This window comes from Adelges cooleyi, unplaced genomic scaffold (assembly GCF_023614345.1).
Source record: "Adelges cooleyi isolate 19-005CV unplaced genomic scaffold, UGA_ACOO_1.1 ACOO_flye_CR_arks_rails_tigmint_CR_PRNA_2, whole genome shotgun sequence".
NCBI lineage: Eukaryota > Metazoa > Arthropoda > Insecta > Hemiptera > Adelgidae > Adelges > Adelges cooleyi.
In genome coordinates this window covers 1,390,081-1,515,013 of record NW_026095860.1, presented here as the reverse complement: position 1 = coordinate 1,515,013, position 124,933 = coordinate 1,390,081, and the positions used below count along the sequence as shown (strand labels likewise).

General features: G+C 34.0%; 8 protein-coding genes across 9 annotated transcripts; 4 read left to right on the top strand and 4 right to left on the bottom strand.

The window, feature by feature from the left end:
- Positions 1-5,508: 5,508 nt before the first annotated feature.
- On the bottom strand, positions 5,509-13,161 carry LOC126833825 (uncharacterized). Its single transcript, XM_050565383.1, has 8 exons — positions 13,048-13,161; positions 11,074-11,171; positions 9,361-10,120; positions 8,151-8,293; positions 7,963-8,088; positions 7,790-7,881; positions 6,889-7,019; positions 5,509-5,697 (listed from the first exon to the last, which is right to left on the bottom strand). Exons 1-8 carry the CDS (start codon positions 13,122-13,124, stop codon positions 5,679-5,681), a joined length of 1,446 nt encoding a protein of 481 aa, XP_050421340.1. The 5' UTR covers positions 13,125-13,161; the 3' UTR covers positions 5,509-5,678.
- A 1,376-nt stretch (positions 13,162-14,537) lies between these two features.
- Positions 14,538-21,947, bottom strand: LOC126833822 (protein masquerade). Of its 2 annotated transcripts, none has more exons than XM_050565378.1 (8): positions 21,519-21,947; positions 18,131-18,378; positions 17,981-18,038; positions 17,134-17,895; positions 16,809-17,063; positions 16,459-16,720; positions 15,714-16,146; positions 14,538-15,023 (listed from the first exon to the last, which is right to left on the bottom strand). In XM_050565378.1, the coding sequence occupies exons 1-8, from the start codon at positions 21,637-21,639 to the stop codon at positions 14,856-14,858; spliced, it is 2,307 nt and encodes a 768-aa protein (XP_050421335.1). In that variant the 5' UTR covers positions 21,640-21,947; the 3' UTR covers positions 14,538-14,855. The 2 variants fall into 2 exon arrangements, with proteins under 2 accessions (XP_050421335.1, XP_050421336.1); XM_050565379.1 differs by having other exon boundaries at positions 16,459-16,717.
- A 9,950-nt stretch (positions 21,948-31,897) lies between these two features.
- Positions 31,898-33,314, top strand: LOC126833834 (40S ribosomal protein S27). Its single transcript, XM_050565395.1, has 4 exons — positions 31,898-31,991; positions 32,460-32,508; positions 32,577-32,796; positions 33,180-33,314. Exons 2-4 carry the CDS (start codon positions 32,503-32,505, stop codon positions 33,206-33,208), a joined length of 255 nt encoding a protein of 84 aa, XP_050421352.1. The 5' UTR covers positions 31,898-31,991; positions 32,460-32,502; the 3' UTR covers positions 33,209-33,314.
- A 1,808-nt stretch (positions 33,315-35,122) lies between these two features.
- Positions 35,123-38,650, top strand: LOC126833823 (INO80 complex subunit D-like). The gene is made up of 8 exons (XM_050565380.1): positions 35,123-35,403; positions 35,693-36,401; positions 36,476-36,770; positions 37,031-37,262; positions 37,350-37,617; positions 37,705-37,869; positions 37,977-38,190; positions 38,266-38,650. Exons 2-7 carry the CDS (start codon positions 35,738-35,740, stop codon positions 38,156-38,158), a joined length of 1,806 nt encoding a protein of 601 aa, XP_050421337.1. The 5' UTR covers positions 35,123-35,403; positions 35,693-35,737; the 3' UTR covers positions 38,159-38,190; positions 38,266-38,650.
- Positions 38,651-39,174: 524 nt separating this feature from the next.
- On the bottom strand, positions 39,175-45,243 carry LOC126833829 (3-hydroxyisobutyrate dehydrogenase, mitochondrial). The gene is made up of 7 exons (XM_050565386.1): positions 45,008-45,243; positions 42,919-43,007; positions 41,800-41,978; positions 40,399-40,520; positions 39,932-40,142; positions 39,520-39,649; positions 39,175-39,438 (listed from the first exon to the last, which is right to left on the bottom strand). The coding sequence occupies exons 1-7, from the start codon at positions 45,090-45,092 to the stop codon at positions 39,259-39,261; spliced, it is 996 nt and encodes a 331-aa protein (XP_050421343.1). The 5' UTR covers positions 45,093-45,243; the 3' UTR covers positions 39,175-39,258.
- Positions 45,244-46,162: 919 nt separating this feature from the next.
- LOC126833799 (uncharacterized) lies at positions 46,163-53,801 on the bottom strand. The gene is made up of 14 exons (XM_050565345.1): positions 53,648-53,801; positions 50,830-50,997; positions 50,568-50,753; positions 50,240-50,484; positions 49,923-50,082; positions 49,752-49,849; positions 49,485-49,515; positions 48,523-48,624; positions 47,998-48,165; positions 47,723-47,908; positions 47,106-47,350; positions 46,885-47,044; positions 46,695-46,789; positions 46,163-46,501 (listed from the first exon to the last, which is right to left on the bottom strand). Exons 1-14 carry the CDS (start codon positions 53,711-53,713, stop codon positions 46,459-46,461), a joined length of 1,953 nt encoding a protein of 650 aa, XP_050421302.1. The 5' UTR covers positions 53,714-53,801; the 3' UTR covers positions 46,163-46,458.
- A 4,658-nt stretch (positions 53,802-58,459) lies between these two features.
- LOC126833827 (uncharacterized) lies at positions 58,460-63,189 on the top strand. Its single transcript, XM_050565384.1, has 2 exons — positions 58,460-58,937; positions 62,156-63,189. The coding sequence occupies exons 1-2, from the start codon at positions 58,461-58,463 to the stop codon at positions 62,963-62,965; spliced, it is 1,287 nt and encodes a 428-aa protein (XP_050421341.1). The 5' UTR covers position 58,460; the 3' UTR covers positions 62,966-63,189.
- A 7,139-nt stretch (positions 63,190-70,328) lies between these two features.
- LOC126833833 (uncharacterized) lies at positions 70,329-78,810 on the top strand. The gene is made up of 4 exons (XM_050565394.1): positions 70,329-70,472; positions 71,142-71,329; positions 76,491-76,684; positions 77,460-78,810. Exons 1-4 carry the CDS (start codon positions 70,440-70,442, stop codon positions 77,648-77,650), a joined length of 606 nt encoding a protein of 201 aa, XP_050421351.1. The 5' UTR covers positions 70,329-70,439; the 3' UTR covers positions 77,651-78,810.
- The last annotated feature ends 46,123 nt before the right edge of the window (positions 78,811-124,933 follow it).

Below are 124,933 nucleotides of genomic sequence, written 5' to 3'. Positions count from 1 at the left end.
AGATGAATGTAGAGCGAAAGAGAGGAAGACAAGATAGCAATAGAAAATAACAAAAGGATAGCTGGGGTGATTGAACATTGAGATGTAGAAGATCAAGCTCTACGGGTAGGTTTATAATATAAAATGTACTTATTGTAATTATACGGGTACAACCTACTTGTCGTGTTCAGGAGGATGCCCGGGTAAGATTTTTAAGAAGGTAAATCAGTTTGTAAGGCCAACAGTGAGGCCAGCAATGTTATATGGGTAGCGAAGAAACACAAGGGGGAGTCTGCAAGTCGTGCGTCAATTGTGGGCAGAATAGGTTGAGATAGCTGGGTCATGTTAAGTTGGATGTAGAGCGAAAGAGAGAAAGACAAGATAGCAATAGAAAATGATAAAAGGATAGCTGGGGTGATTAAACATTGAGATGTAGAAGATCAAGCTCTACGTACTAGGACTAGGATGGCCGAAATGAGAAAGCAACGGATTCCTGGAACCTATTCATATTGTAGGAATAAGGATGGGGCCTAAGTATGATAAGTGTTGTTCATTTGTTCATAATATACCACAACTAGTTTGTGTGAATGATTACAAAAGATTTCATCCAAATCTCAAACTAATTCCAACTCTTGAAATGATTGGCCCAATAAGTAATAGGTACGATTTTTGATCGATAAACTTGTTACTTGAAAGAATCCGTTCAGCGGTTTCGAAGTTACTATGGGTTAGGTCACAAAAAATAATGTTTTTAAATAAATAATAAAAAACAATAGTACCTTCTTAGCACCGCGTCGTTTTCTTCCTTGAAAATTAAATTTTTAACAAAATTAATTTTTTGCTAATTAACTACTTTTAACCTTGGAAATTATTGTTATTTTTTTTAACTTGACATAATGTACTTGTAATAGGATAGGTTTTTGTAAACAATCAGCTTTCTACATTATGATGTATACCTACTCTGAAACTAATCGTACAAAAGCATTTTAAAACCTTGCCGAAACCCTTCGCAACCGGCTTATTAGGTTTTTCTATTCGTGCATCAGGCAATGACAAGATTATGCCATTGGTGGCTATTTTTTTTTGGTCTATTGTTTAATTAAATTTTTCTTTTTATCTAATGTTTTGCTGCACGATTGTTTTATGGAGAAAAAAATAGTAATTACAACGTTAAAACGTTTGTCACGACATCAACAGGTTTGAAGGGTACTTTTTTCTGTTTTGCTTGAACATGTTTAGATGAAAAACAATGTTTTAAATCGTTGTCGAGTATACCGCAATAGTCTGAAAAATAAATAAATTATCAATAAAAAGTCCTAATTACAGAACTAATAAATGCACATCGCGTCATCATGTTATTTTAATAAAATTACTAAATATTTACCCCTTTTTTTAGTACTTTCCAGAGCTCTATGAACTTTTAAAGCTTGTGTATATATTTAATTAACTATTTAAATTAAGAATAACTAGGTGAAAAAATTTGGATATACTTTGAAAAGTCCAGCATGGTTTTAGTAAATAAAATAATAGGAAAATTAAAAATAATATGCACTCGAGCTCATTAACTGTATAAAAAGAGAAACTTGAAAAATTGTATCATACACAAAAGTACATAAATTATAGGGTTTTATGATCATTAAACAATATAATATTTTATAAGCTACATAAAACATATCATACAAACCGAGTAATACAATTATTACTGTAAAAAAATATAAACGAATTCTTGGATATGTATATGTTACTTTCAATGTTAAATTACATAATGCTAACAACGAAACTAGTAATTTTAACTAAATCACCAGCTATGGCGTGCCGTTGGCCCACAAGGTCTTATGGATTATGTTGTTTATATAAAAAAAAAAATACAACTTTTGTGAGATGTCTTTAAAAAAAAAATATATTAAAAAAACCTACACCTACTTTCCATTTGCCTACCGTTATGTCATGGATTCCTGTCCGACAATTATTTTCTCTCAATTACATATAATATACCTACCTAATAACATCTGTAGGTATAGTGAAAAATTGAAAATCACATTTATATTTTATTTTTATTTTGTCGAACGATTAGTGTAAAATCTTAAAGTATCTAATTTGTATTTTTAATTGTCGTTTATGGCACCACCTATGTTGTTCTGGTGTAGTCCATAAGGTTCACAAAATAGATAGTGAAACGATTACCCGAAAGAAAGTTTTTTTTCATGTTTGCGTTTATATCATATTAAAATATACAGAAACATAACAGTAACTGTTAGCATTAAATTATTACCTACCTACCTACTACCGGTAATTATAGAAATCATTTTTTTTTTTTTATATAACAACTTATAATTGCGCATAATTACAAATTTTCGATCGTTTATTTATTTTATTTTTCTTCAAATTAATTGAACATAAATTTAACCGTTTATTTATGAGTAGTTTTAACGAGCGGTTAAAACGTTTGACTTTTGCTAATTATTTATATTTTTCCCGTTTCAGTTGTTTTTACAACATAACTCGATGGGTTTCTATTGGGATTTATTCTGTTGGCCGTCCGAGTAGTTCCAAAATGATATGGAATATTCTCTAGATAAAGTGTACTGTATCGATAAACGTTGACAAACCATATCACAATGTTGTATTCATTGTGAAAATTTATATAAACCGAAACGTTAAAAGAAAGTAAAATAATAACAAACTGACAAATTAAATGATACAATCACTTATCAGCTGTTATCACATACCTTGTTAACCAATGATAACGTTGGATCCGAGGTAACCACACTTTGGTAACCCAACTAACGTTTTGTTAACTTAACAAATAGAATTTAACAATAATTATGTTACGGTGAAACTTATTTCATTTAACCAGATGTTAAATTTAAATTGATTGTTAACTAACATTGTATGAAGAGTGTATTTAACAATAGTTGGTGAAAATATGTTTCAATGTTTTGCATATTTCAGTGTACATTTTGTCCGTTTTAAGTACATAAATGTGTATATTTTTCAAGTGTTTTTTAGTCTGTTCAATTCACAACTCTGAGAACTTTAATAGAATCGAAAACTTCAGTTGCAAAACTGTAACAAAAATCTAACTAAAGTAAACTTGATTAAAATAGACAACGTTTGGTGGTGAAACGTCGACTTGTCATGACGGATCTGCTAATGATTTTCATTTTTCTTTAGTGTATTTTTCTATAGAGAGCATACTTAGCAGGTCATGTTTATCCGTCCAAAAATTTGGCAGCTCTTAAAATAATGTACTCTAGCACACAATATTTTGAAGTGTGCGCTTTGTCGAATGTAAAAATTCTCATCTCAAGTGTGCTTGTATACACTTTTTAAAATGATTTACTCATCGCTCATACAAATCACCAAATTATTAGCAAACATTCTTTGTTGGTTGTTTTCTTTTTCACATACTCCAAACATTCAATACACAATGTATATACTTACATAGGATTTAGTTTTCATTTTAAAAGTTTATCACTTAACATCTTAGCGTTTGAGTCATTATTTCAAACGGTAAGGCGATAAAAATACCACAAACTACCGGATTTTCATATTTTTTTTTTTATCTAAAAACAAAGTTTATAACGTATTATTATTGTTTTAGTTGCAAACTACGTTTTAATTTCCAGACGCGTTATTTCTTCTTATTATTATTATTAGTATTATTTGTATAGTTCTATTATAATTATTATAGTATACTATAACCGGTTGTCGAGTGAAATGCTTTCAAGCGGATTTTGTAACATGATTTTTTTTTATTTTTGTAAAATGAAAAGAGTTTTGTTTTTTTTTTCGACGACCCACGCCAATAAAAAATAATCGAGAACGCATTATAATAACCATTCAATTACAATGCTGTTTATTATTTTTATTTTTTTTTTCAACTAGAAACTGCGAAATTCATAATAGGCAGGTATCGTTTTAAACATTACCACTATGCATGCACTTATGTGCACAACATGATAGTATTACTTGTTGCTATTATATAGTCATGACTATTGGAAATCGAATATTAACAAGATAGGTACTGTAGAGTTAAAAAAAAAAAAATATAAGAAGAAACAATTGTGATAAAATCGTGAAGAAGTAAAATATCACACAACTGTACTATGATAATTTATTCTTGGCAATAAAATATATTATACCTATTGTCATGCACGTTGTACTCGAGAAGAACAACTACTAGAGTACACTGAACGATTGAAATATTGTATTTAATTTATTTTTCCATTGCTTAGGTGGATAACAGTGTTGGGAAAACAAATTTCTTCTCTAACCGATGATGTATAGATATCCTACAACCAATTAAAACTGATAAACTTTAATGCAGGAAAATAGTATGTAATGACTAATGTATATGAATGTATTACTATAGTTAATTATGTTTTTTTTTTTTTGTTCAAGGTATAGTAGGTATACAGCTAAGTATACCCATTTGCAGCCCCAGGACAAGCGTGTAAGTGTATATTTTATAACACAAACTTATTATAAATAAATTACATTTATATGATTATATGGAGACACTCTTCTTCCAGTCTTAAACTCCAAAATAATTAACCAAAACTGTTTATCGACCGGTAAAAAATGTTTGGCAAATTATTTTACTTTTAAAAACTAATTAAATATAATATACTGCCAGCTTTCAAAAGAGGATAGCGCTCTGGAAAATACTAAAAAAAAAAAAAAAAGGTAGGTAATCTTATAATTTGTAGACACAAACCTTTAATGTTATTTTCTAGAGAAAATCGGTGTCTCGCATGTTAAATCGACCACCCTGTACACTATTACATAATTCATACGGCGACATTAGAAAAAAAAAGTGTATCCAAGTGTAACTCCAATCTGTAATATATATCTGTTAATATTATTCAAAAATATCCTTTTTACTCTGCGTTGCTCGTACATGACCTTGTAGTACAACCCTTATAATGTCCGTGTCGAGAATGCCCCAAGTAGAGGTACCTCTACCTGTTTTTAAAGGAGACTAACCTGTCAGCTAAGCCATTGTTCTTGAACGTATACAGGGTGAGAGAGAGGATTAAGTACTAGACACGTGTTTTTTCTTGAAATATTTCACATCCTATGCAATTAATTAACTTCCTGAAGATGTTGACTGGTCGACCAGCCAGTTGTGAATAATTGCTGATTTGATGAGTACAGCAAAAAAATGTTCTTGACCTAAAAATACTGTTATGTGTCTATACGTTTCCATTAAAGGTTCGAACGTTGAACAAAAGGCAAACATTTGAATGCTATGTAGTATTGTAAAACACCACAAGACTAAAGGGTTTCCATAAAGAAAAACTACAAAATTATGGCTATTTTAAGGGGAAAACCTGCGTTTTGTCCTAAACGTATCACCCTGTATATATATTTTTTATAAACCAAAATATGTAACTTCTTTGTTTTGTTATCCACCCTCTTCGGGGGTTCAGTAGATGAGCGACGGCTCTCTCGAACAACAGCTGATGAATCATTATAATATTGTACAGTAACTCGAAAACGTATTTATTATAAATATTAACACAAGGATATTATAAAAAAAAAAAAAATTAAAAAAATACTCGAGGTATTAAAAAATACAAACTTTACATCTTATACCGATACACAAAATATATAAATATACATTCGACGTTCTAATAACAGCACAGTCTTTTGGTGCACGCGATTAACGCGTGATTAGCACAATATTATGTAGTTTACTTTCTTTCTTCGTTCCTGAAATAGAAAAAAAAAAAAAATAATTAGGTTTACTTAACAGCACAACTCGAGTGGAAATCACAGACACAGAGTTTTATTTAAACACTGTTACAATATTATAAGATTTAGATACAGAAAATATTAGTATAGGTAAAAGGTCGACATAAAATAAATACTTTCTTCTGATCAATTCAGGGGGTCGCAATAAGTAAGATATTATGAAGTAAGCAAAAGGGCGAGGTACAGTGTGACCAGAATGGCGAAATTATATTTATCTGGTAAATCGTTATAATTAGTTTCTTCACTACTGCAACCATGCGATACAAAACATTGGCATTAATATTATCATACGAAATTTTAATTTATCTATTAACCATTATAGCCGATAAGAATTAGACGGTTCGGTGTTTAACAACCTATAGAAAAAGTATTTATTTTTATTTTAAGTGGTCACACTGTCGCTCGTCGTTTTGATTACATCGTTGCTGAGTAGGTACATGTTATTATAACACATGTTAAAACTATGGCAGTGTTTTATTTTATTTTTAATTTGTTGAATGTTAAAAATTAAATTGCCATTATGCTCAAGCTAATCAGTAATAATACATTATATATTATTAATAAATTTGTCTTGAATTTTATAAAATATCCACTTAACTAATATAAAAAATAAATTACCCAACTAAATATAAATTAATTTCTTTTGTCGTTGACAATATCAGAATTATTTAACTTCTCTAAAAGAAAACTAGAAAATGTCTTTTAGATATACCTAAACATTTTTCTAATATTCAAAAACTCTACATCGTTTAAATATTTAGTTAGTTTACACACAAATTCGGTGTGTATGCAAGTTCTGATCAGCGTTTTTTCCATCCGTCGGTTCCATTTATATTTAAATTCAAGTACCTTACGTTTGGATATCAGTGTTTAAATAATAACAAGTATAGGATATCAACTGCCAGATAAATCATAAAAATCCCCATTCCCATCCCTTTACAACAGCTTGCAAACGAGTCCGCAACCACGGGAGACATTTTATCTCTTATCTTCTTATCTCTTACTCTCTATCTTATCAGATAAATCATCAGAAATTTTCGTTAGGTTTTTAACCGTCGATTTTTCCGGTTGTGTGCCAATAAAAAGACATAAAATGTCAACAAAGGTATTTATGGTGCCCTTAAACTCTTGACAATATATAATATTTACCTTCTGTTATCGGATATCCAAGCGTTGTGTTCGTTCACTGGTGTGTAAATCAACGACCCTACGCCAACGCCCGTTTGTACACCGGCTAGTATGCCGTTACACCAAAGTCCACTTCCGAGATGACCTTCCTTCTGCAAATACACACAAATAGGTCAGAAATCGACAATATTGTTTTATTAAAAACGAAAGCGATTTAACAATGATTAGATTAATCAATTTTAAATAATCATATAATAATTACAAAATCTCTATGAAGTTATAAAATATAATTGAAAAAAAAAACTCTGATCTACTTTAAGTACAGCAAAGGTATAAACGTATATTTTTTAATATTTAAATTAGTTTCAAATTTGTTTGAACAAGTCTCTTTTTACTTTTAAACACATCTATGCCCTTACAATGATTTCTATAGATATTTCTTTAGGATAATTGTCTTATACGTTATAATTTTCCTAACACAATAAACATTTACATAATAATAACGTTTAACTCGGAGGATCACAATAAATCAAATAATATGAAGTAAGCAATAAGGCGAGCTGCAGTGTGACCAGAATGTCGAAATTGCATTTGTCTGGTATATACTTTTTTTTTAATTTGCTTCTTTTTTGCAACCATGCGATAAAAACATCATCATACGACATTCTAATTTATCTATTAATCTTTATAGTCGATAGGAATTGAACGGTTCAGTGTTTGCCAACCTATAAAAAAACATTTAATTTTTTTTCATTTAAAGTGGTCACACTGTCGCTGGCCTTTTCGATTACTTCGTTGCCGAGTACAAGACATTTTATTATGACGTTACAGCTGTGTATTATATATATTTTTATTCTATGATTTAATTATAACTCAAGAACATTACGGCTGTGGTAGATACCAAAAACTAGCACGGACTCACGTTATATTGCATTCTCCACCGGTTGCACGGCAACACGTAGTAATGGCTGTTGATGAATTTTTTCATTTGCAATCGATCTTCGCAGTTTTCGGCTAAAAACATAATTATTCTATTGTATTCTATGGGGGTTTCCCTCTACCGTTAAACTGCCGATTCTGATTTGTCTCTATTACCGTTTTTCACCGTGTTCTTGACGATTGTGCCTTGGAAATTTTTACACATTTGAGTGGTGACGTTACTCCTCTGCAAGCACGGCGAACAACCTCCGTCCAATATCGGTACCGTCAGACTTACCAGAGCTGCAATAAAAAAATAACTTTGAACAATTTTGCCGGCCGCGGAGATCGGTGATAGACCTTACCCAAGTCGTTGTGGTCAGGAGCATTTTTAATGGCCGGCGATTTGAAGTCTTCGTGCACCAATATATTCGATATACCAAGACCTTGCACGCCAGTTGAGCTTTTGCGGCTGACTAAAACTTTTCTCATATCCGCCTTGTGTATCCTGTACGACACAAGTTGAAGTGTAGAGTAACAGTGAAAACAAAATTATTCTATCGGAGAATCTATCTTCCTCAATGTAAAGTTATCTAAAGCCATTTACATCTTTACAACTTTTTTTCAAAATATTTTAAGGAACCTCTGATCAGGTCAAAGAAAATTAGCCTGTCATCTGATTGGATCTCATAGTTCGTCAACTTTTTAGCTTTCTTAACGTCGTTCCTTATTGAAAAGCTCTTAAATTAAACAAAAAAAATGATAGGCGTTGAGCAAAGTAGCAAGACAAAAATTCGAAAAGATAATTTTTTTAACGTTTCCCAAGATTAAACTTTTAAAATATCGTTTCAAGTTTAGTACAATATTATGTAAGATATTATGAAGTAAGCGAAAAGACGAGCTTCAGTGTGACCACAATGACGAAATATCAATTCTCTAGTACATATTGTTTTAAATTTGTTTCACTACTTATCACATTATCATATAGAATTTGAATTTATCTATTGATCTGTGTGGCTGATAACGATTATACTGCACAGTGTTTAACTACTAATGAAAAAGTTATTGTTTTTATTCAATGTGGTCACACTGTCGCTCGCCTTTTAGATGACTTAGTTGATGAGTATAGTATGTTATCATAACAGTATGACGTTAAAACTCAATCAGCCGGTTTCACCAAGTATTAGTAAATACACTCTTAACATAATGTTAGTTAACAGTTCATTTGAATTTAACATCTGGTTAAATTAAGCAAGTTTCACCATAACAATATTATTATTAAATTCCATTTGTTAAGTTAACAAAATGTTAGTTGAGTTACCAAAGCGGTTACCTCGATTCCAACGTTCTCATTGGTTATCACGAAATGTGATAACTGATAAGTGATAATATTATCGTTTTATAATCAAACTTCAATTGGTAATGTATATTTCGATCTGTGGCACTTAGACATGCCAATTAACTTTTTAATAAGCTGATTTCGGCTAATTAACTTAACAAATGTCGGTGAAATCGGCTGTATATATTTTTACCCAATGCTTCGAACCCACTCTGTCGGGTTTCGCTTAAACTTACCTGGAAGCACAAGTGGCCGAGGTAAGTATCCATATGTCGTCTATGAGCGTTCCGTAGCAAATCGGTCTCTTGCCCGTGGCAAACGTGATTTCACTCTTGCACGTTTTCTTGCAAATGTCCTTACCCGCCTTGTACTCGTCTTCGTCCATGGAATCCTCGTCTTGTGCCGTGTCGACGGGTTCGGCTTTTAATTCCAGGTCGGTCACGGTCATTTCCGGTTCCGGTTTTTCGGTTGTCGGCGTTTCCTCTTCCCCGGACGAATCAACGACCACAGCGTCTTCGTTCGTCTCGTCGGCGGCGGCTTCCATCGCCAAATTTTCGGTTCTGCCGTTGTCACTATCCGCGATGGCCGTGCTTTCCTTGTTGGCGCCTTTGTGTTTCAGCTGATTGGCCGTTTCGTTTATGAGCTGTTCCACGATGGTTTTCACCACCGTCTCGATGTGATGCAGTTTTGCCAACTGATCTACGTCCACCTTGGCCGGGTCCACGTCTACTTGCCAAACGTTTCTTATATTCCTGTTGGTGGTGGTGCCGTCAAAAGCCACCGCCGTTTCCCCGTCGATTGCCGGCACGGCTACGGTGGTCCTGTTGTTGAACTTGCAGCAAGAAAAAGAGGCGCTTGGTGTGAACGCGCGCTTAAGTCCTTCGCAGTGTCCGGTCGAATCCGGTAAGAAATCGTCGTCAGTCGTGCAGTCCGGTCCCAAAAGACAATAACCGCTGTTGTTACCGCAAGTTTTCACGCCAGATATGACGAACAGTCCTGAAACGAATGGGTAAGTAAACATATGTGAAATATCGTCGCTCAAAACGCAACACCTATCGTAATATCTCGTGTTTTGGCCAAATCAAGTTGGCCACACTGTTGGCACGACTGGCGGGCTCGGATTTGTGATAAGGTCAATTGATAACGCTATATTAGAATAACTGATTGATAATATTTTTTTTGAACGGTAGGTAATTGAATCTGATTTTGTTGCTCTACCGAAAAGCCGAGACAAATGAGATAAGCGGCGTTGCATCTTAAGCAAAGGAATATAAAAATCCAGCATGATGAATTATCATTACTAAAAGTGATAAAAACTTCAAAAACTGTCAAATAAAGCCTTCCATGTAAATCCGTTATGGTAGATATTATACAAATTTAGATAAAAGCATTGTACCTGATGATTATATTTTCAAATACCTGTTGACTGTTGATTCAATCACACATAGCAACCTAAAAATTTACTACAAAATGTGATTTTTTACCCTTTTTTTTTAGACATGTTTCCTTAATATAAAAAAAGTTTGACTGCAGATTTTTAAGAAAATTAAACATTTTATAGTCCCATTCTAGAATAATTACTTTAGGTCTAGTATTCAGACCTTAAGCCCTAATAAAACGAAATAAAGATAAAGTTTCCACCCCTTTTTTGTTTGTCAATATAGATTTGAACTAACTTGACTGTTTTTTTAGAAAAAGTGCCGCAATTCTAAGTTTGAAAATATGTTGGGTATTTAGAAGTGGAAGGGTGAACTTTTTAAATGGTTGGCCTATTAAGTTACCATTCAGTTATGGTTTTTGTCATTGATAATACCGTGTCTGAATAATACTTCATACAAATTTGAAACTAATCCGAAATTAGCCTGTCGTTCTGTTGGATCTCATAATAATTGGAGATAACTTTTCAATTATCTCAAAGTTAATAGTATAATCTTTGCTATGACACTTACCCGGGTCGACAAGCGGCATACTCATGGAAGCCGGCAACGAGGTGACCAAGCACATCATTTTCAATAGCACAAGCATGGCTACGGTTGCGGCGAAAGCTCTAGAATAAAAAATTAAAGACTTATATAAGATGTACAACAAGACGATTCGGAGCCGCGTGCAGCAGGTAAAGGCCAAGGCGAACAAGTGACAGGTCGGTGAAACGTCTGCGGGCAAAGTGCTGGGTCGTTTTAAAAAAAAAAAAAATACTAAGACAAAACCGAGAAAAAAAATAAATAATCATCGCCGAAGACACACCCGCACGCGGCCGGCATACATATCTTATTAGCATTGGTCTTGGTCTATGCCGTTTGTCTGTTGCGGTCACACGTACCGGTCGAGTACCGTAAGTTTAATTTTATTATTATTGTGTTAATGTAGTGCTCGCGTGGCCAAGTTCTATGACCCAAGACACAACAACGGTTGACCTACAATATTATGTGTGGTGTGTGTATTTGCAAATTGTAGGGCCGAACCGATTTGCATATGTGTGATAGGTATGCACACCGAAGATGACACTAACATTGAACCCGGTCAGGCCTTGTCTGTATTGTACGACTCGTGTGATTGTCATTGAGATGAGTGGCGAAAAACCGGGCGGCGAACAATAAATAAGAGAAGTACAATATGTCTCGCGCACAATGTAATGTATTCCGGTTTTTGTCTTTATGTGTCTTAAGTAGGTATTCGGTTTCCGTGTATATATTATGTTCATGTTAATTATTATTCTTTACCCTCTCAGCGACTTTGTGTCATGTATATAGGACGAAGTCTACTTTTTGTCTTTACATTATGCATATTGGTTTTAATGCAATCCCCTTAAAATTGAATATTGCAAATGAAGTTAAATTCCATTCATGACTATAAAGGTTAAAATGTATTAAAACCTAACTTTTTTTCTTTTTTTTTCCCTTCGTGTAAACCTAACCAAATCTAACTTAACCTAACCTAACCAAACCTAACCAAACCTAACCTAACCTAACTAAACCTAACCAAACCTGACCTGAAAATAAATTAACAAGGTAGACATTTTTGATAACTCTATTTTTCTTAAATATTGCATGTAAAACCCCTTAAAACCTAACCTAACATGGCGATTGTGTTGTACTGTTGAAAAATAAATCCAATTCGGGTTAACCGATTAAAGTATGACAAAATTAATTTTCACAAAGTCTAATAGTTTTTGACTGGATAGCTACTGTCCGATTTTGTTTTAGTATAAAAATGGCACCTATGCTTAAAAAACCGAAATATCCACATGGATTTTTCTAATTGGAAATCGAGTCGGTCAAACACACACGTCGAGATCGAAGAACCTTGTAGGTCAAGGTCTTAAAAAACGTTCCAAATTCCAAATAATTAAAGATTCTTTTGTCCTAAAGAGTACATGCAAAGTGTGCTCTGCATGTTTGTTTCCATTGTTTAACAATATTCATGTCACCTACAAACAGCCAAATGAACATTAAACGGTCCCAAGTTGAGTCATTTAAACTTATTCCTATCAAATTGTCATTTCTATCACTGTGCACTCTTCATGGTAAAATTATTATAATTTCTACAATTGGTAAATGATTGACACGTCTTAATATTGTGCTATAAAATGCACACAAGAACTTGCAACTAAAGTATAGTATTCAAATCTCAAAACAAAGTTAATGAATATGCATATGGCATTTGTGACTTGATCCAAACTCGATGGAATTTTTCACAGAGAACAACATATAGTGATAAAATTGACGATAATACCTGAACCCAAAATTTTGAGTTCTCTTATAGTCGACACCAAAACGTGGCACGAAATTAACGATAATTCAATGTGGTAGTTGATGGGGAAATGAAAACGCAATTATTTACAAAAAGTTGTTGAATTTATGGAAACTTTGGAGACTTTAAGTATGGTAATTTGAAATAAAGTAAACAAGTAAATCTACACCTACCTTTTATCCGACGCCATTGCTGGACGCGTCCACGACAATCTTGGGGACATATTATTTCTACACCAACGGGTTGCCATAATAATATTGATGAATGTTTACCAACAGACTATCGACTGGTTTATAGTAATATTATCGTGATGAACCCCCATTCTTGTTCCGTTCAACTTCCCCTGCCACTTTTACCAATCCATCACAGTTCCAGACGTGCCGGGCGTCTTAAATCCGATTATAATTATTATTATTATACATATTTTGTTGTCCGTGACCGACCTACTAGCGTGTGATTGAAAATTCTAAAGCTGTTTAGTCGATTATCCTAAAAAAAAAAAAAAAAAATACCATCATAGTCTAGTATTCTATCTCGAGTCTAATTTCCAGACCATAAACCCTAAAACTACACTGGAAAAATAGAAATAAAGAAAAAATATCTACCCTGTTGAGTTTGTGGAAAAGCTCTGGAATGCATTAAAAAGGTAATGTATATTTAGTAGTAGTATATAACTATGTAAAATAACAAAAAACAAAAATGTTTTGAAAAAAAACCCACAAAATTTCAATTATTTTAGGAGAAAATGAGTGTCTTGACCTCAATGAAACACCCTCTATGCATTGGCTCCATTCTAGATCTACCTACAATGTAATCAGCAGGCCTGCAGATCTAAAAATTGAAATAAAAAACGTTTCCGACCTTTTAGGGGAAAGAGTTTACGGTATTTGTTAGGTAGGTCAACATTTATAGGTCTAAGTATCTACTGTGTCTGAAGCGTAGTCAATACAATTTTGGTATTAATTACATTTTTGTTTTTCTTAGTTTTAGAGCACCGTTATTTAACGTTAAAACCATAAAGGATTATAAACAATTTGCTTTGTACAGGATATTTTATAAGCCTGACTTTCTGGCCAAAAAGTAATTGTAAAATACTTTCAATAAACATATTTTGAACTTTACATTTATCACAAAAACTTTACACGATTGTGGTTTGTCGGTGGACCTTTTTTTTAATTTTCTCAGTACTTTTTTTTTTGTTACAAAAGCTACCTTAAAGTCGTTGCACTTGGTTGTTTCGCAATGGCAATTTTTTTTTGTAAAGAATAAATTTCAAGTTTAAACCATAGTGTGATACCCCTAGAATGTTTATATTTTTACTAGATTATCATAATCTAGTATTATTGCAGAGTATAGCTGTAGTTTTTATGGTATCAACTTAATGAGTTTAGTATTAGCTAACAAATAGTGGCAAAAATTTATCTATATATATATATATATATACAGAGTGATCCATTAAGGATAAGACACTCGTTTTATTCTTCAAGTAATAGCAATTTTATACTTTTTGGAGACACCTTAGCTTATATTGTCATACTATATTAGACAATTGTCAAATATTTTTCACTAAGTGTCATCAGAAAGCTACAAAATTATCAATAATTATTTCAAAAGAAAACGAGTGTCTTATAACTAACGAAAATAAGATTGATGAATGGTACGATTTTGTGTAATGAATCTCCCTGTATTTATCGTTGTTGTTTCTTTTGGAAAAAATATTTTTTTCTACAAAAAAAATGAACGATCAAGCGGATATGCATGTTCGTTCACGACATAATATTATTATCTCGTGTTCTTTCTACAATATAAATTCACAATAACGTCAATGTTATGCGCGTTATTAAATTCAAGTATCGAAAATAATGTACAAAAAAAAAAATAGTGTATAAATAAATAAATAAATAAATAAACAATAATTTTTAAATCAATTTAGACAAGTTTCACATTGAGTGTTATAATATTTCTGTTGCTGTGGCGATAATCATAAATTGTTGACGCTTATTATCTGGTTGATCCATCCGATGAACGACGACACTTTGACGTACACGCCCGGCACGTCTATTCTGCCGCATCCAAAGCCCCAAGAAACGAGTCCGGCCAATTCGAAAAATCCATCGTCTTGACACACCAAAGGTCCGCCACCGTCTCCCTGTAAAAAGTAAAAAATAGTTTTTGTAATTTGGTATTTTTGTACAAGTAACCATAGAGAAATTAAAGAATAGATTGTGTCGAATAGTACTAAAGTGATCGAATGAGATAACAGGTATTTTATGAGACAACAAGGTTAGTTTTGGAAAGGCAAACGGTAGTAGTTGAAATGATGCGATGGATGACTAATTCAGATAGGAATGTGTAGCTTTGGAAGTTGTGCTGATAGCAGCAGAGTCAATACATTGAGATGAGTTGGGAAAATAGTGAGGAAAGTGATGTGATAATAATTGGTAAAAGAGATCATAGTTTGAGAGGATAAGGCATAAGGAAGTTATCAAACCGTGTAAGAATATACAAGAATAATATTGCCTAACCCACTGGCGGACAGAGAAGAGAGTAGGAATGAAGATTTGCATGGCATTTCAGCTGTTCAAACTGCAAACGGTAATTTATTCCTTCTAAAAACTAAACCTAACCTCACTTAACTGCCTACTTAAAGAGGGCCATACACTAATGACGAAGATTGACTATCATATGTAAGGAATGTCATTGTTGATTGACTATAAACGATATGCACGTGGCATTCATCGGTCATCAATCGAGCTTTCAATCCAGCTGATTGTCATTCCTCGAGTTACCAGGTTAGGTTAGGTTAGGTTAGGTTAGGCTTTACAACCGAGTCGTGTACCTGACAAGCGTCGTTGCCTGATTCTCCGCCAGCGCAAAAGCTACTGGCCGGCAATATGAATATCTTTTCGGTGACCGCGTTGATCTTGCGTATGCACTCGGCGTCGCTGACTACCGGTATCTCGGCCTCCCTAATGCGCAGTGGTATGGGACCGGCCTCGCCCATGTACCCGTAACCGGTGACCGTGCACCGTTTGCCGGCCGCGTGGCTGACGCCCCTGGCCGGCAAGCACACCAGGCACACGCCGTCCTTGAGTTCGGCCTGGCCGTGCAGCTTGAGCAAAGCTATGTCGTTGTCGAGCGTCTGCGAATTGTGGTTGTGGTGGATGTACGTGGTGGCCACACGCAGGGTCTGTGCACCGGGACTTCCGTACTTCCTGGTCAGGTCGTGGTCGCCGACGCGCACGTAGATAGCGTCGCCGGACCGTACGATGCTGGAAAACAAAAAGATCAGTTCAACAATCACACAATGCTGCGGAATCGCGCAACGGGTTATGCCAAACAAACAAATTGCTACCGCCGGAAGTCCGGTCGGTCTCGCGGTCTTAGACCCGTGAAGTGAAAAACAAAGAAACGCGAATTTCGCAACGAGTTATGATAATTTGATAATTTTACAAATGAGTGACAACTGTGTGGAAAGTCACGAACACGATTTAGCGGAATTGCTGTTTGACACGACGTGTAAACTTTAATAAAAAGCTTTCCGTCGTATGAACAAGGGGGTTTTATTAACCGGATTGACTTACTTGGTCACGCAATGAGCGGCCGTCAACACCCATTGGGTGCCTATCAGAGCACCGCCGCACAGGTATTGATTGAGCGAATTGATCAGCGCCACTTGCCAACACCATTCGTTGGCTTCGGCGTCCTCGCCGCCGACCACCTTGGACGTCCTCGTCCTGGCCGTTCCCTTTACGCCGCACACGTACTTGCTGTACGTGGCCGGTTTCGCGGGCACCGGGCTGGACGTGGTCAACGTGGACACCGTCAGGTTGGGCTGGTATTCTTCTGTGCAAACAAAATCGATCATGACAGATTTTCTTGATAAATCTACATTTTTACTTTGGTAGTTGTTTGTTTACTACCGGATACTAACCCAAGGGTGGAGGGTACACTGCCAACGAACTGGGCACGTGGGGTCTGAACGACGACGGAACAGTGTCGTTCCTGTGCGTGTAACCGCCGTAGTTCTGCGGCGTGGACGGCGGTGGTCCGCCGACCATGTGGCTGGCGGCACCTTGGCCAGTTACACCGGTTTTTTGCTCGACCACTTCGCGTATTTGACTTTTGGAAGCGCAACACTGCGTTCCCGGCTTCCGGCATTTGAACACGTCCGTCATTTCGGCGTTTCCTGTGATAAGGAAGTGGAGGACGATTGACGTGACACGTTTAACCGAATATCTTAATAATTGTGTACTTACTGAAGCACGTGAAAGACAAGTAAGGGACAATACATGATCCGGGACACTCGGGCCGGCCGTCGGGTGGCGGCGGCGGCATGGAAGTAGTGGTCGTGGTGGGTGCGGGTGGACGCGGCCTAGGCTTTTGAGCGGCGGCCGGCGGAGCGGCGGCGGCTTTTGTGTTGTCGCAACACACCGAGCCGCGTTTGCACGTGGACGTGTTCGGCACGAGCACCGACGGCCTTTCGCAGAACGCGGCCATCAGGTTGAGCAGACAGAAGCCCGGGCACTTGGGTCCGTTGTGGACGGCCGGCGCCTGGGTGGTAGTGGCGGGCGGCCGGGACGCCGGCCTGGACGCCGGGAGCGGGGACGCTTGAGACGCGCCGCCGGCCCCATCCGTCACCGGCGCGGTAACGCAACAGCTGCTGTCCTCGCCGGGGCAGTACGCGTCCGAGTCGACGTCGTCGCAGAACAGCGCGAACAGTCCGCTGACGCACTCGCCCCGACACTGTTTGCTGCCCGCCGGAGCCGCCTGTCCCGTGGTCGTGGCCAACGTGGTGGTCGTCGGCGTCGGCGTAGTGGCCGCCGGCGTTCGGTGCGGCGATGTGGTCACGCTGATCCGCGTGGAATTCCTGTCCAACACGACCAAGTGTTCGGCGCCCAAGAACGCATCCTTGGACACGCAACACCTCAGTCCCGTCTTGCACATTTCGGTCACGTTTAACACGGCCTCGCAATAGTCTGCTATCCTCTCGGCCACGCAGACTCCCGGGCACGTGATAACTGAACAGACGACAAAGATATTACAATTTTTCCCCTCAATATATTACATATAACATATTACCCGTTCCCGTTTTTGTATTCTTACCCGGATTATCGTTGGACGACGCGGTGGTCGCCGGCCGTTGACTGTTGTTGTTGGAGGCCTATGACGGGAGAAAAAAAAATACTGTCAGCACCGGGTAAAGTTCCGTAAGAGCTTACGACAAAATCCGTCGCCGTGTGTGTGAAGACTCACTTGTGAAGACGGCCTGGACGGTGTGGACGCCGCGGTGGTGGCCGGCGTCTGATCCACCTTGTTGGCGGCCGTAACGTTGGACGTGCCGTTGACGGGCAACGGCGACTGTTCCACGCAACACCTCATGGACGGGCTTGGACACTTGACGTTTTCCAGCACTTCGTAGCATATGAGCGTGGCCAACGTGTGCACGCAAACGCCCGGACAATCTTGGCTGTTCGCCGTGCTGGTGATGGTGTCCAACAATCCTGTACGCGAGACATGTGTTATTATTATGAGTCTAGGCGGCAGCAAAGTATTAATAATAATGCGATAACAATAAAACTGTTTTATTATTATTATACTATAATTAGGCACTATGAGGCGTTAAATAGGTATCGGGGTCACGCGCCAATGTTCCCGCGCATATATTACTATACGTGCGTATTATACATGATAAAAAATATACGTGTATGTAGTGTACAACGCCCGTATAATATTATACACGAGCGGCCATAACGGTCCTAGACGGAGCGCGCGCGTTTCTTCAGTAACGGTACCGCGTATGCGTCGCAAACTTTTTTTGATCACCACCGTCGTCGTATCGTCCGGTCCGTTACTGCGATGCGCCCACTTTTTAGGCGCCCAACGTAATAACGCGCAACTGCGGCGTTGCGAAAAGATAACTCAACAATTATTATCTAGATAAGATGACGGATAATTTAATTAATCACACTCATTTATCTAGATGAGATATTAGATTATATTAATCACACTCATTTATATAGATAAGATATTAGATTATATTAATCACACTCATTTATATAGATAAGATATTAGATTATTAATCACACTCATTTATCTGGATAAAGATAAATACAATTTCATCTTAACACAAAATAGATAAATTACATATTTTTTACCTACATAAAAAATATAATTTTTTTTGTATAAAACAAATTGCAAAAATACCCAAATTAAAAAAATATTGACTAATAAAATTGGCATATTACAAAAGAAAAAATAACAAACATTATAATAGAACAACGTCTAATGACATATTATTAAGAAAATAAAAATGTATTAAAAAATTTTAAAAAGTTCAATTATCACTTACATGACACAACGTGTAACATAAAATGCTCATACAACACAAATTAACATATGAAAATGTATTGAATGCAAAAACCGCACTTGTAGATTTGTCTTTCTGTGTGACAAGTGTGGTTTTTACAATCACCGGGTTTCACTTATCAATTTCTACCCAGATCAATAGATTCAGATAACCGTTCTATTTATCTAGATAAGATAATGAGACGTATTAAGAATTAAGATCATCTAGATAAGCTGATATAAGTTCAAACATTTTTATTCAGATAATTTGTATCTAGATAACCTTCAATGCGACAAACACTATTATTAAGTAAAAAAACATGTACATCCAATAAAAAAATGTTTGGAAAATAAAACAAATATGTAATTTGTAACTGTATTTTCCAACTGTATTTTTTCTACTCTAGGCGATGAGTGTATTTCATCATTCATTTTTTCAAGGGGTATTTTTTTTTTTTTTTTTGGTGTGTCATAATTATCTACTTAAATCTAATTTAACGGGTTCTATTGTTGTTAAACAAGTCGTCGGCTATGATTTAGGTATTTATCTTAGTAGCACAATTATTATTCCACCCGAAAACAGGTTTTGGACGGTTAAACAGGTTCATCTTCGTTTCAAGACACATTTCTTAGCGTTTGAACAGCATTATTCATTGCATGTAACCGAATATCTTTCTTTTTGTATGGTTTTTTTTTTTACTTTAATTATAAATAAATATAAGACGTATAAGTGTTTCGTTAAACAAAACATTAACATGTCATTCAAATGTAAACAACTAACGCCATATTATACTGAATTCGACATTTCCACCATAATATACCGTTTTTTTTTTTACAAATAGAATATATAATTATTATAAAATATGTAAAACAATTTACTGTCGTTACAATTTATTGCGATTCGATTATTATAATTTTCTATAGATTTTTTTTTCCCAATAAACGTTGTGCTACTTTCTCGGCCGGGTAATTTTGTAACTTATAAACCGTTTTTATTGGGCTACGTTATGGGTGTGTATTTAATTAATTATTTTTAATAGTAAAAAATAACAAAATTAGGTATTAGTCGTTTTTTTATACCAGTTTTGATTGAAATATATATATACACATAAATAAATAATATATTGACTACTCTTATAATGTTAAATAATATTTAATTTTTAAGACAATTTGCAAAAAAAAAATACTAAGATACCTAACACAAAATGTTTAAGTTGTTTAAAAGTTGATAGAGCTCTGGAAAATACTTTTAAAAAAAGGGTACATATTTAGTAATTTATATTGTAAAACAACAAAAACGAAAATAATCCTGCAATTATTTCATGAGAAATACATAGTGTCTTAACCTTAAGGGGAACGGAAAGCGTTATATTTTGTTATGATGTAAAAAATAAGGAATATTTGACAAAGTAATTGATCTAGTAACCATTTTAAATAGGCCGACTTAAGGTGAAAAAAATATAAAGTTTTTCTAGTTATACAACTTGCAAAGTTATTTTTCTAAGGCTAAGTTTGATGTAAAAATTTACTCATCATTTGCATTTTTTTTAAATTTAACGCATTCCGTTGCCCTTGAATGAATGGCACACCCTGCCAGTGGCGACGGTTCAGTGGCGAGCGCGCCTCAAGGATCAAAGCGTTTGGCCCGCGGCGTCTACGGGGGTCAGTAACCGGCAAGGTCGCCGAGGCCGCGGCCCATAAGTGGGCGCGAAGCAGGAAGGAACGAGATGATAATATACACAGGAGGTATAGGTACGTATGGGAACGACATAACGTATCTATAATAATAATACACTACAATCGAACCGTACGGTAAACGATGGCATCGATGACGGCAAAGCACAGCGACATACACGCACGGCACGAGACGCGCGCAGGTACCACCTTCTTACACCGGCGACGGCCGCGGGGATCGGGGTCAAACGCTTTCTATACAAAATGCTTATGGTACCGATTGTTTGCGCGGGTCGCCGCCGCGGGGTACCGTTATGTCCTGGTTTTTTTTTTCGTCGTCGACGCCGCCGCCGTGGCCACTGATCGACGAATGTTGCGCCGTTCTGACGGTGTAAAGTCCATATCGCGCGACATTATTTACTTACGCAGCCGACGGCCGTCCTCATCAGTTTGGCTATATAATCTTAATATAATGCTAGACTGCTGGAAACGACCGTGACCCGTACAACGAGATCAATGGATCATATTTAACAAACTCAAAAGCAACGACAATGGCGCGTGTTTTTTTTTTTTTTTAGCGGGTTTTCCAATCAAATCAAAAACAAATGCACAATGCGTGTACCTGAAAAAAAGCTGCTGGCCAGTGAATCTGTGTCCTGAGCCCGGGCGAACGGCGTAGGGTGCGCCGCAACCATGAGCAGCAGCAGGGACACCGCGGCCCCGTGGTACTGCGGTCTGGCCATGACGGGCGCGGCGACGTGGTCGGGTCAACAGCGGCGGCGGCCGTTCATCGGGAACACATTGGACGAAACAACACACAGTACACACAGTACACACACACACACACGGGATACGCGATACCGATAGATACGGTTATACCTACTGTGTACTCTACGGTTGCCGCGACTGCCGGATGATGGCCCGTGAATCACACTGCGATCGCTCAATGGCACACATCAACTACACACAGTGCGTGGTCACAGTGCGTGCACACTCGGTGGACCGCGCGAATCGTTTGCTCGTACCAGAGACGACATGACCGGCCGCCCGCCCGACGATGCCTCCGCGCGGTGCGACGCCGGCCGTACCCCGGCGACCCCCACCACCCCAGACGCTTATTACCGTACGACCGCCGCTGCCGTCGCGTCCCGCGGTTCCGCGGTTCGGTTCCCGTATGTAAAAAATATATCGCTTGTACGGTCATAATGAAGTGCACCGGCGGCACGCAACACCGGGAAATGCCGGCGTGTCACCGAAGACGTGTCGAAAGCGATAGCGGCTACGGCGGCGGCGGCGGCGGAGAAGAAGGTATGTGCAGGGAAAGTGCAGTGACATTATATTATACCGTCGTTGTAATGTAATATAATGTATGGTATGTATACGTAGGTATTGTACTCGCGGAGACTTTAACGGCCGCCGCGATCGACTGGGTTTTTCCCCTGTTCTCGGCCGCTGTCGTCATTATCCGCCGCCCCAATCGAAGAACCCCATCTCCGATTATGGATGGAATGTGGAGGAGCAATTATGGAGGAGTATGGAGGAAATTTGGAGGTGAATTAATGGAGATAGTGGATAAGAGATAATATATTAGAGACACTGGATTGCAGATCAACATATCCGTGTATTGATGTATCTGCTTGAAGTGCGGATACTATTAACTTTTTCTGCATTTTGTTGTGGCAATCTTTTTTTTGTACAAAGTCTTCTCTCTCCATTTTTTTTTAACCAAATCTTATTCGATACACAACTTATGGTATGGATAAAAATGACTTTTTTCCATAAGTTGGTTTCAAAGAGTTTTTTTATGTACCTTAACACAAAAAAAACATGTTTCGCCGTTTGCATTTGAAGAGGGTAAAGCATAAAATATGATTCTCGAGACTTCTATATTGTGTAATGAGTGTTTCGAATAATAAATGTTTTTTTTTGCTTTCTGGTGGAAAATGTTCAACAATGTTTTTAAATTGAATTAATTATTTTTCATAATCTGTTTCTAAATCTACATTTTTTTTTTCAATCCGAACATTGGTTAAATGATTATTGATGTCTCTCTCCACTTATCTCTGTCACTTATAATCCTCTTCAGCTCCCAGTATGTTCCTATTCCGGTATCTTCCATCACCTGCTTCAGTTCTAGGCCTTCCTCTTCCAGGTTTTCCTTCGATTTTTCCCTCTATTATTGTGGTTATCCAAGGACTATTCCTTATTACGTGTCCGATCCATGCTTTTCTTCTCAGTCTTAGAGTATTCCATATTGATTTTTGGCTATTCATTCTCCTGAAAACCTCAGCATTTTTTATCTTATCTGTCTATGAAATGTTTAGCGTTCTTCTCCAACACCATACTTCAAAGGCTTCTATTCTGGCTTTTTCAGCCTTCATTATTGTTCAAGTCTCTGCTCCATATAGAGCTACGCTCCACACAAAGCTTTTTATAAGTGCTTTCCTGGTGTCCAGACTTATTCTGTTTGAAGTAAAAAGATTTCTTTTTGTATAATAGTATCTAATTTTATCTACATTATAATATAATTTAACAAGACGTTTACCTTCGAATATCGTCTAATGTCTCATTTCCCGAGTTGAATCAGAATCTTTTATTTATTGCAACGTACATTTCCATTCTTCTACTTAACTATCACCAACAATAGTTAAATTTTTAATTTCCGGTAAAATTAATTATTTCATTCGTGCTCAAATCGTCGTTACGTAATGTTGACTAAACTTACTTAATAAAGGTCTAATGGATTCGTCATGCTTGAAATCTTTGTCAAGTCCATTCATGGAAGAGAGAACATGATGACCAAACGTAAGTTACATTCACTTTCGTGTGAATCATTCGGTGACGTATAACTGTGGTCTTAGTAGGTGTATCATAAGAACATCCCGTTGTATAACCACAAGGAATTTAGTGACAACGAATTCCATTTATTTTTTTCTACAATTAGGACATTAGGTAGCATATTTTGCTCGGGACGTCGTTGTATTCTTATTGAATCAATATGAATTGCTCGTGGAAAGAAAAACCACATTGTCAACGGGCTAGGTAACTAATGTACCGGTTCACTTGTGAGGTTAAGTTTGTTGTGAGCCAGCAAATAAAATACAGAAGTTTGCTGACGATTATTCAAAAGACATTCAGCCGGTTTCGCCAACTATTGTTAAACACACTCTTAACACAATGTTCGTTAACAATTCATTTAAATTTAACAAAACGTTAGTTGGGTTACCAAAGCGGTTACCTCGAATCCAACGTTATCATTGGTTATCAACATATGTGATAACAGCTGATAAGTGATTGTATTATTTAATTTGTCAGTTTCTGAATTGTTTGACATTTTGTTTTACTTTCTTCTAACGTTTCGGTTTTTATAAATTTTCAAAATGAATACAATATCGGAAGACACGAAAATAGTTTGTCATCAAGGTGGTTAAAACAATGTTTGCTATTTTGAAGGCCTAAAAAAAAGGTAGGTAGTGATAAGAATTATTTCCGTTGTTAACAAATGTCGGCGAAACCGGCTGTAAGAGTGACCGAGACGTCAACGAGGTTATATTTATGTTTTTATGCAATGCAAATGTTGCATTCGATTCCATTGAGATGGCGGATTATAATGGCCGGACATGATGATAATGTACAAACGGTTATATGCGAGACACACGACGTCCGTTACAGTTCCCATAGGTATGATAGGACATAATATAATAAATGTAGGACCACACACACTATCCGCTGTACGTATAGATAGCTGTGTAGACATCATTCCGGCCGGGTAAAATAATATTAAATATATAATATGTGGGGGTACAAACGTGGATACATGGAAGGCGCAGAAAAACCTAGCTCACACGCATGCCACACAGACCATGGGAACCGGTAGAGGAACAGTATAATATTATAATAATGTATAAACTAAATGTGTACAAGACGTGTTTCATCTTCGACGGGAAAAAATACAAGCAAGCATCTCGTTGGTGTCGTGATTTTATAACGGGTTCTCTGAGAAACGCGTTGTGTGTGTGTGTGTGTTTAATATCAAATTCATTCAGATGGTGTACATTATATTATTAGCCTCGGGGTCCACTGCTCTCTCGTCCGAATTCCGGATCCGACCCGTAATAGCTGGTGTTCCTAAAAAAAAAAAAAAAAATAATAATAATAATATAAAAACCCATCGACTCTGATTAGACTTTAGGGCGACTCCACGCGGCGGTAGTTATAAAACGATTAGCAGGCGAACCTGTTCTTTTTGTACGGACGCGTATATTATACTGGAAGGGACGAGACGAGGGGGAGATCTGTCAAAATCTTACACCCACAACGGTCGAATCATAGAGTAAGAATATATTATATAGAGTTTTTACCATGTCTTGTACTCTAGCGATGGTAAAGAGAAGTAGCAGTAACGGTTTAAATAACACTGCTATTTTATTTTGCTGATATTTTCTCTATAATAAACTAGATTGCTAACTAGTGATAAGAATGGAAGTCACCATTTTTGTGAGATTCATTTGTGTATAAAATAATATATATATATGTGTGTGTAATTATGTGTTATCAACATAACTTGTAATTGTTTTAAACAGTGATAACAGTTATAAACATGTGATAAGGTTCTAATTCAAGATAGCGGAAAACGGTGACTTCAATTATCTCTATTGGTGGCGCGTACACTTAGTAATCTAGTTTATTATGTACATATATACATCTGTGATACCTAAATAGCAGCTATATCAGCAATTTAAATAACGGGTAGGAATTAGACGATAGCTAATAACAATACCCGCTATTATTACCATACACAAAATAATAACCTATTGGTAGTGTCTAAAACCATAGCAATAGCTACTATTTTTGGTAAGTAATATCATTGGCAATTGATATAATATATAATTAATAAGCAGTTTACCGTCGATACTGTACTCAGAGCGAAGAAGTAATCAAGAAAACGAGCGACAGTGTGACCACTTCAAAATAAAAATAAATGTTTTTTTATAGGTTATTGAACACTATACATTGTAAACCTTATTAATTACACGGATCAATAGATAAATATTCATATAATAATCGATCATGATTCTAGAACGGTTATAAGTAGAGCCAAACAAACTTAAGTGTATCCTAAGCAATTATACCATTTGTTATATACTGTTAGTTCAGTTTTAATTTGTGAACATACCTGGGTTTGTCCCTTAAATAAATATATTATACCTATAAATAAATAAATAAAAACGTTACTTTTATTCTGTATCTTTATCGTTTTTAAAATAGAATCAATAATTAAATTAACGGGTATTTAGCGTCTATAGGCTGTTATGACAATACCTATGTATATTTTGATCGTTCACAGACCTACATTAAAGCTGTTAAAGCATAAATAATCAATTTCACCAAGCATTGTTATGAACTTCTTATTGACAAATAGAGACTTAAAAACAATTATTTGGTGAAACTGGTCAACGACACGATATTCTAGTATAATTGACAATTGTTTATATAGGTCAAATAAAACGTTACTAATTTGTTTTCAGATTATAAAAATTGAATAAATATATACTTATCAAATGAGAAAATATTAAGTAGACATTTTAAAAATAATTTTAAAGACATAATAATATTATGTTTTACCACAAATTATTATCGGCTCAACTTAATAGTTGGCGAACAGGTGATGCCCTGATATGGATTATTAGTAATATTCTATACTATGGGTAGGTATGTATTTAGTATTTTCACCACGAGCATCATTAGTAATTCTTCAATGAACTGAGCGAACGACTCTGATGAGCTGACTAACAATAATTGAATACAAACAATATTATCGTGGTCCTGATTTAAGTTCTAATGAAAGTATCTAACTGTGTAAAAAAAAATGTATATATGTATATTATATATTGATATTTCGTACCGTTAAGGCGAAATAAACGGAAACCAATTATTTATTATTATTTAAGCATAATAATTTAACGTTAAACGTTTTTTCAAAATTAATTACACAGAATAAGGCGTGCCCTCGAAACGATCCGGTTACTCGGTAATAAAAAAAAAATTGGAAAAATTAAAAACCGACACGATTATATATATATTTTTTTTAATGTCTTTTACCAGTTAATATGTACAGAGTTTTTTTTTTGCTCACTCATCTCGGCCAGAGTGTTGCGAAATCCCACGTTATTTATTTTTTTTTTTTTGACAGAAAACTAAATTTTACCGTTTTGCATTCAACTCGGAATGCTGTCATAATAATACTTAAGACGTCAATCTATTAGTAATACATGTACACCTGACCAATCTTGTGTTGACACGAATGGAAATAATAATAGCAACAGCCGTTAACCTTTTTTAAAGTCTATAATAATTTGGAATTCCCAAAATCTACAATATACAGAGCGATGCAATTGACACACTGGTTTTCTCGGTAAACAATTACGGTTTTGTAGTTTTCCTATTATGGGCATATTTTCTATTTATGTCAGTTTGAAATATTTGAAATTTGACAATTTTTTACCTTTTTTTAGTATTGTTGTAAATATAAGCGCTGTTAACTTATATTTTTAACTTGATCGAGGTCGTTTCATTAATATAAGACACTAATTTTTAAAATAATAATTGCAACGGTTTGGAATTATTGTTAAATACAGTGTTAACACAATGTTAGTTAACAATTCGTTAAAATTTAACATCCGGTTAAATTAAGTAAGTTTCATCATAACATTATTATCATTAAATTCTATTTGTTAAGCTAACAAAATGTTAGTTAGGTTACCAAAGCGGTTACCTTGATTCCAACGTTCTCATTGGTTATCACGAAATGTGATAACTGATAAGTGATAATATTATAATTTTATGTTTAAATCTAAATTAGTATTGTATAATTTGATCTTGAACGAATGTTGGTGAAATCGGCTGAAAAGGTAATGTATATAAAACGTTTTCCATTTTTAAGGTGTAGTTTCAATGATAATATCTGGAAATCAGACTAAGTGAGTGGATCTTGAGTGGGATTATAACCTGTAATAAAACCTGTAAGTAAACTTATTCGTGTAATTAAAGAAGAACCACACAAAAATCGCACAGCGTGTTTTAAACCAATAATCTCTGAAAATAATTTTCATTAAAATATTGCCGTTCGACGATCAACTCTAATGCTAAAAAATTACACTTTTAAATCTATTTTTGCCTTTGCAATGCTTTTATTAGGTTCGCATAGTTAGGTTAGTAAATATTTTATGGTAGCGTATTGTTTTAAACGGGTTTCAGTTAAAATCACATTGACTCGTACATATATTTTCTTTACAAACAGTTTAATTTCTATTCTGACACAAATCTCTCAATGGCGAATAGTCACGTACACAAACAAAGTACAAACAATGCACCCCGCGTTGAATGGGCGATTGTCATATGTTATAGGTACCTAACCGAATAGTAAATTCCTTCCATTTCCAATAAGGTCGGTATTTCTTTTTCTTTTTTTTACTTTGACTTTCACGGTTCATTTACGCGTACACGTCTTTAATCACACACTATCGACGATCAAATTGAAGACAAAAAAAAAATGAATCAAAGAACCGGTTGGTTCGATGAAATTGAATCGTTGGCCAATATCTTTCCAAAAATATATCCCTTACCAAATTAGCTCATATGAAAAACAAAAATTATGCAACAACTGCTAATCGGGAGAACTTAAATTGCTTGATGATATTATCATCTAAAACTGACATTTTAAGTAAAATAAACTGTGATTAATTTCTCCAAAAATTTGCAAGCAAGAAAAAAATGAGTTCCTAAAATAGTATACAAATCATATTATACGAATGTATTTATTGTTTTAAAAAAAATATATTCGTAAAGAAGATGTACCTCTTTAGTAGCCACTTATGTTATTTGTTATCATGAAATACTATCTGTTTTCGATCTCTGTAGCGATTGCTTATGATACAGCTGGTTGATAACAGATAGGATGAGTTGAGTATTAGTCTAGTAAATATTAATGTATTAAATTGTTAAGTTTATTATTTTTATTTAAGATTAATCATTAATTAGTAATAATAAACTTTAATTGTAGTTGATTGTTACGGGTTTGTATTTATATACCTAGTAAAAATAAGGCATGTATGTAAATAATAAAATAAATTAATTGTTTACAGATTAACACAATTTGTCTATTATTATAAATTATAAGGCACCCTTATAAAATATATATATATATATATATATATATATATTTATATATACTTTTAAAATGTTTTACCCAAAAGTAATATCTATTTTTTTAAAATATTTTATAATCAAGTCGATTTTTATTAAAAAGTTGTTGCATTTGTTTTTTGTCAACAGTGAATTACTAAATATAACCAATAAAAGCACAAATGTGGGTTTTGGTCTTGAGTTGGTGTCAATTTAACTGAGTTTAAACTTTAAAAGCTGTATTTAAACATTTTAAAAGTTAAATTATTGAACGATGTAAGCGTTTCGTTTTTACCAGTTCAAAATCAGATCATCATACTATTAACAACATGAACATCAGCATCAGTTGTAAGTATAAAAAATAATGTAAATTTTAGCTTGGTACCGTTTTCCATTCTTGATTATTTTTCATTTTACTAAATTTCTGATCGGTACAAGAATCTCAACAACTTAAAACACCGGTTATATTTTATTTATTTATTCGTAATGGCTACTTAAAATACTGAAAAGCACGTTAATTTGCCTATTCACAGTATGTTTAGGCGTAGGTCTTATTATTAGTTGACGATATTACTAAACAAAAGTAATAAATTAATATGCATGTGTTTTGAGTATAAAGCAATACATTATACACAAACAGAATTATTTATAATTTCATTTGTTTTTCTTGAATGAAAAGAAGGAGAGGGCTAGAAAAAAAATCACAAAGGCAACAAATATAATATTTGAATTGTAAATTTCGAAAAGGGCCCATCTCGAGTTTTGATCAAAATTGATTTTTCCACGTTTTTTTCATTTACACATATAGACCGATATTTTATGAACGAAAAGAGCCCAAATCTGTTTTCTATTGTGATGAAAAAAACTATTTATAAAACTCATAAAAATAAAAGAACATGTCAAGTCATAAATCAGTTTTTTGAGTTTCCTGAAAAATTTTAATTTTCCGATATGAGCCCTTTTCGAAATTCCCAATTGATTTAGAATCTGGACGAAAACTGTTTATTAGGCAGTTGGTTAAAAAAATTTTATATTAGTGTGGTATGAAAAAAAAAAAGTGTAAATATACTAATGATAATAGTATTGTACAATTTATATATGCTGAGTGTATGTATAGGAATTAGTCATCCTTAGGTCCCTGGTCTAAATAATTATCATTACTACTCAAAAGCGGTTCCATTTTTTAATCGTTTAACCATACTTGAAAAATTCGGTTTTTAATCTGTTTGTAGTAGGTAGTATTTTCTTCTACATTGTTACTCGGTATTTTTTCAGGGTTATAATGCTCTGAAAAAAGTATGAAAAAACGGTTTAGGTACTTTATGAATATCAAACAAAGAATGTGGAAATGGGTCTGTAAAATGCAATGAACATTATTACCGGTACAGCGAACGTTAAGTTTGCCTGAATAAACATTACATAAATGATATTGGATTTGATTTTCTGCATTATTATATAAATAATTGTATTATTTTTTTAATTAGAAGACAAAGGTAAAGGTAGAAAACATATGTGTGCAAAATGTATCTGAGAGAAAGGACTTGGTTCGAATATACAGGGTGTCTTGTAAAGTTCTTCCGAGCTTCAAATGAGACATTTAGGATGCTCTATGGGTACAATAAATGGTATTAATTTTTTTTAAATTTTAAATAGAACTCGTGTCTCATTAAAAAAATGGTTTTACGAATAAAATAATTTCAGATTTGAAATCAGGAGAAAAAATCTTGTTGAATTGATATGTAACATGATTTTTTGGTATCTGGCCACACATACGTCCACAGGGTGGCCACTAAGTGGCCGGCATGTGACCAAAACTAACATATGGCATGCGACACATAATTTAATATAAAATAATACTAAGAACACCACTGAATTAAGAATAAAATTCTAACCCAAAAAGATGTGTCACAAGATAAGATGGCCACACTCCCGGCCACAATAAAATATCATACACGATAGTTAAATAGATAACAAAATATGTGTTTATAATCGTGAGCAAAACAGTTTATGAAATATATTAAACTAATAAACATTTTGTGCATAAGGAAAATTTTTTTAAATTTAACAATATACTAATAGTATTGTATAATTTTTAGAAGAGTTCCTAACCGGTGGAATTTTTGATTCCTGGTCTAAGCTATCATTATTCTTCATCAATTAGCAACTGTTATTCGTTAAGTTATGAAATTAGTTGTATTGTTGTTATATTCTTGTGACTTATACCTATTGAAATAGATATTATATTGTAAAAGAATTGACGTTAAAACGTTTGTAACAATTAATACATACATTTACCCAACCCTGGGACTAAGACTAACAGGTGCCATGGGCGTTGGAAATTTCGCTGCCATGTAATTTAATACTTAACAATTCTAGTTAATAATTCTCATTATATTGTATCACACTTATTGTATTCTTATTATATCATACTATTTGTTTATGAACCACGAAAGATAGTATTTTATTGTTTTTATGTAATTGGGCTTGGCCCGTTTAAACTTAATTACATTAAAAGTATAAACAAAAAAGTACGCAAGAGTAATAATGTTAATTAACAACAAAAAAAAATTCGCGTTATCTACAGTTGCAGACGAATGGTGATAACTGATACTAATCGTTATCGCAGTGCGTTCAGAAAAGTTTTGATATTACCAGCAACCGCTATATACCGGGGTTTAACCAAAGTTTATAAACCTTGGTTATATATGGTTGTAACCACTCTATACCCCTAGCGGTTTGCTCTATAGCTGCTGGTGTTTTTTTTTCTTTTCAGTGCGACTACTAACACTTGATTTTCTCTTCCATGAGACACGGTGTCGACTGTCCCGCTCCTCTACATCATTCTCTCTCTGTTAACGTTTCGGTCTGTCCACACATGAAAACGTGCTTCGACACTACTTTGCGGCGACTGGTAAGTGTGAATGATTTTTGTTTTATAATTTCAAGTTAGTTTTGAACGTTTTAAACTTGTAAATCAAGTCGATTTCCGTGCGATCCGATCTATCGTTCGGTGTCGTTGGACGGTACGAAAAAAATCAAACCGCTTATCAAGCGACACCGTTCGGTTTTCCGTCCGCCTTTAGGTTATGCTTTGCATGGTTCTAAATAACATAATTAATTAATTACCCCTCGAAACTAGATTGGTCTTTGTCGATTAGTCTTTTTAGAAATGTGACCAACCGATTACCGACTACTATCTCGTTACTTCGATACCCGTCGAACGTCTCCGTTCCCCGATGCGTTGTTCGATCACAACAGGCGTACTACACAACTGCACATCTGCTATAATATTATAACATTTAAAACAGACCTATCTTATATATACTATTGTTGTAATTGATCTAATAGTTTATTTTTAAATCGCACTTCTTTTTCACAGGTGATATATAGTTTGTGCTGTCGTTTACAGTTTAGAAGATACAATGCCTGTAAGTCGACAGGTCAACCCATTTTATTTAGTTTTGTGTTTATTAATTTTGTCTATATGCGTCTGTAGTTAGCTAAAGATTTGCTTCATCCGACCGCAGTCGAAGAACGGAGGAAACATAAATTAAAGCGGCTCGTCCAACACCCTAATTCTTTTTTCATGGACGTCAAATGCCCGGGCTGTTATAAGATCACGACCGTATTCAGTCACGCTCAAAGTGTAGTTATATGCACAGGATGTTCTACGATTTTATGCCAACCAACTGGAGGACGAGCTAGATTAACTGAAGGTAATGTCTTTACACAACAGTAATTGTTTTTAAGTCGAAATATTTAGCCTGCCACGTCGATGAGTCATTGAGAATTCAAAGTTAAAAAATGTATTCTTTCCTTACCTAACCTACCCGGATAGGTTGTCTGGTAATAATCTGCCTAACCTAAGCTTTAGATTGTCCAAGTGAGGTTAGTTCAGGTTAGGTTACCAATTTTTTAGCAATCCAGAAATCATTTTCTCCTTTTGTCCCATCCGGCCTACGCCGCCTCCGATGCATGGGCACGAGTCTTAAATTAAAATATCGTCGCTGTACTGGTATTAGCTCTAATCAGTTGGGTAGACAAGAATGGATACCAAAATATATTGTAGTATTAAATATTATGTTTCATTTTGTTTCAGGTTGTTCGTTCAGGAAGAAAGCTTATTAAAACCATACTCCTGTATTTTTATGTACAATATAAAAAATGCGTTAATAATAAAATCTTAACAAAAAAAAAAAAGAATTCCGTTTTATAAACTCATTTTTATTTGATTTTCTCTATCTCTGTCACTTAAGAGGGTGTCGCAACTAAATTTGTTGTCTTTATCTACAATTCATAAATACCACAACACATTTTAAACTGAAAATAATTGTTGTTTATTAAATCACCAATATCTAATGCAATTTATTTTCTTTCAAATCGCAACATAGATATTTAATCTTAATCTTTTTTTTTGGTATTACAAGTGTCATCGTTATACTGTGTACGGCCTACTTTTAGTTAAAATTAAAAAAAAAACAATATCTTATTAAAATAAGAATAATAATTATTATGTGTTAAAATAGAGAAGCGTTATTAAAAAAAATATATCAAAGCTTATAGTCATCTATACTGATATCAAAACTGATGGTAAATTTTAAATTAATCAACACATAGTAAAAGTTAAATGGATTCAAAAGTAGGGAAAATATGTCAACATTTGTTCTAAACTAAACTAACATAATTGTACTGGGCACGGTTTATGTTAAATACGTATTTACAGATTTTACTCGATTCCAATTCAAATCTATTTTAAATTAATCAGTGTTTATTTTTTACTAAACTGAATGATGAAATTAAAATTAAAATTAAACAGCTACATAGTAGACGACAAACAATATTAATTCTTACAGCGATTGTCTGTTAAAAATATACAATTTTGTCGGATTGCAACCACATTAAACAAATCTGGAAATCTGTACGTGATGTGTCTCGGTTTGATTATTGTTTTGTTATTATTATAATTATTTTTTTTACAAGATTAAATATAAGACCAGTACACATTAACTGCTAATTACCTCGATATCTGCACTGCTGAATTTTTAAAAATTATATTTAATGTCCAATGTAGTAAACAATTGTGAGAGCTGATTTTTAACTAACTTTGTTTTTAAAACTGTATTATAAGTGTTATTATATTTTCATATGTAATGGCTCTCATAGAGAAAATAGCGAGGCAGATTAAAAAAAAAAAAAAAATTGGAAATGATAAAACTAATTTCTTATCAAACTTTCGCCATTACTCGGAGAAAAATAATAAAAAAACTTCATTATTATTTAAATATGTAAAAAAAAAATATGTAGCCACGTTTGGATGAACTGATTTTTTTATTGCAAATCTCTGTCCGAGCTCGCAGTGATGTTGGGAAAATAAATTAACTATAAAAAAGTATTTTAAAAAAAAGAGTCCTTGTTACTGAACTTCTTAACTGCTGCACGTCACGGTCCAACGATTGGATTAATATTTTGAAAAAAATTGCCTATACCTAACTCCTTAATAAATGACCATATAACGTGCCCCGTTTACAAGGTGGATTGATATATCCCACTTGAATATTGGTTTCGTATTAGTTACTTTTATTCGTTATTTGCTCCTCAACGTTTTTGAGCCATTGTACTTTGTAAGTGAAGTAATATTGTCGTATTAAAAAGGGCTAGTGCAGCCCTTTTTAGGCTCCCCCCCCCCTCTTAAAAATAATTATTGTACTCGGCGCCTTTGATTTGTTATGTCATTATTTTATCACGGTTTTTGATTTTGCCAAAAGGCGGGAATCCGTCGTGCCGTCATGTTGGCTTTGCGGTTTACAGTGTGGCCACCACAGCGGAACGCGGACCGGCCGCCGCCGCGGCCGTTGCGTTTGGCGTCGAACCGCGCCGTTTCGCGGTGTTGAACGGCCGGGGCGCGGCGCCGCGGTCCGTTGAGACGCATCGGTGGCGCCCGTTGAACCCGGGAAAACGATTGTACGCGAACGCCACACTGATAACGCTTTTGTTTATGTTCGTCGATATCAATTTTTCCTTTATTGATAAAAAAAAATAAATTACAAAATAATATGTTAAAATCGAACAATATTATCCGCGTAGAGATATTAAATAAATGACTTTTGAACGTTTCAGTTTTGCCCTCGAATATAAATTTTCCGCAAAACGTTCGGCGACCGCGGGGTGTGTTGGACGTGTGGTTGATTTTTTTTGCGAACGCACAAGTCTCGTTCACCTACCACACAGTGGCCACTGGACACAGTGAAGGGAGACCACTACTAATCCGGCGGTGATCAGCGCGCGCTGACAGTAGTCAAGATTACAATAGTACAAAAAAATCGGTGAGTTCACAAATCGGTTAAGTTTGGCTTGCGGTAAACGTTAATGTCTTCCGAGCGCATCCGTCGTCACCGTACGGCTGTACGTTTGCACCGTCGCTAACGATTACTTTTCGCTCGAAACCCGTCGGATAACCTTATCACAAATTTTAAAATTACATATTTTATCGATTTTACTCGGTTTCTGATTTAAATGGATTTTTAAATTTTTTTTCTCCTAATTAGAGCCGTAAATTTTATTATTATTACGTGTTAACGACTTAATTAATGTGTTTGCTTAACGATTGCACAGGTAGCGGAATGCGGTAACCAGCTACATTTATAAACAGGACGAGCAATGCAGAATGTATTTGCCCGGGACATGTTTTCAATGGGCTCGTTTGACGGCAGCGTCAAATGCAACGGACATGTCCAGCTACCGGGGCGTACGACAAAAAAAGACCGCAAAGGGTGTAAAAAAGAAAAAATTGAGACTGTTTTAAAAAACCGACTGTTAAGCTCGCCTAAATCCAAAACGTTAAATAAGGTACCTAAAAACAATGTCAAAACAAAAAGTGCTGTGAATCAAGTCGATTCTGACGAGAACAGCTGCGCCATGAACCTAGTGGTGAAAAAACAGAATGCCAATGAAACCGTGTTTCCTATAATGGACCTTGGACATTACAGTAGACCCCCAACACCACCGCCCATCGTTGTGCCAGAATCGATCGAAGACCGTTTGACCGAGTCTTCGCCGAAAAAGACACCGGCCAAAAAGAAAAACAAAAGCAAAAGTGAAAAAGTCTGTTTGAATGTTTGCAAGAAAACCGATAAAGTCGATCCGTCTTGTATAAACGATAAAAACCAATTGAGCTGCAACGTTATTACTATTCCACCCAAGAGAAAGTACGCCAAAATGACCAATTGGCAGAAGGATTGTGGTACCCGCCATGAAACATTACAAAGGATACAAAAAGAATGCGAAAAGGAAGCAAAGTTAAGAGAAGACCTCTATCCTTTAGGTAATTACATATATATATATATATAATAGGCTAAATTAATACAATTGTAATATTTAATTTTTTTTTTTTTTTAGATCTAGTGTCGTCAGATGCTGAAGATTTCGATAGCCCTTTAACTCTAGAATTAGAAGATGCGCCCTATCAAAGATTCTGGATGCCCACAGTACGTACGGCTCCAGTCGATCGGGATGCCAAAGTGAAAAATCTTCAATCGATTCTGAGAAGAAGATTTCACCAACTATCGAGCTTACCAGATAATACCCCTTCTTCTGATCTAGTGTTTGCGATGACAAACGCTGCACGAAACGACCCCGTTTATTTCACAAGATACGTTTGCCCCGATTCGGGTCCAGTAATCAAAACAAAGAGGTTAGCGTTTATCATAGTCTATCTTTGTCACAAAAAAATTTAAAACCTCGATTTAGTTGTTTTAACATTACACCGATCACCTGATATCAAATAGTTAGTTAAATATAAATGATTGAACATTTAAAAAATAGTCGGCTACGGTTTTTTATTGTATATTAAGATTTTTAATTCTGCAAAGCCCAAGATAGATTTTTGTAAATTACTCTTTACGACTATACACCAAAACTGTGTGGTATTTATGGTACTCATTGTTAATTAAGGAGTCGAGGTGTGACGATGGTGCAACAAAAGTGCTGTTTAGAAAGATGTCACGACGCTGCCATTCCCTGTACGCGACATTGCTTTAAGCATATTTTACGCAACGTCGATCAACTTCTTTTCGAACATTGTTCGGCACGAACCAATCAAGGTCCGTGTACAAATGCAGTTTTCAACGTACGCAATGTACAGCCATTGTGCTCCGAACACATGTACTCGAAAGCTCCAGTTCAAGTGAGTAGAGTAAATTTAATACAATATTAACCTCGACTTTCGTTTTCATTTTGTGACCGCTTTTGTGTGTTTTTTTCCCCCTATTAGACTGAAGACGTGCCGCCGTCGGTGAAACCTAGGCCGAGAAAAAGGCCCAAGACCACTCCGTTCAACAAGTTAACGAAGAGAAGCAAAAAGAAAAAACCGCCACCCAAGTACCCAATCGAACCTCCGCCATACACCGAGACAATCGAGCCCAACAGTAGTAGCGCTATTGAACCGATTACGTGTACTAACGAACTGCCGCAAAACATCGGCTGCGACGTCTCTTCCCTGTATACGTCGGTGGCGAACCCAGATATGTACCTTCATCCGGGTAAATTGGCTTATTTGTTAAAAAAATGAAGTTAACGAGACGAGAAAGTATCCGTGATAATAATGTGTTACGATAATTGTTATGTAGCAGTCGCTAGCAACATCATCGCAAACGAAGAAGTCGGCGACGAAGTGCTCGCCGGCCTGGACGCTGCTGAACTGAGTCACGCGTCACGATTGCTGGACGACCACGACGATATCACGAGCGTTTTCAGCCAAATACCCGTGGACGCTTTCAACGATCTCTTTACTGGTAAACATTTTTTGTTCATTTAAAAAAAAAAAATAAACGTATCGATTTTATTGTTTAATTATAACACTATATTATATTCAACTTGAACGTGCTTGTGTTAATCGCAGTCGATAAAAACGGACAGTACGTGCCGTCCCGCGAAGAAACCGAGGAGTTAGAACGGGCGCTCGAGGCTGTCGATATGGACGTTCGGTCATTGGAACGGCTGTCGCAGTCGCATATGGCCAACATTCTGGATCCGGCGTCGTTACTAGCCGATTTACCCATACCACCTTTTACTAGCTCATAGCATAGTCGTAAGATTACCGTGACGACGCAAAGGTAATTAATATTTTTTTTTCAACTGGAAACTATCGCAGAATACTAATGTTTTTTTTTTTTTAATTTTTATTCTAGATGAAACACTCAAAACAGGTGCACAGATTAGTGAGAAGAGAATAAAATTAAAAAAAGTAATAATATAATGAAGTAAAAAAAATAATGTAGTTCACGTTTAATAAATAGGCGGTGTTTTTGTATAATTATCGACGAGATAATTATTAAATATTCGGTTAGTAAGTTTTAAATTTTAAGCAATACTAAAAAAAAAAAAAAAATGTACCGAATAGTACGTAGCTAATATATAATATTGCTTAATATAGAGCATAGTCGAGGTGTTATTTAATTAATTTTGTTTTTGTCCAGATAACATTGGTATTTATAAATATAAATATTTAAGAATTATATAACGTGTGTTTCTGCGGTGTGCATTCTCATACACAATGGAAATACGAATAATTACCTTTTTATTAATTATAATATATATCTCTATATATATATATATATATATATATATTTAACGACCTCTTAAAACTAAGCAAATCGCCGAAGAACATTTTTCTTATGCAGTTTATTTTTTTTTTTTTTGTTAAGCAGAAATTTTATTTTCAATCGTTCAATTTTTTTTTTTTAATTGTTGCGCGACGATGATATTAAAATATAACTCGATAAAATACTATTTTTTTTTATTATTATTATTACAATACCTAACATCATTTATTTACTATTATAATATTATATTATTATTATTATTATTATTATTTTTAAAAGAAACTCTTCCACAGTCGTGTAAATATTGGAACGTGGTAACTTTTTGCATTTTATTTTTCTTCTTTGTGTATGTTTTTTTTTTTTTGTACAATCGTGAACAAACATTTAACTAGTAGGCTATGTCGTCGTTTTTATTTGTATAATTATGTGTATGTACAATAAAAGATAAAAACATAATAAACAAATAAAAATAACGATGTTAATGTATAATGTATGTTATATATATATATATTTTTTTTTTTTTTGTAAATTTTTGCTTTGTCCCTTTTTTCGATTTCAATTGTAATGCAGATTCGGGATTTACGTTTCCCTGAAATATTTGTACACCACCGAGAAGTCTTTGTCGCCCAACCCCTTTGCCGTCAGCTGTTCGTACGTGTCCACCGTCTTGTCGGTCAAAGGTATCGGCGCCCCAGAGCTGATGGCCAGCGACTTGCCCAGGCGCATGTCTTTCAGTAACAGCACCGACTTGAAGCCGTTCTGTGAGGGGCAAAAAAAAAAAAACATGCATCGTCACTACCGTACTTAACTTGCAAGGGTCATCCGTGCCCACTACCGTACTTGATAATCGCTGTTGCTCGGGCACTTGTTGTCCGTAGCTCCGGGTACGGGATTGTTGACTTCCGACGACCAACACTTGCCCGTGCTCGTGTTGATGATGGATGCGAACAGTTTGGGGTCCAGACCTAACCTGTAAGATTTTTAATTATTTTACATTATTTTGTCTTTGCCACGACCGTTGTAAAATTGCATTTCTAGTATTTAATGCGGACACGGTCGGTGTTGTCGACCGTTTGAGATATTATTTTGTTGCCGTTGTCACCGTTTATGTGAATTCAGGGTTTCACACCGGCGTGAGCCTTTTAAGAAGCCCCCCTGACCTCCTACACCCCCCCCCCCCTTTTTTTTTGACACCGCTCCTTGGGTTACCTGATACAAAAAAAAATGAAAAACAATACAAGTCCATAATTACTTTATGCCCAAGTTCATGGCTTCGGCCACGGCCACCGTGGTCATTCCCAGTATCATGTTGTTGCATATCTTGGCGATCAGGCCTGTCCCTTGGGCGCCACAGTGCACCGTTCTCGAGCCCATCGAATCGAACAGACCCTGGGCTGCTTTCACGGTGTCTTCTTGGCCTCCCACCATGAAGGTCAAAGTGCCGTTTGCGGCTCCGACGACCCCTTTAGGAGCGACACACGAAGTTAGGGAAACTCAGGGAAGCAAAACTTTTTGGCGACAGCAATGAATTTAGAGTCCGGATTTGCACGGGGTATCATTCGTCCCGAGAAAGAAGTTTTGGGGAGTTTCTTAAAAGTGTACGGGAGCTACGCGGCTATGCAAGGGTTTTTTAGTGCATACAAATCCGGACTTTAAATCAAAGATACTTAATGCAGTTATGAATGATTGATTGATATCATTGTCCACTATATACGGTACCTCCGGACACGGGAGCTCCCAGAAACCGGCACCCTTTGCGTTGGGCCATTTCGGCCACTTTTATGGACGTTTCCGGACTGATTGTACTGCAGTCGACGAACATTTGATTCTCTTTGGACGATCTAACACCATCATGATATTATTGCGGTTATTGATTTATTTTTTTTCGAACACACACATAATACGGTATGGCATATTTTATTTATCCGGATTTAGACATTATACTGGATTGTTTTGTGTCGATATTTGCAAACAATTGCATTTATTATTTGCATACACCTCTGTTTACACCACGAACCGTTTAAGTTTGCCCCCCACCCCTAATAAAAAAAAAAAAAATTTGACCGCTTTTTTAAGAAACAAAAACCAATAACGCTGGTGTCCAATCTGGTAATTTTGGATACAAATCTGGTCACTAATTTTAAATAGGGTGTACCTTCTTATCCTCTACCTACCCCACGCTAATTCAGAACCAAGAAAATTAGGAATTTATTAATTTTTGTTTTGTCAGTTGTGAATTTTGAGCCATTTTGGAAAATGGCCGGTAGAGGAAATTCTAGTCGGCAGAAAAAGTCCAAAATAATATCAATTTTAATCAAAATAGGTATACTATTATTTCATTAGCGAGACTTGTAATTTTCAAGACTGTTTCTCTTTAAATTATTGTTTCTTTTAGCCACAAACTGAACTATTTTACAATTTTCTTAGCCGAACAAACTTTAAAATCTTCGGGACACTATATTATGACTATTGGGTAAGTATTCAACTTTTTAGGTGAGGGGGAGCACAGAAAACTTTAATTACAATAATTAATTGTAACAACTCATATTCTTATAAATAAAGTACAATTTTGTTGAGCTGTAATAAAATAAATATTTATATATGTTCAAACGAGCAGTCCCTAATTTTTTTTATTTTATGTTGCATTTGATTAAAATGGTAAATTTTAAAAAAACTAATCAAACATTTTTCAATTTAAAGTAAAGGTTCACAAGTCTGGAATGTAATAACAGTTCAAAATAATTTTCTCTCTTGATATTTCGAAACCGATAAAATGTATAACTTGGTAATTTGCTAGAAAGGGTTTCTGAAGAATATTTTTTTTCAAATTCAAGAACGTAGACGGGAAATTGACATTTTGGCGGTTTCTCATTTGAACCGGCTACTATGGATTAAAATGACAGGAAAAATCAGTAATATACCCAAGTCCTAACCTAACCTACCCGGGCCCCCCCCCCTTTTGGGGGCATTTTTTTTGTTGCACCTTCGACCGATCGATCTAGTCGTTTTCTCAAGGAACCGTTAAATTTTTAACATATATTTTTTTTTCGTGGACTTTATTTAATATTTAAACGCCCAGTTCGATGTGAAAAGCGGTTGGGGTCGATCACGACGACTTACTCGAGTAGAGCAGAATAAGCTGCGAGTACGTGGGCGCATTCGGGTAACATGGTCACAACGGTGTCGGTGCTGGATGAAATCTCCTGGAGGGTATCTGCAGTGTTGGCAGCTCCGTCGGACTCTTCTCGGAACAGCTCCATCCTTTTGGCACTTACATCGTTACCGATGACCGTATAACCCTGTGCGATCATGAATTTTTTGAAATTATCCACGTGGATAAGTTATTTAGCGTGAGAGTATATGAACAATAAATCGGCATTGATCAATTTGACGTAGGACATTCCGAATTTTTCGGAAAATAATTGCTGCGATTTTGGAGTTTTTCTTTTTGGAAACATTAATGTTATATTTAACATAGTTTACCTGTTTCGGTATGGTCTAGAGCACCATCAACACTTGTATTTCCAGAGTTCTTAAAGTTTGGGAAAAGTGTAGTGTTGATATGCGTGCAATGCACTACTGTACCGCGCACGACCTTCCATTCGGAATTTTAAACTTTAATAAAAATTATTCTAACTATTTTATATATATATATATATATTTGTTACATTATATTAGTTTCAAAAGTTGATAGAGCTCTGGAAATTACTAAAAAAAAATAAGGTAAACATTCGGTTATTTTACAATAATTTTAAATAATATAACGAAAAAGATAAAAATTTAATTATTGTCCAATAATGTAGAATAGGTAACAAAGTGTCCCCAAAAAAAAAGGTGCAAAATTGCAATTATTTCAAGGAAAAAATTAGTGTTGTCTTATTCTTGATGTACAACTCTGTACATATTAGGGTAGACCAAAACAATTTTTTTTAAATTTTATTTTGTTATTATTTCTATTGTATAAAAATGTCATCTATTTTTTGTTTTAGATCTCTAATAGAACTGTTCAAGAGATTTGTCTAATTTTTCGAATTTCTTCAAGGGATAAATTAATAGATAGTTTAAGACAATTATCATGCAGGAATAGTTGAAAATACCTATTTTTAAAAAGGCAGTGCGGTCATTGATGATCAGTGCAAACATTCACTATATATATAATTTTCTTGTATAATTTTTTTGTATATGGGGTTATTGTTGTTGTAAAAAAAAATAAACAATACTTAAACATAATTTGCTTACATTTTTCAATAAGTTTTTTGCCATCGGTATGCCCATGTTGCCGAGACCGACAAAACCGACGACGTTGGATTTCCATCGCTTGTGAACTTCTGCAACAAAACATAACAAGTATGTTTTTTTTTTTGTACTTAAAGACACACAATGGATTATTAAGAAGGACAGGCGATCGAGACCTTGATCGCGTATCCACCCTAATAAGTACTAAAAATATAATTTTTCAATGGTTTTAATTATGCGTATTTCCCAATCCGTCCACTCCCCCCAAAAAAAAAGGTTTAGTAGATTATTATTCTAGACTCGGTAAAGTTTATAAAATATCATTTTAAGAAAATTTGAAATAATTCAATTATATTTGTTGTTTATTATTGATAACAATAAATAGGTTATCTAAACACTAAAGAAAATGTAAATTCATTTTTGAACTTTCTCACACCATGACGTCGGTTAGTCATGACGTTAGCAGCTGCTATGGCCACTGCTAAGATTAATTGATTAATCAAATCTATAAATATAAATTAATTGCTTACATATATTTAATATATATATATATATATATTTCTTAATGCATGTTTTTTATTGAGAATATTCTAATGCTCTGTATAATATTTTTAAATGATAAAGATTAATTATTGAAAAAGACTAATATTTAAAAATTAATGTACCAACACGATGACTCGAATGTAAAGATGTTAAAAAGTGTCAACAATAAAAATCAAGTGTACCTACAGTTAATTCTGTTGTGTGAACCTAATGTTGTTATGTAACAACTACTATTAGACGAATTTTTTTGAACTGATATGTTTACACCGGTACTATAGTGCATTTAATAATGTCTATTGTTTGTATTCCAGTTGGATATGAATAATTTTATGAATACTATAGCTGTTAGTCTAGTTATTTACTCAATTATAACTACAACACATATTTTTATATAAACGATAAATAGTATAACATTCAGATAGCTTATCTGAGTTTAAACTGAAATGTTTAATGTTTGGTTATTATGCCCCTATTGAAACGATAGGTGAAAACGTTTTGTTTCTCAAAGAATATTTTATGTTATATCAAAATGAATGCTGATGGCTTCAAAAATAAGGCAATAAATTGATTAGAATTTGGATTTCTTTGTGATTTTTTTCAGCCAAAGTATTCTAAATAATGTTGTTTAATTGGCTTATACGATTTTTTCTTTCTTTTAGTTGTATTGTAATATAGTTGTTAGCTAATTTGTGTAAGATTATCTATCTTGTAGATTTGGCCGTAAATTATTTTAAATAAAAATGCATAACCTTTAAAATGTTTTAAATTACATTTTTTTTTTGTCAAACTCAGGCTTTCAGAATATCATTTATATTTTACATGAAAGCAGAGAAATCCATTTAACGCGAGGAACTTTATAAAATAAAATGGCATTTAAATAATGTCGCCAAAAAGAATAACTAGAAATTTGTAATTATTTTCCGAGAAAAGTCTTTTAGAGTTTGAATTAATTTCTGTAAGTAAATATCAATAAGTAAGTAAGTATTAATTTTATTAGGCATTAGTAAGTAAAAAATATTAACTTTATTAGGTATTAGTAAGTAAGTATTAATTGTATTAGGTATAAGTAAGTAAATATTAACTTTATTAGGCATTAATAAGTAAATATTAACTTTATTAGGTATTAGTAAGTAAGTATTAATTTTATTAGTTATTAGTAAGTAAAAAATATTAACTTTATTAGGTATTAGTAAGTAAGTATTAATTATATTAGGTATTAGTAAGTAAGTATTAATTATATTAGGTATTAGTAAGTAAATATTAACTTTATTAGGTATCAGTAAGTAAGTATTAATTTTATTAGGCATTAGTAAGTAAGTAGGTATTAGTTTTATTAGGTTTCACATACAAAACCGATGGAACTGGTCGTATGGAAAATATTATGAAACGAGGAGACAGCTGTAGATGATTTATTGCTTTTCGCGGTAAATCTATTAATTATTATTAACACCGTTTTCGGGCGATTCGGTTTGTTCAAAAGAAGCCAAAGGTTGGCTTTTTGGCGTTGGGTGAGATACAATTTGATGAAAATTCCACAGTTAATTCTTACCTCGATTTGTGCTGGAAGTGATTTGCCGGCGACGGCGAAGCAACAGTAAACCGCGCAGAGCCGAGTGATTAGTTCCGTTCAACATGATTGTCGTTCGACAGACTGGCTAGCACATTAATTGAGCATATTTTACCTTTATTAATAATTTAAATAATACACACGCAGACTAGAGCGGATGTATCGACAAAAAACCGAATACAACAACCGATAGAGTGCGCGCCGAGTGGCTTAACGACAGGTTGCAGTTTTCGAATAGGTACTATTACACCCGCATTGAATTGAGTCTTACAATACAAAGGTAATAGCTGTAGCAACCAGCTGCAGTCGTCGGTAAAGATGTCCGTGGTGTACCGGATGTTCTATTTTCTCGTTATGAAAAATATTTAATATTAACAAAAACCCAATCCAATGAGATATCCAGTGGATTACATTAAAACAATCGCCCTACTGTATATTATATAGTACATTCCCATTTAAGTTTCAAAAGTTCTTGACGGTCTGGAAAACACTATAATAATTACATCTAAACATTTGGTAATGTTACAATATATATATATATTGAACAATGACACGGTATTAAAAAAAAAAACGCTGCGTCTTTACATTAAACGAATCGCTCTGTACAGTCTGCCCGGGTCGTACTCGTGTAATATACTTTGCTCGATTAGATTGTGTTATCTTAATAGTGCACAGTTAACCTGTTTTGACTTTATAATAATATAGTAAACAGCCAAGCCGACGGAGCAGACAAAGCAGCTATTCGGTTCCCGACTGGACGGATAAACTAATTTTAAAGATTTAAACTTTAAACGACTGTACTCAAACGGCATAAGCTGCTGTATACTCGTTTAAAAACAATGCGATTATACCGGAAAAAAAAATAAATATATTAGCTTCGATAGCTGAGACTTAACTTAAATAAACTTCTTGATTGGCCAAAGATACTTTAGCAAATTTGCCCTAGTATTATTATTTTTAGTAGGGTTCCCCGCTCAGGGATTTCAACCTTGAACACATATCTCCACTCCGCTTGAATTAAAATGTATTATTTGTACATAAACTATTATTATTAATAATTATCGAACATAGTAAAAAAAAAAACACACAGTTTAAGTGCATGTGTATATTTATTAATAATTTGTTACATAAAATGCTATTTTAATTAAATTAAATTTTTTATTTTCGTTGTTATGTAGTAATATAACGCGACATATTGTATTTATCTAAACCCTAAACGAATTGAAATGATGGAATTTGTTTAGTTGGGGAGCATAGTAGGTATTGAAGTACAAGTTTAGTGTATTCTACCACTTGAAAATACTAGGCACACATTTTTTGCAGTGTATGGAAATCTTTATTGAAGCATCTCGATTTAAGCTGGACGTCTTGTCCATAATTGTTCTAAAAGTTAATTGCTACTGAATTCGTAAGATGTCACTCCTTTATTATTATTATTTATCCAGCGGAAACGGATATTCCGGATGATTCTCCCATCTGCAAAAGCAAAGTAGCGCATTGAATTACAAAACAAGTTGATGAATAATGATTCAATTGTTGTGTGAAAACATTTCAGCCGAAGTGAGTATTTTTTTTTTTTTTTTGTTATATACAAATATTATTTACATAAATCAAGTCAACCGATTTCATAATCGTCTATTCATTGTAGTGTTACTTAATTATTACTTACTTTTTGAACATCGACTTCAATAAACGACCGCTTTCGCCTTGATCTTGTCCGTTTAGAGTGTCCACGTCGTCTTGGTCCAAATCGAAGTCAAACAACTGTCAACAGTGTTGCATTTAACGCACTTTCCGACATTTAGCTAGAACAATACCCTTCCCTGGCTCCGTTTAGAAGCCAAAAAGAAGACGTTTACCTCAATATTTTCCGTTAAACGTTTGGGGTTTGTGCTCTTCGGTATGACTGCTATGCCTTTTTGCGTGAGATGACGCAGGAGTACTTGAGCCGGAGTCTTGCGGTGTTTATCCGCAATCTTTACCACAAACTCGTTGTCCATCATGTCTGGCAGGTCTTTTCTGCAAGCACATAAGCACACAACAATATGCTGACCGAGGTCCTTACATCGTGATTGCTTACACCGTTTGCAGTCCGAACGATTCCCGAGCTGCCCTCGAGCCCAGACAAGAATAGGCCGTGACCGTGACACCGTTGTCTTTGCAAAAACCCACTAGTTCGGGTTGCTGGAGGTACAAGTGAATTTCCACCTGAAGGTTATCCGGTTTGATCCTGCAGTTGTCTATTATGTTTTTCAACTGTTTCGCGTTGAAGTTGGACACTCCAATTGCCCGGCAGCGTCCGTTGTCCACTTGTTCTTCCATCGCCTAGTTAACAAGAAAGAATATCTTTAAAAAAAAAAGTATCTACAAAACCACGCAGCACCTGGGGTAGTGTCGAAGAAGATGGACAGGAAGTGAATGGACGGGTCGACTTGGTAGTGTCAAGATCAATCTGGCCGAAGGAGACGATTCCGCATGCCACATTCTCCCATACACAAGAAGGGTAACAGACAATTATGCAATTAATTCAGAGGTAAATCTGTGTACTAGATAAAGTCAACCGATTGGCTGAAAATATATTAGAGGACCATCAAGCCGGGCGTTCCAGAAAAATGCGGCTTATGACCGTTGTGTCTACCAACGAGGTTAGTTGAATTAATAAAGAGTTCCATATTTGTAATTGAGTGTAATCTTTACCGTCCAAATTTTTAACAGGTCAGTAGTGTGGTCGACTTCCATTTCAAAAAAATTTTGTGTATCATCTCCAATCGCTGCAAACGGCGCGTGTATCAGATACAAGTCGACATAATCCAGTTTCAGGTCGTTCAAAGACTTGGTGAGATATTTCTCCACGTCTTCAGAGCGGTTTCCGTAGGCGGGCAACTAGAAATAGTAGAGTATAGTGTATAGTCGATAGCGTTATAATAATATTTCCATACACAGGTATCGTTATTCGTACCGCGAACACTTACTTTGGTGACTACAAACAGCTCTTCTCTGGTCAGTTTACCAGAAGTGATCCATTCGGCCAGAACTTCTCCAATCACCCGTTCATTATGGTAAACTCTAGCAGTGTCAATGTGCCTATAGCCGACTTTCAGAGCTTCGTTCAGTGCTATTTCTAGTTCGGTATCTGCGGCCTGTGTCGTTTGAATAGTAAAAATTAAAACGTCGAGAAACATTTAAAAGGGAACGGAAACGGTCAAATTTCAGCCCCAAAGAATAGATTAGTAGTTAGCCTCACGTGGAAAAAATGTAATCCTTCTAATAGATACCCAAGCCAAAAAGTGACTTCTGCGAAAGGCAATTTTTATTGAACTTTTGCCACAAATTTAATGTCTTTTAACTAGACAAACTTACTATGTAATTACATTCAAATTGGTTGGCATACCTAAAATGGCTCTTACATCGGATTTGTGTCAAATATTGCCAACAGTGCACTATTCTAGCATGCTAACATTTATTGCGGTGTAATTTAATAGTTTTGCAATTCTCACCGTCCAAGTGCCATAGCCGACAATCGGTAGATTGCCTCCGGATTGAAACTTAAGGTGATCCATAATGTTCAGCTTTTTTTTTCCGATTGCTTCTCGATCCGATCAACAAGGACGGTCGTAGAACACTGTGATGGTTTTGTCCATAACTACAAGTTAATACCGGTCGACATGACCTCGACCGCCCCAAAGCTAAAACACGCCCATTGCAACTAAAAAATAACTGCAATTCAAGTTTTTTTCCGTTTAAATAAAATATTAGCCGACGACGACACGAGGTCGCAATATTTCAATAATGAGCATTCGATGCCTACTAAAATATGTAAAATATACCAGCTATAATAATACATAATTGGCCGACCTACGGTCTAAGGTTTTTTTAATATTAAAAAAAAAAAATCTAATATTAATATTCAATTTTAGCAGGCTTTGTAGGCAAGCACGTAAGACTACCCCCTTCTAAATTATAGGGTAGTTTAATAGTCAATATGTTTACTCATGATGTTTTATCTCAATCTAAAAGGCACGCTTTATTTTCCAATTACCTGTTCTATACTACATTATGAAATGATAATTTGGTTGTTCTGTTTAGCAGTAATACAGTATAATCTCATATCCACAACGGTGCATATTTTTGAAAAGCATTTTATTAGGAATTGTCTCAAACACAGCATTACTATTTTATAATATAATATTGTATATTTAGTTAAAAACGAGAGCGTAACAATTTAAAACTAGGCGTGTTACACAAGTAATGGGAATATTGACAATCTAACAAGCCATTACATTTTGTTCGTGCTCTTTAATTTGTTAATATAGTATAAAACGACTTAAGCGACAAACGATAATAATTCACTATTATGTATTCTGGTATGAGAACTCAAGTGGATGTGTGAACATTATATTCTGAGTGTTTTCATTCTCTATTGCATATCTGTGGATTTTATTTTTCTTCATTCGTCAACTGGAAATGGGAATTCCGGGTGGCTTTGAATGCTGCAAATATAATAATAATTATTGATAAGTAAGTATGTTTTCTTAGCCTTTCGTTAACTTCTAAAATTAAAATCAATCTTTACGCCTATGACAAGCGATGACTGTTGAGAATTAAATTTAGCTACATGACAGGTATTGCTGGGCTGTTAAGATTTGAACGAAAGAGCACTTGCCATCAACACATCATCTAGTTGCTAATGACTAGATATTAATAAGTACTGTTTAACGATTATTACTTGTTGAAAAAGTGGAACTTTATTATGCGTCCTCCTTCGCCTTGATCCTGTCCGTTTAGTGCGTCCATTTCTTCTTGTGCCAATTCAAAGTCGAACAACTAGTGGAAAGAAAAAATCAACAAACGGTTAGGTTGGGTTATGCTACGCTATATCAGTAGGGTGTGGTTGTACTTGAATATTTGCAGCCAAACGCTCTGGGTTCGTACTCTTTGGTATGACTATTATGCCTTTTTGGACGATGTGGCGCAGAAGAATTTGGGCCGGAGTTTTGCCATGCTTTTCGGCTATCTTCAACACGACTTCGTTTTCCATTAGCTCGGGAAGTTTTTTACTGCAAACATATACTTATGTGTACAATAGTTGTTTCGGTGAAGTCTCGAGTGCGGAGTTAACTGCAGAGCCAGAGCTCCTTAGGGAGAAGGGTCCCCAGAAAAATGCTGCAACATCAGTCTCCGGCTCTCTGTGTCTTAGTGTGATTGTCGACTTACGCTGTAGTGATTCCCATCAATTCTCGGTTGCCCCTCGAACCCAAACACGAGTAGGCCGTCACTGTGATGCCGTTGTCTTTGCAGAAAGCTATCAGTTCGGGTTGTTGCAGGTACAAATGGTGTTCGACTTGAAGATTGTCCGGCTTTATCCTGCTGTTGTCCAAAACTCTTTGCAATTGTTTAACGTTGAAGTTTGACACCCCGATGGCTTTGGCCCGGCCTTTGTCCACTTGTTCCTCCAACGCCTTTTAAAACGAATAATCGCAAAATGTCACACTGAAATTGCCACAGTTTTTCGTTTAACGTCATAACAATAATAATTGTGTACCTTCCAAGTCTTCACGTGGTCGGTCGAAGGGTCTATTTCCATTTTTGAATAATCGCCAGGAACTTTGTCTAACAAGCTGAACGGCGTGTGTATCAGAAACAAGTCGAGATAATCTAGTTGCAAGTCCTTCAATGATTTCACCAGACATTTCTCTACGTCTTCCGGACGGTTGAGGTACGGCGGAAGCTGAAACAATATAATTATTTTACGTTTCACAAATGGTGTGGAAAATTCAATGTTTAAATATCATATCATATCATACCTTGGACGTGATGAACACATCGTTTCTGGTGATCTGCCCGGACTCGAACCATACTTTCAAAACGTTTCCAATGACATGTTCGTTGGCATAAGCCGTAGCCGTGTCGATGTGCCGGTATCCCGCTTTCAACGCTTCGTTCAGAGCCGCTTCCAGCTCGCTATCTTTGGCCTATACAAGAAAACATAATATTTGAAACTAATCGTTGGGCTGTCATCTTCAAATCTACAACTAATGTAGCAACTAAACAGCGGTGCTGTGATGGCAAATAACATAACATAAAATCAATGCACGCAACACTATAGTTTGGAGAAAAAAGTGGGTGATCATAGTTTGTTTTATGCTTGCAAGATATAACTTCTTCGGTTAGCCGATAGTGCTCTATTTTTATAAGAAAATGTAAACCGCAATCAATTCTAAAGTATAATGTTTACTAGGACAGTGGAACGGGACTGAAAATCTAGTATAATATACAGGGTGTTCCAGCATGAAAATTAAGTAAAGGTGATTAGACATTTGGGGGACCTCCAAATAAGCCCCCCGTTTTCATTTTTTCGATAAGTCAAAAATTGAAGGTTTCGATAGTTAAAAAAAAAAATAATGACTTTTAAAAAAAAAAAATTATTCCCTGTTTATCAGTGCAAAAAGCTCACCTTAAAAGAGAGGACACATCATTTTCAATCCTTTTCGGCCCATAACTCAAAAAATGAGAAGAGTAAAATAGTTAGAGACCAGAAATAAATGATAAGTGATAAAAGATAAATGCTAAGAGATAATAGCTAAGAGATAAAAGAAAAGAGATAATTGATAAGAGATAAATTATGAGAGATTAGAAATAAATGATAAGAGACTAGTGGTAAGAAATAAATGATAAGATAAGTGATAAGAGAAGAGTTAGGGGCTGAAAAAGACTGAAAATGATGTGACTCCTCTGTTAAGGTGAGCTTTTTGCACTGAATAAACATGGAATAATTTTTTGTTTTTTTAGGTCATTATTTTTTTACTTAACCGACAGTTAAGTAAAAGAACCTTCAATTTTTGACTTATTGAAAAAAAAGAAAACGGGGGGCTTATTTGGGGGTTCTCCAGATTTCCAATCACCTATTACTTACTTTTCATGCTGGAACACCTTGTATATTATTTTTCCCGTGTTAGCTATCCAGTAGGTCAGGTACAATGCACACCTGTTCAAATGTGTATTTAATGTGATTTATATACCATTTAAACTACTTTGTCCGTCATTGAAATTCATATTGTAATTTTTCGGTGGCAATTATATCGTTTGCGCTACACCACAACCTACCACGAGCAAGCAATGCACAATAATTACTCATAATAAATATAATAATACAGCAATTATTTTACCTGTAATGGAGGATAATATTTTACCAACGCAATTAAATAGTTGTTGGAAAATCGCTAATAATATTTTACAAACCGTTTTACCGGATAAGTCTAGAAGTTATGCAGCCATACACATCTACATAGACGCACAGCTACTGATAAATACTCGACAAATAAGTCATATAGATAGCTATAGTATAGTCCATATTTGGGAGATAATAATATTATGATATTTATGATGTGGTCAATTAAATAATTATATGGCAATATTTTTGTCGCCAAACAAATCAATAGCTTTGGCTATTTTTAGTTTAGCGTCCAAAGTGAAGAATAGAATAGATCAGAATGATTTTTTCAAACATGTACTTAAGAACTGTTGTTAAGTTTGCCATTGACCCGTCAAACAGATGGCCTATATAAAAATAACGAGAAATTATAAACCCGACATTTTCTTTTGACTATTACCGCAATTCATTGTACACCGACATACAATAGTTATAAAAGAAACCAATGCCAATATGCGGTTTTTACAACGACAATACCCCAAAATATTGCATTAATCAATGAGATTAATAATAATAATAAATCATCAATCAAATTTCGATGAATTAAAACGTTTATATTCTCATAACAAACAACGCATATTGACCTATTATTTATTATGATAGCCGTACAACGACATGTAGGTTAGCACCGAAAAACGATTATTGTCAGCACGAGCTAACATCCTTGCTAATAAAACAAAAAATATATGTATAATAAAGAAAATATTACGCTTATTTTAAATGACCTCAGGAATATTGGCAACTCACATTGGAAATGATTATTCTCAATTAAAATAGTAATTCTGGAGAGACTATATTATTAAAATAACATCACCAGGTAGCTGTTATACTATAACAGGCCTTGAAGACCCAACGCTGTCATCATCATAAGATGACAAAATATACAGTTTTAACAAACAAATACCAAATGCCGTTATTTTTTAAAAATTTTACAACGATTTAATGTGGTTTTTTTTCCAACTCACCTTTTATTTACTTTACATTGCCTGAACGATTTGGGTTTTTGTACAATATTCATAATATATACATTTATTTAAAACATACTTCTAATCTGTACACATTGATGGGCACAGGGAAAAACCAGGAAAGTCACTATTTTTTTTTTTAATTTTCATAAACAGCCATTTAAAAAAAAAAATAATTGCCTGTTTTTTCTTTTCGTGTATAATATATACATATTATATTATAATAACAGCTAAGGTGCAGAAGTTTTCAACAATATAAATCATACATACATTTTGTTCGTCCGATTGTGTCTGAAGAGAGCCAAAACGAAAATCGGTAAGTTATAAAAAAATAATTAAAAAATTTAGACAATACACCGTATATTTTTCGGTTAAGGTTTTTTTGTTTAGCCAACCAAACAAGTGGTTGAATGTGAACAGGATTAAAGCAAGACAGATTATTCTCACCTGCCATGTGCCATAGCCGACTATAGGTATGCTTCCTTGACTGTACTGAAATTTGACGTTTTCCATGGTGTGTGACGATGGGTTTTTTGCTTTTGGGTGGATATTGTATACTGTATACAGCAAGGCGAACCGGAATGTACTGGCAAGTGTGTGTCGTTACCGACAAAAATACTGCATTCGCTTTCACGCTTGGCAACGGCCTTGATCTTTACTGTAAACACAAGGAGGGGAGAGACTACTCCGATGCGTTTGTTGTTATTATTGTTACATAACACTCGACGTTAGTAAATAAGTGTTTAAGGGCATTTATGTGAAGACAATTGATTTCCATCAAAACAATTATTACAGTTTATTAGTTTTTCGTTTTGATAAATATTTAACCAGTCGAAATTTTCAACCATTTATTCTTAATAAAATTCTTAATTCACTATAGAACAAAAGTTATTCCGTCTGTCAAATTTGTGTGGGCCACTCTGTATAAATTTATATATATATATATATAATATCCTTTTTAAAAATATGTTGCTGAGCGTTGTATGTTTTTTAGCCCTTAAATGTAAAGTATCGATGATTAGTTTTGACAAATTTCTTTAAAGGTTATTAAAGTTTTGAAATTTAGCTCGGGAGAAAAGGTGGTGTTTAGTTGTTGACAGTGTTTTAGAAAAAATTTAAATGATTTAATGATTAAATGTACCGCCATAATAATATTATATACCTAAGGTAAAATGTTTAATAATTTTTTTGTCCATTTCAATGTTTATTTTTATACATTTACAGCCGGTGTCACCAACTATTATTAAATACACTCTTAACATCTGGTTAAATTAAGTAAGCCTCACCGTAACATTAATGCTATTAAATTATACTTGTTAAGTTAACAAAATGTTAGTTGGGTTACCAAAGCGGTTACCTTGATTCCTTGGTTATCACGAAATGTGATAACTGATGAGTGATAATATTATAATCAAATCTCAAATAGTAGTAATGTATAATTCGACCTATGGCGTTTTAACATGCCAATTAATTTTTTAACTAGCCGATTTCGGTTGATTAACTTACCAATCGTTTTATATAGTGTAATTTATAAATAAATAATATTTAATTCGTATATTTTTTTTATTATTTGTTTTCTTAAAAAAATATTTTGTTTTTTGAAAAAATATCACAGGAAGTGTTTGTTATTAAGGAAATAATTTGAAAAAATTCGTGTATCACATACATCTATGGAATAATTATTTTATTAAGGTTTTTGCTATTTTAAAACATTTGCTAAATTTATTTAAAGTCAAAATGTTACACGATAAAAGTATTAAACATTTTTATTTGTATTTGTTTCAAAACCGTTTTGCATATAGGACTTTTGTCCGAGATTTTCTCAATTGGGGTTAATTAAAAAAAATGTACTGTACCTAATAATATAGCATACAATACTATATTATTGGCATAAAATGTTCGAAAATGGTTCTTATTGAGCAGCAATAATACATAAGGAGTCGAAACAGACTAAATTGTTAAAATATTGACATTTATTCTCAGCCGCACACCAACTACAGTTCTGAATTTTAATCTAAAATAACTTTAAAAAAATTATTCAAATTCGGTTATCGATTAGTCAAAATGTTCAGTAAATTATTCTTAATTATACAAGCTCATTAAATATATACTTTTTATAAGGTGATGGAGTTCCAGCAAATAATAAAAAAATATAAAATTGGAATATTGTCTCCTATAGTAAAATAGTACAAACAAAAATGTTTTCAAAAAGAAACACTACAAAGCTGAAATTTTTTATGAGAGTAAACCAGTGTAAGGCGTTGATAGAATCATCTGGCTTGGAACAGAAAACAATTTGTTTATGCGGACAACTAAGTAACACTTGTACAACTATAAATAAAACCTATATGGTGCACTGTGAACCAAATTCGAAAAAAATAAGACGTAGTGCGTTGCTGTGTGTAATAGTTATCATGTTGTATCGTAGATTTTCGGCGATATTGATTCTACTCTTGAAGGTGCTTATTGGACATTCCATGCCCCCTGTCAGACAGTTTGACACCGGCTACACGTATACTGCCATAGGAGACACCGAAAGCCGTGAAGAAGATTTAAAATGCGCATACTTATTGAGTAGCCTGGAGCACATGCGGTTGACCGGATTGCAGTTGCCGCATCCTCTTTGCCGCATCTCCAAGACGATAACCAACATAAAGTCATACGAATGGTCCATAAGAGGTCAACTAGCTACCCTGTACGAACTGCAGAGACCACGTTTTGGTGCTCTGTGGCTCGTACTGTTGTACACTGGCAATGTAAAAGATTACAAGATCGGACTGTTCGATTCCGGATACAATAAAGAATATACGCTTGAGAAAATTCTGAGCACTCACAACTACGTGATCGGCAAATTGGAATCGGAAGCCAGCGGATGTCGCGAAGGTAACCGATTCGGCCCAAACCAAATGCCGTTGACCGCCCAGCAGATGTCCAACCCGGTGGCCATAACAGACCTGATAGAGAACAACAAAAACCAAGTCAGAAACTTGTTATTTTTTAACTGGGATACTTGGCAGTTGACGTACAATCATTTCTACGAAATAAACGTGAAAAAACTTTTCATGTACAATTTCGGCACGATCCCGGACCACGTGGTCCCCTTCATGACACGGTATAACGTGAAAATGGACTGGTCGAACACCGGTGCTCGTTTACACGCTACTTGGATCGGTGCACGAGACCTCGATTGGACCAACAACGATCTTCAGCCGATCAAACTATACCTCACGACGGTTTACGAATTCATCAAGGTGATATTTTTACGCCTTACGCGGAAACATCTTTTGTACTTGACAGCGGTTAAGGTTCCACACCGACATACCTTTGTGCAAGAATGGTTCGTCTTGCTTCAGAAATTCGCAAACATTTTCGTCTTCGTCGACGACCCGCACATCGCATACTTGCTGAACGCGTTCAACTCGGGATTGATCGTCCGCCGGAACACTATCGAAAATCTCATAGAATATGTCAAAGAGGCGGTTTCGAGGACTTCCGTTTTACTCGGTTGTACAGCGATTGAGCCACTGACTATCACCGACGATACAGCATTGCTGCCACGCGGTACTTACATCCCGAATACTGATCGTAGTCGTTTGCGCATCCGAATAAATGCAATGCCGATTGCAGATATCAGTCTGATGAACGCTTACGACTTTTTGGACCGTGTCAAAATGACATTTAGAAACATAAATTTTGATGTCACTAGGAGGTTTGTGGACTACATCGATGAACTACATGCGTTCAGGCTATTTTGAAGATACGGGCTGTGCACTTAAGTTGCTTATGTTATAGCTTCGTTAAAATTATACAATTACAAATTGTGACTTGTGTCGTTTTCTTCAATAAATAATTTACTGAAAGTCGTGTTGACTTTGTTTCTTTGAATTATGAGTCATTACTAGTAATTAGTTATTTTTGGCATGCGTCAAAAATTGTTTATTCAGGGTGCCTACAGGTCAACCAATTGTGTCAATCAGAATTATTAATATGCTTCAAAAATAAAGGTAAAAAATTCTAATGAATAACTATATTGTCTCGCCTTTGGCTTTTGTCTCAAGATCTATGGCTGACCCTCTCGTGATCAAACGGCATATTACTATGTCAGGTCGGACCTGACAGTGATGGGTCGCTTGATAAATGCGACATTGTAATAATATTATTATTATTATTCATTTATTTACGTACATCTATATTTTCAAAAATATGTACAATATGTATAGTGAATACTAAACACATTACATTGGTAGTAGAGTTCACTCTTAAAAATATAATAATTTAAATTCAATCGACTTAATTTGAGAATCACAACAACACATAACGGCCGCTAGTCCAAGAATACTTTAATTGTAATAATTTTGAAAAATTAATACTTCTTAGACAAATGAAAACTGGTGTATAAAATGTAAGTGAATATTAATTTAGCTATTTTTTTTCTTATTCTAGTTATATTATTTAAATGTTAAATGTTTATAATTAAAAAAAAAAAATTATATATGAATACTACTTACATAATACTACATACTTATAAATATTAAATACAACCAAAGAAACAACTTTTATTGCTGTTTTACGGTTTCTAAACAATCGTTGTTTTTACTAAAAACGAACCGAGAAGATATAATGTGTTGTATTAGATACTAAAATATTTACAACATATGTACCACATTGGTTCTCGCTAAAAAGTAAGAATACATTAATAGTAAAAACAAGCTGAATTGTTCAAATATTGATTTTCATTGAACATCCAAGCTGCGATATTGTTTGTGATGAATAAAAAACAAAATGTTGTTGGTATCAATACTGGGTGATTTTTTTAAACGCCCTACATTAGCTAACTCTCAAAATAATTTAAGTTTTGTAGTGTTTATTTTTGGATATATATTTTTTTTGTTATAGTAAAATATTAGACAAAATTCACAATTTTAGTGTTTTTATTATTCGTTAATGCTTTAAAATGTTTTCAAAAGTAATACTAAAAAACGGCAAATATTTTAAGAGTAAACTTGTGTAAGGCATGAAAAGAATCATCTTGTATAAAACAGAAAACAGTTTATTTTGTCGACAACTAAATAACACTTACGAAACTGTACCAAATAAAAACATACATTGTGCAGTGTGCACTTGTATACCTAACCAAAGTCGAAAAAAAACGTAGTTTGCGAACGTGGCCGTGCTTAGCTGTGTGTTAAAAATGATCATGTTGTACCGTACATTTTTTTTGATAATAATTCTACTCTTAAATGTGCTTATTGGACGGTCCATGCCCCCCCTCAGACAGTTTGACACTGGCTACACATATGCTGCCATAGGAGACACCGAAAATCGTGAAGAAGATTTAAAATGCGGATACCTGTTGAGTAGTCTGAGGAACATGCAGTTGACCAGAGTGCAGTTGGCGCATCCATTGGCCAAAACCATTCTGACGTTGAACAACATAAAGCTTTACTTGCCAGTCATAAAAGATAAATTAGCTACCCTATACGAACTGAATATCCCGCGTTATGGTGCTCTGTGGCTCGTACTGTTGTACACCGGCAGTGCGGAAGATTACAAGAACACATTGTACAATTCGGGATACACTAAACAAGAAGTGCACGCAAAACTGCTTAGCATTCACGATTACGTGATCGGAAAATTGGAATCGGACGCCAGTGGATGTCGTGAAGGTAACCGATTCGACCAGGCCGAAATGCCGTTTACCGCCCGGCAGTTGGGCAAACCGGAAGGCATAACGCACCTGGTCAACAGCCACAAAAACTACATCAGAAGGTTGTTAACTTTTAACTACGATAATTGTCATTTGTCGTTCGATCATAACTCCAAATTCGAAGTAAATAAACTTTTCATGTTCGATTTCGGCACTATCCCGGGCAACGTAATCTCTTTTATGACACGGTATAACGTGAAAATAGACTGGTCGAACACCGGTCCGCGTATACAAACTGCTTGGCTCAATGCACGAGACCTCGATTGGACCACCAATGATCTTCAGCCGATCAAACTATACTTGACGACGGTTTACGAATTCATCAAGGTGATATTTTTGCGTCTTACGTGGAAACATCTTTTGTACTTGACAGCGGTTAAGGTTCCGCACCGTCATACCTTTGTGCAAGAATGGTTTATTTTGCTTCAGGAATTCGCAAACGTATTCGTCTTCGTCAACGACACGCACATCGCATACTTGCTGAACGCATTTAATTCAGGATTGATCGTCCGCCGGAACAATATCGAAAATATGATAGAATATCTTAAAGTGGCAGTGTCACGGACTTCAGATACTCTTGGTTGTATAGCGATTGAGCCAATCACTATTGCTGACGATATAGCATTGCTGCCACGTGGTTCTTACATTCCGAACACTGATCATGTTCGTTTGCGCATCCGAATACATCCAATGCCGATTGCAGATATCAGTCTGATGAACGCTTACGATTTTATGGACCGTGTCAAATGGACATTTAAAAACATACATTTCGATGTCACTAGGAGACTTGTCGACTACATCGATGAACTACATGCGTTCAGGCTATTTTGAAGATACGGGCTGTGCACTTATGTTATAGCTTCGTTAAAATTATACAATTACAAATTATGATTATTTAATTTTCTTTAATATATATATGTTGACTTTGATTCCGTGAGTAATGAGTAACTTTCATTAATTTTGGCATGCGTCAAAAATTGTTTATTCAGGGTGCATACAGGTCAAACAATTGGTTTAATAAGAATTATTAATATGCTTCAAAAATAAAGGTAAAAAATTCAATGAATAATCATTTCTTCTCGCTCTTTGGCATGTCTCAAGGTCTATGTCTGACCCTCTCATATTCAAGCGACACAACACTATGTCAGGCCACTCATCATGCCAATATTATAGAAATTTGCACCATATCTTCTTTAGTCTCTTTTTGTAAATCGTATATACCATTATTTGTGTTATAACGATTTATGCAGTGAACCACATCAGAAGTATTAAATTCACTGTTTTCCTCGCTGTTTCCTAGGTTTTTCCGTGATAGCTATATGCATATTTTTTCCTGGTAGATACTTTAAATCGATGTCATACTCAAACAGTTTGATTCTCATCTTTTGCAACCTGTTTCAGGGGCTTCCATTAACGTTTTTATTCATTATTGATACCAGTGGCTTATAATCAGCCCACTCAGTAATTTTTCTACCGTAGATGAAATGTCTAAATTTATTACAAGCAAATATTACACTTAAGAATTATTTTTCAATTTGGACATACCAGACCTCTGTAACAGTTGAGCTCCTAGATGCACACGCGACAGGTTTCCTATCTTGCATCAAGCAAAATCCCAGTCAGTCCTTTGATGCATCACTTTAGATAACAATATCTATCCCTGGGTAAAAATATGCCAAACTTAGTGAATTTTCAATTCATTTTTTTAATTTTACAAATGATTCCCCATGCCTCCTATTCCATTCCCATATAATGTCATAGGTACACATACCTATTATTATTTGTAAATCCACTCTTTAATTAGGGTTTTTCAATTCCAAAATAGTTTTTACTTTATCTGGGTCCGGCCTCATACCATCTCCACCAATAAACTGTTTTTAGTTTAGAGTAACTATGTTTTTAAACTATCTACTTGGTTTGCAAGATGTTGCCACTCCTCCTCTATATATGCTATAAACTTATGCTACCTATTTTGTAATTTTCTAGCTCCGTTAAAATTATACAAATACAAATTATGTCTATGTAATTTTCTGCAATAAATAAGTTACCGAATGTTGTGTCGATTATTTTCTAAATAATCGATACTTAAATATTGCCTTTGGTGAAAACGAATCGAGAAAATATAATGTGTTGTATGAGATACTATAATATTTGCAACATATATTCCACATTGGTTCTCGTCGAGCAGCAAAAATACGTTAGCAGTAAAAACAAGCTGAATTGTTCAAATATTGACTTTTATAGAAAATCCAAGCTGATATATTGTTTTTGACGATTTAAAAACAAAACGTCGTTGGTATCAATACTGGGTGATTGTTTTAACGCCCTACATTAGTTTACTCTTTAAATAATTTAAATTTTGTAGAGATTCTATTTGGAAATTATTTTTATTATGTTACTGTGCAATGTTAGACGATATTCAAATTTTTATCATTTTTAGTATTTGCTAGAATTTGTAATGTGGTCAAAAGAAATACTAATAAAAAATTGCAAATATTTCAAAAGTAAACTTGTGTAAGGCGTTAAATAAATCACCTGGTATAGAACAGAAAACTATTTGTTTTGTCGACACCTAAATAACGCTTACAGAACTACCTATACGAAATAAAAACCTACATTGTGTGCACTTGTATACCTAACCAAAGTCGAAAAAAAACCAGACGTAGTTTGCGAACGTGGCCGTGCTTAGCTGTGTGTTAAAAATGATCATGTTGTACCGTACATTTTCTTTGATAATAATTCTACTCTTAAAGGTGCCAATTGGAAGGTCCGTACCACCCGTCAGACCGTTTGACACGGGCTACACGTATAACGCCATAGGAGACACCGAAAATCGTGAAGAAGATTTAAAATGCGGATACCTGTTGAGTAGTCTGAGGCACATGCAGTTGACCAGAGTGCAGTTGGCGCATCCATTGGCCAAAACCATTCCGACGTTGAACAACATAAAGCTTTACTTGCCAGTCATAAAAGATAAATTAGCTACCCTATACGAACTGAATATCCCGCGTTATGGTGCTCTGTGGCTCGTACTGTTGTACACCGGCAGTGCGGAAGATTACAAGAACACATTGTACAATTCGGGATACACTAAACAAGAAGTGCACGCAAAACTGCTTAGCATTCACGATTACGTGATCGGCAAATTGGTATCGGATGCTAGCGAATGTCCTGAAGGCAACCAATTCTCCCAAGCCAAAATGCCGTTTACCGCCCGGCAGTTGGACAAACCGGAAGGCATAACGCACCTGATCAACAGCCACAAAAACTACATAAGAAGGCTGCTGAATTTTAACTACGATAATTGTCATTTGTCGTTCGATCATAACTCCAAATTCGAAATAAATAAACTTTTCATGTTCAATTTCGGCACTATCCCGGGCAACGTAATCCCTTTTATGACACGGTATAACGTGAAAATAGACTGGTCAAACACCGGTGCTCATTTACAAGCTACTTGGTTCAATGCACGAGACCTCGATTGGACCACCAATGATCTTCAGCCAATCAAACTATACTTGACGACGGTTTTCGACTTCATCAAGGTGATATTTTTACGTCTTACGGCCAAACATCTTTTTTACTTGTTAGATGTGAAGGTTCCACACCGTCATATCTTTGTGCAAGAATGGTTTATTTTGCTTCAGAGATTCGCAAACATATTCGTCTTCGTCAACGACACGCACATCGCCTACTTGCTGGAAGCATTTAATTCAGGATTGATCGTCCACCAGAATAATATCGAAAGTCTCATAAAATATCTTAACAAGGCAGTGTCACGGACTTCAGATACTCTCGGTTGTACAGCGAACGAGCCAATCACTATCACCGACCTTGCCAACGATATAATGTTGCTGCCACGTGGTACTCCCATTGCGAATACTGATGAAGATCGTTTGCGCATCCGAACTCATACAATTCCGATTGCAGAAATCAGTCTGATGAACGCTTACGACTTTATGGACCTTGTCAAATGGACATTTAGAAACATACATTTTGATGTCACTAAGTTGCTTGTGGACTACATCGATGGACATCATGAGTTCAGACTATTTTGAAGATGTGGGCTGTATACTTAAGTTGCTTATGTTATAGCTTCGTTAAAATTATACAATTACAAATTGTGACTTGTGTCGTTTTCTTCAACAAATAATTTACTGAAAGTCGTGTTGACTTTGTTTCTTGAATTATGAGTCATTTATATTATTTTTTGCATGCGTCAAAAATTGTTTATTCAAGGTGCATACAGGTCAACCAATTGTGTCAATCAGAATTATTAATATGCTTCAAAAATAAAGTTAAAAAATTCTATGAATAACTATTTTGTCTCGCCTTTGGCTTTTGTCTCAAGGTCTATGTCTGACCCTCTCGTGTTCAAACGGCACATTACTATGTCAGGTCGGACCTGACAGTGATGGGTCGCTTGAAAAATGCTACATTGAAATAACATTATTATTATTATTATTTATTTACGAATAACTATATTTACAATAATATATTCAATATGTGTAGTAAATGCTAAGTACGTGAAATTGGTAGTAGAATTCACTATTAAAAATATAATAATATAAGTGATCACAACTATAATCATAACATAACTCTCTCTTTTGCATGGTCAAATAGGTAGTTTACAGAAGCTCAAATAGAATAATTAAATAATTATACAGAATATCCGTTTGTGTAGTATACAGATCCACTCATGTCCTTAATATACCTGATAAATTGTATCCTTTAAATGAAATTAAGTATTAGATCAAACTAATAAACAATGTTAAATATAAGTCAATTTTGTGACTAATACAATAATAAAAAAAACATAAAAATAGTTAAATAAAATATATGATAATGTTATAATGAGTATATAAATAGATATAATAAATTGTATAGATTTAATGATATAATCATATACATTGATTGAAGAATCTAGTAAATTAATTTTGAAAAAGTCGTTCCAATATCTATAAATATAATAGTATATAAAGAAAGATAAAATATTTGTTAACGGTTTCTTATTGGTTTTAAATACAAAATTAACATTTGTTATTTGTAAAACGATTTTTTTCCAACAATACAATTTATTAGTGTGTTTTAGCCCAGTTGGAACGAAGAGGTCACTCTTCTTTAGGAATTGTTATAATCGAAAGTGATAAAATAAATTTCAAATAAATGTTTCAGTGCGAAAATATAGATGGTATTACCTATTCAGTATAAATATAAATTATTAGCTTGGAACATGCTTGGCAGTCTTGGCTCCCAGCTCGCGAACGACACAAAACATCGACACGAAATGGCGTCACGAAAGTAGCGCGAAAGTGGCGCGATCTACTTTATATGGCTTACTTATTATTATTATTGTATTGCCGTCGTCGTGCAAACGTTCAGCCAGAACATATAACTAAGACTACACTATCATCATAAATCGCAAGGAGATTATAGATAAAAAAGAATCATTATTCAGGAGCCAACAGGCTAAAGCATGTTCCATGTTTTATAATATTAGCCGTTAGGCTTTTAAAAGGACTATAACTGATTTTCTAGATTATTGAAATATGTACATAATCGTTCTGTTTGAGTTGTTGAATATTCCTTGACCAAAAAGGGTAACTCCGGAACACCAACTATAGTGCCCAACCAGCCAAGTAACAAAAAAAAATTGAAATCAATGATTTAAATTTAAATTTTGTCGGATATCATTTTTTGGAAACCTATATAAAAGTAAAAATATTATTTCGTTGATATCATGTTTTGAACATAAAATAACAAGGTATTAATAAATCCCAAACATATACAAATCTATTTTTATAATAAGTCCTATCACTTTAAATAAAAAACAGAAATTGAGTGGTTTCAACTTTAGTGTTTCTTGATTGGCCAAAAATGCTTTTACAAATTTGCCCTAAAATTGTTATTTTTAGTAGGGTTTTCCCCAGAGGGATTTCAATGCTATTTTTGCATTCAACGGTAATTTATGTCAAGTCCCAGCGAAAGTTTGTATATAGCTCAGTATTTTAAGCTAATTAAGAATTAATAGTTGGAATTGCACGATATTTAGTTCTATTCAAAATAATAGGACTTATTATACAAAAAGAATGCTCATATTTTTTTGTGTTTCGTTGTAACTCATTAATTTTTATTTAAATCGTGATATTAGCTTAATAATTTTTTCACCTTTTATATAAATATCAATAAAATGATAATCATCAAAATTTTAATTTAAATCATTGGTTGAACACTATGATTGGTAGTGTTTCGAAGGCTTTGAGACATGTGATCCTATTCCTCAATTCATTTGAAACTTCACAAAAAAGTGAAAATTTATGGGCTAAAAGTTAAGTATTCGTACTTAATTAAAACATTATATACCATTGCATTGTTTGCATATTTAAAAAAGCCAGTACAGTGGGGGGGGGGGACATAGTGGGGACGGAGAGGTCACAGGTCTAGACGTTTTATTATAACTGAAAGTGATAAAATCAACTTTTAAATAAACGCTTCGATGCGAACCTGTGGCTAGTATGTTCAAACCTGTTATAGCGGTTTAGAAGATATCGTGGGACCAGCAATAATGTACTTAAAATTTAATACTTAGTCTTGTGCAGGTTGGATACGATAAGGGTTGATCGTCTGTCTATAAAAATGTACACCGTAATTAACCGTATAATGACAATATTTTCATTACCTGTCGGGGAAAAGAGTTTATGATATTTTTTTGGTCTGTTAATGTTTATCGATGTGTTTGAAGAATTATTCATAAAAATTTGGAACTTTTTCGACTATTTTTAAAAAAGTTATAGAGCATTGTAACTTTAAGTTGAAAAATTTGTATATTTTTTGGGTGTTTTTCTCAATTTTGATGGGGAAGGGGTGACTTTTTTTAAATTTTTGATTTTGTAAAGTACCTTCCAGGTATGATTTCTGATCTAAAGAGTTGTTACACGAAGAAATCGGTTCAGCGGTTTACGAGATATCGTGGGTACAGATAAAAAAAAAAACATCATTGTTAAAACAATACCTTCTCAGCTCCGCACCGAAGCTAAAAAAATTTTAATTTTGCACTATTAATACAACTAGTATATTGTAATCATTCTTAAATAATTTATTTATGCATAAATCATGACATTTATTATTTTTTATTTTTTATTTACCATTGGTTTTTCTAAAAATAATTGTACTGTTTATTTAGATGTTAAAAGTATATAATTAAAAAAACTACTTACACGCTACTGCATACTTATCAGTAGTTAATACAACCAAAGAAGTAACTTATATTGTCGTTGTACGGTTTCTGAACAATCGATACTTAATTGTTTCCTTTACTAAAAACTAATTGATGAGATGTAATGTGCATTCGACACTGGTTCTCGTCGAGCAGCAAGAATACATGTACAAGTCTAAACCAGCTACATTGTTCAAATATTGACTTTTATAGAGCACATGCGCTGCGATATTGTTTTTGACGATCAAATGTTTGATGGTACAATTATAGAACAGAAAACAATTTATTTTACAAGTAACACTTGTACAACTAACCAAAGTCGAAAAAAAACCAGACGTAGTCTACGAACGTGGCCGTGCGTAGCTGTGTGTTAAACATGATCATGTTGTACCGTACATTTTCGTCGATAATAATAATTCTACTCTTAAAGGTGCCTACTGGAAGGTCCGTACCACCCGTCAGACCGTTTGACACGGGCTACCCGTATACTGCCATAGGAGACACAGATAATCGCGAAGAAGACTTGAGATGTGCATACTTGATTAGCGGTCTGGGGCACATGCGGTTGACCAGATTGCAATTGGCGCATCCTTTAGCCCAAACCATTCCGACCATAACCAACATAAAGTCTTACGATTGGGTCATAAGAGATCAATTGGCTACCCTGTACGAACTGCAGAGCCCACGTTTCGGTGCTCTGTGGCTTGTACTGTTGTACATCAGCAATGTGAAAAGGTACGAGGCTGGATTGTTCAATTCGGGATACACTAGAGAAGAAACGCACATGAAAGTCCTGAGCACTCACGATTACGTGATCGGCAAATTGCAATCCGACGTCAGTGGATGTCGCGAAGGCAATCGATTCGGCCAAAACCATTTGCCGTTTACCCCCCGGCAGATGTCCAACCCGGGAACAATATCACACCTGATAGAGAGCAACAAAAAACAAGCCAGGAGTTTGCTAGTATTTAACCGTGACAATTGGCAGGTGACGTTCGATCATTACCACGATTTTAAAGAGAAAAATTTTTACATGTACGATTTCGGCACGATCCCGGACAACGTGGTCCCTTTTATGACACGGTATAACGTGAAAATGGACTGGTCAAACACCGGTGCTCGTTTACAAGCTACTTGGATCGATGCACGAGACCTCGATTGGACCACGAACAATCTCCAGCCGATCAAACTATACTACACGACGGTCTACGACTTCATCAAGGTGATATTTTTACGTCTTACGGCCAAACATCTTTTGTACTTGGCAGCGGTCGAGGTTCCACACCGACTTACCTTTGTGCAAGAATGGTTTGTCCTGCTTCAGGAATTCGCAAACATATTCGTCTTCGTCAACGACACTCACATCGCATACTTGCTGGACGCATTCAGTCCGGAATTGATCATCCGCCAGAACAATATCGAAAATCTCATAGAATATCTCAAAGAGGCGGTTTCGAGGACTTCGGATTTACTCGGTTGTACAGCGATTGAGCCACTGACTATCACCGACGATATACCGTTGCTGCCACGCGGTACTTTCATTCCGAACACTGATCATAACCGTTTGCGCATCCGAATGCATTCAATGCCGATTGCACGTATCAGTCTGATGAACGCTTACGACTTTATGGACCGTGTCAAAATGGTATTTAGGAGCATCAATTTCGAGGTCACTAAGTTGCTTGTGGACTATATCGACGAACTAAACGCGTTCAGACTATTTTGAAGATACTAGCTGTTCACTTATGTTACTCTTAGCTTCGTTGAAATTATACAATTACAAAATTATGTGTTTGTAGTTTTATCCAATAAATATGTTGTATGTACAGGGTGCTTTCTGAAAAGGCTAAAATAGCTAAAAAAAAGCCTTGCTAAAGATCGTGATCAAAAAGATGAATCAATCAGAATTATTATTATGCTTCAAAAATAGAGGTAAACAATTAAATAATAACCACTTCCTCTCATCTTTGGCTTGTCTCAAGATCTATGGCTGAGCCTGTTAGGTTCAAGCACCAACTAAGACACTAAGGACTGGAAACTAATGGGAAGTCGGGTGACGGGATTGTGGTAATGAAATGTATAATACAATTTAGCGACTGTGGCGCGCTCTAGTAGAACAAATACCGAGCATTAGGTATCAGTTGCAGTGAGCCGATGGCCTGATTATAAAACATGGTGTTCGATGGAATATTTTGTTTCCCAGATAGATCGCACCACAGTCGCTTAATTAGTATTTGTTATATTATGTTTCAAGACCGCATAATGGACGACTGTCTTCAGTCCTCAGTGTCTTAGTTGTAATCTTAGTGGTATGTGGCTTGAAAAATGTGAAATTTAAATAGCGTTTTTTATTATTATTATTAATGTATTTACGGACAACTTCATTTACAATAATATGTACAACGAGAAAAACAAAATTATGGCGTCACATGGCTGAAAATAAAATCAGTGTGACCACAGGTTCGAGCATAAAATTTCATAATAATTTCTCAGATTAGATATTAAGTACACTTGGTAACTTTTTATCACGACTATTATGTTCTTGGGCTGGTTACACCAAAGATATTTGCTGGTTTCCACGACCCGGCCCTGTTGCACTCTGTGTTGGGGAAAAAAGAAAGAAGTGGATTAGCAACAGAAAACAGACTTGACAAAAGTAAATTTTTGTTGTTGTTTAAGCAAAAAGTATATTGACTAATATAAAAATTATTAGTTTCCAGAGGTAACAACCGATGAAGTTTGTATTTTTAAATAAGAAAATGTAACAATAGCAACAGAGATAACCAAGACTTCAGGTTTCTTCTGTGTCGAACAAATGGCAATTTAATGTTAAACGTTCGGACAACTTAACTTTACTGAACACTTCTAAAGTGTGTGATGGTAAAACATTGAAGTGCGTACTATAAGGTAAGGGCAATATGAAGTACATAATTTAGAAAATACGAATAATACTTGGATAAGTAATTTTAAATTAGTTTGGCGAGCTAAGTGTCTCGGTTGAAGAAAATTAAATGAGCCTGATACTCTACCTCTAGGGTGGTTTGGAAAATAGTATAATATTGTTATTGCACACCAATCATACAAGTACAAAATCTAACCGTAGTGTAGCCAATTAATAATTGAATAAGTTCAGCTCTTGGTGTTAGACAACATCATCAAATAATAACTATGTATGTTTTATTGATTTTATTTTTTCCATTGTTTTGTTTAATTTTACTAATTTTCATAAAACCGAGCAGATATATATTTATGTACCTAATGAGTAATGAAACTGTGTAATCTTGGCGATTCACAATGTGAGTAGTATTGTCTACTGTATAATGTATTAAAAATAATTGTCTACCGTTTTCAATTTGTTGTTGTTTTGTTCCACAATTGTTTTATTCAATTACATAACCATTTGGTTAAACTACTTTAAACGGGTGTTTTATCAAATATATGCAATGTAAATGCGTTTTTTATGCGTCTTGAAGTAACAATAGAATTTTTATGAGTGTCAAAAACAATGTCGTTAGAGTATATTTTAATTGTTTTTTTTTCTTATCGTTTTGGACGGTATTCCTGTATTTTTAAATCATATTTTATACAGTAATATTTCAAATGCTGTTGGACATTGTGTTGGTTTGTATCCGGAACGGAAGTAAATGTGTGTTCTATGCGAAAATTGATAAACAAAAAAAGATAATGTCGTCAAAGCCGGAGCAGTATGCCTATAGAAAATTGCCAAATAATCAGCCGGTTTCACCAACTATTATTAAATACACTTAACATAATCTTAGTTAACAATTCGTTAAAATTTAACATCCGGTTAAATTAAGTAAGTTTCATCATAACATTATTATCATTAGATTCTATTTGTTAGGTTAACGAAATGTTACTTGGGTTACCAAAGTGGTTACCTTGATTCCAACGTTCTCATTAGTTATCACGAAATGTGATAACCGATAAGTGATAATATTATAATTGTATTGTTAAAAAATATAATCAACAATAACTTAAATCCTTAAGAAATGTCGGTGGAATCGTTTGATCATTTTCTAGGTAGCTTCTTGTTCCAACCAAACGATAATGCTTTGTTTTTAGCTCGTGTACTACAATGTATAGTTCTTATTGTTACGCGCAAGCAGTTAATATTATTATTCATTTATTCGAGAATAATAATAATAATATTAAAAAAAAGGAATAATCTCACATTTTGTCAGTCCGGAATATACAATCGTATCACACACAGATAACGACGACATGAGACTTCCGTTGTCTGGTTCGATTTTTTTATTTGTTTTATTCAATATCCACCCAACGGTCGCCAAACAAACATGAAGCTGACAAAGACTATCAAATACTTTAAGGTAACCGTTTTTTTATTATTATTATTATTTATTATTTACAAAATTGTTATTATATTTTTAATAATTTAATTTAATTTTACTAAAGCAACTATTATTGTAAAAAAAAAATATCACAAATCTAATAGCTAAATAATAGTAATGGGGAAAAAACAAAAACCTAACTATGGGATATTTTTCGAAAAATGTATTTAATTATTACAAAAAATTTAAAAAATTTAAAAAACTTATTTCACTTTAAAATGGAATGCTATAATAATACACTAAAATATAGTTCCAATCGATTTTCCTTTATTTTCATTTCATGTTTTTACCGTGGCTTTTTTCTAGATTCCAAAACAAGCTTACAGGGAGTTTATCTGGTAGTTAGGAAACAAGGTTTTTTTAAATAAACAACTTCTAACTATACTAATTTTTTATTTAATCGATTTAGTATTTTTTTTTTTTAGTAATTTTTTTAGCAACAGTAAGGTCTGACAGCTGTTATTTAGTGAAATTAATTGGAGAGGGGGGGGGCAGGTGGTAATATAAAATACTGGTTTTACCTTCCTCCCCAGTTACAAAAAAAAATGTAGTTAAAAATATTGAATTTTGCTAAATATATTTTTATAATAAATAATAGGCCATGTGGCGGTCTATTCGTGTCTAATACACTATTGTGTTGCGTTTCAGTTGAACGCTTACCGGTATCGCAGGAGATTGGTATTTGGGTTCATTGTTGTGGTGTTAGTTTGCACGCTGATGGCTAGACACAAAAATAAGGTGAAGTTTGTCAGCTCTGAAATGATCGAAGCCCAGCCACAGGACGTCTGGGAATACGTGTCAGATTTCTCCAACATGATGACGTTAAATCCCACCATGTAAGTGTATAGTTATGACCCAGACAATAATGTCTTAGACGATAATCCTAGACATCTTAAAATTCGTGCATTAGATTACTAATGTAAGACTAAATATGATAACATGTGTTAAAATCTTATCAACTTGAGCTTTTTAAAAGGTTTTTAATAACTTTAACTTAATTTAAAAATTCCAAAATCTTAGTCTTTATAGTGTTTTAACACATAAGAGACTGTTGGGGTTATAATATTATTGGAAAACATATAAAAATACTCTATAGTTAATTAAATGTTTAAGGTTTAAAAAATAATATTTAAGTAAAGTGATGTATAATCTATTATATAGGATATTGTCCAATGTTCATTTATAATATAATTGTCTTCCCCTCCACCCTATTTTTCTGTTAAAAAACAATCACTATTAATTGGGGTTTTTTTTGCGAAATTTACCTCCACAAATAAGCGTATTAAAGCTTACTCGTTAAACCAACATTAAAACATACAATGAGGTGTAATTAAACAAGAAAAAAAATTCAAATGCCACTACCTGCAATTAAAGTTGTGGTGTTGGCTTAAAACTAAATAATTGCTATAATTGAGGCACTCAACGTTGAGCGCAATAGTTGCCTAACCAACAAATAAAAATACAAATTTAAAGTTTATTATAAAATTGAACTTAATTCGATTTATTCGATCTAGTTTTCATTAATTAAATTACTAATTAATCATTTTTACTAATTAAATAATGATTTTTTGATTAAATTAAATTAAATTAGTTATACTTTTATTATTTTCATAAAATAAGTTAATATTATTAGTTTGACAATTTTAAATTTATGTTAGTTCGTTAGACGTTGTATATTTCCAGAAAGTGTACTTTACAGGGCGTTCCAGCATAAAAAATAAGTAAAAGGAGGGGGGGGGGCAAATAAGCGTTTTAATTTTTTCGATAGGTAAGTAAAATATCATAGGTTTCGACAGTTAAGTGAAAAAGTAATAACTTAAAAAAAAAAAACGATTCCCTGTTATTTAGTGCAAAAAGCTCACCTTAAATTAGGGTTCACATCATTTTCAGCCCGTTTCGGCCCCTAACTCAAAATGTATTATCTCTTATTATTAATGTCTTATCATTTATCTCTAATCTATTATCGTTTATCTCTTATCAATTGTCTCTCAGTATTTATGTCTTTTAATTTATTTCTTATCTCGTATCTCTTATCATTTTTTGAGTTAGGGGTATCTATACAGAAAATATACTTTACATATTATATGCTAAAATAATTTTAAATATTGCATTATCTTATTGGAGGTATATTACTCTTTTTTTTATAAAATATTATATCATGGCACTAATTGTTAAAGATGTAAACAAACCAACCGATTTTTAATATTTTTTTTTTTTTAAACAATTTGTTTAACTTTACACATATATAGACTAAACATGATGGAAAGTTATTCTTGTTAATTTTTTTGTAAGACTTGGCAGTATTAACGATTTTGTTTGGAATAGGGAAATTTAAAAACTAAACTAACATGCGAATATTATATGCGTGACAGAGTCTAACTTGGCTAGCCAATGTTTTCAATAACATTGTGATTTTATACTGTAATAGCTATTGGGTATAGTTTACAAATGATTGCTGAACTCAAGAAGAAACTAAAAACGTACGTGTCTAAAGAAAACAGACATGTATTTTTTTAGTATAAAATATTTATGGAGATTGAACGGAAAAGTTTGAAACGAAGTTTTAACTTCTAACAAATGGACAAGCATTAAGAATTTTTGTCGTCATTTTCTTTGAACTCAAAGTGCCCTTATCGAGGGTTTTTGTTTAAATATTTGAATTTAACTTATTGTCGTATTTTTCATTTTTCAATAACTACAGTACTAGAATTATTATAAGAAATGCGTTTTCCTCCATTTTTATTAATGGCGACCTCACCAAACGATTTTTCCATAATGTCATTACGGTCTAGTGCACTTTCTTGGTAATTTTTCGAGTCAACAGTAATTTGTTCATAAAATAAAACTGTAATACGTTTTTTTTCTGGTAAAATTTTAGCAACAAAAATGTACACAAAACATTAAATGGAAATGTGGATGTTCAACTGCGCTTCGCATGAAAACATTTTGCTAAATTATATTGTGTTTTTTTTCCGTTTAATATCCACGATTGAATTGATAAAATGATAATTTTTAATTTTAATTTAAGGAATTTTTTTTAAAAGTTGTAAAATTGGGCCTTTGTTCTAATCAAACCATTAAAAAAAAAGAAAGTTTATTTAATAAAAAAAAAATACACTTGTTCAATATCATAAACAATATTAAATGAACATGCTTAAAAAAGCAAAAGTGCCATAAAAAAAAAAAACAGTATTAACTTATTGTTATATATTGTTGAATATTACAATACTTAAAAGTAGTCATCACAGAATTTTACTTTGTAAGACTTGTTTTTTAATTACAGTTGTGCTTTGGTTTTTTGGCCCTTTTTCTATTAATATAAGGGAATGTTTTTTTTAAATTACAGTATGTTTAATATACTCATAAAAATGAGACTTATAAGAAAAAAACGATAATTGCAAAAAACACCGAACTGTTGTCCATGTTCTAATAAGTGCCTAAATTAAGTATAATACGGGCTTGACAATATTATTGTTTTACTTTTTCTTAACTTTATCCCAAAATTTGTAGACAGAATAAAATTAAACTCGACAGCGACCATCTCTTTTGAAAATGTTATTTTGTATTCGTCTCGTTAAAATCAGCTTAAAATGTTGCAAAAAAGGAAAATTATATTATTCATATTATTATACTTAAATAAATCGGTACTCAGGCGGCTCTAAGTGGAATATAAGTACTCGAGTACTTGTTTGTGTGCGTTACAAAAGTAACAGCTCTTATTTGATTTCGTCAACAGTCTATAAAGAATTATTTTTTTTTCCTTTTAGCGAAGCAACCGTGTATTTTAAATTCAAATGCGAAAATCTGTTTTTTATATGTAAATTTATTTATAAAATACTACCAACAATTGTTCAATGCAACGCAAACGTACGTTACATAACGAGAATCTCGGAATCTTACCAACGAAAACAGCTAAGATGAGAATAATTTGATTTTAATTTTAATAAAAAAAAAATAAGATGTTAAGCTTTTTTATTATATCAGATTATGCGATTTTTTTTCAACGATTGACGCTTTACTGCAGTAAGAATACACCTAATGTTATTTGTGTTATGTTTTTTTTACAGAGCGGTCATTATATGATAGCTTTGGATTATGTTAGACGTCTAGCTTTTGGTCAGGTCAGGATTGGTGAAAATCCCAAGTCTTTTTGTGTCCAATTTGTGTTGACTTTGGGAAATCAATATCTGTATTTTTAATTATAAACTTATACCTAACCAGAAGTGTAGTAAAATGTGTAGAAACAATAAATTAATCTTAAGAGTACGTCATACCCTCATTTATTAAGGCGTTAAGTATAGGCGATTTTTTAAATTAATAAGTACAGTAATTAGGACTATTTTTTTTTTTTTTTGGTGGTATTATTGTTAGTTTATATTCGACCGTGTCCAGCAACGTCGCCGTGGTCGCATAGATAGCGTGTAGATACGGTTGTAAGTAAACAGGGATATAACCATTCCCAAACCCTGTATAATATAATAAATTATTATCACCATCGGTAAACGAATGCAGTACAATACTGGGTTTTCAGAAATCGCTATAACCACAGATTATTAAAATATAAAACCAGATAGTGCTTTCCATAGTAAAACAATAGATTTTCAAATAACGATTTTTTATTGGTCACAAACTATAGCTGTAGGGACAAATTATAGTGCCGAAAATATTTTACAAACTATTTATAATGTTATCGTATACTGATAAGAATTACTGATAACAAGTATTAATAACAAGTAGTCGATTAACGAAGATTGTGGTAATAACGTTAAAGATGTTCGATAAACTGTCTTGGGTCACACTGGCTTGAGAGTATAAAAGTTTGCTTACATTTTACATTACCTATTTTTGTAGTGCACTATCTTGTTTTATTTAATTTGTGCTGAAAAGTCCGAAAATGATAAAATAAGCATTCAATATGTTTGTATTAACTCACACAAGGCGATTTATTAAGGTCAAAGTGTATTTCCCCCCTTGTTATTAATTAAAAAAAAAGTTTGGCTACAGATTTTTGATAAAATATTACATGTTATGGCCTCACACTAAGTCTACTTTCAGTCTAATTTGCAGACCGAATTATATTTTTTATTTATAATAAAGACAAATTTACAATTAGTACACACAAAAAAAATAAGAAGAAAAACTCAATTTTTGGTACGCATTGCAAGAAAAGTTTATGAACTACTTTAAACTTGAATATGTTTTGTGGCCAGTTCGAAATTTACTAGCAATTTTCAGTAAAATCAAAATTTGTTTCGTTAAAAAATTATTTAACGTTATTTATTTATTTATTTTATTTGATTTCTTCACTCGTTCCTCAACAAGGAGAAACGTTTTAATCGTGTGGAATGCTCAGTTAAGATTAGGAGCTGGTGGGTGCCATAAAATATACTTATAATTCATATGTTTCCCTGTAGAAGAAAAATAGTTTTTTTATGTGTTCCTATACATTGGAAAAGTCCTCGAGTCCTTGGGGGCCTGTTTTTTTTTTAAAAAAATCGTTTGGAGAAAAAGGAAATTTTTTAAATCTAGTAAAAAAGTAAATAAATCGATGAAAGCATAAAACTATGTTTCAATGGATCAATTTGTTATCTTACCGAAAAGTGTTTTACACATTTTAAACTGATCAGTGTATTATTACAGGTCCATGATATCTAAAATTTATACCTCGAATGGCAAAACCCTTGATTTTACAAGAGATGCGTTTTTCTTAAAGGTCGACCTTGGCAGTTATACACAATTGTATGAGGTGTTTATACATATTTTTTTTTTTGTTCGTAATGAGATTATGGCTTCGACAGCTAGGCCTATAATACATATTATTTTTACTGTGACGGATGCTTTAACGTTTTAATTTTAGAGTTTAGCCATCTATGTAATTAAGAAAATACTAATAATTTGCTTAAAACGATCCGTTTTTGGGTATTTTCATTACCCATTTTAGATAATTTTTATAAAAATTATACTAACGTTTGTTTTTTTCTTTATGTGTCATTTAAGCAAGAAATTTACCATCACTCACGAAGCGGCCAATTTCAAAGAATGGAACTACACGGTGGAATACGAAGAACACTTGTCTCAGATTCCGTTCGTGACCAACAAAATCGTTGGCGAATTTGTCATCTACAAAATATCGCAATTGCATTACAACATCAATTCGACACACCGAACTTGCTTTTCTAACTTCTTTTGCCGTGAGTACGATAAATGAGGCGTTCAGATGCCAAACCGATTAACTCCACTTTTTTTCAAATTTCTAATAACAGCATGGTTGGATTAAAAAAGTGTAAAATTTTCAGTGGCCGAAATAAATAAGTAGTTGAATTTTTCACCACTAGAGTGCGCTAAGTACATTGGCAATTGTACTTACATACATTGTTTCAAATAACTCTGCCCGTCCTGAAAAATTTCATTAATACAAAAATTAATAATGAAAAATACAATTATTTCAAAGTAATTAGTAACAGGATAATATTATTGGTATACATTTTTATAAAAATTGTTTTTAATTATCAATAATCCAGCAATACATGGATATGTCTTGCAATCTAGTATAACTCTAATATCTTGTTTCTAATCTATTATCTCTAATCCATCATCTCTTTTAATTCAACTCTATTACAACCCATTATTCAAATTGTTAAGTATAATTTTTGGCAGTTATCTCGGTCAACCTGTAATGTAATGCTCGAAATGATTGATGGTCGTACTGATAATCTTGTTCCACTATCTAATATGATATTGTTTACTGCATTAAGGATATTCTTTTGTATGGATTTTACTAAGATTCGTCCTGTGTAAAGCTTATGATAGTTATTGACAACATATTATTATATTTTGTCGTTATGAATAAATGATTTTGATGTGGGACATTGACGCGTTGTCTCCGAATGGTCAAACATGACTTGCTACATATTATTTAATGAGCTGTTTTTTCTGTACTATTTTTTTAAAAATTTTTTTTCATAGTTCATACCGATTCGGAAATGCAGTTTCTGAAGTCTTCCCAGAACAACCGCAGCGGAACCCGGGTGGTGGAGACGATCGAGTACGAATGCCCTTGGGCGTTAACCGGCTTTTGCCTGAACGAGGTCAAGTACCAGAGGAATAAGATATTCGGACAATTGCGGAGGACAGACTTTCCGAAAGACCAGCATTAAACGTTTCAAAGATCACATTATTATTCGTTTCGTGATGTAATTATTAAGCGCGCGCCGATATTTATACTTATTCAGCCGGTTTCACCGACTATTGTTAAATACACTTTTAACACAATGTTAGTTAACAATTCATTTAAATTTAACATCTGGTTGAATGAATAAAGTCTAATTGTGAAGTTAACAAAACGTTAGTTGGGTTACCAAAGCGGTTACCTCGATTCCAACGTTCTCATTGGTTATTCAAATATGTGATAACTGATAAGTGATTGTCAGCCGGTTTTACCAACTATTGTTAAATACACTCTTAACACAATATTAGTTAACAATTCAGTTAAATTTACCATCTGGTTAAAAGAAATAAGTTTCACCATAATATTATTGTTGTTAAATTCTATTTGTTAAGTTACCAAAACGTTAATTGGGTTACCAAAGCGGTTACCTCGATTCCAACGTTTTCATTGGTTATTAAAATATGTGATAACTGACAAGTGATTATATTATTTAATTTGTCAGTTTGTTATTATTTGGAATTTTATTTTACTTTTTTTTAACGTTTCGGTTTGCATAAGTAATTGATATACAATGTTTTAACACATTGTTTAGATGGTCTATACCTTTCTAAAAATAATTTGTCATCAAAGTCGTTAAAATATTTTTTTTCTATTTTGAAGGCCTAAACAAAAAAGTAGGTAGTGATAAGAATTATTTCCATTGTATAACAAATAAATTAAATATAATCAACAATAAGTTAAATTCTCAACCAATGTTGGTGAAACCGGCTGATTTCGGTTTTCTTTTTCCAAAATCTTATACTTAGGTACGCTACTGTAATATGCACAGTAACGCTATATATTATTAAGACGGCGCCGTGCGCTCTCCACCGTTGTGCTGCCCGTTTAATTAATGGCTTTTGATAAAATAACGACTATCGCTGCCTGCTCTCCAGACAGGAACAAAAGAACGAAATTTAAATTGTTAATTTTATGTTTTTCGAGACCTTTTTTTTTATTATAATATTATTGTGACGAATTAATTTTCTTTCGAGTACGCGCCCGGTATGCTACTGTATTAGTATATAAGGAAACAAGAACGGAATAACATTATTATCAAGCGTTTTCTTTTGCTAACCCCCCCCCTACCCCTGCTTGTTATGGCGGCCAAAGAATACAAAACTATTTTTTTTTTTTTTTTAATAAAATATTTCTCGCCGACTCGGATGCAAATGAACCAACCCGATTAATATGGATGTTTGTTATTTTATTGTTCCTGGGGAAAAAAAAAAAAATATATATTACCATCTCTTTAACGAGAATAACTAATATTTTTTTTCTCTTCTGGTTTACAACGGTCGTTTCGAACGACGGAGATTGTATAATAATAATAATATTCTTAATATAATTTTATGAAAAAAAAAAAAACCGTCATATTAAAAGGTTCAACAGACGACGAAATACGACTTGAGAATTATATAATATTATGTGTTTATTTATTTTGTTTTTATTACCACTTACCCGGTGTATGAGTTACGTTTTTATCGATACAAATTTTCATTTTATTTTCATCAATCTGTTCGTTCGCCATGACTTTGTAAAGATATTTCATTTCCTCTTATAATATTTGCATACTATGTCTTGGGTTTTCAAAAATCCAGTATCCCATCAAATTCTTATTTTTGTTCACATTGTCCAAATTTATCAGTTTTGTATTGTACACATTCTAACTAAATTTTTTTTTTTTACTTTATTACTTATTATGTATCAGCCGGAAATTATATTCACAGCTGTTTTGAGTTATATTTATAAATATTTCACGCGTGTCCTTAAAAACTGTTGTTTTTCAAAGACAACTGTTTACTGAAATTTTGAAGAAAAAGAACTTGATTTTTGTACTAGATACATGTAAGTATTCGATACCCAACGATAGAATACTTAAAGATGCAAGTCAGGTATATTTGTCTATGATAATTATCCGACCAAATAGTGTACCTTAATTAATGCACTTAGTGATCTCTGATTTGTGACACGATACACGCGACAGAAAGGGTTAAAAACTAAACTAATTTAGAATGAGTTTCCAGCAAAAAATAAAATCACTTAAGTTAATTGACTCGAACAATTGATTGAAAAATGAATCGAATATAAGTGTATTATTGTGTATGCATTAAGCAGATTTCGTTTGCTAGATATAATACATAAAGGATCAATACGAAAGAACATCTCGGTCCGAATTGAAAGTATAGCAGAATGAATGTACATTGTGTGTTTCAGAAGATATATAGGCCGTTATAGCTCCGGCGTGGCACCATATAACTTATGAAATTATGATACACCCGACGAAATATTGTGTCGCCTTATAGTCACATGTTTCCCTTCGGAGACCCAATAAAAGCACACAAATCATTTCTTAGCACATGGTACGACCCTATTCATTCGTTTAGACCTTCGACTGTCACCGTGGATTCGAAAGCCCAAGGGCCAGCAAAGTTCTGTTATTTTGGATGCCTCTGAAAATGAGATTCGCAATCGCAACTACTATTCTTGTTTGTAATCATTTAAACTACTTCCAGAATGATTCTGAAATGATAAAACAGACCCTATCCGTCATCAGTCACCATCACTACCATGTCAGCTCTTAGACCTAATCAGTGAGTTCTCATCAATGGTCATACTCATCACTGTGGTAATGAGATATAATAACAAAATCTCTGGTCAGCTAACTACGAAAACTATGGCATTTAATTTTCTTATGATTTGTTAAATGTAAGTTTAAATAGGTTAAATAGGTCATTATAAATCTATCGTAGATGGCTGTCAGAACTAATATGCTAAAGTAAAGATCAGCGGTTCGATAACGACCATTAACATGCTGCTGCTAATTTGATTAGAATATAACCCAGTGGTGTATCTATTTAAGATTTTCAATTCGTCTCAAAACCCTGTTGATTGCATAGCATCAATTGGCTTAATCTAGATTCGAGAAGTGCATTTTAACTGAAAAGAATATTACCCGTTCAGTACAGTATCAGTATGTCCTGGTTCCGGTAGTCAAGGCCCAGTGGTGCTTTCTTGTCTAAGTTCTTAAAAGTTTCTTTACCCTCTGTCAAGTGCACGGATTGACTAGAACGGTCACAAACTTGTGGTAATCCCGTTGTGAGATTTGGGGTGTCTTTCAATGAAGTTGTCTGTTACCCGCAAGAGGGTTGGTGAATGGTGTCGTTGTCTTTTGCATTGTCTTTGGAACAAGTCCAAGGCAACTCGGATATCCGTAAGTCAAAATAGCAAATCTAGCAACAACAACTGTGGTCAGTGTGCATTCTGATGCTCACATAGATAACAAAAGAATTTTTTTGTTTATATTATGATTACTAGTATTCGTCTCGCTCCAGAAACCGGAGACTTTAACGATTATGTTAGGTCTCTCTTTCGTTAGGTGTATTAGTTTTGGTCAAACGCTATTATACATTTGCCCCAACAACAGTTTTCTATTTTATCATCATCGTTAGGTCAGGTCAGGTTAGACCGGTTAACAACTAGTAGTAAATGTAATAAATCGACCAAAATCCATGCAAATACCTGGACAAACCCATATAAAAACCAAATGAAAATCGTTAAACTTTATACTAGACAAGCTAAGACATCCCTTAAAACCAATAATCTCATTAGACAACAAAAAAGTGTAGTTTTAGAGCTTAAGATCTAAAAATTAGACAGAAGGTAGTTTTAAGGTGGATTTTTTTTTTTTAAACTGGAAAACCCTCAAAAAAAAGAGGAAAATTATAGTTATAGATTTGTCAATGATATTTATTGTTTTTTTCTACGAGTTATCAAATTTTTGACTGAGTTATCATTATGTTATCATCGCCTAGCCTACAATATGTATCATGGAAAAGTAACGTAGCGTTTTTACTTTCCATGAAATCGGTACACAAAATGGCTGCCTGCCGTGTTATTTCCTCTGTGTATATAGTAGTCTATATGCACATAGCTATCAAATACACTGTTATAATATTATTTATAACGCGAATTTATGTTTTATTCCACTGTAAACGTCGGTTCGTGTAATAACAATAGATAATGCGATATCCCGGACGCACCCGTCGAGACATTATCCACGTGCACAGATACCATCTCTTCCGCTATAGTCGTATGTTAGCTACTACTATAATAATAATAATAATAATAATAATAATAATATGTATGCTGCCTATGAACAGCAGTCAATGTCACCACCGTACCCGTGTCCGGAGGGAGGAAAAAAGAAATCCGGTCGAGCCAACGTTATCCAGATTGTGCGAGTTCCATCCCGAGGGATGTATTTCGTGACATTTATATTGGATTTACCGCCATATCCGACAGGGTTTTTGTTTTTTTTTCTTCTCTGCCGTTCCTATATAAAATAGACAATATACCCATTGAATAATAATATTGTCAATTATCGAACGACTGCGGTCGTTATTCCCGCCGGCCAATCTCGTGGCTATCTAATATATTGCAGCATCCGTTTAGCAACACACATTGCACGCCACTGCAATTAGTCATACCGTCCACGTGGTTTATATAGATAACAATCCAAAGAGGGAGAACTGTCCACCCCAAAAACCCTTCAAAGAAAATCCGTTTTCTGGAAGATAAATTCATATGGGGTAACTAAATGACTAAACTCTTGAGAAAAAAAAATATATAATTTAAATTATTGTAACTCGGCGTTGTATCTTTAAAGATACACAAAATTGAAATAAATATTCCAGGGAAAATATAAAAGTTATATGGACTGTTTTTTTTTGGTTAATGTTCTTTGGAGAGATCATTGATAAACATTTTAGAGAATTTTGCGGGGTATTAAAACAATCGTGATATCGTTTCAAAATCCATGTTATCAGCTATGATATTTTTGACTGATTTTCAATACATTTTATTTACAGTTTAAAACCTAAATCCATTTGATTCGGCTGTTGGAATTACATCATGTATGTCTAAATATTTTATCAGTATTAAAATAAAGCCAATCACTTATTTAATAATTTAAGTATAAAATCTCATGTGTCCTAAAAGATACTGTACACCTAATTTATTGTTTGTATCCAAAAAGATACATATCCCCTTTTTCTTCATTTTCATAGTTGTATCCAAAAAGATACAATGCCCTAATAGTGAAATACTTAAAATTGTATAAATAAATAAATAAATAATTCGATTTATTTAAACTTTTTTGTACTAATAGGTATTTATTATTTTATTACGGTAAATAAAATATTTATTTTTTAAATGCAGGTGCATTTTTGACTTTATTTCTTTTTAAGAAATTACCTAAAAACAGTTTTTTTGAAATAATACAAATAAGTATATTTTTATACATAGTTACAAGAATAATACCTACTCTACGTAAATCATTATATACTATTAAAAATATTTTTTATTTTATTAGGCCACGTAGCAGTGTATCTTTAAAGATACAACTATTAAATTAGTCAATGGGGGGGGGGGTTCTATTTTTAAAGATAGAAGAATATCTATTTATGATAAAAAAAAAATATTAATTTTGATCAAAACGCTAGTTTTTTTACACATAAATAATACTTAAAACTTTTTTTTTTTTTTAATTAACCAAGAAGTTTATAAAAAGATAGAGGTACACAGTTCTAGTGTAGTCTTTGGGCTAATGCGGTGCTAAAAAAGAGTTTGGGAAACCCAAGCCACCCTAGCCCCCCCTCCATTTGTTATACCTATGGATAATTTATCAGTGGAAAAAAAACCAGAGCAAAATATGCACAGTCACACGATTTTAATTTTTGTTTATTTTGTTACTCAAGTAAAAACATTAACACGTTTTAGGAATAATTAAAAGGGTAGTCTTTCTTGTTTTTATCGTAACTTGGCGACTCTGAAACGGTTAAAAAACTAAGAGAGAATATTATAATAACATAATAGCACGGAAATGTTTCAAAAATACAATACATTTTTTATTTTATTCCAACATTATAACAATCATTCTTTACCCGTGGCCATTGTTCGTTCGGCTGTAGCCGAATGCTAATCAAATTCTACACTTTTATTGTAATAATTCAGTTAAGAATACCCGGTCCGAATTCATAATTTTCTTTCAAGAAAAACTATAATATCTTATTAATATTATTATCATTGTTGTTGTACTTTGTTCGGCAAAAATATCCAATTTCGAAGTTTTTAAATAATTACGATTTCAAGTTTAAATTAGACAAAACGGAAATAATAAAACCGACTTTGATAACAATACAATAAAACCAAAAAAAAAAATCATTGTCTCGCTTCTGCATTATTTGTTTTTTTTTTTATAACAACGATTGTGAATCGCATTTGGCTTTTACGGTTATTGTTTATTACTTACTTGCGGGCTTTTTTAACAGTGCATATCATTTCGAGAAATGCAAAAATAGTTTCTTCGGTTTACGAGCTAAGAAGGTATCACTTTTCAATCGTTCATCGGAATTCTTCATAATATAATAAATTATGTAAAGTCGGTTGATAAGAAAAAAAACCGTGCACCAAAAAATTGTATACAACAACGCAATATTTGTTTGCCAAACTAATAACTTTTGTAGAAAATCGTAATTGATTAAGTCCATAGTTTCCGGGTTAAATCTTTTTGTTGAAGCCATTTGTAGTTGTTTTTAATAATTGATGCGTGTGGGTGTGTATTATGGTAGGTGTGCTAACAACAGTATGAAGTGTGATAACCGTGGTATATGTGGTAGCCATAGGTATACCATATACATGGTATATCAGATTGTCATTGCTTGATTATTCCACTGTTGAGCACACTTGGTTTCAACATCTGGTTTAATTAAGTAAGTTTTCTCAAAACAATATTATTATTAAATTATATTTGTTAAGTTAACAAAATGTTCGTGGGGTCACCAAAGCGGTTACCTTGATTCCAACGTTCTCATTGGTTATCACGAAATGTGATAATATTATAATTTTATAATCAAATCTCAATTAGTAATGTAGCATTCGATCTGTGTCACTAAAACGTGTCAATTAAATTTTTAACAAGCCGATTTCGGCTGATTAACTAAAACTTACAATCAACGAACAAATCTTCAGGTACCGTATTAATAATAGTATACACTAAAATATGGTTCAAGCTCGAAATTGAGATTTTGCGAAAAATTGCCTACACTTTACTTCTTAGAATTGGGCGGTGTAGCGACCTTTTAACATTGACCGATTTCTTCGTGCAGTAAGTCTATCAGAATTTGTTCCTAAAGGATTAGCAAGTCGCTGCCCTGTAGAAAATTACATTCCGGAGAAGTTTTTCGGTTCTACAAATTATCGACTTGCGTGTCTGCCGACAATAAAAGAATGGGCGCAAAAAAATTGGAATTCCCCTCGCCCGCGGTTGGGTTTTCTCCGGTGTTATAACAACAATATTGAGTATACCGGGTGATCTATTTAACGTGAGACACTCATTTTCTCGGAAAAAAGTAATAAAAATGTTTTCTTTTTTGAAACAATGTTTGTTTCAATCATTCTACGATATTATAAAATTACTAAATATTTACTTTTTTCCGCGTTTTCCTTAGCTCTATCTGTTTTACAAACTCAAACGGTAACTTATCCATTTTATTAATTTTTAAAAAATCAAGAATAATTCACAGACATTTTTCTAACCGGTCGATAACCACATTGATTGATGGTTTTTAAAGTTATTCAAGTATGTCAATCAAGTTATTGAAGTTAATCAAGTATAATATACGTTACCATTTAAGTTCAAAACTTGATAAAAGTTTAGAAAAGTCTAAAAAAATGTGTAAATATTTAGTTATTTTCTGTATGAAACAAAGTAACAGTATCCACACTTCATGCAGATACATCAATACATGGATATGTCCTACAATCTAGTAGGTAATTCTAATCTATTATCATCTAATTCACTATCTCTATTAATTCACCTCCATAATCCATAATGACGTCAGCACTGTGACACTTGACATGTTGGACAAATTTTCAGAATGACCACCAGCCATAAGACATATTTATGTGAAACGGTATAAAAGATTAAAATTTCAATGTTGTTTGATATTGTGAAAAAACACAAAACTAAAAAGTCTCTAAAAAAGTAAAAAACATTTTTCAGCCGAGCCTGTAACCACGAAAGAGCGTTTTCACGTATCTAAGGTGGCTAGTAAACATATCAAGTTTCTGGCTAATATTTTAGTGTGTTCATAATATTTGGCCTAAAACAATTCATAGGAATATGACCTCTTAAATTATTGAATTTATTTTTCATTTCTAGTCTGAGCGTTGTGAATACAACATATCTCTTATCTCTTATCAGATAACAGCGTAACGCATTTTTCGGTAACACTTTTTTCGGTTATTTGCCAGAGCTAAGACATCCCCGTACTCATTCCCAGCCCAACTCTATTACTACCTCCTACCTCCTATCTCCTATCTCAAATCTATTATCTCTTATCCCCAACCCCTATCTCTTATTTCTTATCCCCTATATCCTATCTCCTATCTCTTACTCCCTATCTCTAATCTCTTATCAAATAACAGCTTAACGCTTTTTTCGGTTATGTGCCAGAGCTAAGACATCCCCATACCCATTGCCACGCCCAACCTCATCCCTTATCTCTAATCTCTTATCTCTTATCTCTTATCAGATACCAGCGTAACGCTAAGAGAATAGAGTGTCTTAACCAGCCAACGATCCCTCCACCCTCCTTAAGGAGTTTAAACTCTAAGAACTTTAAAAGTAACTATTCAAAGCCGGTTATCGACCGGTCAACATTTTCAGCCAGTTGTTTTCAATTGAAAAAGGCAATTATAATTAACACACTCGATTCGTTGCCGTGTTATATGTTTCGAGCGCTGTGGAAATGACGGGGAAAAAATGGTAAAAATAGTTGGTAATTTTTTTAACATTGTACAACAACGTTTTCACCCTGTATGAGGTGTGTGCGTTTTATACCACCTTAACCGATCCGCGACCCGTTCGGTCCGGTTAAGTGCGGTGTGTATCGAACGCATTATAATAATAATATATAATATTACACCTACCACCGCGAGACTCTGTGTTCTCGGCTTACACGGGCCTCGGGCCACGGGCTTGCCGGCCAAAAACAGTTCCGGTGCGTTTCCGGTTTCCGTTTGTTTTATTGCTTTTCGCTCTTGCCCCTCTCCCCGGTCCAAAGAACGAGACCGTGAAAATTAATTGATGGATTAGTTTTTGACCGGCATGGCACCACCGGCGTTGCGTGTCAACTATGCCTTCTCTGCGCAGACGGTTGGAGAGAAATGGGTTTGGGCAATTCAATTTCCTGAAACGCTATATACAACAACAACAACCAGACGAGTGCAGCAGGCGGCGACGGGTTCACATATATTTGAATAATATAATAAAAATAATAATATCATATTTCTCCGTGGGTGTACACGTCTAGAGGTGTAGTACGTACACGCATTCGATTTCGTGCGACCCCCCTCCCCTACCTACGCAGTTCACGTATACCTACTTAGACACACTGTTCGGTTTCAATCGAAGGGTGTAGTAACCACCAACATGTACAGGGTGATCCGCGTGAAAACTATACTTACCCACATGCAAGGTTGTGTATTTTACCGCGAACCACACAATAACGCATTGGGTTAAATTGGGTGTCTTTATATGATCTCAATTTTCCGCTAATTTTTACGTTAGCCCACTTAGAGATCAAAATGCCCGAAAAAACGATTTTTTTTTCTTAAAGCAGAAAAAATGAAAAAAATTGGGTTTTTTTTTTAAATAATAAATTTTAGAAAAAACACAATTTTTTTTGAGATCTGATATGATAAGTAGGACGTTTTATTTCCGTATAAATAACGATCAATTATTCATCTCTCGTTAATATGTAATTAATAATAATTAGTTGTAATCTAAAATTTGTTATTAAATGCCAATTGTTACTTTATATACATATTTTACTTTATAACTTTTATTTTACTAAAGAATAGAAAATAGTACAAGACTGATACTGAATAATTTATTATATTTTAATAATAATAATAAATAATAAGTTATAAAAGTGAAATTTGTTGTTGAATGTCAATTATTTTTGGTCAATTGTTATATTGTTTACGTTAATTTTTTTACTATTGTTTTACCAGAGAATAGAAAATTTAAATTAAAATCTTTTAAATATTGTATTTATATATATGTTATGCATATATTATGCCATATTTTCTTGTATTTTTTTGTAAAAAAGAAGTATTAACCCATATAAGTGGGAATAAATTCCAAATCATTTTAGCTTAATTAGGTGCTTGTTTCATAAAAGTTTTGAAAAATTATAACAAATAATAAATTTAAAAAAAAATCTTGATAAAACCAATACATTCCTCGCTCTGTTTTTGAAGTTATTAAAGTTTCAATAACATCCTAACTTTTAAACTCATACAACATTAAAAAAGAACTTCAAAACTGGTTATCAACCGTTAAAATATTATTATATTGAAAAATGTAATAAAATGTATACGTTATCATTTAAGCTTCAAAATTTGATATAAAAAACCAAGTTGAGAGGGAGGTAAAAACAAAAAAAGTTAAAAAATTTAAATCACATTTTATAAAAAACAGTATGAATAAAAAAATTAAAATTCTTATTAAATCCAATGAGATATTGAGTGGTTCATGAGAAAATTACCACTCTGTATTAGTATGTTTTTTAGTACACAGAAAATGTCTACCTTCAACCTTTATTTAGTGTTATCAAATATTGACAAACGAACCGATTGTTGAAAATTTAAGATTTTTATTCTAAAATCTTGTTCACATTTTTTAGGATTTAAAAACATATGTTCCAATTTAAAGAAAAAAAATGATGTCTATAATTCTTTTACGTAAAAGGGTTGAAGGCAAACTTATTCTAAGCATTGAAAAATATAGTAAAATATTATGTACTTATAAAAGTGGGCACGACCTCCGTTGCACGGTGGTAGGTACATAAGGAAATGGCTATGTCTTATTATACAAGTATAGGACCTTGGTACTCTTTGGTACTTTCTAATATCGAATGCTTTATTTCTAATCTCTTACCTCTTATCTCTTACCTCACAGCCAGCATCCAGCAGGACCATCTCTTGACTCTAATATCTTATCTCTAATCTTATATATATATTCAGAATGTCCCATTTTAAAATACTAATAGATTTTTCTCCAAAAATACTAATCCAATCAAAAAGTTGTTTACTTGAGACTTTTACAGTACAAAAGGGACGTTAAACAAAAAAATATGTTCAAAATTTAAAATGGCCGACCTACGGTTAAAAATAGGTTTTTTTAGAATGGATACCATGTTTTTTTTGTTAACCAAACAAATGTTCTTATCCAAACTAACAACTTTTGTAGGAATTTTTTTTCGGTAAAACCCATCATTTGTAAATTAAGTCTCTTTCGCTATTTTTAGTTTTGTCATTTTATTTTGATGCATATGGTAACTGTGTTATGTGTGGTAACCCAGGTTTTTGTCTTTGTGATACACAGAAAAGAGGATAACGTTAACGATAAATGTAATGGTAATACTAATGGTAAGTATACCACGGTTACCACACATACCACAGTTATCATACAAACCATGGCTACCATACAAACCAAGGTTACGACACACACCAAGGTTACCATATACATCAAAATAAAATAACAAAACTAAAAATAGCTAAAGAGACCTATATTACAAATTATGGGTTTTACCGTACATTTTTTCCTACAAAAGTTGTTAGCTTTGATAAGAACATTTGTTTGGTTAACAAAAAATACATGGTTTCTTTTGAGAAAAAGAAATGTTTTTGACCGTAAGTCGGCCATTTTGAAAAACTTTATTTTTTTTTTATTTCCCTCTTTGTATTTTAAAAGTCTCTATTAATAAACTTTTTGATAGGATTAGTATTTTAAAATGGGACACCCTGTATATATATCATCAGTTCCTCATCTGTTCTGCCGTTTCAGTAAATCGATCGAGAACAAAAGACTGCGTAGTAGAAATGCCCAAAAATTGATTGCTTTGACAAAGTGTGTTTTGCAAACGGGAAAAAGACTGCCAAGGTAAAAAAACAACCCTCGTATAAGGGTAGATAAACCTGTCGAAAACTGAAAGCGAAACGGCTCAACATGACGAGTGTGATGAACCGAAAAGATAACAAACGAAAAGGAAAACGTTCACGTTTATGTTTTCATCGTTGATGCATTTTTCTGCGACGAACCCTAAAGAGTAGCTGTTTTAGTGTGATATTGCAAATATAAAATCACTTTGTCAAAATGTCGACACCCGGAAGAAATACACGTGTGCCTTGGATCTAAAGGGTCTAGTCTCACTTTTGACAAACGGGCTTTAAAGTTTTTATTTTCCATAAGACTGTATGGTAATTTTTTTCGCCAAACTCTTTACAAGTTATTCAATATTTGCCGGACGCAAGCCACAGAAACATGGATGTTAACATAACTGGAGTGTCTCGCTTTGAACGGATCATCCGGTATAATAATGAGCTATAATGCAGTTAAAACTAATAGAGAACAGTATAAACCAAACGCTTTAACGTGGCTTTGTGTGTGTGTGTGGCCCAGAGCAAAGCGCTGCAATTCCCACCCTACACCACTATGATAAGGGTGCGTTGATAATAATAATAATTATATAAACCACAATCGGACGATCGGTTTTTCGATCTTATTGCACCGTCGGTTAGTGGTAGTCCAAAGGAAAAACTTTTGGTGCCCCGATAAAATATATATTATAGTGGAGCATTATTGTAAATAGCTTTTATGCTGTGCCCGAGGCGTGCTCTTGACGTGTCCGGACGACGATAAATCCCGTTCGGGTCGGTCGTGTGTCCTCTCCTCCCCGTTAAATTTACCCCCAAAGGTACCTTGCCTTAACGACTCGAACACATAGATATTTAAAACGACCGGACCGTAAAAACCCGATGACCGCGTGTATGCTGGCTTTCCGTGGACGAGGCGTTAAGACGTTTTGACGCGACCGCTATTTTTCAAATGGGGAACAGGAGTTAATACAAAAAAATTGGTATATAAAAACTGCTGGGCTATTAGCAGGGACTTTAGAGCAATCCCGCGTTTATAATAATGATATCGCGGATTTTCGTCCGGATTTTTTTATGTGCACAAACGATGGTTTTTACGACCGGTCCGAGTTCATATTATTATTACCATCGCGACGATAAAGATCCTCTCGGCCATGTGTTGGGCGATATTTTTTTTTGAAAAAAAATTATTTTGGAATTTTAGGAAACGAAAAAAACTCAATATACAATTTTGGCGATAAATTCAATGGAAATCAGTAATTTTCTCTTTGCGAAACGGTAAAGGTTGTTCGATTTAACTGGAAAAAACACACACTTATAGAAGGGTTGTATTTTCCAAAACCTCTAACATACCGTAAGTATTAAAAATGATGTAACTCCCTTTTGATTGTGATCGTAAATTGATCATATCCCGTATTATGTGTACGAGATACATCTGCCGGAAATCGTGTACATCATTTCGCTGTAGGTACTGTCGTTATCCGGACTCGAAGCACTCGAGGGTAAGCAAGTTATACTACCGCCGCATCCCGACTGCTGTTGATCTAAGACGTTCGGTAGTAAATAAAAAAAAAAAGGAAGAAGAAAAACACTCATTTTTACAGGAAAATATCAATTTTATGTCGCACGCTTCGTTGAAAATTTGTCGATTTTTATCCGTCCAATCAAATTATTACCCTCCGTGGAATTATAATCTAAAATCGTTATCGCTGAAGGTATACATATATATATATATATATATGGATGAAAACGAATGGTATAAGTACATAGTATACTTCTCCAAAATGTTTTTTTGTTTGTGTCCATGACCATTCATTACCAGGATGCTTTCAGGTCCAAGAAAATCAATGTGTCAATCAGAATCATTAAGATGCCCATTTATCCCTAGAGGTAAAGAAATCAACTAATAGCCATTTCTTCTCACCCCCCCCCCCCTCTGGCTCGTACAAAAATCTATCACCGACCCTATCCGGTTCCAGTTCAATAGGTCTCTTGAAAAATGCCACATTGAAATAGTACGGCAGCATTGTCTGCTAAACGGTGATTTTTGGAGTAATACCATTCACACAAACAATAAACTATGGGGCTCACAATTTAATAGTATGCAGATATGTAAAAGTATGATTGATATCTAAAAAAAAAAACAATTAATAGCCATTTCCTCACCTCCCAGGCTTGTCTCGAGGTCTATGGCTGACCCAGTGGATCCTATGGCTCAGTATGGCATCATTGTCATGATTGAGGAGCCATTGAACATATTTCTTCGTGTAGCAACTCTATAGATTAGAAATCACATTCAACCTTGGACTGAAATATATTAATAATGCATATTTTTTTATGTCAAACAAATTACAATACCTAACTATAATATAATAACAGCTGTACGGAGCACGTTAAAAGCAAAGTTCATTTATTATTAAAGCAATGATAATTGGACGAGAATGGATATTTCTTTCGTTTCGTTTCCCCCGGGACGGTCAATAATAATTGCAATATTTTAAAATTTAAAGTTAACCGGAAATCGTTTTAAGAAAAATAATATCGTTTCAAACTAGTATAATAAATAAACGAAATAAAGCCGAACAATGAATGTTTTATTGTGTGCAATAGCAGCTATTGTAATAATTTAGTGTTAATAAACAACCGGGCGGTATTAAAAATTATTATACGACCATTTCTGAACGATAATAAACTTTGTTCCCCTTTTTTGTGCGCCGTTAAACACCCGTGTGTTGTTACAAGAATTTTTATGTACCCACTTAGTTGTTGGGCGACGATACTTAATTCTTATTTAGAGTACATTTTGAACGACGCGGTTTTCGCATTGAGTAGTGAACACAAAATACCTGGAAACTTTCTATACAATATTGCACATTAGCCAACCTGCCCGCCGTTTATCCTGGCAAAGTTTCAATGTTTCAGGTGACTTGGAATTTTTGCATTAAATCCTCTAAATGTTTTTTACCTTTAACTTGGTTTTCACAGCTATTCATTGCCAATAATTTCATGACAACCGCCTCGTTTTAGTTCTCAAGCATCTTCTGCATTTCTCAACTTTGACGCCGAGTGGCTCTTATAAAGACATTTTACCTGTAAGCAGAGCGTTTGGCCGTTTTTTTCTCATTTTAAATTTATAAATAGACATTTTATTTTTTAAACTAGTATACAGTGTACACTTGTTGCGAAAACGAACAAACCTTATGTATAGTTGAATTTTGTTATGAATGTTTTGCGTTAAAGTGATACAAATGGAAATGTGCGTTATCAGTTTATCATTGATTAGACCCTGTATGATGATAATATAAACTCCTACTGCTGATACCATTTGTTTATTCGACAACCAGTATACTGGTAATAATAATCTGAATATAAAACAACGATTAAGCAACACATGTTAATTTAACAAAAGTTAGTTTATATCGGTGGAAAATAATTTACCAATAGATAACGACAAGTTTGGCAGGCATTAGAGATAAATGATAAGAGATAAGTGATAAAATATAAGCGATAAGAGATAGAGATAAGATATTACAAATACGATATTAGAGATAAGATACAAGATATTAAATGAAAGAGATAAGAGATAGTAAATCTATGATTCAATGTTTTTCCGTGGACCGGAGAAAATAACTAGGTTAACTAAGTTAACCTAACCTAACCTAAATTTAATTTTCACACCAGTTATTCAAATGTTTATTAAGATCTAGAAAAACAAAATTGATTTTTTTAACGTTTGTATAAGCCTATTTTAACATGGATATGTGATTGGGTTAGATACAAGAAATTTCATGTCGCCATTTTTGCGTTAGAACGTCCAAAATATTTTTTAAATATTAAGTGATAAGAGATAAGATAAAAGATATTAGAGATATAATATTAGATATTATATATTCTAAATAAGATATTAGAGATATAATATTATATATTTTAGATTATAGATAAGATATGAGATAATTAATATTACATACAAGAGATAAGAGACAAAAATAATTGATAAGAGATAACATCTAGCCTAATAACTATAAATAATGACTTTAAAACCTTATACCTAAAACCTGATATTTCTACATAGACATTCGTTTGAATATAAAAAACAATTATTCACGAAATACCGGTCGTTTCAAAGTAGTAATTGAAATAAACTAAAAAAATGTTACTACACTTAGTAAATTACACAATTACCGTAAAATGTTAGAATCAGTTACACTGTAGTGGATTTTTTTTTATTGGTTTTTTAATCATGCCATTTAACCTTTAAATACTATTTTGCGAATTCTCACTTAATTGCAGCATTAAATTATGATTACTCGCGCATATTAATTAAGTGCATACATTTTAGACGACAGCGTCTCTTAAGTCTTGCGTTTATTACATTTTTTCTTTAGAAGATTTAGTTTTAAGAATTGAGAAATTATCATAAGTAAACAAAATTATTAAATATGCAATAAGAACCGGAATGTAATAAGAGAGAATAATGAAATGTTAATTTCGTATTTAGTTTAAACTATTATAAGCTCAGACAAAGCTCTCGTTAAACATGGAAAAAAAAAAGTTTAAAATAAAATTACAAATAAACTGTAAAATTAGCTGTTACCATAAAAAGCCTAGAGTTTTTTTTATTTTTACTTAAAAGCTTGATTTTGTTTTTTTTTTTTAATTATTTAGCTTGTATACAACTGAAAATATATTTGTAAGGAGTCGCGGTCGTTGTGGTTTCCTCGTGGCCATAATTTCCTAATGAGATGCTTTCAAAATGTTGAATATTTCATTTGACAGCTTTTTTTTTTTGTATAAGTTAAAATACATTTAAAAAAATATTTTCGCAAAATTCAGAGATAAACGAGATGTGATTTGCATTGAATAATTTTTGATATTATTTTGGTACATATGGCATATATGGTTTTGTAATTAAAAGTTAATAAATTATTCCATATAAGTCTTGTTTGTACCTACTATTTCCTTTTGAGTTTTCACGTTTGATGTATAGCTGTTGAGTGTAGGTATTATTATTTTTATCTTTGCACATTACTCTCCCGCCCATCCTAAATTTTAAAAACTTTATTAATTTTAAAAGTAATAACTATTATCCGAAACTTGTTGTCGACCAGTCAAAATGTTCAGCAATTTTTTTTTAATTAAAAAACTTAAATAATGATGATGTACGTTGCTATTTAAGTTTTAAAAGTCGCTTTGATCTCTGGAAAAAAAAAATATACAAATTTGAATATTGTCTAATATTGTAAAATAACATTAACACTCAAGTTGATCCAGTGTGTTATCAATACATTTAGCAATAATTATTATACATCAATGACTAACAGGGCACTTTTATTATAACACAAATATATTATTATTTTTAGGATATTCACAAAAAACAAAATTGGGTCTTAAAAAAAATTGAAATAATATAACTAATAATTCCGAGGATTTAAAAAAAGAAAAATGATTTATTATATGAATTATTTTTTCACGTTAATTATTGTCTTGCCTTTAAAGGATAACATAACGATAATACATGCGAGTATGAGCAGCTCGAGGGATTTGGCTTGGAACGATTAAGGTCGTCGTACTTGATTTCATATATATCTTGTGCGGCAATAATTTATTCAAAAAAGCACACCGAGGATTTGCATAATTAAATATTTTTAACAATAATATTGATTTTATTTAATATTTGCGCAGTGCAAGTACATATTACCATAAAAACAACCATTATTATTATGCGCACAATGTGTTTGATAATAATAATTTACATATTTCTTACTTACAAGGTGTCCCATTTTATAAAATACTAATATATTTTTCTCCAAAAACCCTAATCCAATTCGAAAATTTGTTTATTAGAGACTTTAAGAGTACAAAGGGGAAGTTAAAAAAAAAATATATATATATATATGGTCCAAAATTCAAAATGACTGACTTACGGTCAAAAACATTTTTTTTCAAATGGAAACCATGTATTTTTTGTTAATCAAACAAATTTCCTTAACAAAACTAACAACTTTTGTAGTAAATTGTTTTCGGTAAGACCCATAATTTGTAAATTAAGTCTCTTTAGCTATTTTTAGTTTTGTTATTTTATTTTTGATGCATACGATAACCTCGGTATATGTGGTAACCTTGGTGGTTCGCATGGTACATATTTATGGAATCTTAAATACTTATATGTTCCCATTTGAAAAAAAAACAAGTCCATACTTCTTTTACGTATATATAGGTTGACGGTATTATTATCACATTTTATTATTACCAAATATCTAATATTTATGTGTGTGTACACACCTAAACTGGTCGTCCCTTTGTAAATCGATTGACATCTGTCGGTTAGCAGCGACAAACAAACGCCTGGTTGCGCGTAACGTTCACGGCTGGATGATCGAATTAAAGCTTCGCCGATAAATGATAATAATATGTACATTACACGTGAACGGATAAACCCAAGGAAACGCAACGCAGACAACCGGAAATATTCTGATCTCGTTCGAAAATTAAACGCGGTTGTTATCTAGTCCATTTCGGAAACAATTTGGCGTTGAGAAATAGTTGTCTAAATCCTTAAATTCGGGCGGTAGAGTTAGAGTTTATTATTTTAATTTTATGGGCTGGTTACTCAAACTTGTTGGAGGCGGTTGGTGATTAAATTGGTTACACAAAGGAAAATATTTGAAAATAAAAACTAGCACATTGCAAAATTTACTTTAATAGAAACAATCAGTTTCTTATCGTTAATGATCGAATCGCCTTGTAATGAAATTTGCTGCCTTGTCATCGACTCGATCGCGGCTACTGTCTGTAGGAATTTGCCAAACGAAGGTCGTTCAAGGCAAAGGAAGCAAGTAGACAGAGGGTAATAACAAGATTGATGTACGTTGTCGTTGATCGCGTGCTCGGCCGATCCGACGGGGAGCGAATACGGCTCGAGACAAATCATGTGGACGTTGGGGTGAGAAAACATAACCTAAAGAGCTTTTTTCCCCCATTTTCACTCTCTGTCTCCCTTTCCCCACCCGCATTGTTCCACCGACCGCGTATACCGTGTACACCACCCCTCACACTGTTTGGCCATTCCCACGGGGCTAAGGGAAAAACTCATTTATACTTATTTTCAAAACAAAAATGCCGTGGGCTGCTCGAGGGGTTGCCGGAGAGAGAGAGAGAGAGAGATGTGTGACCCATGTCAATTAGGGAGTCGGTCAGGAGAGGGTGGGTCGGCAACAACGTGGCCGTGAACACACACACGCGGTACAGTTGTATTGAACAATCGCAGAAACGGAGAATACAATACAATAACAGTATATCATATCATATATTTTTCGTAATCGGCAGCGATTAAGATTTGCACTTAGAAAAATGTATTATTATTAGTCATTACTTTGGCACACAACCGGAAAAATCGACGGGAAATAACCTAACGACAATATCAGATGTTTTATCTGATAAGATAAGAGAGATAAGAGATAAGAGACTCCCGTGGTTACGGACTCGAACGCAAGCTGTTGTAAAGACATAAAATTTCAAAATTGTCAAACAAATAAACCTTTAAACATATGGTTTCTTTTCTTTTATGACAATTGCGGGGAGATGTCACCGCCAAAGGAACGGCCAAAGTTGAGCCAGTTGAGTTTGTTATTTCACTAAAAATCAGTCAAGTCCACTGGCCCAGACTTATAACACAGTAGGAATCATATTCACAAGACTTATAATACTATATCTATAATATGATCTTTCGCTTCGATGAGTTTTTTTTTGTATTCAACAACCAAAGTTAAATTTGAAAACTAGTATTGCAAGTGGTTCGCCTCTCCCTATCACAATGCGTTGTAAGTACTGCAAACACAATATAATATATACACATAGATGTATATTTTGAGTTAGATTGATTTTTCTTGTAATATTATTTGTATTTGAAAAAATCCCACGCGACGTTGGAATTTCATAACGTGTGTTTGACGGATAGGAATTCGCATTGGAATCGTAGCGCATCTCTAAACCAGATATTATCATATTGTGTTAAACATGTGCGGCTTGCGCTTTGTGAATTTATAACTTTTGTCACGTATCACACAACTAAACCGTTAGGTGCAACGAATCGTGAACGTGCATATAAAGCCAATAATGCACAGAGAAGTATCACCATGGCGATAGTCGTAGAACAAAATATATTTCACAATAAATACATGTAGTAATATCACAGATTAAAATACAAAACCAGATAGTGCACTCCATAGAGTAAAACAATAGATTTTCAAACAACGATTTTTGATTGGTGTAAAACCAACGCAGTAGGGCAAAACTATAGTGCCGAAAATATTGTACACACTATTTACAATGATAACTTAAACTGATAAGAATTACTGATAACGAGTAGTCGATGCCGATAACGTGTTTGATAACATTTCTTTGACCACGCTGTAGAACAAAAGGATCGTTTTTCTTTCTTCATTTTTTGGTCACGCTGACCTGAGATTATTAAAGTTTGTAGTAATATTTTGATCGGTTGTAATACATTTTCTTTGTACGGCGAAGACCATATACAAATATCGAGACTATAACAATATTAAGAAATTATTTGTATTGTTCAAAGATTGCTCATATAATATTATATCTGCACGAACTGAGTTAAGAAAATTATTCGATAACATATTATTATAGTAAAAAAATATGTTTTGTAAAATCATTTCGTTTCTATAAACGACACCAATTTGAGGAGGGTTGACCTGGTTTTGTCTAACTTGTGGTGTTTTAGTTTGAATTTATGGATGTGGTTTTCACTCAACTCGTTTCCCTGTCAATCATACTTGTACATTAGATTAAGACAATGTCTGTCAGGTATCATTCAAGTTCCTTTTTTTTTCATTTTCCAAAACAATCAAGATAACCATCACGGTTTCCGTGAAAATGCTCACACCCCTGGGTCTCACTCCCTTGAAATAATATTGGACTCGAGGGTTTGTTGGGTGAATAAAAAACAAAGCGTTCTATGGCAACCTTTTTGTTTTTTTTGCTTTTTGCTTCCGCCTTTAATGCGATAAGAAAGAGGATTCTTCCTAAAAAAGTGAACATTTAAGCGAGCCTTATTGCATACATATTAATTAATTAATCGAGCGTTTCCGTTTGAATCCAGAGGTTTCACTGCGACAAGATGAAATATTATTTAATTAAATCGAAACAATATTATGAGTATACTGGTAAATAAAACCGGAACAACCGTTGTCTTGAACGTTAGCGATAATAATAATGCGGATTCTTAAACAATTAATACAGTTTGTAATGCAAACGATTTCCGCGTTCCCAAAAGCGACAACGATTAAAATGCAACCCCCGAAATCATGTCCGTTTTATATATACATATATTAATATATATTGTTATACGCAAACAATTTGCAAAATTATGCATTCAATTTAAAAATTAAGCTTTTAAATCGGTGCAAATATTTAAGTATTATTAATTTATATTATGCAAATTCCTCTCTGTTCAACGTAACGCCGCCGCCGGCCGTCCGTCGAACAGCCGTTTAATTAAATCTGCCAAAATTCCACCATTTATTATGTATACAAATTAATTATTCATTCACTACATTTATAAGAGCAGCTAAACCCGTACTAATAAACTAAAAATACTAAGGTTTTAATTCATTATTGAAAAATATTATTAAATTTATTATTATATCAATGAAAACGTTTTTGGTTTTTTTTTTTTAAATTTGCTTTATGGGTCACATAAATTATAATTATCAACAATCATCCTATTTTAAATGCTAATACCTTACAACAAACATATTTTCAGTAAGCTTGATTTTCTCACTTTGCCAACTGGTCGAGTTTGGGTATGTTTAGGTCTTTATGTAAGTTTTTATTCGTGATCTTTATTTAAATGTAAACATTTATTAGAATTTTTTCTAGATACTCTTATTATGATTTCGCGTGGACAAGAGATAAGTTTACATAGTATATGGTTTTTAAACTGCAGTTGTTCATCGTTAGTTTAATAAATGGAGATCTCCATCGATTGACAACACTGCACATTGAACTGTTTAGACGGTTTTTGGTTTGTCAGTACAAAACCGTCCAACAAACTTCCTTGTTTAGTCGGTTAATATTTTTCGGTTTATCAAACAGACACAAGGGCAACGTTTGTAGGGTATTACATCGTCGATACTGTTTGATTTGTATTGCCTTCCGCAACAACGGCCATTGCAAACAACCGAACGTGGTTTGACTGACTTGGCGTTTGCCAAATAATATAACCATGTTGTTTTCCGGCTCGCCTTCGCCCTCAGGGCCCGGAAAAAGGCAAAATTTAATTTTCACTCTCAGTTGCTCTCCTAAGTCCTACGTTTTGTATCAATCTGTATCATCTTTGTTTACACCGTGCTGTTCATCCGAAATGATTTCTGCTCGACGGCACACCGGATGCTTCCGGAACACCTATCGTCCAAATCCAAGTAGTCAAACGCCTGCCCATTTCGAAAGCTTTGCACCGGATGGAAAAAAACATGTTCAGCCGGTTTCACCAACATTTGTTAAGAATTTAACTTATTGTTAATTATATTTAACAACTAGTTAGTGAGAAAATAGGGGTTTCATCGAGATTTGTTAAACTTAACACATCGTTAAAAAGTTAATCGGCTGGTTAAAATGTATTGTAGTACTCATATATAATATTTATATTATTATAGTTCATAGAAATTATTAACCGACTACACTAGTAATATATAACGGTATAATAATGAATTACATATTTGACGAGGAACTTCTTTATATTGAGTATTTAGAGAATAATAGAAATGATTAACTTCGATAACTCTTTAGCAGGTAAGCAGAAATTATTTTATGTAAATTAGATTAGGTACAAAAGAATGACACAGATTTGCATTATAGATTCAAGTATCATAATCTATTGTATTTTGTAGTTTAGATAATATTATTATGTCTGGCCTGTCTTGAGTAAAACAATGGAAATAATTCTTATCACTAGCTACTTTATTTTTTAGGCCTTCAAAATAGAAAAAATTATTTTAATGACCTTGATGACAAACTATTTTTAGAAAGGTATAGACTATCTAAACAATGTGTTAAAACATTATATATAAATTATTTATACAAACCGAAACGTTAAAAGAAAGTAAAATAAAATGCCAAATAATAACAAACTGACAAATTAAATAATACTACAGCTTCATACACTTATCAGCTGTTATCACATATCTTGATAACCAATGATAACGTTGGATTCGAGGTAACCGCTTTGGTAACCCAACTAACGTTTTGTTAACTTTACAAATAGAATTTAACAATAATAATGTTTTGGTGAAACTTGTTTCTTTTAACCAGATGTTAAATTTAAATGAATTGTTAAATAACATTGTGTTAAGAGTGTATTTAACAATAGTTGGTGAAACCGGCTGAAATACATTTAAAATATTTCACTGGGTTGAATTATTGATATTTACATACAACATTTTTTTTCATAGCGTTTTTATGTAATGTGATCTCAATTTTCTACAAATAGTTGTCGACATGGATATTATGTCTTATGGCTAAGGGTCAATCTGGATTAAGGAGAATTATGGAGGTGAATTAATAGAGATAATATATTACAGATACTAATTATAGATTGCAGGACATATCCTTGTATTGATGTACCAGCATGAAGTGTGGATGCTGTTTTACTTTTTTGTTCTTACCCCCCTCTAAAAATAGATTTTTTGATAGCAACTTTTGAAACTTAAACGGTGAAGTATGTATTTTATTAACTTTTTAAATTAAAAATATTTCACTGAACGTTTTGACTGATTGAATAGGTCGATAAGAATAACCGCTTTTAATTTTTTTTATACTGTTTTTTAGACAACGTGATCTAAATTTTTTACAACTTTTTTTGTTTTTATTCACCTCTCAACTTGGTTATTTTAACTGGTCGATAACCAGTGGTATTGAACCACTATTTTTAAAGTTATAAGAGTTTAAAAGATAGGACGGAATAATTATAGGCTTTTCCCATGGTCGCGTAACAATGTAATGTAATAATTGCCTACCAGTTTAATCAGGTCAATAAAACCATGTTTTTTTTTTTACAATTCTATTCTTATTGGAAACGCCTTGAGTAGTACATGAAACACTAAACAATAACAACAACAAGCGAAAACTTTTAGAAGTAAGGGAAAAAAATGCTTTGTCACGAGACCCTAAGGGAAAAAAATAAAAACATTGTGCGAAAAAAAGTTCCGACGTCTTTAAAAAATTATTATTGTTCGAGGCTTTTAGTAAATAATAATGTAGCATTATTTTTTTTTTATAACAATTATTCATTTGTGTTGAAACAATCAAGTAAATTCCACCCCAGGTTCGTGGGACATTTATTTAAAATAACAAATCCACGAGACGGCGTTAATTTTCTATGCCTTTCAAGAAAGTTAAATGATATTCTTAGGCGGAAAAGATTGTTTTTATAGCTATATTAGTATCGAGGAAACGTCTTGTGACGGTTTTTCGACAAACTTTAAAAACCTCAGCCGATTGAACTACTCTGTTTGAACAATCAACACTAATTAGCCAAAAAAAAAAAAATCCTTCCAAAATGTCTATGTAGAAAAATTAATATGTAACCTAAAAATATCCTCATGTGTCTGCAAAGTGCCTGTCCAAGTATTGCTTAATAATAAATAACAATGATCTAATAACAAAAAATACATAGAAAAAGTGTTGTACATAAAAAAAAAATTACTTGTAAAACTTTTTATAACAAATAATTTTAACCCGTAAAAACCGAAATGTGATTGGTAAAATTTAATTAAACGAAAAAATATATTTACACCGTTTACACAACAACTTGCGGATACTCCCACTTGGATAGCTTGACTTTTCTGACAACGTTTAGGAATACTTGGACAATTGGATCTTCGGGACAGACAAGTCAAGCTCAACTCAAGTGGGAGTAAAATATACAATACCCCACTCGAGTTTTAATAATTTCAAATAAAATATGTATTTAAAAAAAAAAAAGAACATACCTACACATCACTTCAGTGTGGGTTTTCGCAACTATTTTGTGACGTTTATTGTGCATACTACATAATCACAGATTAGATAAAACCGGATATTATAGTGTGCACTTTATTATAAAACAATAGATTTTCAAATAACGATTTTTGATCGGTCTACTATTCTATTTAGGTAGCAGTAGTGCCAAATTATAATGCCAGAGAAATAGCGTACACACACTATTTACAATATTAACGTTAACTGATAAGAATTACTGATAACAAGTTGTTGATTAACGAAGGTCCATGGTGATAACTGATAACGTTACAGATGATTGATAACATTTCATTGACCCTGACTAGAGATAATTAAAGTTTGTTTATTTTTTTCCACTTTTTTAGAGTGCACTTTGTGGTTTTATCTAATCTGCGCTGTAGTCGTGCTCTTGTCATCGTCTTCATTTTGAATGTTGGTGCCAAACGTGGTTGTGTAAACGGCGTATGAAAAAGCTGGAACAAAATAAGTCGCGGCCATGAAAATCGATCGAGTATGTTATTATGTTATAATATTACCAAAGAGAGTATAGAGAGTATAATTTGCAAATAATTATACAGCTAGGCCTGCAAAAACATAATTGATATATTAAAAAAAAAAATAATAATAATGTTATCATCAAAATGTAATAACGATTGAATCCCCTTGTAGTAGTTGTTTTTTTTTTTACTTTGATATTGTACCATGTTTTTGTTGTCGACAAGTACCTATTATAAAGTACAATACAAACACAGCACTTATTAGTTATTAATACATGCAACGCGGACACGGTCGTGGTAATAATTGCATAATTAGGCCGACCGGATCAGATACCGTCGCTAAAACATGTGTACATTTTTTTAAAAATAACACGTTATCAACATTTTTTTTTTTTTTGCTTTAACACACTAATAATACTGTTGTGGTGAAATTATATACTTGTCATGCGAATAACATGTACACGGGCGACCATTGGCTTTGGGGTCGAGGAAACTTATGTTATTATATAGTTAGAGGCATTTTTTTTCATGCCATATTTAAACGCTAGTCTTTGAAAAGAAAAAAATGGACATTTTTTTGTCTATTCCACAAGTGTGATTTACCGAAATGAACCAAAAGTTATTGTTCGCACAACTGAATAGGTTTTGTACAATTTAATAAATACCTTTTTTTTTTTTCATATAATGCAACCTCGATTTTCTACAAATTTTTATGTTTCTACCTTCACCCCCCCCCCCCCAACTTTTTTATATTAACTTTCGACACTTAAATAATGTAACGCATACATACACCATATTTAGTTAATAACTTTACAAATAGTCGTTCAATACTGGTTACCGACCAGTGTATATTTTTAGTACATTATTATCATTTTTTGAAAGTTGTTATGCCTTACGAATGTAAATGTATGCCTTACCATTTAAGTTACAAAGGTTGCTATAAAAAATTTTTTTTTGAAAGGGGTAGGAACAAAAAGAAAATTGTGAAAAATTGAGATCACATTATATAAACACACTATGAAAAAAAAGAGAGATAAAGCCAGAGTATATTGTACGGTTTGTGTTATTGTTGATAAAAGAACTTGTATTCATTAAGTTGGTCGATGCGATCTACAAGCGTCCAAATGGCGACGGGAAAGCCTTGTTTTTTTTTTCGCGTTGTCTTCGAGGAAGCCAACAAATATCTTAATTTTTTTCTTAAACCATAAATGGTTAAACTTAAATGATTTCACGGCACGTCATGATGGCATCTAACGAATCCCATTAAACATTAAAGCGTAATAATTATTAGAAAAAAACTCGATAACGGCCAAATCGTGTTCATGCGAATTGCAACAATCGTACACTGCACGTGTACAGGTGGTGTGCGAACATAGTCAACGTCATTGGAAAAGCAATAACTCTTTTTGACGGCGCGTTTCTTCCAATATAATTGTATTCACTCCGACTTCGGCTAAATCAACAACAATTGGCACGGCACGGTATGAATGCGTTCAGTTTGTAATCCGTATAGGTTTAAGGCGCTCGATAGACAATTGAGTTGTCGAGCCTGATCGTTTCGCCAACACGACGACGTTCGCGTTTGCACGAAATGCGGTGCCAAAAACAGCTACTGGTATGTGCTGTTGTGTGTTTGGCTAATGTCGTTCGCCGGTCCGCGCAAGAAGACGTCCAGCGGTTAGACACCGGCTACACGTATCCCGTCGGAGACAAAGGCGTTGGCCGAGAAAAAGATTTGAAATGCGCCTTTTGGCACGGCGGCAGAGTGCACATGCAACTGACCAAAATGCTGTTGCAACTGAACGAACCGGTCCCGTCGGCGATGAATGCGATCTATGATTTCCAAAAGAACACCATAGTACACTTGGCGGTTTTGTACAATCTGAAAACCGAGCGCATCGGCGCCCTGTGGCTGGTTCATTTGTACGTCAACAAGGCGGTGGGCTACTACGAGCACTTGACTAACGAACTCAACTGTTCGCACGACGTCGTCGTGGCGAAAATGTCCGCCACTCACGATTACATCGTTGAAAAGCTCAAATGTGAAACCGCCGTGCATTGTGCCGGCAAGGGCACCAACCGTTTCGATTGGAGCGAAAAGCAGTTTGCCGAAATCGAACCGAACACGGACGCCGTGCGGGCGAGGATCGCGCAGAATACCGGAGAAATGCACGAGATGCTGACAAACAACAACCTGTTGGCCGTCGACAATATAACCGATTTCGAAGTGAGCAATATTCTGTTGCAAAACAACAAAGTCAGGGAGTGTATAAGAAAAGTCATTTTGTACGACGTCGACAGCTTCGGCATCAACGTGGACTGGATAAACACCCACCAGGTGTTCTTCACCGTGGGGCGCAATATTCGCGACCTGGACTTTGCCTCTAACCACCTTATGGCCATCAGGTCGTACTTCTCGCTGGTATTCGACATACTCAAAGTGGTCGTGCTGCGGATGTCTTGGAAAATCTTGACGCTCATTCGAGTGGCTTGTCCCACGAGCTGGCCTGGTTATGCTCATAGATGGGTCTTAAAACTCCAAGACTTCGCCGGCATGTTTAACTTGTTCGGGGATAGACATATCAAATTCTTGCTCGAGGCTTTTCGTGACGTCCAGATTAAAAATATCGAGTTGGTCGATCCTTTGATAGTACGAATTCGCAACGAGCTGAAAACAATGTCGGCACTACTAGGTTGTGACGCAACGAGACTATTCAATCAAACTGCTGCGAAAAATTACAACATCGCATTCCAGGAAGGCCTCGACGATATGGTCAAAACAGAATGTCTGCATGTGGCAAATAAATTTAATTATTTTTTACAAGAAAATTTCAGAAACGACTTCGGTGTCACGACGGCTTTGATAAACTACATTGATGAACCACCACCGTACAATCTATTTGACAGTATTAACAACTTGAGAATATCTACATAGTTTCCATCAACCGCATTGCCTTAAGATATTTTTTGTTTATTAAAATGTATTTCTAACAGCGAAATTTATGAATTTGTATTATATATAAACGGGTTATAATTAACATGGATGTTATAACAATAAGTATTGCTTACATACTATTCAACATAACTATACTATACTATTTAACATAAATATAAAATAATTACTAAGTATACAATCATTGTAACACATTTTTGTTATACATTTATTACAAATTTGTTTGTTGATAAAATGTTGTTCCAATAAACGTTCTTTGTTGAAAATAACTCATTTTTGTTTGTTTATTTCTTTGAAAATATTTGTACTACGACTTCACTCGAATCGGCTAAACCGCATGTGTGTTCACTCTGTAAGCCATATTCGTTTACGGTGCTTGCTATACAGAACTAGCTGTTCTGTACTTTATTACTTTATCAACCTAATTTATTTTATTTCAAAAATGCGGTGCAGTAAACTACCGATAAACATTGTTCTGTGTTTGGTGATGCTCGTTTGTCGGTCCATACAAGACGTCTGGCGGTTGGACACCGGCTATGTGTATCCCGTCGGAGACAAAGGTAATGACCGACATAAAGATTTGAAATGTGCCTTTTGGTACAGCGGTAAGGTGCACATACAATTGACCAAATTGCTATTGCAATTAGACGGACCGGTTACTTCGACTTTAAATACAATTTATAGTTTTGAAAAAAACACCACAACACAATTGGCAGTTTTATATGACCTACAGCCGGAGCGCATTGGCGCCTTGTGGCTCGTTCATTTATACATTAACAAGGTGGTGAGTTACTATACATTTTTATTAGAAGAATCCCACTATTCGGCCGATATTATCATTGAAAAAATTTCCGTTACCCACGATTATATCGTTGGCAAACTCGATTCGGAAACAATTCAGTATTGTCACGCGGGCAACCGGTTCGACTGGAGTAAAAGAAAGCTTACTGGGATGAGTGAATGGTCTGCGGGTGATGTAAAAGCACTGATCAAGCAAAACACCGGAGAAATGAACAAAATGTTAATAAAGAATAACCTAGAGGCGTACGGCGAGATAAGAGACTTCAAAGTACGCTTTTTGTTGTGGCAAAACCTGGACGTTCATTTTGGTTTTACCGTTATCATCTTAAAACACATGAACACTTTCAAGCCGGACGTGTACTGGAGAAATACCAGACGAGTGTTTATGACTGTATGGCACAATACTTGCGATCTGAATTGGGCCTCGAACAACCTTGAACCTATCAGGCTATACTTCTCGACGGTTTTTGGCATATTGAAATTGATCTTTATGCGGATGACTTGGAAACACTTGATTTACATGCGTACAGCTGTTATTGACGATAGGCGTCTTAACGCCGACAACTGGCGTTTGAAAATTATGAAATTCGCTAGCTTGTTGCACTTAGACAAGGATGTGCACATCGAGTCCTTGCTCGAAGCTATGGCCGACCGCCGGATTGCAGACGATGATTTTATTGACAGTTTGATGGGATACATTTTTCATGAGCTGACCGCATTATCAGCATTTCTACAATGTGATGCGACAGGGCCGTTTTTGGAGCTTTTCGGAAAAAAAAATAGTTATAACCCCGTTATCCCCAATAGCCTTGATAAGATAGTGCAACATTACAGTATAAGAAGGGCGAATTTTTTTGAAAATTTTTTAAAAAAAACCATGGTAAAACACGACTTCGGCACTACCCGGGCGCTGTTAAATTACTTAGAGGAACGCGAACCGTACGAACTATTTCAAAAATAGAATATTAGCCACTGGAGAATAACTACATAGTCATTTAAAGTAATATTATTGAAATTCTTACACGATTATTGTCTTTTTGTAGCCTAATAAATGCAAATCCTAATATAATTACACAATCGTCGTTTTTTAAACGTCTTGTAAAATTGTTTCACACATTTTTGTATATGCTTATTACTAAATTTGTTTGTTGATTAAATGTTGTTTCAATAAATACTGGTTGCACACGTTCTTTGATGAAAACAACTGAATTAGCCAAAATCGGCTAAATCGCATGTGTGTGAAAAGATGTTCAGACTGTAATCCACGCGTTCACGGTGCTTGTTACTTGTAGAACTAGTTAAACATTATTATTTTATCTACCTATGTTAATTTATTTCGAAAATGTGGTATCAAAAAACTATTGGTGAACATTGTTCTGTGTTTGGTGGTAGAGTCCATACAAGACGTCCAGCCGAGACTTACAAAGTATACAATCAATTTTTATCGGTGTGGGCGCGTCTTATGGCTGGACGTCATTCTGATAAATTCTCATCAATATTTAAAATATATTGTAAAAAGCATATTTATATCTCTAAGACACCATTTAGATACCACGAGAACAGAGGTGTAAACTATTAACTACCAAATGGTACTGAAAATTCTATTGATTATAACATGGTTGAAGTAAGAAATAAATTTATCCGTCTTATTTAACCACTAACACTTGACCGCTTGTCCGAATTTGGCAGAAGTAATCGATGCATAATATTCAAACGGAAATCTGAACTCACTAGTCGCTTTGCAATCCAGAGTTTTTGAACTTTGATCTATTCCCAAACGCAGGATCGTTATCAAAGAGTTTATGAATTTGTCGCAAGTGATTTTGTCGTCACGATATGCATCCAGAAAGAAATTGATGTAAACGTCTTCTGTGAATCCAAACGTGTTGGCCATGTGTATGCGCCCACGTTTTTGAGTATCTGGCTCTAATTTCCGTACCAATGGCTGTTCGCAGATAAATCAGATGTTTCCACGTCATCCGCATTATTACACTTTTTACCATGCCAAAGATCATCGCGTAGTACGATTGTAAAGGGTTGCAGATCGTTGGTAGCTCAATCTAGATCTCGAGTTTTGTACCAAATTGAATTCAAGAGGCTTGTAGTGCGCGTCCGGTCCACTTCCAACCCGGAAAGCATCCGCATGTCGAATATGAAGGTTTCCCAAAACTCCGGTACGAGTATACGTATTAAGAAATCGTTTACGTTAGCATAAGTGAAAATGTCGTTTATGTTGTTTTTCGCCAAAAGCCCATTCATACCTTTGGTATTGTCTTCGATGAACTTCTTCACGTTGGTCATGGCGGAAAGATCTTTCCTATGGAGCTTTTTAACTTTCCAATCGAACCGATTGCCCTCATCACAACACTCTGTGTTCGGTTCCAATTTCCCAATAACGTATTCGATGGTTTGTACGAACTTGTCGACGACACTAGAGTCTGTTAACTTTGAGTCGACCTTTAAATAGTTGAAATACTTGTTTACCATACTTATGTAGAAAAACGCAAGCCACAACGAACTGCCGTGCACCGTTTTTGAGTTGTACAACGCGGCCGATTGCGCTTTTACACTAAAATGGACTCCATAATTGTATTAAAACTTGATAGTAGTTAATAGCTGAATAGTTAATCATGTTCATGCGAATTGTACCAATTAGACATGTGACAACTTGTTAAACAAGTGGTGTTTGTCAGGCGTACAAACAGTAAACGTCATTCGACAATAATAACTTTTTTTGACGACATGTTTCTTTACTAAGTTATTTGCTCATAGTTCACCTAAATCAACAAAATCGCATTTATAAATGAATATGTTAACTCTGTATTCCATATTCGTCTACGGCGCTTCTTAGACAGAACTAGTTAAACTTTATTGAATCACCTACCTAACTTAATTTTTTTCGAAAATGCGGTACAGTAAACTACTGATAAACGTTGTTCTGTGTTTGGTGATGCTCGTTCGTCGGTCCATACAAGACTTCCAGCGGTTAGACACCGGCTATTTGTATCCAATAGGTGAGAAAGGTAATGACCGTCATAAAGATTTAAAATGTGCCTTTTGGTACAGCGGTAAAGTGCACTTACAATTGTCGAAACTGCTATTGCAATTAGACGGACCGGTTCCTTCGACTTTAAATACAATTTTCGATTTCGAAAAGAACACTATTGTACACGTGGCTGTTTTGTATAATCTAAAAACGGAGCGCATTGGCGCACTGTGGCTCGTTCACTTGTACGTTAACATGGTGGTAAGTTACCACGAGTATTTAACAAAAGAATTACACTATTCGGACGATGTAGTCGTTGATAAAATATCCATTACTCACGATTACATTGTTAAAAAACTCGAAGCCGAGACGGCTGAGCACTGTCCCCAAGGCAACCGATTCGACTGGAGTAAGAAGCAGTTTAGTGGAATGCATTTGTCTACCGGCAACGTAAAAGCACTGGTCGAGCAAAATACCGGAGAAATGAACGAAATGTTAAGAAAGAACAACTTAATGGCAATTGTCAACGTAGCCCACTTCGAAACACGCAATATTTTATTGCTAAGCAATGAACTTTGGGAAGGTTTTACCAACATCATTCTCAACGATTCTGACTGCTTCGACGTGAACGTGTGCTGGACAAACACCAACATATTGTTTTCCACGATAGGGCGCAATACCCGCGACCTCGATTTTGCCACCAACAACCTTCAACCCATAAAGTCTTACTTGTCGATGATTTTCGACGTATTGAAAGTGATCGTGCTGCGTATGACCTGGAAACACTTGAACTACGTACGACAGGCTGTCCTGGCAATGAGACCCAGTTATGCCAAAAAATGGCTCAATAAACTTCAAGATTTTGCTACCATGTTTAACTTGAAAAAGGACGCACATATCGAGTTCTTGATCGGGGCTTTTCGCAACGTCCAGATTCAAAATATCGACTTTATCGGTCAACTGATTAGATACATTCGGAATGAGCTGAAAACATTGTCGGGACCTTTAAGGTGCGATGCCACCGGACCGTTCAATCTGAATTTTGGAAATTGTAACCCCGAAAACCCCACCCAATTTGATAAAATAATAAAAATGGACAGTCTGAAAAAAGCAAATGCACTTAATAGTTTTCTGAGTGATAATTTGGTAAAACATGACTTTGGTATCACATGGGCGCTGCTAAACTACATTGATGAACCCAAACCGTATGAACTGTTTGAAAAATAAAAAAATAGGAACTGGACAATATCTACATTACTGTGTAGATATTCTTTCTGAATATTTCTTTCTATTTACTATCTTCGGGCATTTCTCGATAGTTATAATATATTTCTAGCGGTGAAATTGATAAATAAATAGGTTATAACTAACTACGGTGTTCTAACGTTTAATATCGTTTTACATATTATATTACTAATCAAACATGTAATTTAATTTAATAAATAATTAAACCATTACTATGTGTACAATCCTTGTTTTTTTAACGTCTTGTACGATTGTAACGCATTTTTGTATACATTTAATTATATAAACGGTTTGTCGTTGAAATGTTTTTTATCTCCGATGCGGAACTGAGAAGGTATTGTTTTTACAATGATGTGTTTTTATGTGAAATATTAAATTTGAAGTACATTTTTTGCTGGTCCCACGATATCTTCTAAACTGCTATAACTGGTTTGAAAAAAAACCATCCACCGATTCGCATCGAAAGTTTATTTAAAAGTGATTTTATCACTTTCAGTAATACCTAATAAAATCTGTAGACCTGTGACTTCTCCGTCCCCACTGTGCCCCGTCCCCAATGTATTGGCTTTTTTAATAAATAATGGTTGCACACGGTTAACGTTCTTTAGTGAAAAAAACTCATTTTTCCGGTATGTTTCTTTGAAAATATTTACACTACGACTTCGCCAAAATCGGTATGGTTGCATGTGTGTTAAAATATGTCCCACTCTGTAAGCCATATTCGTTTACGGTGCTTGCTGTACAGAACTAGCTGTTCTGTACTTTATTACTCTATATGTACCTAACTTGATTTATTTCAAAAATGCGCTACCGTAAACTACTGATAAACGTTGTTCTGTGTTTGGTGATGCTCGTTCGTCGGTCCATTGGAGACGTGCAGCGGTTAGACACCGGCTATTTGTATCCCATTGGAGAAAAAGGTAATGACCGTTATAAAGATTTGAAATGTGCCTTTTGGCACAGCGGTAAAGTGCACATAAATTGACCAAACTGCTGTTGCAACTTGACGGACCGGTTCCTTCGACTTTAAATACAATTTTCAGTTATCAAAAGAACGCTATTATACATTTGGCAGTCTTATATAATCTAAAACCTGAGCACGTTGGTGCGTTGTGGCTAGTTCATTTGTACGTTAACATGGCGGTCAGTTACGTCGAGTATTTAATGGAAAAGTTCGACGATTCAGACGGTGTTATCATTGAAAAAATGTCCGTTACTCACGACTATATCGTTGGAAAACTCGATTCGGAAACACTTCAGTATTGTCACGCGGGCAACCGGTTCGACTGGAGTAAAAAACGGCTTACCGGGATGAGTGAATTGTCTGCGGGTGATGTAAAAGCACTGATCGAGCGAAATACCGGAGAAATGAACGAAATGTTAAAAAAGAATAACCTTGAGGTGTACGGCGAGATACCGGGCTTCCAGATTGACAACATGTTAATGCAAAACCAGGACGTTTGGTTTGGTTTTACCGACACCATTTTCAAAGGTGTTAACGATTTCAAGCCGTACGTGTACTGGAGAAACACCAGAGAGCGGTTTACCAAGAGATGGCACAACGTTAGCGATTTGAATTGGGCCTCAAACGATCTCAGACCGATAAAGTCATACTTCTCGATGATTTTGGACATATTCAAAGTGATCGTGTTGCGGATGACCTGGAAACAGTTGATGTACATACGGTATGCCGCTATCGACTGTAGACCAGCTTACGCCAAACAATGGCTGATTAAAATTCGCGAGTTTGCCAACATGTTATCCTTAGACACGGATATGCACATCGAGATCTTACTCAAAGCTTTTGTCGACCGCCGGATTGTAGACGACGCGTATATTGACGATTTAATAGCATACATTGGGGATGAACTGATTAAATTTGCAGCAGCTCTAAGTTGTGAGGCGTTCGGACCGTTTAAGGCACTTTTTAATAACCTGGAAAACGCCAAAAACCTTAAAGCTATGATGGAAATAAACAGTTTATTAAAAGCGGATTATTTCAATAATTTTCTAAAAAATAAAATAATAAAATACGACTTCGGTATCACACGGGCTCTGTTGAATTACATTAGTCAACCCAAACCGTACAAACATTTTTAAAAATAAAATATTAGGTACTTGAAAATATCTACATAGTTATTGATGTTTTTTTTTTTTTTTTATAAAATTCCTTTGTTTTTAAGACATTGTTTGCTACTTAAAATATTACATTTTTAGCAATAAAATTTATAAATATTTATTATAAACGAAGAATTGGTTATAATAAATGACAATGATAATCACAATTATAATTGTATCTCAATAATTAAATATTTAATCAATATAATTGTATTTCAATTCGTATATACATATATATATATATATATTGTTACTTTATAAAAATCATATAGAAAAGTTTGCTCGTGATTGGCAATTGTTTTATTATAATAATAATATATTAATTTAGTAAGTAATACTATTCGAGTTCATAGTCGTTTTAGTGTCAAACGAATGCAAGTCCATTAGACGATTATACAGACAAAGTATACAATTTTTTTTTGCACAATTGTAATAATTTTTTTGTATGCACATACACAAACCGAGTGCGCAACCATACACGGTTAACGTTGTTCGATGAAAATTTGCAATCTTAATTCACCTAAACCAATAAAAACGTATGTCTGTTTGGAAAATGTTCAGTCTAAAATCGATGTACGCTAATGGTGTGTTAGCTAGGTCTTAGCGTTAAATAATTTCAAGACAAAAATGTTAAAAACAATTTTTATACGCAACCGTTCAAAATGTATAGCTATTAAAGGTCAAACTAAGGCACTATTGAAAAGAATTTATAGCTATATTTAAAACAAATAATATGGTTTATGTTTTGAAAAAAATGTGTAGTATAATATTTGAACGATTATTATAAAAAAAAAAGCCAGTACAGTGGGGTCGGGGCATCACCGAGAAGCTCACGGGTCTTTATGTACTATTATAACTGAAAATGATAAAATCACTTTTAAATTAATGCTTCGACGCGAATTCATAGATAATAGTAGGTTCGAAACAATAAAGTCCAAACCGAGCGCAGCATAAGCCAACACAGTATTTTATAATACAGAACCACAGGTGTTCTTTAAGTTCTGTCAAAAAATGTATATATTATAGTTCCATTCTAGATCTACATTCGGTCTAATTTTCAGATCTAAATCCCTAAAACTCTACTCGAAAAAGTGAAATAAAGAAAAAATGTCTATCCCTTCTAGGGGAAAGTGTTTATGTTTGGTTTGCCAAAGTATATTGGTACTTCTTTGTTAAATAAATACAAATTTGATAATTTTTTTAAAAAAGTTATGAATAATATAATAGTTTTAAGTTGAAAAATGTGTACATTTTTTGTATGTTTTTCTTGATTTTGAAGTATAATTAGCAACGAATGTATTAAAACAAAAAAAAATCACTATGTAGATGAATTCTTCAGTTCCTAATATTTTATTCCTAAAATGATTTGTACGGTTTGGATTAATAAATGTAATTTAACAACGCCCGGGTTATACCGAAGTCGTGTTTTACTATTTTATCTCTTAGAAAACTGTCTAAAAAAAAATCCTTTTATCGAACTGTAAGCGTTTATTACCTCTCCAAGTTCACTGGAGTTTTTGGGTTCACAATTATGTCCAAAAACAGCAGCAAACGGTCCGGTCGCATCACAACCATCAATAAAGGCATTGCCTTCAATCTGGTGATCAAGTTAAGCTTTGAGTTAGGACTCCATGTGCACAATATCCTTTTCTAATTTGAACATTGTGGCAAAGTCTAGAATTTGTAATTGAATTCTTCAATTAAATACTCATAGTAACTGGCCACCTTGTTAACGTACAAATAAACGAGCCACAAGGCACCAATGCGCTCCGTTTTTAGGTTATAAAAAAATGGCCAAATGTATAATAGTGTTCTTTTGAAAATCCAAAATTGTATTTAAAGTCGAAGGAACCGGTCTGCCTAATTGCAATAGTAGTTTGGTCAATTGTATGTGCCGCTATACCAAAAGGCACATTTCAAATCTATATGACGGCCATTACCTTTTTCTCCAACGGAATACACATAGCCGGTGTCCAGCCGCCAGACGTCTTGTGTGGACCGACGAACGAGCATCACCAAACACAGAACAAAGTTTATCAGTATATTATAGTACCGCATTATAGAAATACATTAAATTAAGTAGATAATGAAATAAAGTTTAACTAGTTCTATCTAGCAAGCACCGTTAAAGTATATGGATTATAGTCTGTACATATTATAACACACATGCGATTATGCCGGGTATGGCTAAGTCAGAGTGCAAATATTTTTGAAAAAACACACCGCCAAAATAAGTTATTTTTATCAAAGAGTGTTAACCGTGTGCTACTATTATATATTGGAAAAACATTTTATCAACCAACAGATTTATGATAAGTATATACAAAAATTGTGTTACAATATTACGAGACGTTTAAAAAACCAGGATTGTATATGATTATGTAACATGATTTTAATCTTTGTTAATTAAAAAACCAATAATTTTTAATGAAAACATACAAGAATCACTGTTAGACATATATTTTTATTAGCAAAAAATGTCTGAAGACAATACAGTTGATAGACAAAAAATAATTATAAAGTGTTTATTGTTTTATTTTAAAATAGTTCATAAGGTTTGGGTTCGTTAATGTAGTTTAACAGCGCCCACGTGACACCGAATTCATGTTTTATTATTTGTTTTTGTAAAACATCATTAAGTGCATTTGCTATTTGCAAATTGTCGACTTTCATTATCTCATCGAGGTCTTCGAGGTTTTCGGGGTCTTGAATATCTCCAAAAAGTGACGGAATCGGTCCGGTCACATCACAACTTAGAGATACTGACAATGCGACCAGCTTGTCCTGAATGTTTTCAATCAAACAATCGATATACTCAACTTTTTTAATGTTATTGGTGCGAAAAGATCCGAGCAAGAACTCGATATGTGTATCGTTTTCTAAGTAAAACATTCTAGAGAAATCTTTGAGTTTAAAAAGCCATTTTCTGGCATATTCAAGCCTAAGTGTGTAAGAAGAAGCCATTCGTAGGAGTGTCAAGAATTTCGAAGTCTTCCGCAACACGATCACTTTCAATATGGAAAATACCATCGCAAAGTATGACTTGATAGGTTGGAGGTTGTTCGAGGCAAAATCGAGGTCGCGAGTGTTGCGCCACGTTTGAGTGAACAAAGGTTTGGTATTAGTCCAGTCCAGTCCAATGTTGAAAATGCCTAAATTGTCAAAAATGGTACTATAGAAAATTTCCCAAACTTCGTTGTTTAGCAACAAAATATTACTTACTTTGAAATCGGCCATGTTTGCCAATGCAGTAAAATTGTTGTTTTCCAGCATTTCGTACATTTCTTTGGTATTTTGCTCGATCAGCGCTCTTACATCGACTTTAGTCGGTTTCTTTCCGGTAAATTGTTTTTTAGTCCAGTCAAATCGGTTGCGTTCCGGACAATGCTCGACCGTTTCCGATTGGAGTTTTTCAACGATGTAGTCGTGAATAATGGACATTTTCTGAATGATAATGTTATTCGAATCGTTGAACTCATCAATTAAATACTCATAGTAACTCACCACCCTGTTAACGTACAAATGAACGAGCCACAAGGCGCCGATGCGCTCCGTTTTTAGATTGTACAACACTGCCAAATGTATGTGAGTATTCTTTTGAAAATCAAAAATTGTATTCAGCGTCGAAGGCACCAGTCCATCCGTTTTCAATAGTAGTTTTGTCAATTGTATGTGCACTTTTCCACTGAACCAAAAAGCACATTTCAAGTCTTTCACGTGGTCATTACCTTTATGTCCAACGGGATACAAGTAGCCGGTGTCTAACCGCTGGACGTCTCCAATTGACCGACGAACGAGCATCACCAAACACAGAACAACGTTTATCAGTAGTTTACGGTAGCGCATTTTTTACAGAAATTATGTTAAAAGTTGTGTGAAATAATAAAGTTCAACTAGTAACTGCCTAGCATGCCTCGTTAACGTATTCTTCAATACGAATTCACAGTGCAAATACTGTCGAAGACACGTGCCGTCAAAATATATTGTTTGTCGAATGATGTAGACTGTTAGCGTCATGGGACACGCATTCGAAGTGAAACTTGCTTCTTAAAATTTATTTTTCACTCGTATGGTAAAAAGTTCAACGTTATTATCGTTTACTTCACATGGTTTTAAAATCGAATCTGTTATAATACAGCCCAGTCGGTCAGTTGTATAACACCTAGCACCTGAGGATCTTTACTTTTGGCGTACAAAGAACTTCTTTATTTAAATATTTATTTATTTATTAGAATATAAACAGGCATAAGCCCTTTGATTACAGAAAAATATAATACACAATTAATCACATAATTACAAATAATAATAACCATTTACAAATTACAATTTATGATTTTAAAATAGAGTTTAAAAAAGAAGGATCCACATTGGCGGTAGCCATCATCTGTCTAATGGGCTCATTAAGCATATAGTAGGTGGTTGAATGGGGGAACATAAAAAGGAGCAGAAAGCCGCGAAGATAGTTTAGGAACCTTAAAACATAAAAGTGATATAAGGACAGAGGAATATGTTTTATTGCTTAACAGACCATTTAAGAATGAGATTCCCATGGATTATTAATACTTTTAATTTTTATATTACATACGGACCTGGGTCCAATTACAATTATATATGCTAATATACAATAAACAAATTTCTTTATAAATAACTTCTCTTGACATAACTAATACTGAAAATTTAACTTAAGACTACTTTTAAATTTACATAAACTATTTACAAACGGATCTATCTTATATTTGTTAGCTAATTGTAACATACGATTCATCGGTGAATTTGACAGTAAAAATGTGGTACCTGAGTTAGAGTAGAATAAATCGGTATTGCGTAAGGTGCGTATATTTATCATAAAATTTATCATTACTAATAATTCAGAACAATTATTTATCAGTTTATACAAAAAGATTAAATTGCGATTTTATACGTCTCATTTCTAACGTGGCTATATTTAAACAATTTAGTAAACTTGTATACGACGAATGTGGAGTTCTGTAAATATTGCAAACCTAACTGTCTTGCAGCCTTATTAACAATTATAGAGATGTGGCGGTTTAAAGTTCAATCAGACGAAAATGTAGTTCCCAAATCTTTAATATGCGCGACGCTTGGCAACACAAAGTTTGATATTGAATAAGAGTATCTTATAGGTTCAATTTTCCGATGAAAAGAAGTAACATTACATTTAGATAAGTTTAAACTCATATCATTTTCTAGACAACCGATTTAATAGATCCAAGTAATTTGCAATCGTCAGCAAAAGAATATAGTTTAGCAAAGTGCAGACCAAAGGCTATATCATTTATAAAAATGTTGAATAAACGGTGAGGGGAAAGGTGAGAACCTTGCGGAATTCCGAAAGAAACGTGAACCAAGCCATTATTTTTTGGAATAGGAGATACACATATGAGGTTTTCCAGTAATTAGGATAGGTTCCTGATGAAATTGATAAATTGAATAAGTAGTGAATAGAAAAAATAATATAATTAATACGGGACTTTAAGAAGTGTGTAGATAAACCATCAGGGCCAGGTTGCAAAGAAGATTTTAGATTATTAACAGAAAAATATATATCATCGTATGATAAATTATCATTCTGGATCATTTAGCGGTATCTCAGATTTAATATAATCGCTACCAAAATGATTCGTAAATAAATTGACTATTTCTTGGCCATTACTAGCATGAATGTCATTAAAAACATCTTTTGGGCCAAAAAGCTACTGGAGGTTTTTGATTTAATAAAACTCCAGAAAAATGTACTATTAACGGTAATTGAGTTTTGAACATTTTTTAAGTATTCAATAAAGTTTAATTTACTTAGATTTTTGCGAAGATTAGCAAAAAATAGTATAGTCTTGAATAGTACGAGCTCTTTTGAAATTTAAGTGTGCTATTTTTTTTGTCGAATAACATTTTTTAATTCTGTACTGAACCAAATGTTATATTTACAGGAAAAATAAGTGTAAGTAGGGACGTGTTTATTAAAGCTTCTTAGTTCGACTTATCAATATTTGGCGAAATATAAACTGAATCAACGATAAATGATTGGTTCTTGAAACGCAAGAGAATAAGTTCCAGTGATATTATTGACACATTTAATAAAGAAGAGTTAATTGAACTATGAACGGCTATTAATGTGCCGCAACCTCTAGAACAAGAGCTTGTACTTGTATTTCTATCTAACCGAAAAAGTCAATAGTTTGTAAGTCCTAACCCAGTATCACTTACATTTTCGTTAAGCCACGTTTTAGTAAAAACATAAATATCAAAATTAGATACAGACAGAGAACAATATAATTAATTTAGTTTAGTGTTGATTCCACGGACAAAAACGTCAGTTACTTCTGGAAGAACTGTTTTAGACGGACGTGGTTTATTAGACCTATTGCCAAGCCGTACAACTTTGACTGGGTTATAATACAAATCCATGGCAGATAGTATAGCTTTTGTAGTAGGTACATCATTTGTATTATGATCAGCGTCGTCGGTCAAATTAAAAATCAGTATATTATCAGAACGATATTGTCTGTCAAACAGTTCATCAACTATTTGACTTTCAGTTGCCTGATTGACTGCCACGTTGCAGGATTCTAACTTTGTTAATTTATTTTATAAAAAGACAACTTTCTCTTTAAGGATCGCATTATCTTTTAATGCAAACGATAATTGGTTGGACAGATCACCAATTTTTTTTTGTTAAATTTGTTTATTTTATCTTCAGACGGAGTTACTCTATCTAGGAGAGATTTCTGTCCATCGCGAATTTCACGGAGTAATTCCATTATATTAGAACTATTGTCTACATTGCCAGATGAAACACAAAAATTACACACCGCACAGTATACTCTTACGAATAAACTTGACAGCAGTAGATAAGGCAACACAAAATCCCCAGCAAAAGTACAAATTCCAAACAGATAGAGAGGTTTTGCATCTACAAATATAATAATTAGCGACAGTTAAAAAAAAAGTTTGTACGTTATGCCAGTTTTGGCGAAATCAGAGTGCAAATATTTTCGAAGTAACATACTAAATGATGTCATATCAACAAACAAATGTATGATAAGTGTTTAAAAAAATGTGTTGCAATATTACAAGGCAATGATTGTACAATTATGTTAGCAATGGAATACGTTATAGACACTAAAACTAATATAATATAATATAATATGTAATATTATTCATAGTAAAAATAAATATATTTTAACTATCAAAAAATGTCTTAAGGGAACGTCATACCCCTATTTATTAAGCAGTTGGGTATAGGCAATTTTTAGCAAAATCTTAATTTATCTTTGACATCAAATTCAAATATTTTTTTTTTTATCTTAACATAGTTTTCTAACTCCAAAAAACACGGCTTACTGGTGGTTTTACAGTAAAAAAACTTATTAAAAATGTTGTAGATGAGAACTTTTCCTACGTTTTGTTGGAAACCAATTTTCGATAGCTGGTTTGGATATGGAACAATATGGCATAAAGAAATGGCATATTTTTTATTAGGATTCAAATTTATATATCTTAAAATTAAAATTTAATTTTTATAATCTAATTCCAACAAAGCGTAGTCAAAGTTGTCATCTTTCAAACAATTTATCATTTTTATCCCTGCGTGCATTGTAGACTTCATACCATTGCAAATACAATGGAAGTACTCTTTCAGTGCTATTGTTTTGGGGTGCGACATCTCCTTAAGACAATGCAGTTGATAGACAAAAATGTATAGCTATTGTCTAGATTTATATAGATCCTAATACACCCTAATGCAATTTTAAGCACATTTTTGCCTTTTGAATTTTTTTATCAGTGTTTATTTGAGAGGTACCTGAATTTTATACTTACAGGTTTTTATGTATTTCTACAAGATGCCCCGGGCAAGAGACTTATCTTAAGTACACACAATTTCACTTATCTAGTTATTACCCCGGGCTGCAGCTATGTAGTCAAATTTTAATTATAATAACATAATTTTTAATTACATTCAATTTATGAATAACAACAATTTTTAAATGTCACTGTTAGAAATATATTTTAAACAGCGAAAAATCACTTAAGACAATGCAGTTGATAGAAAAAAAAAATATTATCTAGTTATTCTCATGTTTCTATTATATTATTTTTCAAACAGTTTGTACGGTTTGGGTTCATCAATGTAGTTTAACAGCGCCCATGTAATTTTGAAATCGTGTTTTAATATATTATCTTTTAGATAAGTATTAACTGCATTTGCTTTGACCAGACTGTCTTTTTTTATTATGTCATCGATGTGACCGGGGTTATTGGGGTTATAATTATTTCCGAAAAGCAGATTGAACGGACCGGTTGCATCGCAATTTAAAGGCCCTGACAATGTTTTCAGCTTACCCTGAATGTATATTATCAAATTATCAATATAATCAACAAGTTCAATCTGGGTGTCGCAAAAAGCTGTGAGCAAGTAGTCGATGTGCTCATCCTTGCCCAAGTAAAACATACCAGCGAAATCTTGAAGTTTTAAAACCCATTTTTTGGCATACCTAAATCTATATTTGACAAGAGCCTGTCGTATGAATGTCAAGATTTTCCACGACGTCCGCATCACGACCACTTTCAATATGGCAAAAACCATCGCAAAGTATGACTTGATTGGTTGAAATTTGTTCGAGGCAAAGTCGAGATCGCGAGTGTTGCGCCACGTTTGAGTGAACAAAGGTTTGGTATTAGTCCAGTCCACATAATCGTTGAAGCAGTTAAAATTTTCAAAAATAGTATTGTTAAAACCTTCCCAAACCTTACGGTGTAACAGTAAAATATTGCTCACACTGAAGTCGGTCTTAACGGCCAGTGCAGTAAACTTGTTGTTTTCCAGCATTTCGTACATTTCTTTGGTATTTTGCTCGATCAGCGCACTTACGTCGACTTTAGTCGGCTTCTTTCCGGTAAACTGTTTTCTACTCCAGTCAAATCGGTTGCGTTCCGGACAATGCTCGACCGTTTCCGATTCGAGTTTTTCCACAATGTAATCGTGAGCACTGGACATTTTTTTAATGATATCAAATTTCTTATCGTTGGATTTTTCAATTAAATAATCATAGTAATTCGCCACTTTGTTAACGTACAAGTGAACGAGCCACAAGGCGCCGATGCGCTCCGTTTTTAGATTGTACAACACTGCCAAATGTATGTGAGTATTTTTTTGAAAATCAGCAATTGTATTTATAGTCGAAGGCACCGGTCCATCCGTTTCCAATAGTAGTTTTGTCAGTTGTATGTGCACTTTTCCACTGAACCAAAAGGCACATTTCAAGTCTTTCACGTGGTCATTACCTTTATGTCCAACGGGATACAAGTAGCCGGTGTCTAACCGCTGCACGTCTCCAATGGACCGACGAACGAGCATCACCAAACACAGAACAACAATGTTTATCACAAGTTTACTGTACCGCATTTTTGACAGTTATTATGTTAGGTAGGTGAACTAATAGAGTTTAACTAGTTCCGTCTAAGAAGCACCTAAAACGTATATGGATTTCAGAGACTGACTGTAAGTATAATTCCTACATGTTATTCGCAAGTTTGTTGATTTAGGCGAATATTTGCAAATAATCGTGTAAATAATTTCGAAGAAACTCACCGCCAAAATGAGTTATTGTTGTCGAACGACGTTGACTTCTATGTTTTCATAAGACATGTGATCCGGGTGAAACTTACATCGACACGATATTCTGCTTTTACAAATCATGAAAATTCTAAGGTGTTTTATTTTTATTATAGTTTTTTAAGAAATTATTCAAACACTGAATTCTTTTATATTGGATAATGCCGATACACTTGTAGAACATATTCGAGCGCATTACAATAGTTGTATTAATAAGATTCGTACAGGGTGATCGATCCGATGTAAATTGTTTGCAAAAAAACCTTTTCTTTATTTCTTATTTTTTAATGGGATTATTAGGACTTGCAGAGTAGACCGTGTATAGTTCAAAAACTTTTTTTTTATTAATGACAACCAAAAATGGAAAAAATCGCACTTAACCTAACCCAACCTAACCGGTATCCGAGAAATATTGTGCTCATTGTGTTGTTGATTTCACAATATTACTTCAGGGTTGACAAACGATCAACCCCAATCGTATCCACCCTCATACAATTTGTAAGCACATGTTCGCCCCTACAATTCATATATTGATATTTCCACCATCTAATGATTCGCATCAATGTGTGTGCGACCACAGAAATATAATAATACGTGTGTCGGTACTTTTTTAGTTATACACAACTTACTAACTGCATTGAGCATTGCAAAAAAAAAATGTGGTTTCTATAAACCTGTAGGCATAATATTTAATCATCAAAAACAAGTGTACGTACGATTCGTGTTTTTCTCTAACTGTTCAAATTCTAAAAAACCGTTTTTATCGAACAAAATATATTCCTTTATTATTTCTGCTGCTTTTGCAATAACTCGTGACTCAGTTTTAAACGTAGGTTGTTGTATCGACTAAAAATAATGCGTTGCTACAAAATTCATATTACCATAATTTGGAGTTTGCTGACGCTAAGACAACACGTCCAATCGCTGGACACCGGCTACATATATCCAATAGGAGAAAAAGGTAACGACCGTCAGAATGATTTATTATGTGGCTTTTGGTTCAGTAACATTGTGCACATACGGCTGACCAAAATCCTGGTGACAACAAAGGGATTCGAAACCATGACTTTTAATACTATTATGGAGTATCATTTTAACGCGAAAGCGCAATTGGCCGCGTTGTACAACTCAAAAACGGTGCACGGCAGTTCGTTGTGGCTTGCGTTTTTCTACATAAGTATGGTAAACAAGTATTTCAACTATTTAAAGGTCGACTCAAAGTTAACAGACTCTAGTGTCGTCGACAAGTTCGTACAAACCATCGAATACGTTATTGGCAAATTGGAATCGGACACAGAGTGTTGTGCTGAGGGCAATCGGTTCGATTGGAAAGTTAAAAAGCTCCACGGGAAAGATCTTTCCGACATGACCAACGTGAAGAAGCTCATCGAAGACAATACCAAAGGCATGAATGGGCTTTTGGCGAAAAACAACATAAACGGAATTTTCACTTATGCTAACGTCAACGATTTCCTAATACGTATACTCGTACCGGAGTTTTGGAAAACCTTCATATTCGACATGCGGATGCTTTCCGGATTGGAAGTGGACTGGACGCGCACTAAAAACCTTTTGAATGCAGCTTGGTACCAAACTCGAGATCTAGATTGGGCTACCAACGGTCTTCGACCCTTACGGTCGTACTACGCGATGATCTTTGACGTGGTAAAAGTTGTAATAATGCGGATGACGTGGAAACATCTGATTCATTTGCGAACAGCCATTGGTACGGAAATTAGAGCCAGATACTCAAAAACGTGGGCGCATAAACTTCAGTACATGGCCAACACGTTTGGATTCACAGAAGACGTTAACATCAAGTTCTTTCTGGCTGCATATCTCGACGACAAAATCACTTGTGATCAATGCATAAACTCTTTGATAACGACCCTGCGTTTGGGAATAGATCAAAGTTCAAAAACTCTGGATTGCAAAGCGACTAGTGAGTTCAGATTTCCGTTTGAACATTATGC

Coding starts and splice junctions, on each gene's coding strand:
- LOC126833825 (XM_050565383.1), bottom strand. CDS start 13,124: ATGGCAACCCGTTGGTGTAGAAATAATATGTCCCCAAGATTGTCGTGG. Junction 10,121..11,073: donor TATGCCGCTTGTCGACCCGG/GTAAGTGTCATA, acceptor CATTCGTTTCAG/GACTGTTCGTCATATCTGGC. Junction 8,089..8,150: donor TCCTGACCACAACGACTTGG/GTAAGGTCTATC, acceptor TTTTTATTGCAG/CTCTGGTAAGTCTGACGGTA.
- LOC126833822 (XM_050565378.1), bottom strand. CDS start 21,639: ATGGCCAGACCGCAGTACCACGGGGCCGCGGTGTCCCTGCTGCTGCTC. Junction 16,721..16,808: donor AGTGTACCCTCCACCCTTGG/GTTAGTATCCGG, acceptor TTGTTTGCACAG/AAGAATACCAGCCCAACCTG. Junction 16,147..16,458: donor GCCGCTCATTGCGTGACCAA/GTAAGTCAATCC, acceptor TTTGTTTTCCAG/CATCGTACGGTCCGGCGACG.
- LOC126833834 (XM_050565395.1), top strand. Junction 32,797..33,179: donor ACGAGCTAGATTAACTGAAG/GTAATGTCTTTA, acceptor ATTTTGTTTCAG/GTTGTTCGTTCAGGAAGAAA.
- LOC126833823 (XM_050565380.1), top strand. CDS start 35,738: ATGCAGAATGTATTTGCCCGGGACATGTTTTCAATGGGCTCGTTTGAC. Junction 36,402..36,475: donor AGAAGACCTCTATCCTTTAG/GTAATTACATAT, acceptor TTTTTTTTTTAG/ATCTAGTGTCGTCAGATGCT. Junction 37,870..37,976: donor TTTCAACGATCTCTTTACTG/GTAAACATTTTT, acceptor TGTTAATCGCAG/TCGATAAAAACGGACAGTAC.
- LOC126833829 (XM_050565386.1), bottom strand. CDS start 45,092: ATGTTGAACGGAACTAATCACTCGGCTCTGCGCGGTTTACTGTTGCTT. Junction 41,979..42,918: donor CAAAAAACTTATTGAAAAAT/GTAAGCAAATTA, acceptor ATGATCGCACAG/GGTTATACGGTCATCGGTAA. Junction 40,521..41,799: donor GCTTATTCTGCTCTACTCGA/GTAAGTCGTCGT, acceptor TGATGGTGTTAG/ATCGTCCAAAGAGAATCAAA.
- LOC126833799 (XM_050565345.1), bottom strand. CDS start 53,713: ATGGAAAACGTCAAATTTCAGTACAGTCAAGGAAGCATACCTATAGTC. Junction 49,516..49,751: donor AAGTTCCACTTTTTCAACAA/GTAATAATCGTT, acceptor TTATATTTGCAG/CATTCAAAGCCACCCGGAAT. Junction 47,909..47,997: donor AGCTGTTTGTAGTCACCAAA/GTAAGTGTTCGC, acceptor TACTATTTCTAG/TTGCCCGCCTACGGAAACCG.
- LOC126833827 (XM_050565384.1), top strand. CDS start 58,461: ATGCCCCCCCTCAGACAGTTTGACACTGGCTACACATATGCTGCCATA. Junction 58,938..62,155: donor AACCGGAAGGCATAACGCAC/CTGGTCAACAGC, acceptor GGCATAACGCAC/CTGATCAACAGCCACAAAAA.
- LOC126833833 (XM_050565394.1), top strand. CDS start 70,440: ATGAAGCTGACAAAGACTATCAAATACTTTAAG. Junction 71,330..76,490: donor ATGACGTTAAATCCCACCAT/GTAAGTGTATAG, acceptor GTGTCATTTAAG/CAAGAAATTTACCATCACTC. Junction 76,685..77,459: donor CTTTTCTAACTTCTTTTGCC/GTGAGTACGATA, acceptor TTTTTTTCATAG/TTCATACCGATTCGGAAATG.